Below are 144,179 nucleotides of genomic sequence, written 5' to 3'. Positions count from 1 at the left end.
GTATAAGACGGTGCACAGACCACAGCCATTTCAGTAGCATAACATGCATAACAGCAGACGCATTTCAGGAGGAGGTGGTATTCTCGATGAACTAGACGAATTACACATTCCTGGAAATAACTAATGTGGACCTGGAACAAAACAAAAAAGACTGGCACTCAGTGACGGGATAAATCTGCTGGGCATAGCGTGTATAGAACACGACATCGCATAAGCAGCCAATCGAAGTTTAGCTGTTAAAGCTAAGGCAATAGGCGCGAGTAGCGATACTGATATAGGTCAACGCATTGTAACATTTGCAGTTGAAAAAGCTCGAGGTGGTAAAGTGAAGTTCACCTTCACGTGCGAGGAGGATTATTGACATAGGTCAATGCATTGCAGCATTTACAGTTGAAAAACATATGCGTGGTAAAATTAAGTTGAGCTTGGGTGTGAAGAAGTTCATCGAAGTTATGAGCGCTGCACGTAGGTCGCTAAGGAAGAAGATGTCAACCGAAGGGTGCATAAAAAAGTATATCCTCAAAGTGTTTTATGCAACTAATAGCACTCTGAACCAGAAAGGAGCGAGAAAAAAAGATCGATTAAACCACCCATGCCACCCGTGACGTCGCGTGGAAGTACTCATTGCTGCCGTAGACAGTCTCTCAACGGTAGGTTTACTGGCTGTGGGTGTTGCGGCTATTGCCAGGACAGTCAAGAACGTACAAAACTCTTAGGAGCAATTGTAGGAGGCACGAAGACATAACCGCGTGATGGAGGCAGCAGCCGACCCCGGTTGCCGAGCGGTTCTAGGCGCTACAGTCTGGAACCGCGCGACCGCTACGGTCGCAGGTTCGAATCCCGCCTCGGGCATGGATATGTGTGCTGCCCTTAGACTAGTTAGGTTTAAGTAGTTCTAAGTTCTAGGGCACTGATGACCTCAGAAGTTAAGTCCCATAGTGCTCAGAGCCATTTGAACCATTTTTTTTTTTTTTTATTGAGGCAGCAGCCACCGGACAAGGGCTATTCTTGAAAGTATACAAGAAAGGACTAAGTCTCTTCATAAACAAAAACAAAGCCCTCTAGCAGTTCTACCAGACAGATCGCTTTCAAATGCAGATGTGCTTGAGTTTGTTGAGAGGAAATTCAGCTTTCCTAGGTGTGTTCATGCGGAATATATTACCGAATGCTATGTGGGCATCAGGAGAATGCGGAATTGCGAATCTACATGTAGCAGGAGGACCTCGACTCACTGGGTAGCACTTGTTAAAAAAAATGCTAATAACGTCTACTATTTCGAATCATTCGGCGACCTGCTACCCCCAGAAGAAACACAACGATAATCCACACATTCCTGTGCGGTCCTCTATGAATCTTGGTACTTTTGAGGTTTACGAATGATATATAAGGACTGGTATTAAGCATCCATTCACAGATTGATGTTTAGATGCAATGTCATATACTCTGGCTTTAAAAGAACGATCGTCTGTATTACGTGCGAATTACTTCCCGCCAATTGATTTATGCACTGGAGATTGGAGTATCGTTCTGATTGGACTGGAGACACACAACAACATCCCAAATATCACAGAGGCTAAGATCAAACTACATCTGTAAATTATTGGTAAAAACGAAATTGTGGAAATTTAACCTGGTGCATACGATATTGACGATTTAATCGAAGTTTTAAAACAGCCCGGAAAAGAGATTGATCTCCGTGCAAACATTAGTACACTTAAATCTGAACTAAGGATGGTGAATGCGTCGATTGCCTTTAAACAGAAAGATTCAATAGAACCACCACTGGGTTTCACAAAAGGACAGGTTTTGAAGACGGATCCCATTAAATTTTACAAATCTGCTCAGGCAGTGGATATTCAACCTGTCACTACTTTCCATGTTGAGTACAACACTGCAACGAGCTCATACCTCAACCATAGACTGGTTCATTCAATTTACGGATTCTTCCCATCAGTTGGAGCAGTGTATAAGATTGTTGAGACTCCTACAACCTCTATATACCTTCCAGTAACAGTTCGCATATTGAACTATCTGGAGGTGCTCATTATGGATCAGAATAACGAATTCGCATTCGCATATTGAACTACCTGCAGCTGCTCATTATGGATCAGAATAATGAATTTATTGAGTTTCGTGCTGAGGAAATCATTTTATGACTATATCTAAGACAAGATGCGCGTAAGGCGTGAAACCTGCGCACACAGCGCACAGCCCAGCACTTCGCAGCGGAACCGCAATGTGACAACACGAACTATGTGTTTCTTAAATCAGTAGGTTTGAAACCTTGCAATGACGTCACGCTCAATGTATCTCACCCAGTGGAATACGATGAGCGAAACATACCCAAGAAATACTTCTCGAATAAACCTTATGCTTCAATGACATTTAACAAGGATGATGAAATTCGGATTGTCATGCAGCACCAGGACGCTTTGACTCTTCCACTCAAGATTTTCATATATTTGGATGGATCATTTAAGAAAAAGGATGGTAGTCATACAGTGGGATCAAAACTTACACGTAATACATTGGCATTCCTGTTCCAGGATATACGATATGAACTTAACAGGATAGAGATTTCATACACGTATTGTTGACATGAGATCAACCCTTAAAACATATGTCTCATCATCAACCTCGGATCTGAATGGTTTAGAAAATGCTGGATGGTTCATAGACGAGTCTGTGGACAGAACATTGGAAGGGTACCGCTGAATTTCTGCATGCATGCCTCCAAAAATGCTTATTTGGTATTTGGAAAACAGCGAATTGTTATGAGTTCTAAATAGGAGCTTATTGTGGAACGGAGTGCAACGGATGGCAGCTCATACATTCAGGGAGCACAAGAGGACAATCAGAGCATCATCAATAAAATTATATGGAAAATGGCACACATCACAGTCTCAGATGAGGAGGGCGTGAAGATTTTAAAAGTTCCGAATACCGGCACATGTCTGCCATTAACTTTCCGCCCATAGGAGGATTTTGAGTATCAAGTGCTACCAACAACGAGCAGACAAACATAGGCTATTAAAATCTCCATGCAGATGGAAACACCGAGATTCACCGTACCTGCATTTCCGACGAATGGGAGGGGAATTTAGAAAAGATTTCATTGTATTTGGCAACTGTAATTTAACTAGTGCCAGAGTCAACTTGAATTCAGAATTCTCTCTGTATGACAATTTACTGCTACAGTGGGACCAGAAAGTATACAATCTAGCATCTGACATGTATGCAAGGTTGGTTAGGTTTAAGTAGTCCTAAGTTCTAGGGGACTGATGACCATAGTTGTTAAGTCCCATAGTGCTCAGAGCCATGTATACAATGTTCCGTGCTTCTTAATGTAAACGTCTTGAAGAGGAAATTCAAGGAGCTGGCACCAATCATTGTAACAGACTGCCCTAAGGAGAATGAGGTAATTGAATGAGGAGCAACTGATGTACTTAACGAATTTGAATCATCAAATTTCCCCGAACACACTGCAGCCCACGCTCTAGTTCTGCGTGACCATATGATTAACTATTGGTAACTCCCTAGTGTTTTGCTGCATGCTGTATAAATGATCAAGTATTGTGGCATACCCAAAGCATTTCACAATGACAGCTTGCAGAGCGAACGTCGTTGCCGACATTCAAGGTTTCTATGATGATGAATGTAGAAAATTCATATTTAAAGATGTTGAACTCATAGCATACACAGAAGATACTGGTATGATAGAGACGCTCTCAGCAAGATTTTCATCACCGAGACCTTTCAAGGATGTGAAATGTGCTAAAACACGGAAGAGTGCAAAGTATATAACATGTTTCTTTCATGTACTCCACTGGAACGATCCTGGTGTACCTTAGAAAGAAATAATGACGTCACTTCGAATATTAGATCATCCTGAGGACATCATCTACCTCAAATGCGAGGAGAAGATCACATGGATGCAGCGAATTATCTATTCAAGACCTGGAATTGTATGGGTGCCCTGCTATCCACAGCCCAAGAAGAAGAATCAGTGTGAAAATAGTGTTGTGTCTGATTATGAAAATGTTTAATTACTTTTGATTTGGATTAATGAAAATAAATGAACTCATTTACCTCACATTCTGCTATTTTCTGTCTTCCCACCTAGCTTATACTTAGATAACATGTAGTTTTGCCTAGATTCTACGTCTGTGGCCTTGTTCACGTACAGGAGATATAATTTCAGCCATGTTTGCTATATGTCTTTAGAAGCGGACACAATCACGCGCCGCCTATTCCCAAAATCGAATACGTGCAGCACAATAACCGAAATCCCTTTCTGCCATTACATATATTTTGTTTTTCTCCATTTCACATTCCTCAGTATTCGAACTATCTTGCACAACTTGAACAGCCTTTATATACATTTGTAAGGTTAGGGATTTGTGAAATAACAACGAAGTCGTATGGTAATGAATAATTTGTTATTCAGACATAAATGTTGACAGTAGTAATACAGCGTTACATCCACCAATCTTGTTGTTTTTGCAATACACGAAGTAATACGAGAACTAGTATGACTTGGACAGCTAGCGGTAGGTGAAACTTGAAACTAATCTGTTTAGAAATGAACTCACACAATCAGTAGACTATTTTTTCCTTCGTTTAATTTTTTTAAATTTTTTCCATGACTTTAATACAGTTCTTATCTCGTTTACATACACTGCCCAATTTTAGTTTTTTATAATATTTTTCTAGCACGCTCCGTATATATTCATACGTACATATTATGCTACTTACTCAGAAAAATAAACAGAATATATTTAAATACAGGCATACCCGTTTGCACAGATCTCCTCACACAAACGCACTCACAAGCATACACACAGACACAGATAAACACTCACACAAGCAGGCACACCATACAATATTTACACTATGACAAAAGAGCCATAATATTTGGCACAAGTCCTCACTTAGCGAGTCATTCACATTCTTTCTCACACTCCGCCGGATTCCCCCCTCCCCTTCTTGTGCTTCAAGTAAACAGTGTGAGTACAGGAGGGTTTCGATCCCGTCGTCACAAATGGCTCTTTTATCGTCAAGAGGTGACATTCCGAGTGTACATTGCAGCATAGTGTACACATCGTGGCTTTGTAATTGTATACTAGTTTTCTGTACCAAATGCGGAGGTTGCGGCGCAGCAACACAGACACCATCGTACAGGCAGTGCAGGTAGTCTTTGACTGAGGACACGTGAGGCCCCACGTCGCGCACCCTTAGCCCGTCTCTGGGTGGTTCCATCTATTGTAGGACATGCATAAATTTTGGATCTTTGACCCACAAACTCCCCAATCGGTAATCCATCCGCCTCATCTTTCATTAAGCCGATAACATTCTTTTTCTGGAGAACAATACTGTAAGGATTATCATCTGCGAATCCCCATGTTTCGAATTCATTACCGTAACACCTAATTACTTCATGTGGATCGCAGTTCTTCACCCAATCGATGAAGCTGTTTTTATCTACACTCCTGGAAATTGAAATAAGAACACCGTGAATTCATTGTCCCAGGAAGGGGAAACTTTATTGACACATTCCTGGGGTCAGATACATCACATGATCACACTGACAGAACCACAGGCACATAGACACAGGCAACAGAGCATGCACAATGTCGGCACTAGTACAGTGTATATCCACCTTTCGCAGCAATGCAGGCTGCTATTCTCCCATGGAGACGATCGTAGAGATGCTGGATGTAGTCCTGTGGAACGGCTTGCCATGCCATTTCCACCTGACGCCTCAGTTGGACCAGTGTTCGTGCTGGACGTGCAGACCGCGTGAGACGACGCTTCATCCAGTCACAAACATGCTCAATGGGGGACAGGTCCGGAGATCTTGCTGGCCAGGGTAGTTGACTTACACCTTCTAGAGCACGTTGGGTGGCACGGGATACATGCGGACGTGCATTGTCCTGTTGGAACAGCAAGTTCCCTTGCCGGTCTAGGAATGGTAGAACGATGGGTTCGATGACGGTTTGGATGTACCGTGCACTATTCAGTGTCCCCTCGACGATCACCAGTGGTGTACAGCCAGTGTAGGAGATCGCTCCCCACACCATTATGCCGGGTGTTGGCCCTGTGTGCCTCGGTCGTATGCAGTCCTGATTGTGGCGCTCACCTGCACGGCGCCAAACACGCATACGACCATCTTTGGCACCAAGGCAGAAGCGACTCTCATCGCTGAAGACGACACGTCTCCATTCGTCCCTCTATTCACGCCTGTCGCGACACCACTGGAGGCGGGCTGCACGATGTTGGGGCGTGAGCGGAAGACGGCCTAACGGTGTGCGGGACCGTAGCCCAGCTTCATGGAGACGGTTGCGAATGGTCCTCGCCGATACCCCAGGAGCAACAGTGTCCCTAATTTGCTGGGAAGTGGCGGTGCGGTCCCCTACGGCACTGCGTAGGATCCTACGGTCTTGGCGTGCATCCGTGCGTCGCTGCGGTCCGGTCCCAGGTCGACGGGCACGTGCACCTTCCGCCGACCACTGGCGACAACATCGATGTACTGTGGAGACCTCACGCCCCACGTGTTGAGCAATTCGGCGGTACGTCCACCCGGCCTCCCGCATGCCCACTATACGCCCTCGCTCAAAGTCCGTCAACTGCACATACGGTTCACGTCCACGCTGTCGCGGCATGCTACCAGTGAAAGACTGCGATGGAGCTCCGTATGCCACGGCAAACTGGCTGACACTGACGGCGGCGGTGCACAAATGCTGCGCAGCTAGCGCCATTCGACGGCCAACACCGCGGTTCCTGGTGTGTCCGCTGTGCCGTGCGTGTGATCATTGCTTGTACAGCCCTCTCGCAGTGTCCGGAGCAAGTATGGTGGGTCTGACACACCGGTGTCAATGTGTTCTTTTTTCCATTTCCAGGAGTGTATATAAGGTAACTTTGGTTCCACGAAATGAGTTTTAGTAAACTCATAATGGAAGCGGTTCATGTGGAGTTTGGAGATGTCCAATACAGACACATACCCAATACTGTAAACTCTACCGAAACCTTCGACATCTCCACAACAACAAAATTCTCATTGAAAATAGTATCTCCTAAAAAATTGTGGCGATGCACTTTCTTATGTCCTAACACACATCCCCACTGGTCCTAATCTAAATATCGCGTTCATTTCTTACATTCTGCACGGTTTTACCGAAAGTGCAATTATTCATCAGATTACATAATTCTTTTCCGAAATCACCAGTCACGCCCACTCTCTTTTGAACCAGGACTGATTGAAGGAGATACCTTGGGTGAGTCTACCTAGCTCCATCACTAAGCTGAGACACTGCTGGAGCTTACGAAAATTAATTACAAACCTCTGCTTCTGTCTAACAGTGGTCATGAGTTTAGGGATGGTGGTTCCACGTGGAACTTGTTGCTCTTGACATAACAGTAAGTCGCTTATCGTTTCATGCAAACTAACAAGGTATATGAGATCTGCCTCCATCACGTACCCTACAACACAGTCAGCCGCAAGACCTAACATTTTCCATTTAATCTTTCTAATTTGTTTTCGGGCATCCACTGAAACCCACCAACCGGCAGTGGCTGCATCATGGCCTGCCTGTATATTATTCACATCCAGATACAGAATATAACTTGACTCGATGTAAGTATTTAACCCTGCACCCGTACATGGATTATTCGCCTTGGTGTGTCTATTAAAACACGGCAAAGTCCTCCACGGACCCTGGGCTCAAAGAAAAGAAACACATCAGATCAGTCAAAAGCTCGATGCTCAGTCGTTTTCTTGAGCATTGCTCTCAGGATAACCCAGGTACCATGTAATAAAAGGCGAGGTTCAGGAGTACGTGGCCTTCCATACATTCCAGAACTTCTCCAAAACATCCGCAAGCAAGTGCACTTCATTGTCCGTGTAGGAATTTTTAATTCCCACCAGACATTCAAGGCATGCTCATAAATCAGCTGCACTAGTTATGGCATTGCCTATGAAAGCACTGGCAAATGTAGATACGACGGGTAGCCTGGTTTCGTCGAGTTTCGCCTTACTATCCAGGTACTCATAAGGGAAAACTCCGTTCTTAGTCATAAGCTGAAACCTTCAGTCATCGTGGTATGCAGATCGGACGTTACGCATATCCTCCTGAAGAAGAGTTTCAACGAGTTTCGTGAGTGGTGCCTGCTTAAAACGTAGGGTGTCAAGGAAACGGATCGTAATTTTTGGCGTCATTTGTTTGGAGAATGAAATATACTTCGCAACACACTCTGGCATGAGACTGACATGATTTTTCTCCAAGCCAAAACTAACCAAGAAAGTGAGTGTAATACTTACTTAAATTATGTAAGATGACGGGTATAAGTCGTGCTAACTGATTCTTCACATTGCATGTGTTTTGAGCTGCACCACGGAACTTCCCCGTTAGATGACAATGATCTCTACCTGGAGTCCACGCTTTTCTGTCTAATGATGGCCCACAAATATGACAGTTAGCCTTATCCTTGTACACTTTTTTTAACCTCTGACGATTCGGTCTTGGGGATGTTGCTGCTGTTAGAGGTGTCAACATCCCATGGGAGTTTTTCTAGCTCAGTGAGCAGCCGAACCGCAGAATTATCCCTGATGTGAGGTTCGTAGTGGAAGTTGGTACACCGCTGTATATGGTACATGTTTGTGTGTGAAGATGGTGTGTGAAGCTAAGGAGTTCCCTTCACAGCGGGTGATAGGGGCAAGGAGACATTGAAAGGCTGCAACAAATAGACATTGTTCCTGGTGGGGACCATTCTTGAATTTAATTAACTTGTTTTCTTCTATAGGCATAACAAGACGTACCGATTTCTTGGATTGACAGTTCTCCAAATGTTTTTATATACATTTCTTCTGGGAAGGTATTTAGATATCTAAAGCAAATGTGTTGCTTATCATTACGTTTCGACAATTGGCTGTAAAGGAGGTGGGACGTGTCTTTGATCCATACGTAATGGGATTATCAGCTTCAGAGAAGAGCAGTATGCTTACATGACTGTCACACTTACCTGCATATTTCGAAAAATGGAGTAGTCCAACTAAAGTGTGCTTGTTCTGCTCATGTGGCTCGCTTCTTCATACACGTGATCTGATATTCGGTCGGTTTGAGCCTCAAATTTTGGTATGTCTGGAATATTTTCAGGGAACTCGATACCGTCAAAGTTGTAATGTACACGAATGATAAGGACTTCTCCATATCGAGATGTGTGCAGTTGATGTTTCTTGTAATTTCTGTTGGAAGCCAAGATTGAACATCCTTTCCATTTTCAATGTTAATACAAGCCTGACACGCATGCTTGTTCTTAATATCCTCAGGCAGTTTGCTATAATTGGACCCTGCATTGAACGTATCATAGATATGAATACTGATGTCGAGGTGTGGTATTTGACTGAGTGCTTTAGCTGTCTCTCTTATTTCCATCTTGGAAAACTGGGCCGGTATAGCACCCAACGTGGATTCGCAGTACCACTCAGCAATTGGTGTACTCCGAGATATAACGTTATCACCCCAGATGTAGTGCAGGCTTTTCTCCTCAACAGAACCCTTCTCTTTGCGGCGTGAGTCAACTCACAGGAGATTAGTGCGTTATATTTAATGGCATTAAACCACCGATAATCCAGGGCTTTGAGCAGTTCTGCCTTCAGCACCAGGAGGAATGCTTCTAGAAATCTAACTGGATCGCGATATCCCCCAGCAGCATTCTCAATTGTGGTAAATGAGATATGGCACTCAAAGGCCCTAGCAACCGCCGATAATTCTAGAGGGGTTATGACGCCACTAATCTGATGTTCTTCTCTATCAGGATGGCATAGGGCACTACCGGTAGCCACAGGTTCAATATAATTACTACTGCAAATAGGAGACTACTGTATCCACCTGGTGGACGAGGGTGCTTGGGAGGAGGCACCTTCGTGGCGGAGGGGTATGCGCTGACGCACACATACCTTATGTGGCTGTGAGGGGGAACAGCCGGAGCTGGAGGATGTGGCGGCAGTGAACTCCTGTGGGAGCATCCAGGCTGTTGAGAGGGCTCTCGTTGACACTGCCAAATATTGGAGGCTGCACCATCGCCAGCCTGGGGGTTGGGAGATCGTTGCTCTGGCTGAACCACCCATGGACGTCAGAGGGTATGGCTGTGGTTCGGGGGCAGCCACTGCAGCAAAAATAGCTGCCTGTTGTGCGTCAACGAGTGACCCTTTGTAGAGCAGTGCTATTCACTTGAGTGAGTGTTTCATATCTGCCACCACAACCACCACTCTACGTGCACATGCCACAGAGAGGTGTTGGTGGCATCTCTGTAACAAATAAAAAACAAAAAAAGATTAAGTGCAATGCTCAAGATTTTTTTAAATATGTGAGGTAAACAAATAGAAACAATTAAGAACATCAGAATTCCAGAATAAAAATTAGATGCTGTAACAATGACACATTTTAATCAACTTTTATACATTGGGTCCCAGGATTGAGCAGTTCAGTCGATCTTTCTGCTAGTCCTCCCACCCAGTGAAATATCTCTTTCTCCTGTTCCATAAAGGAAAGACGATACTGCCTTTCAGTAGCCACTATCTTCCACTCTCACTCCGTTATTTCACCTTCACCACAATTGTTGTTGTCATGGAGCCACTAACTCATCTAACGGAAGATGCATCCAGTAAGATATTGATCATAAGAAACAACAACATCAACAGAATTGTGATGAATTTGCCAACAGCAAGATACTGATTATACATAACTACAAAATAAATAAATAAACAAAAATTCCCTACTAGATGTATGAATACCCCTACTAGAATCTTATCCTCCTCTTGATCTACAGCAACATCTGCAACAATGGATAATATATGCCTCACACAAATGTACACGATGAAATAAATGTCTAACAGTGATAAATTACAAGTATATTTACGTTCTTTTTGCATTTTGATCTCCAGCACGCGGTCGCTACGGTCGCAGGTTCGAATCCTGCCTCGGGCATGAATGTGTGTGATGTCCTTAGGTTAGTTAGGTTTAAGTAGTTTTGAATCTTGGGGACTGATGACCGCAGATATTAAGTCCCATAGTGCTCAGAGCCATTTGAACCATTTTGATCTCCAGCAACACCTCAATGTCTGTGAGCTACTGCTCTAATGCTGCAACAGCGAGGTCACAAATTTCATGAACACTTGTTACGATCTGAACACATCAAAAGCTGTTTTCTGAACGTGGAAACTATCACACAGAATTTGGAGACGTACTTACATGATGGTAGTACAAGCTCCTCGGCTTGCTGGCGACTGTCAGCCACCAGGTGCCGCTGCTCTCATGCTAGAACAACAGTATAAATGTTGTAAACACTTGTTATGACTAGAATACTTTAAGAGCTGTTTTCTGAACAAGTAAGCTATCACACGCAATTTTTGGAGATGTACTTACATGTTGGTAGCACAAAATCTTCGGGTTGCTGGCACTTTTCAGCTTCCAGCTGGCTTTCTAGTTCTGCTAACATTTTGGAAATGAATGACGCAATAGCAAGAAAAAAGAAATTTTAGAATGATTTGTTACGAAAATGTGTCACAATATCTAAAAATTTGAATTCTTCGCAACGAAATTTTATAGCTGTTTCAATTGAAACTCGTAACTTTTTTTTATAAACATCACAATTGACCCAAGTTTGGCCGTTCCCACCACCACTACCGCTGGCATCGCAGCTCGCTGACCGTTTCGTAATGTAGGAATCACATGGACACAACTAGGCACTGTCAAAGACTGTTGATGATTATGGTACGGGATGGGCTTTATATACTGTCAGACTCCACTCTCCATGTTGCAGAGGACCAATAGCAACTCCGAATGCCATCCAGAAAGCTATAACATGCCTTCTATTTTTTCTTTAAACTGGCTTGGTGCAGGTGTTTGAGGAACAGAACACGGCTGAAAAGGAGAAAAAAAGTTGTGAGACAAACATCCTTTGTTTGCCGGAAAGTGGCTGCAAAATTTTACGCAGCTGCTAGTTTTAGAAAAACACTCTTTGTTCATTCTGAACCACATAGATAGCTTGGTACTTCTGATGTCAGCTGCATCCCTCAAAATACAAGTTTTTGGTAGCCATGGTGCAGCTGTGTGGTGAGGACGCAAACCTTGCCCTCTTTTTCTTTTTCAGGCAGGCTTGGTGCAGCTGGCTGCTGCGGGGTACAAAAAAGTACTGTGAAATAGATAGAGGCTCCTTCTGAAAATATCCTGTGTTTGCCTCAAGTGGATGGAAATTTGGACTCACCTACTATCCTTAGGGAAACAGTCTTTGTTCATTCTGAGAGAGATATTCTGAAACACTAAATGTCAGCTGCATCCCTCGAAGTATATGTTGTCTTTAGGACCCAGCTGTGAGAGAAAGCCATCGTGATTGTGGCCTGGGGGGGGGGGGGGGGGAGTTACAGACGATCTCCCGCTCCCCTCCCTCAAACATACACATGGTCACTTCCGACGTCATGTACAGAAGGCACGGAAGGGATGAATCCTGGCACACCACTATTGCACTCGTGCTCGGCAGCACACGGTGGAGCGTCTTAATGACTTTGCGAACGCAGTATACAAAGAGATCGGAAGTTAAACAAGAGTATCCCTTTACTACAAAATGCAAACTATGTCGTTCTCACAGCATAATCCACAAATTTCCCGTCCTCCGAATCGTTTTTTTTTTTCGAATTTCTACCACCTATCTCTGTTTTATAAACGATTTCCTTTAACAGTTTCTGTTAATATTACATCCTCCGAAATGACAATTGAATTGTACAGTGAAATTCACAATTCTTGCCAAAATTCGAAACTGTCACCAATAGGGTAGAACTGTGTCGTTCTCACACCATAATCCACAAATTTCCCATCCTCCGAAATTTTTTTTTTCATATTTCTACCACCTATCTCTGTTTCATAAACGATTTCCATTAACAGTTTCTGTTAATATTACATCCTCCGAAATGACAATTGAATTGTACAGTGAAAATCACAATTCTTGCCAACATTCGAAACGGTCACCAATAGGGTAGAACTATGTCGTTCTCACAGCATAATCCACAAATTTCCCGTCCTGCGAATCGTTTTTTTTTTTTATTTCTACCACCTATCGCTGTTTTATAAACGATTTCCATTAACAGTTTCTGTTAATATTACATCCTCCGAAATGACAATTGAATTGTACAGTGAAATTCACAATTCTTGCCAAAATTCGAAACTGTCACCAATAGGGTAGATTGGGGAGGGGAAGGGGTTGGGAAGGATGGGAGGGTGCGGGGACCCACATGCGTGCTGAGAAAAACACATGACATAATCTGGGGATGGGGGTCGGCGTTGTTGGGGATAATTAATTGAGCAATTTAATTATTTTGCATATCAATTTGATGTGAAATTAGGCTTTCGACCCCCTTACCCTACTAAATAATTTTTTAATGCAGCAGACGGAGGACTCAAGTGCCTTTACTAACAGCACGACATCGCCTGCAACGCCTCTCCTGGCCTCACAATCATATCGGTTGGACCCTAGACGACTAGAAAACCGTGGCCTGTTCGGATCAGTTCCGATTTCAGTTTAGAAGAGTTGATAATAGGATTTGAGTGTGGCACAGACCACGAAGCGGTGGACCGTGGTTGTCGACAAGGAACTGTGGAAACTGGTGGTGGCTCCATAATGGTGTGGGGTGTGTTTCATCGGGCCACAACCGTTCGCAATTGCTTTGAACAACATTCTGGGCCATTCGAGCAAATGGTTTGGCCTCCCAGATCGCGCGACACCCAATCCATGAAACATTTATGAGACATAATCGAGAGGTCTTACACCGGCAACACTTCCGCAATTTTAGACGGCTACAAAGACATCATGGCTCAATATTTCTGCTGGGGACTTTAAAATAATTGTTAAGTCCATATCAAATTCAGTTTCTGCACTAAGCCAGCCAAAAGGAGATCCGACATGATATTAACTGGTATTCTATGACTTTTGACACCCCAGTGTAATATTATAGTCACCGGATTCTAAAGTTTGGTAAATCAAGACTTTTAAGCGAGTATTGCATAAATCGGAATACCTGCTGTGTAACACTGTATAGCTTCTTCTCTCGTTTTCTGCATTAATTCAAAACGTAAAAAATATAATTAATGAATTGGGCTCTCGCAATCAACGTTTGCAATAGAGCGAAATCGAATTCATAATTTTTATCAGGTTCTGTGTGAGTCTGAAGAGTACCGATTGGAAAATATATTTACCCAAGAAACCGTCAGAGAATATATGAAAAAGGTGCACATTACAGAGGAACGTTCTGGACAATTTCGAAGAACCCCTGCACAGAATATTACTGCTTAACGAAGTTTTATCCTAATTTATATAGTTTTTCAGTCTAGTGTTCGCTGAGTGAATGCTGCAGTTTCTTGTTATAGTATCACTATTGTCAACAACAAATGTCAAAATGACATGTGCGTACGTAAATGGCATAGTTAGCAATCCGAAACACCTGAGTCCTACACGAAGCTCTTGAAGTAACGCCGCAGACCTCCAGACGTGGAACAGATTGGTACGAAATATTAGATATCGATAGAGTATCAACCAACTCTCCGATATTGTTTGTGTTAGTGCCGTCGTCCAGGAGAAAGTGTGTAAATATTAAGTAATAAAACCTGACCTACAGAGCACAGGGAAAGCTCCCGTGGGGAAATCGATAGAGCTTCAGTTTGTTTATCATGATCCACTCCTTCGAGCTCTCGTCGTGGCAGCTTTTGTACTGTAGTACGTTTGAAACTGTAATATGAGAGAGCACATCCTGGCATGAAAAAAGGACTGTTCGGAATTTATTGGAATGTTCTACTGGCAGTCCGCTTTCACTTCGTTCATATGAGAGAACCAAGACTATAGAGTACACTTGCAGTTTCACAGAATACTCATATACAAGCGGAAGAGAATATTAATACTCACATAACTGAAGCATTATATGAGTAAACTTTTAGCCGTTCCACCATCGCACGCTGTTACAGCAACTAGATAAAAGGTGCTTCAGAACAAAACCGTCTCGGTTGCGAAATTATTAAATGTCAATAGGTGAACATTTGTACATTAATAAATCCAGAAGGAATAACAATCCTGAGATGAATGTCTGTATGCGGACCAGTGCAGTCATTGTTCAGTGTGCGGCACGCACTGCTGTTTCGCAAGGGTAGTTCTGTCTTTTATTGCCATGGCGAAACCGAATGGCGTGCTCAAGGTGAACTTCATGGGTTAGAGTTTTCACTAGAGATGGATTATATATCTGGTTACAGAAGTATCTACTTTACGTTATCTGTGATTTTATGATTGATAGGTCACGAGTCTAGCTACATTGACACAATCTGATGATGCCCCAAAAGGGTAAAATGTATCATAGACATTAAATGATTTCGCAACCGAGACTGTTTTTGCTCTGAAGCAATTGCGTGAGTACTAACAGTTTCATTTTCCCACATAAAATTTTTAGTAGCTTTAAAATTTCTTTAAATCTTAAAGTAATTTAATATACCAGTTTGTATCTCAGGGTTGCTATTCCTTCTGGATGTATTGTTATCGTATACAGATGTTCACTTGAAGCCGTGGTTTCTCGTGCCACGAAACCTGCAATAATCCAATAATACAGCTGACGCGGTTTATTTATACCCAAGATGAATACCCATTGCTTTGGTTGCCTGACCTACGAGGTTGTCTACCTTTTCAATTCTTCATGTATGAGTGAATGACGGAAATAGCATGACCGACTACTTTTTTGAATAATTTTTTGAAGCCTTCAGTTGCCATTTTCTTTATTTCTTGTACGATTGTACAATTTAGGCCTTACGCCATTTTCAAGTATCTCAAAAATGGTTCAAATGGCTCTGAGCACTATGGGACTCAACTTCTGAGGTCATTAGTCCCCTAGAACTTAGAACTAGTTAAAACTAACTAACCTAAGGACATCACAAACATCCATGCCCGAGGCAGGATTCGAACCTGCGACCGTAGCGGTCTTGCGGTTCCAGACTGCAGCGCCTTTAACCGCACGGCCACTTCGGCCGGCTTTCAAGTATCTAAAACGTAAGTTTCATACATTGGATACATTAGCGTCACTTGTGGTTTTGTTGTAGGTGCAAGTCTTAGAATTATAGAAATAACAAGTTAAATACTGAAAATGATAAAGTGACAGTTTTATAGCCAACAATAAATATTCGCAAATATTGTAGGATCTTAGAACGTGTTTTATGCCTCCGTTTCTGGGTACCGAGAATCTCCTCTGTAGAAATCAGTGTGGTATCCGAAAACAACGAACGTCTGAAACTCAGGTTGCTCTGGTCATCGACGAGACGCAGAAAGTAGTAGTTGCCCTCGTTTTGAAAGCTGCCGTGTTCCTTAACTTGTGTAAGGCGTCCTGCACAGCCGTCTAATAGACGAAATACGAGCAAGGGAATGTAAGGCAAACTGTGTGAGTTACCTGAAGAATTTCTCGCACACAGGACACAGTATGTATTTCTCAAAGATGAAAAGTCTTTAGACGTAAAAGTAACTTCGGGAGTACGAATGGGAAAGCTATAGGTCCATTTACTTTCACAATATTTATAAATGACTTCGTAAAAAAGAGCAGAAGTTTTATGAGGCTTTCCGCGGTTGATGCTGCTGTATACGTAGAAGTCACAAAGTTGGAAAATTGCAGCGAAGTGCAGGAAGATCTGCAGGAGACTGATGCTCGTTGATGGGTTTGGTAACCGACACACAACGTAAACAAATGTAACGAATTACGTAAATACAGACGCAAAGACCAATTACTGTGAGATTAAACGATTGCAGAGCAATCAATGGGATCTATTACTTCTATAAAATATCTAGGAGTTTGCCTACTTATTTGAAGTGGAATGACCAAATCACGGCAATCACAAGAAAGGCAGATTGTTCTTTGAAAGATTCCTCAGGAAATATAGACTATCAACAAAGGAGGTATCTGACTAAAACCCTCGTTCGAACATACGTCAACATTTCTCGTCGCGGTGGGAACCGTCGTAGATATACATCTACATGGTTACTCTTCAATTCATACTTAAGTGCCTGGCAGAGAGTTCATCGAACCATTTTTCATACTACTTCTCTACCATTCCACCCTCGAATGGGGCGTGGGAAAAAGGAACACCCAAGTCTTTTCGTTCGATCTCTGATTTCTCTTATTTTATTATGATGATAATTTCTCCCTATGTAGGTAGGTGTCAACAAAATATTTCGTAAACAGATCTTGCCGCAAAGAAAACCGCCTTTGTTTCAGTGACTGCCACACCAACTCGCGTATCTTATCGGTGACACTCTCACACCTATTGCGCGATAACACCAAACGAACTGCCCTTCTTTGCACTTCGATGTCCTCCGTCAATTCTACCTGTTAAGTGCCGCAATATTCCAGCAGAGCCCGAAAAAGTGTAATGTAGGATGTCTCTTTAGTGGGTTTGTCGCATCTTCTAAGTATTCTGCCAACAAATCGCAGTCTTTGTTTAGCCTTCCCCCCACAATATTATCTATGTGGTCTTTCCAATTTCAATTCCTCGTAATTGTAATTCCTAGGTATTTAGTCGAAATGACAGCCCTTAGATTTGTGCGATTCATCGTATACCTAAAATTTATCGGATTTCTTTTAGTACCCATGAGGAAGACATAGCAATTTTCTTTGTTTAGAGCCAATTGCCACTTTTAGCACCATACAGAAATTCTCTCTAGATCACTTTGTAATTGGAATTGATTGTCTGATGATTTTACTATACGGTAAATTACAGGGTCATCTGCAAGCAACCTAAGGGGGCTGCTCAGATTATCACCTAGATCATTTATGTAAATCAGGAAAAGCAGAGGGCCTATGACACTTTCTTGCGGATCGCCAGATATCACTTCTGTTGTTCTCGATGATTTACCGTCTATCACTACGAACTGTGACTTCTCTGAGAAGAAATCACGAATCCAGTCACACAACTGAGACGATACTCCATATGCACGCATTTGATTAATAGTCGCTTGTGAGGAACGGTATCAAAAGCCTTCTGCAAATATAAGAATATGGAATCGATCTGAGATCTCTTATCGACAGCAGTCATTACTTCATGGGAATAAAGAGCTGACTGGTTACACAAGAACAATAATTTCTGAATCCGTGTTGGTTATGTGTCAATATGTCATATTCTTCAAGGTGATTCATAATGTTCGAGTACAGTATATGCTCCAAAACCCTACTGCAAATTGAGGTCAACGATATGGGTCCGTAATTCAGTGGTTTATTCCTGTTTCCTTTCATGAATATTGGTATGACCTGTGCTACTTTCCAGTCTTTAGGAACAGACCTTTCGTCAAGTGAGTGGTTGTATATTATTGCTAAGAAAGGCGCTATTGTGTCTGCATACTCGGAAAGGAACCTGATTGCTACACCATCTGGACCGGAAGACTTGCCTTTCTTAATTGATTTGAGTTGTTTCGCAACACCTAAGATATCTACTTTTATGTCACTCATGCTAACAGCTGCTTTGGTTTAGAATTCTGAAATATTTCCTTCGTCTTCTTTCGTGAAGGAATTACGGAAAACTGTATTTAATAGCTCAGCTTTAGTGGCACCATCATCGGTAACATTTCCATTGCTATCGCGCAGTGACGGTATTGACTGTTTTTTGCCACTCGTTTACTTAACATACGACTAGAATCTCTTTGGATTTTCTACCATATTTTGAAACAATATTTCATTGTGGAAACTATTAAAAGCATCTAGCATTGACGTCCGCACTCAATTTCGAGCTTCCTTGTAACTTAGCCAGTCTTGGGGGTTTTGTGTTCTTCTGAATTTGGCATGATTTTTTCGTTACTTCTGCAACAGTGTTCTGATGTGTTTTGTGTACCATGGTGGATCACTCCCGTCTTTTATTAACTTATTGCTGTCGATGCTTTATTTTAGAATTTTAGCCATATCTGCTGTTTTAAATAGATATATTTCGCATTTATTTTTAGTGATTTTGGTTTAAAGAAGAACCAGAGAAAATTCATCGAATAGCTCCCATTTCGTTACAGGTTTATTAAGTAAGCACGAACGAGTCATCCACATAATCAACCAACTCCAGTGGCGACACTAAGAAAAGACAGGCGTCCTGCACTTTAGTGTTAACGTTGTGGGAGAGTGTGTTCCTAGAAAAATCCACAGATACAGGGAGATGGTAAAAGTCAAGGGATACTTCCTGAAATCGTGTCGGACCTCCTTTTGCCTGGCGCAGTGTTATCAGTCTTCTGACTGGTTTGATGCGGCCCGCCACGAATTCCTCTCCTGTGCTAGCCTCTTCATCTCAGAGTAGCACTTGCAACCTACGTCCTGAATTATTTGCTGGATATATCTCTGTCTTCCTCTATAGTTTTCGCCCTCTACAGCTCCCTCTGCTACCATGGAAGTCACTCCCTCATGTCTTAAGAGATGTCCTGTCTCTTCTTCCTTCTCCTTATCAGTGTTTTCCACATGCTCCTTTCCTCTCCGATTCTGCGCAGAACTTCCTCATTCCTCACTTTATCAGTCCACCCAATTTTCAACATTCGTCTGTAGCACTACATCTCAAATGCTTCGATTCACTTCTGTTCCGGTTTTCCCACAGTCCATGTTCCGCTACCATACAATGCTGTACTCCAGACGTACATTCTCAGAAATTTTTTTCTCAAATTAAGGCCGATATTTGATATTAGTAGACTTCTCTTTGCCAGAAGTGCCCTTTTTGCCATTAGTAGTCTGCTTTTGATATCCTCCTTGCTCCATCCGTCATTCGTTATTTTACTGCCTAGATAGGAGAATTTCTTAAGTTCAACTATTTCGGGACCATCAATCTCGCTGTTGTCATTTCTGCTAATCCTCAATACTTTGGTCGTTTTTCGACTTATTCTCAATCGATATTCTGTACTCGTTATTCTGTTCATTCTATTCAGCAGATCCTGTAATTCTTCTTAACTTTCACTGAGGATAGTTCTGCCACTAGCGAATCGTATCATTGATATCTTTTCACCTTGAATTTTGATTCCACTCCTGAACATTTCTTTTGTTTCCATCATCCTTTCTCGATGTACAGATCGAGCAGTATAGGTGAAAGGCTACATTCTTGTCTTACACCCTTTTTAGTACAAGCACATCGTTCCTGGTCGTCCTCTCTTTTTATTTCTACTTGGCTGTTGTACATATTGTACGAGTATATGACCCGTCTCCCCCAATAGCTTACACCCTATTTTTTCAGAATTTTAAACATCTTGCAACAATTTTACATTGTCGAACGCTTTTTCGAGGTAGACAAATCCTATGAACATCTGTTGATTTTCCTTTAGTCTTGCTTATTATTAACCGCAATGTCAGAATTGCCTCTCTCGTGCCTTTACCTTTTCTAAAGATGGTTCAAATGGCTCTGAGCACTATGGGACTCAACTGCTGAGGTCATTAGTCCCCTAGAACTTAGAACTAGTTAAACCTAACTAACCTAAGGACATCACAAACATCCATGCCCGAGGCAGGATTCGAACCTGCGACCGTAGCGGTCTTGCGGTTCCAGGCTGCAGCGCCTTTAACCGCACGGTCACTTCGGCCGGCTGCATTTAGCAGTAGAATTCCCGTTGCACTCTTAATGTTGTCACCTTTGCTTTTAATGTAACCGAAGGTTGTTTTTACTTTCCTATATGCTGTGTCTATCCTTCCGATAATCATTCCTTTTTCGATGTCTTCACATTTTTCCTGGAGCCATTTCGTCTTAGTTTCCCTGCACTTTCTGTTTATTTCATTACTCAGCGACTTGTAAGTCTATATTCCCGAGCTTCCCGGGACATTTTTGTACTTCCTCCTTTCATCGATCAATTGAAATACTTCTTCTGTGATCCATGGTTTCTTCGCAGTTACCTTCTTTGTACTTATGTTTTCCTTCCCAACTTCTGTGATGGCCCTTTTTAGAGATGTACATTCCTCGTCAACTGTACTGCTTACTGACCTATTCCCTATTGCTGTATCTACAGTCTTAGAGAAATTCAACCGTATCTCGTCATTCCTTAGTACTTCCGTATCCCACTTCTTTGTGTACTGATTCTTCCCGACTAACGTTTTAAGCTTCAGCCTACTCTTCATCGCTACTGTATTGTGATCTGAATCTGTATCTGTTGTTGGGTACACCTTAAAATCCAGTATATGACTTCGAAATCTCTGTTTGACCATGATGTAATATAACTGAAATCTTACCGTGTAACCGGCCTTTTTCCAAGAATACTGCCACCTCTTGTGATTCTTAAACTGAGTATTCGCTGTAACTAGCTCAAACTTGTTACAGAACTGAATTAGTCTGTTTCCTCTCTCATTCCTTGTCCCAAGCCCATATACTCCTGTAACCTTTTCTTCTACTCCTTCCCCTAAGACTGCATTCCAGTCCCCCATGACTATTACATTTTCATCCCCCTTTACATACTGTATTACCTTTTCAATATCGTCATACACTTTCTCTCTCTCTCTCTCTCTCTCTTCATCTTCAGCTTGCGACCTCGGCATGTATACCTGAACTATCGTTGTCGCTGTTTGTTTGCTGTCGATTCTGATAAGAACAACCTTGTCACTGAACTGTTCACAGTAACTCGTACTCTGCCCTATGTTCCTATTCTTAACGAATGCTACTCCCATTATATCATTTTCTGCTTCTGTTGATATTACCCTACACTCATCTGACCAGAAATCCTTGTCTTTTCTCCACGACACTTTACAGATCCCTAATATATCTAGATTGAGCCTTTGCATTTCCCTTTTCAGATTTTCTACTTTCCCTACGTCGTTCAAGCTTTGACATTCCACGCCCCGACTCGTAGAACATTATCCTTTCGTTGGTTATTCAATTTTTTCTCATGGTAACCTCCCCCTTGGCAGTCCCTTCCTTGAGATCCGAATGGGGGACTATTCCTGAATCCTTTGCCAATGTGGAGATAATCATGACACTGCCTCAATAGCTGTCCATAATTGCGAAAGTGTTGCCGGTGAAGGATGTGGTTCACGAACTGAACTCTAGATTATGTCCCAGTAAATGTTCGATGGGTCCAGAATGTTCTTTAAACCAGTTGCGAAGAATTGTGGCCCCATTACATGGCGCATTGTCATCCATAAAAATTCCATCGTCGTTTGGGAACATGAATGGCTGCAAATGGTCTCCAAGTACCCTGACATAAACATTTCCAGTCAATGATCGGGTCACTGTGACTGGAGGACCCAGTCCATTCCATGTAAACACAGTGCACGCCATTATGAAGCAACCAGCAGCTTGCACAGTGCATTGTTGACAACTTGGGCAAATAGTTTCGTGGGGTCTGCGCCACACTCGGAACCTACCACCCGCTCTTATCGACTGAAATCGGGACTCCTCTGACCAGATCTCGATTCCAGTCGTCTAGGATCCTACCGATTTGGTCACGAGCCCGGGAGGGGTGTGAGCGTGTGGGTGCTATTCTGTCATTCTGTGCAACAGATTAATCTGAGATGTACCCTTTACCCTGTGGCTCCTCCAATATGCAACTTCCACCCCCACACTACTACAGAAGTCAGACAGACACTCCGAACGTTCTAAAGAGAAATGCCTGAAAAACTTTCAGCAATAAATATCTTCTGGAGTCATCCGCTGTAAGGAATGACACAAAAATTCACAAAATTTTTTACATAACTAGTGGGATACTTGGGTACTGGAGTAGTGATAGTTAGTGTAAGAAAAACATGAAACTAACGAAAATTATTATTTATTTTGCAAAAATTCTGAGAAATCACAATGGCACTTTTAGTTATGAACTGAACTAGTTATTTCTGGGTTCCTTTCGGAATGTGAAGTTATCTCTTAAGGATAGGATTCGCTTATGAAATTTCTATACAAAGTTTAAGATTGTGATTGACTTGGCAGAATGACTGAAGCCGTGCCTACTCAACTTGAATAATTATCCTTTAGAATGTTGCTAGGTACTGTCGAGGTTGTCGCGTGTGAAATGCAGTGAAGTGTACGGTTGTGGAGGAATTGTAGGGCTTGCAAGAGCTGTAGTGCACAATACCATAAGCTACGATGACTGCTGTCTGCGCTGCTGGCTGCTGACAAATAGGATAACACTCCTTCTATCTGGATTGACATTCGCCAATCAAACTCTCCTTACGCCTTGATGAAGTCAAGGACTCTTATTCCCCCCTACTCTAACTATTGGCGTGGTACACCGGTCAGATAATCAGTCAGTCAGATAACCAGTAAACCGCGATGCCACTCAAAAATTCTCCCACAGGCGTTTAACTATAACTCTGTCCATTCACACCGCACAATAAGTGTGGCAGCCAGCACAGTGAACAACACTTAATCGCAAGGACTCAATATAGAGTTGCACTCCAATTTGCTCTCGACAGAGGTGCTCTCCCAGTGAAGTACTGAGGAGAGACTTGTTCCTCGCTCTTTGAGTACACGTACGAGCGCATACGCTCTCGTTATGTGTTCTCACTCGAAGAGCGACAATGGAACGGCCCCTCTCCACGCCAGACATGAAGGGGTATATCTTTCGGTCTCTTCCATTACTCCTTCAGCTCAAGGAGTCAGGAATATCGTCTGCCAATCAGCATTGCTCTTCTAAAACGGGAGAATAACGTTTTGTTTAAGGTGACCAATCCGAAATTCTATAGAATCGGCGTTTGGCGTTTGGTGTCTCCCTGTGAAAAGGCTGAAACTGCGTGCTACGTCTGTAAAGAATGCGTAGGCTGGGCGCTCCCACACAAAGTAGCGGAATTGCCTTTTAAGCCGAACACGGAGTCGTTCTCCCCTTTCAATCGGACAGACGCTGTCCGCTCCACGGGCGGTCGCCGTCCAATGTAGATAGTCTGAATCGTCCTCTGAAGGGACCAGCCTCTCGGCTTGTGGTCCGTCTCTCCCGAACTAAAAGCTTTTGAAACCGTCGTGTCTTGAATGTGTGTGTGTAGACCAGCCTCGACTATCTCAACCCCGGTGCACACTTGTTATTTGCGTATCGTTTACATGAATTCATAAAACATTGACTTTATCATATTGAGTTTGGGTTTGAATAAGCTTCTTGATGTGTGGAATATGATTGTGAGGGCGGAATATGTAAGCAATGAAGGTCAGGAGACCACGACGTCTTACAGGGGTGCTCCATGCGGTATTGTGCTGTTAGCAAAGGCATTCGCGTCGGTCCTCTGCTGCCGTAGCCCATTACGCCAAATTTAGCCGCACAGTCCCTACAGATACGTCCATCTTACATCCCGCTTTGTGCGGTTATTCCAAGCAGTGCACCTTGTTTATCAGCAATGACAGCTCTATGCAAACGCAGCCGCTCTAGCTCGTTCAGTGAAGGCAGTCGGCCGCTGCGTTGTCCATGGTGAAAGATAATACCTGAAATGTGGTATTCAAGGAACACACTTTCACCTGCATCCCCTGAGTACAAATGACAGCTTCGCCATTGCACTGGCCTTTATACCTTGAGTACATGATACTACTACATCAGTATATGTGCATATCGCTATTTCACGACTTTCATCACGTGAGTATATGTTGCTCCCTCCTACTGCAGATCTCGTGAGAAGGGCGTAAAGATAAAGTTAGTGAGATATAAGCGCACTCGGAAGCTTACCGGCAATCGTTTTACCCATGAAAAATTTGGGACTGCAATAGGAAAGGGAGGAAGTGACAATGATTCACAAAGTATCTTCCGCCACTCTTAACAAGATCAGATCGCTTGCTGAGTTTTTATGTAGATGTAGATGCAGATGTAGATGGGTGTCGCGTTGAAAACACTTATAACGATAGTTATAACAACAGGTTTAGGAAATGTCTTCCTCTAATTTAATAGATAATTACAGTTGAGAAATCGTAGACCAGGTTCCAGCTTAGGGCAATTATGGAAATATAATATTTTCGTCTTTCGTTTTTCCTTGCCCTAGAGTTTCGAAAAATATGCTTCATTATTTTGAAGTGATAAGTAGACGAGATAGGGAACTGTATTGGACAGTGAACAGTTGTCTACAGAGAAAAAAAAAAGTTTATTAATACTAATTTAAAGCCGCGCAGCGTGGCCGCGAGGTTCGAGGCGCCATGTCACGGACTGCGTGGCCGCTCCCGCCGGGGGTTCGAGTCCTCCCTCGTGCATGGGTATGTGTGTTGTTCTTAGCATACGTTAGTTTAAGTAGTGTGTAAGTTTAGGGACCGATGGCCTGAGCAATTACGTACCTCAGGAGTTCACACATTTGAAGATTTGCACTTATTTATTTCAGATAGCGGTTAAAGCAAGACATTTGGTCCTGTTTGCTGTTTGTTCTGTGAAAATAGCATAATATTGTTTCTAGCAGGTACTCAACGAACAAAAGTGTGGCGGTTTTCTGGGTGAACAATGATCGAAAGCAAGACGAGAAGCCGGCAGCGGTGGTCTCGCGGTTCTAGGCGCGCAGTCCGGAACCGTGCGACTGCTACGGTCGCAGGTTCGAATCCTGCCTCGGGCATGGATGTGTGTGATGTCCTTAGGTTAGTTAGGTTTAAGTATTTCTAAGTTCTAGGGGACTGATAACCACAGCAGTTGAGTCCCATAGTGCTCAGAGCCTTTTGAACCATTTGAACGAAGACGAGAAGAAAATATCAGGGTGAAAATACTATGAAACTGAAATTATATTTTAGCATTTGCACAGGCGTGACAACGCCGCAAAAACTTGTGGTTGACATAAAGTATTACTATACCAGTCGACTACGGAGCTACTACAAGCCTGGAGAACAGAACACATAGAGACCGATGACCTCAGCATTCTGGAGCCATAGAATCTTACCACAAATTTCCAAAATTTCATAAACGGAACACAGGAGGAGGGAACGAAACTCGACGTGTTAATCAATCCACCGGAGAGCAGAAAGCCCGAAGACCACATAGAGATGAGCACAGGGCCCAAGCGACGCGGCCAGTGCGAGTGACTGGACAAGCGAAATAGCGGGAAAGACATCACGGCGCAACGCGAAGGCCAGGTCCGAGTGGTCGTTGACCGCGTGAGTACACACACAAGCAGCTAGGTAAACACCTGGGTCTGTGGCTCTGCCCATGCCACGCCTAGCACATGCCCACAGTGACACCGCTCTGCACTACACCGCTACGACTCCCAGGTACGCTGATCTGCATCCGTATCTGCTGCCGCGGATACTAGAAGTATATTCATCGAATTTGTACTTATCGTGCGTGCAGTTTTCATTACAAGCCTTGTGTTATTTCTGTTCGTCGATTTCCTTTCCTCCTCGAGTATGATAACGTCTTGAAATCGAGCCTTAATAAATTTCTTTCATTTCATGTCTTTGGTCACAGTCTTCAGACTAACGGTTTCGTCAGCAAAGGCCATCTTCAGACCTGTTTTATAAAAATACACTGAAGAGCCAAAGAAACTGGTACACCTACCTAATATCGTGTAAGGCCCCGCTAGCACGAAGAAGTGCCGCCAACAAGACGTGGCATGGACTCGACTAATGTCTGAAGTAGTGCTGGAGGGAACTGACACCATTAATCCTGCACGGCTGTCCATAAATCCGTAAGAGTGCGAGTGCGTAGAGATCTCTTCTGAACACCACGTACCGAGGCATTCCAGATATGATCAATAATGTGGTTGCCTTGGGAGTTTGGTGGCGAGCGAAAGTGTGACTGGAGCCACTCTGTATCAATTATAGACGTATGGGGTGTCGCATTGCCCTGATAGAATTGCCCCAGTCCGTCGGAATCCTCAAAGGACGTTAATGGATGCAAGTGATCAGACAGAATGCTTACGCACGTGTCCCCTGTTAGAATCGTGTGTAGACGTATCCGGGGTCCCATATCACTCCACCTGTACACGCCTCACACCATAAAGGGCCTCCAACAGCTTGAACAGTCCTCTGATGACATGCACGGTCCATGGATTCATTAGATCGTCTCCATACCCGTACACGTCCATCCGCTCAAACGAGACTTGTCCGACCAGGCAACATGTTTCCAGTCATCAACAGTTCAATGTCGGTATTAACCGATCCCACAACTGTGCCAGACACTTGTTGTCTTATATAGGCGTTGCCGACCGGAGCACAGTATTCTGCCTGTTTACATATCTCTGTATCTGAATACGCATGCGTATACCAGTTTATTGCCGGCGGTTCTAGGCGCTTCAGTCTGGAACCGCGTGACTGCTACGGTCGCAGGTTCGAATCCTGCCTCGGGCATGGATGTGTGTGATGTCCTTAGGTTAGTTAGGTTTACGTAGTTCTAAGTTCTATGGGACTGATGACCTCAGATGTTAAGTCCCATAGTGCTCAGAGCCATTTGAACCATTTTGAACCAGTTTATTTGGCGCTTCAGATTATGCCCTATATAGTGGAGCTTAAGTTTCCCACAGTACGAACTCGGGACAGCTGCTTAAGTCAGTAGTTACGAGCGAGCTTAGTGCACGCGCTTACAGCCTCTGCCTCCTTTACTCTTCTGGTTGTTACGTAGGGACTCGTGATTGAATAGAATATAGTTATTACAATAAAAATCGTCCTATCAGAGCGCAACAAAGGCAAATATGCAACTGCTTTAAAAAACTGGTCAAAAAGTGGGGCACCGCCTGCCACATTCTAATTTCCTCAGCATCTTTAAAAATTTTCTCAAAAATTTTGGCATGCGGAAATACTTGCGCTCTTTATAACATGCATCTCACATCTCACACCCACAAGTTCCTGTAACTATAACTCAACCACACTCACCAGTCCATCGCTGTTAAGTCACTCATACCCATCAACTCACATTCTCACTCACTCATTCAGCCCAACTCGCTGTCACAACCTCTTTTGTCTCTTCTCCTGTCTCACAGCCAACTCTCCTTTGTTATGCACTACTAATAGTGTCTCATCTCACTATTACTGTTTCCCTTTTGCTCTCTTACTGATACTATCTCCTTCATTCCTTTCCCCCTGCTGCTGTGTCTTTTTACTTTCACTATGTCTCTCTGTTCCTCGTTGTCAATTTCGTAGACTCTTATTATCACTGACTCAACCAACTTCCCCTTTCTCCTTCTCATTATTCCTCTCTCGCTGCCAATGTCTTCTTCACTCTTTTCCTAGATCTGTTCTGTTACAGTCAACTTTGCACCACTGCAAATGTGCCCCTCTCTTTCTCACACACTCTCATTGTCATTATCTCACAATGAACAAATTGTGTAAACGGCGGTTAAAAATAAATTGAACGTCATGCATTTCTAACTTGTTTTATTGTATGACCTTTTCTACCCACGTCCCATTCCTAGTCCATTACATACTCTTTGTTGCCGTCACAGCTTAAGATTTGCCCTTTAGGCCAAAATTGGCGTAAATCGGTTTCGCATTAACGCATTAGAATAGTTACCACATTTTGTTTCTTATAGGTATACCACGATCACTGTCTACCATCTTCCAGTATTTCATGCTTTTTCGTCTCTTTCTATCACTGTTTACTTTTCCCTCAGAGAGAGAGAGAGAGAGAGAGAGAGAGAGAGAGAGAGAGAGAGAAAACGCAAATATGTTAGCAAATCAAATTTTTTAGGAATATTTTGAAAGATGTTGAGGAGGGTAAAATGAGGCAACTAGTACCCGACCTTTCAGCCAGAGTCTTTTAAAATGGATCATATTAGCTTGTTTTGTGCTCCGATAAGAAAAAAAAGGCTCTGAGCACTATGGGACTTAACATCTATGGTGAGCAGTCCCCTAGAACTTAGAACTACTTTAACCCAACTAACCTAAGGACATCACACAATACTCAGCCATCACGAGGCAGAGAAAATCCCTGACCCCGCCGGGAATCGAACCCGGGAACCCGTGCGCGGGGAGCGAGAACGCTACCGCACGACCACGAGCTGCGGACCACTCTGAAAAGAGCATTTCTGCTCTGGCTTCATGCTTTTCCCTGCAACACTGGCTCATGTCACACATATGACAATAACTTTATGGGACATAAAATTTTAATCGTTTACTGATATGAAATTTAAATAACGCAAAACTAATTTTATAGCGCAGACCGGATTTTACGCATACGGTATTAGCGTGTTTTTAAGTGCTACAGCATGAGGTTCTAAGGGATCCTCCTGATGATTATGGAGACACTTCACAGCGTATTTATCCGTGCTATGTCACTTTATAGACTATGTTTTCACCTCCCACTGGATATTACGTACGTTTTTTACGGGTACGAGTACGTTAACTTTTAACCTCTGTATCCCGAAAACGACTAAAGATATTAAAAAATTTACAGTTATTTTTCGAGATCGGGACCGTAGGAATATAGCTCAAAAATTTCGGCTATTAGCAGTGTATATCCGTCTTGGAATCTGCGACACACTTCTGTTACCCAAAACACATTTTTAATCTTTCCCCATGAACCGACTAAGATCTAAATGGTGCCTCTATAAACCCCTTAAGGCGCACTATAAACCACATACAATGCAAAAGGAACCAACCGACTTGCTCCACTTGTCTAAGCTGGAGAAAGTGTGAAATAATCAAACTTTGACGCTGTACTGTAGGATATCTACAGTAAGACCATCCTTCTCTTGGGCACCTAGCCGAAAGGTTGTCCAAAACACTTGACCCTAACTCTAAAAACCTGAGTCATGATCTCCGATAATCCTGTTTTCATGTGCGGCATTTTGGAACACATTAGGTAGTGCATGCTGTCGCATGCTTAGCGATTCTACTTATTGTCACTTGACAATAGCATGGCTGACAGGCTAAGCGGAAATAAAACTTTACTTGAACATCCCACTGCACAGGTTGTCTCAAGGCTTTTGGGTCAGATTGAAACAGGTGATAGTGGGTCCACGGCTGATTATAGTGAGGTAGGGAAACGACGTCCAATTCTTAGCTCAGCGGTTAACTCGACCGACTACCAGACAGCGCGTCCGCGTTAGATTGCCGGCTGAGTCAGTGCACTGAGTGTTGTGTAGTCTTCACAATCATTTCATCATCATCGAAACTCATGTCGCTCACTTTGGGTTCACCTGAAATGACTTGCTATTCGCCGGCCGAACTTCTCCAGCTTGGCCTGCCCTACAGGGAACCAATAGACGGAAAAACATATTTATTTTGTTATGGACTTGCACACCTCTAGTGTCAATGCATGCATAGCAAGACCACGTGATCTTCTGCTGCACTCTCTCTGGTGTCTGCTGTACCAGGAGACAGGCAGCATCGACCCTAGCAAGCAGATCTTCATCCGTTTCTACAAGGGTTTCATACACTAGCATCTAGACGTAACACCAGAAGAAAAATTCAATGAAGGTGAGAGATCCGGCGATCGCTCTGGTCGTGGGACAGGACCTCCCCTTCCAATCAAATGACAAGGGTACGTGTTGTTCAGGTGCTTGTGGAATCTAACAACGATATGGGCCGTTTTGTTGAAGCCACATCTTTCGCGAACAACAAGGGGTACAGTCTCGAAGAACTGTGGCAGTACATGTCGCAGGGACACCAGCTAACGAGGACCAGTCAAGCGGGGAGGCAGTTAATAAGGTCCGATTAGATGAACTGGAACAAGGCCCGCCCATACGTTGACTCAGAATCGTTGGTGAAGGCCACCGATCTGCGTGGCGTGGCGGTAGTTCTCACTCCATACATAGCTACATAGCTTTTGCGACTTTTGAAAACACAATCACGTGTGAATGAAGCCTCAGAGGTTGCCCATCTAAGCGAATCAGTTATATAAATGTTTCGCACGGACGAGCAATGGATACACCTTCTTCATTGCGGATGCACAAGTACGGGCGACCTCCTGTGGGAATGGAGGAAATGGATAGGGGCAGCGGATGGGTGGCGGTCCGTTGGAATGTGTTTCGGGCGAGAGGCGAAGGGACAGTCCACGCAATTGCGATAATATTGAGTTCCGAAGGAACAGTCGTTAACGTACCTGCCCAGTAAGCAGGTGATCCTGGGTTCGTGGCCGGCTGCAGTGACCGAGCGGTTCTAGGCACAGTCTGGAACAGCGCGACCGCTACGGTCGCAGGTTCGAATCCTGCCTCGGGCATGGATGAGTGTGATGCACTTAGGTAAGTTAGGTTTAAGTAGTTCTAAGTCCTAGGGGACTGATAACCTCAGATGTTAAGTCCCGTAGTGCTCAGAGCCATTTGAACCATATAAAAAAAACGTTTTTTTAATCCTGGGTTTGAATCCTGGTCCGGTACACATTTTCAATCGTCGCCGCTCATTTGGCGTGATGTCCCCGTAAATGTAAATGTCGTGTGGCTAGGGCCACCCGTCGGGTACACCGTTCGCCGGGTGCAGGTCTCTCGAGTTCACGCCACTTCGGCGACCTGCGCGTCGATGGGGATGAAATGATGATGATTAGGACAAAACAACACCCAGTCCCTGAGCGAAGAAAATCTCCTTCCCAGCCCGGAATCGAACCCGGGCCCTTAGCATTGACATTCTGCCTCACCGACCACTCAACTACAATATCTCGGTGAGCTGACATCATTAATCCCTTCCCTTTCCTTTCCTTTATCTCCCCTCCACCTTCAATTTACATAGAGTGTATGCTGTTTATCATTCGCTGCCTGTTCCAGTGTACAACAGACACCAGGGATCTTTGCGAGTGTGCGGCTGAACTGCATCCGCCAGTGCTATGCATGCACTGAGACTGGTGGTCGTCAATGTCAACAGTTTAGGTGCGTTTACACCCCTGCGCCGTGCGGCTCATCGCTGTACGGCTATAGCTTGCCCCGCATGAAAGTAGAGGCGTCCACTGTGAATACACACTGTGAATACACTGTGAATACGTACACGCGTGCTTCTATTTCTGTGTGGGGCAACCGTAATCGCACGGCGACTAGCCATAAGGTGGACAGGTGTAAACGCGCCGTTACAATGAGCTACGTTGTTTCACGCGGTGTACGCTGTGTGCGTCCATCATACAAGAAAAATGCATTTCCGACCATTGATTCCCTATCTCAATATAACCTCTTTAGTCCCTGTTTAGCACGTATGCTACATCGACATTTTATCTTTTTCTAGTTCTGCAAATAAAGCAAACTTGCTGTGGGTAGTTGTAACATGAACTTTGCACCATGTGCTTTCACTACATCACTTCTTTTTCGTCTGTGCATGTTCTCAGAGGGTTGCACCATATGCTTAAAAAAGTTGTTTATTGCAATGTTAGCACGTCTTCTAAAAATATACGTAATTTATGTCTGTTTCTAGTACTTCTGGATTAGAATGCGTTTACACCCTGCTGCAATATGCTAATGAACCCTTCACTGCAGAATAAGTGATTGTTCAGTTTATTACAACAGTATAGCGATGTATTGTTTTCGACGTAGGACTGGGGCTACATTTAGCAACTGCCTACATTTTCACAGAGCGAGGTGGCGCAGTGGTTAGCACATTAGACTCGCATTCGGGAGAACGACGGTTCAAACTCTCAGCCGGTCATCCTGATTTAGGTTTTCCATAACTTCCTTAAATCACTTCAGGAAAATGGCGGGATGGTTCCTTTGAAAGGGCACGGCCGATTTCCTTCCCCATCCTTCTCTAATCCGAGGCGACTGATAACCTCGCTGCCTGGTCCCATCCCCCAAATGAAACAACCAACCTACTTACGCTGTTTTTTTAACTTTTATGTGTTTAACATTGAATTTTCCCGGATATTGAACTATTTTAATTATTTTCCAAAACAGTATTCCCTTTGAACATGTTCTAAAATTTTTAAGAATTACCGTTTTCTTTTTTTTTAATTCAGTACTTCAGTCTTATTTGGCTCCATACCAGTGCATCGAATAACAATATAAACTGTTCATTCACAAAATCTAAGCTCAGAACTCAGGAGGTTAATCGGGCGTTAATGCATCCGCAGTACACCTGCCATAATCAGCCTTCCACAGAACTACGTCTCCTCAGAGGACAGCCCATAGAAAGTGAGCCATTTCGCTGGTCGATCATCAGCGATCGGCTTGTTATCTTTGGCGCGTCCCCGGGCATGAGCGTCTTTGCGTTTTCGGCTGGGGCGCGCGAGACGGCGTGAGGCAGTCGGTTTAGGGCGGCCGGTGAGACTGGCGGAGTTGGGGCTGGGGCGTAAGCACATGTGTGATGTCTGTTACGCTGGGGCTGTTAGCTAATTGTGAAACTCCTGCGGCGGATACTGGTTGCCTGGAAGGCATTTCATTTAAACTGTGCCAAGCCTCGCAGTGAGAGGGGAGTCCGGAATTGGTGATGGCCCAGATGTTTGTACAAATTGAGGTGCCTGTGTGAGAAGCACGGCGTGGGCATGTTGGTTGTTTCGTCCTTCTGGCAGCCACCGCAAGTGGATGTTCGGCCGGAATGTCTACAGTTTGTGGTGAGCATAGTGTGAACAAGTTCTCGTAGGATGTGCTCCGAGCCTGACTCTTAGCCTGTGTTATTTGTGGATGCCGACCCATTTTCTGTTACTGCTTCCGGGTGCCCTGTAAGATTTCACAGATAAACTGTGTTTTTGTGGCGTTCTGTGTTTCTGCCTCAGCCTCCTCCTAGAAAGGGGAAAGATTTGTGCCTCAGTTGAAAAGGGGGGGGGGGGAGCGGTTCGATTGGACATCTTTTGGAATTCCTTAATGCTGTAACTTAAACATATAAGTTCGTTCAGAATAAGCGCCTGTTTCTTTGGGACACGCAGGAGTGGCGTAATGTTAATGAGTATTTGTTATTCGTCAAATAAAGTGCATTTAATGTCTTGCAGTTTTCTGGGGAATGCAGCTGTGTTATTGAACTCATTTTGAAGTGTTCTGTCGGGTGAATGATTGCTCCCCACTTCAGTGTATTCTTTTGAGTAGTGCAGCTTGTGCTCTTGTGGTAGCGTTCTCGCTTCCCACGCCCGGGGTCCCGGGTTCGATTCCTGGCGGGGTCATGGATTTTGTCTGCCTCGTGATGACTGGGTGTTGTGTGATGTCCTTAGGTTGGTTAGGTTTAAGTAGTTCTAAGCTCTAGGGGACTGATGACCATAGATGTTAGGTCCCATAGTGCTCAGAGCCATTTGAGTAGTATTGTAAGGTTTTTTGGATATTTGTCAGTGGGGTGTATTGATTCGATTTTGTTTCCCTCTTTCTTTTTAATTACGGAGAATTGTATAGTTTAGCTGGTTATTGGCTTAACTTGCGCTTCACGCACTAAATCAGCTGATATTGAAATTGTTTTTTATTCCTGTTTAATGTCATATTCAAATGTAACTTCATTTATGTTATTTGAAATAAATGTATTGGATTGACCTTAATGAATTATGTGCAATCGAAGTAAGGGAGACAGTCCTTCATTAGTGCTAAACAGTGGCGTGTGGTTCGGGTTGTGAGCCCCGTGCTCGGTCCAGAAAGAAACTGGGGAGCTGCCACTGTTGGCAGAACTGTGGGGACACAGTGGTGCTCGCGCAGTCTGCTGGTTCGTGCCGGTGCGGCGCGCCGTGGCGGCCGAGTAGAGTGGATGATCCGCAGCTGGCGCGGTGGGATCGCTGGCGCAGATGGGCCCCCTGTGGCGATGAAGGCGGTCACAACTTCCTGCAGGCTGCGACTGGGGCGGGTTTGAGAGGCGCGCCCCACCGCATCGATTTGCGATGAGCCCGGCTGTGCCGCTTCTGGCCGCGTGGCGTGGCGTGGCGGCTCCTTTAGGGGGCCCCGGGGTGCCACAGCTTGCGCCCGCTACGTCCTCAAGCCGCCCCGGTCTCTTAACCAATCGCCTGGTGACTACCCGCAGTCATCTGCTGTGTTAAATGCGGAGAGGCGGTAATTGTCGATACCGAATCTTCACTGTTTATAAAAGCCGAAAACCGCTTGATTTTTGTGTTGGTTTGTGACCCATTTCTTTTTTCACACAGACTTTTTGGGCGTTCAGCCCTATTGATCAGTACAGTACCCATAGAATACACTAACTATCTGTATCTGAAATACTTATATAGATCAAAACTGGACACATTTATCGGTAGGTGTTTATCTGAGATACTTATTTGTAGAAAATAGATGTATTGCCCGTTTGTCGATAGCTGTGTTTATTCTCTCGAACCGACCGGTATCGGCCAGTGTCGCCCATCTTTACATCATTTCTGGCAGTTATCGCGGAAACGCTCTTCATGGAGCCAGCCGGGGTGGTCGACTGGTTCTAGGCGCTACATTCTGGAACCGCGCGACCACTACGGTCGTACGTTCGAATCCTGCCTCGGGCATGGATGTGTGTGTTGTCCTTACGTTAGTTAGGTTTAAGTAGTTCTAAGTTCTAGGGAATTGATGGCCTTAGAAGTTAAGTCCCATAGCGCTCAGACCCATTTGAGCTCTTAATGGAACTTTCACTTTCACTGTCGTATACTCACGACAGGTTGCTATGTAACTAAAGAAATGAACTGAGGTTGTGTCATTTTCATGCCAATGAAACTGCTAGTTTCGTTAATTCTGATTTGTAACTGCTAGAATTTATTTGAATGTTGGCAACGCTGCAGGAGTCGGGGCAGTTTAAGGTAATGAAAAGCGCAATAGACAGAGAGAAAGTAAGTCTTATATACACGCATCATATGTTGCCACAACAATTGCATAACCTACTTATGCATTAAGTTTTGTTTTTCATTGAGATCTTGTGGTGTTAGGTAATTATTTCAGTTCGAAGAGTCTTTTTTTACTTACAAGGGGAGGCCGCCAATTGTGTAATTCAGATTCGATTCATACTGCGCATAATAAAAGCTCATGGCCAGAGATGTAATGTGGCAAAGCACCAAGATGCACTTCTGAGCCGTTGTCGAGAAAATCGAGTTAAAAGAAACCGTTGCGGTGAAATACTCTCTACGATTAATAATTTTCTACAGCGTCGTGGCGCAGCGGTAAGCGCTCGGGTTCGTAATCCGAAGGTCGCCGTATCGAATCCCGCGCCATGCAACTTTTTTCATTATTAGTTTTTGTAATTCAAATATATATATATATATATATATATATATATATATATATATATATATATATATAAACTATTAATGAATTGCTTATGCATGTTGGTGAAGGCGGATCGTTCTCCAATTGTACCGCCTCCATTTTTCCGTTTTTTTTAACAGGGTGTACCAAACCTCTCACGTCCGCCCTGATTTTCGACGATGTTATAAGTTGCGCCAGGGACCGCATCTACCTTCTTTCGAAGTTAGCAGGCAACTACGCTGTAATGCGGCGGCTCGTTTCGACCCATTCAACATCTGTCCATCAAGTGTAACGAGCGAGTAACGGAGTTTATATTTCATACCTGCCACAGCAAATTTGTGTTAGTGTGGTCTCTATTCTAATTCGAACGTTTTACTTACGCTATACGTATTCGTTTCGGAATCTCGTTTATAACTATACGTGGTAAACATTATGAAGACAATTAATAACATTTGTGAAATACAACTTTATTTGCGGAAAACATAATGATGTTGAAGTCGCCAGTTTTTCCACGACAAACGACTTTCAACAACTTATTATATGCATAATTGTTGCGACTGATTGCCGGGAATTATATATATATATATATATATATATATATATATATATATATATATATATATATATATGAATTACAAAAAACAAATACTAAAAAAAATGTTGCATGGCGCGAGATTCGATCCGGCGACCTTCGGATTACGAACCCGAGCGCTTACCACTGCGCCACGACGCTGTAGAAAATTATTAATCGTAGAGAGTATTTCATCGCAACGGTTTCTTTTAACTGTCGGTTTTCTCGACAACGGCTGAGAAGTGCATCTTGGTGCTTTGCCATATTACACCTCTGGCCATGAGCTTTTATTATGCGCAGTATGAATCGAATCTGAATTTCACAATTGGCGGCCTCCCCTTGTTAGTGGGGGGACGATTTAGAACGTACTCTTACAATAGGTAAAGAAATTAACCTTGATAATTCTTCACCTGCACTGAGCTGCTAGTTCTCACATACTATGCCAGTGATGAGCGTTACATGTTCTGTTCAAGTTACAACGTTCATCAGTGATGCAGTGGACTTGAACCAAGGTGCTCAGTGAAAGCTTAGAAAGCAACAGTGTAAATTTAGTAAAGGAAAAGAAAACACGATATTGTTTGTGTTCCACAGTATTGTAGTTATTGAGTTACACGGTTTGTGGATTTCGAGAGCATCATTAGACCTAGACTTACTATCGTCATCAAAAAACTTACAATGTTTTTAAACAATTCTAGAATAGATGTTACACATCTAAGTAATGAACAATCACACAATGAAGCTCATTTGTGGCAGCGGTGACGTAATTCAATTTCAAAGGTAACTCTTCAACAGTAAATAAAGATGGAGCCAGCGAACCAGGAAAAGCAGTAACACGAAAGTGGGAAAACAGCGTCTGCACACTGAGGTGATATAAGTCATGGGCTACCCCTTACTACTGCGTCGGACGTCCTCTCGTGCGGCATAGCGCAGCAACTCCGCGTGGCGCGGACTCGACAAGCGGTTGCAAGTCTCATGCAGAAATATTGGGCCATCCTACCTGTATAGCCGTTCCTTATTGTGAAAGTACCGTCGGTGCAGAAATTTGTGCACCAACAAACCTCTCGACTACATCCCGGAAATGTTCGATGGGACTCTTGTCGGGCGATACGGGAGGCCAAGACATTCACTACAACTGTCGGGAACGTTCTTGAAACCAGTTGCAAAGAATTCTGGCCCAAGGCCATGGTACATCATGATCCATAAAAACTCCATCGTTATTTGGGAATATGAAGTCCACGATTAGCTGCAAATGGTCTCCACGTAACGGAATGTAACCTTTTCAAGTCATTGACCGGTTCGGCAGGACCAGAGGACGGATTTCATCCTTAGCAGCTGAAACCTGGAAGTAACAGACCAGGCCACAGTTTCCCAGTCGTCTAGGGACCAACTGATATGGTCACGAACCAAGGGGGGAGGCTGTAGGCGGTGGGTGCTGTTATTGGTTATTGTATCGCATGCTGTCATCAATAAAGGACGTCGTCGGCTGCGCGTCATCGTGCTATTGTTTTGAAGAGTGTAATTAACACAGAAACGAAGAGTGGCACTGGAGTAGGTGAAGCAAAGCATCTGGCAGGAATTGCCAATACTTCTACTCTTCATGGACCATGTGTATTTTTAGGATGTAATTTCAATTTTAGTATTGTTAATTATTAAAGCTTTAGACATGGTAGCGATTGGTTTATTGTTGCTGGTTAAGAGTTGGTAGTAGTGCTCCTGAAACTATTGGGTTGAGGCGTTTTGGTTCTCGGAATGACATTGCTTATCCCTAAGATCGTGCTAGATTGTTGATCATGAATCCCAAGGTGCCATCTTTGCGATCGCAAGTGTTGATATATAAACTAAGTGGCTTATATATTAGATTATTAATGGAATTGGTAGCCGTGAGTATTTCTTATCCAAGTGGTTACAGCTTCTTCTCAAGATATATTACACTCACGATACTTTTGTGCCGTCAACAACAGGGAGGATATAGTCAGTTCTTTAAAAGATGCTACTTTTCCCTCTGGTCATCTTCTTGCACCGCTTGATATCACAAATCTCTAAACCAATATTCCGAGATATGAAACAAGCTTCATTATTAGAGAAAACCTCAAAAAGTAGAAGAAATCGAATTCTTACGATATTAACGATCTGGGTATTATCCTCAAATACAATTATTTCAGTCTCAATGATTCGATTTTTCAACAAGATGAAGGCCTGGCTGGAGAGAATTGCCTCTCTGGTTTCCTAGCTGGTCTTTTTATTAATTTTTCTGAGCTCATCTTTTTCAGATACTATCGTGTTTTAATTAGTAATATTTCATTTTACAGATGGTATGTGGATGACCTGCCCCCACGAACCATGAACCTTGCAGTTGGTGTGTGTGGAGGGGGGGGGGGGGGCGGGGGGGGGGGGTTGCGTGCCTCAGCGATCGATACAGATAGCCGTACCGTAGGGGCAAACACAAAGGAGGGGTATCTGTTGAGAGGACAGAGAAACGTGTGCTTCCTGAAGAGGGGCAGCAGCCTTTCAGTAGTTTCAGGGGCAACAGTCTGGACGTAACACTAACCGAAACGGCCTTGCTGTGCTGGTACTGCGAACGGCGGAAAGCAAGAGGAAACTACAGCCGCAATTTTTTGCAAGGGCATGCAGACTTACTGTATGGTTAAATGATGACGGTGTCCTCATGGGTAAAATATTCCGGAGCTAAAGTAGTCCCCCATTCGGAATTCATGGCGGGGACTACTCAGGAGAACGTAGTTATCAGGAGAAAGGAAACTGGCGCTCTACGGATCAGAGCGTGGAGTGTAAGATCCCTTAATCGGGCAGGTAGGTTAGAAAATTTAGAAAGGGAAACGGATAGTTTAACGTTAGATATAGTGAGAATTAGTGAAGTTCAGTGGCAGGAGGAACAAGACTTCTGGCCAGGTGAATACAGGGTTATAAATATAAAATCAAAAAGTGGTAGTGAAGGAGTAGGTTTAATAATGAATAAAAAATAGGAGTGCGGGTAAGCTACTACAAACAGCATAGTGAACGCATTATTGTGGCCAAGATGGACATGAAGCCCACGCCAACCACAGTAGTAGAACTTATTACGACAACTAGCTCCGCAGATGACTATCGATGAAATGTATGATGAGATAAAAGAAATTATTCAGATAGTGGAGACGAAAATCTAATAGTCATGGGGGACTGAAGTTCGATAGTAGGAAAAGAAAGAGAAGGAAACGTAGTAGGTGAATATGGATTGGGGTTAAGGAATGAAGGACGAAGTCGCCTGGTAGAACTTTGTACAGAGCATATCTTAATTATAGCTAACACTTGGTTCAACAATCATGAAAGAAGGTTGTATGCATGAAGAGGCCTGGAGATACTGGAAGGTTACAGATATATTATATAATTGAATGAAAGAGATTTAGGAACCAGGTTTTAAATTGTAAGACATTTCCAGGGGCAGATGTGGACCGTGACCACAATGTGTTGGTTGTGAACTGTAGATTAATATTGACGAAACTGCTAAAAGGGGGTAATTTAAGGAGATGGGACCTGGAAAAACTGAAAGAACCAGAGCTTGTAGAGAGTTTCAGGGAGAGCATTAGGGAACGATTGACAAGAATGTGGGAAAGAAATACATTAGAAGAGGAATGGGTATCTTTCAGAGATGAAATAGTGAAGGCAGCCGAGGATCAAGTAGGTAAACAGACGAGGGCTAGTAGAAATCCTTGGGTAAGAGAAGATATATTGAATTTAACTGATGAAACGAGAACATACAAAAATGCAGTAAATGAAGCAGGCAAAAAGGAATACAAACGTCTCAAAATGAGATCCACAGGAAATGTAAAATGGCTAAGCAGAGGTGGCTAGAGGACAAATGCAAGGATGTAGAGGAATATATCACTAGGGGTAAGACAGATACTGCCTACAGGTAAATTAGAGACCTTTTGAGAGAAAGACAACCACTTGTATGATTACCCAGAGCTCAGATGGAAACCCAGTTCTAAGCAAAGAATAGAGAACAGAAAGGTGGAAGGAGTATACAGGGTGTTACAAAAAGGTACGGCCAAACATTCATAAAACATTCCTCACACACAAATAAAGAAAATATGTTATGTGGACATGTGACCGGAAACGCTTCATTTCCATGTTAGAGCTCATTTTAGTTTCGTCAGTATTTACCGTACTTCCTCGATTCACCGCCAGTTGGCCCAATTGAAGGAATGTAATGTTGACTTCGGTGCTTGTGTTGACATGCGATTCATTGCTCTACAGTACTAGCATCAAGAACATCAGTACGTAGCATCAACAGGTTAGTGATCATCACGAACGTGGTTTTGCAGTCAGTGCAATGTTTACAAATGCGGTTCAAATGGTTCAAATGGCTCTGAGCACTATGGGACTCAACTGCTGTGGTCATAAGTCCCCTAGAACTTAGAACTACTTAAACCTAACTAACCTAAGGACAGCACACAACACCCAGCCATCACGAGGCAGAGAAAATCCCTGACCCCGCCGGGAATCGAACCCGGGAACCCGGGCGTGGGAAGCGAGAACGCTACCGCACGACCACGAGATGCGGGCTACAAATGCGGAGTTGGCATTTGATGTATGGATTAGGACGGGGTAATAGCCGTGGCGCGGTACGTTTGTATCGAGACAGATTTCCAAAACGAAGGTTACCCGACAGGTAGACGTTCGAAGCAATTGATCGGCGTCTTAGAGAGCACGGAACATTCCAGCGACTCGCGACTGGAGACGACCAAGAACGACGCGGACACCTGCAATGGACGAGGCAATTCTTCGTGCAGTTGACGATAACCCTAATGTCAGCGTCAGAGAAGTTGCTGCTGTACAAGCTAACGTTGACCACGTCACTGTATGGAGAGTGCTACGGGAGAACCAGTTGTTTCCGTATCATGTACAGCGTGTGCAGGCACTATTAGCATCTGATTGGCCTCCACGGGTACACTTCTGCGAATGGTTCATCCAACAATGAGTCAATCCTCACTTCAGTGCAAATGTTCTCTTTACGGATGAGGCTTCATTCCAGCGTGATCAAATTGTAAATTTTCACAATCAACATGTGTGGGTTGACGAGAATCCGTGCAATCACGTCATCAACACAGACTTTATGTGAACGTTTGGGCAGGCGTTGTTGGTGATGTCTTGATTGGGCCCAATGTTCTTCCACCTACGCTCAATGGAGCACTTTATCATGATTTCATACAGGATAATCTAACTGTGCTGCTAGAACATGTGCCTTTACAAGTACAACACAACATGTGGTTCATGCACGATGGAGCTCCTGCACATTTCATTCGAAGTGTTCGTACGCTTCTGAACAACAGATTCGGTGACCAATGGATTGGTAGAGGCGGACCAATTCCGTGGCTTCCCCCCTCTCCTGACCTCAACCCACTTGACTTTCATTTATGGGGGCATTTGAAAGCTCTTGTCTACGCAACCCCGGTACCAAGTGTAGAGACTCTTCGTGCTCGTATTATGGACAGCTGTGATACAATACGCCATTCTCCAGGGCTGCATCAGCGCATCAGGGATTCGATGCGACGGAGGGTGGATGCATGTATCCTCGCTAACGGAGGACATTTTGAACATTTCGTGTAACAAAGTGTTTGAAGTCACGCTGGTACGTTCTGTTGCTGTGTGTTTCCATTCGATGATTAATGTGATTTGAAGAGAAGTAATAAAATGAGCTCTAACATGGAAAGTAAGCGTTTCCGGACACATGTCCACATAACATATTTTCTTTCTTTGTGTGTGAGGAATGTTTCCTGAAAGTTTGGCCGTATCTTTTTGTAACACCCTGTATAGAGGGTCTGTACAACGGCGATGTACTTGAGGACAATATTATGGAAATGGAAGAGAATGTAGATGAATATGAAATGGGAGATATGATACTGCATGAACAGATTGACTCAATACTGAAAGACCTAAGTCGAAACAAGTCCCCAGGAGTAGACAACATTCCATTGGAGCTACTGATAGCCGTTGGAGAGCCAGCCATCTCAAAACTGTACTATCTGGTGAGCAAGATGTATGAGACAGGCATCAAGACGTCAGACGTCAAGAAGAGTATAATAATTCCTATCACAAAGAAAGCAGGTGTTGACAAATGTCAAAATTACCAAAGTATCAGATTAATAAGTCATGGCTGCGAAATACTATCACGAATTTTTTACAAACGAATAGCGAAACTGGTCGAAGCCGACCTCGGGGAAGATCAATTTGAGTTCCGTAGAAATGTTGGCACACGTGAGGCAATACTGACTCTACAATTTATCTTAGTAGATAGATTAGGAAACGCAAACCTATGTTTCTAGCATTTGTAGACTTAGAGAAATATTTTGACAGTGTTGACTGGAATACTCTCTTTCAAATTCTGAAGGTGGCAGGGGTAAAATACAGGCTCGAAATGCTATTTACAATCTGTGCTGAAACCTCATGGCAGTTGTAAGAGTCGATTTGCATGAAAGGGAAGCAGTGGTTGGGAAGGGAGTGAGACAGGGTTGTAGCCTATCCCAGATGTTATTCAATCTGTATATTGAGCAAGCAGAAATAGAAACAAAGGAAAAACTCGAAGTATGAATTGAAATCCATGGAAAAGGAATAAAAACTTTGAGGACCGCCGATGACATTGTAATTCTGTCAGAGACAGCAAAGGACTTGGAAGAGCAGTTGAACGGAATGGACAGTGTCTCTAAAGGAGAATATAAGATGAACGTCAACAAAACAAAACGAGGATAATGGAATGAAGTCGGATTAAATCGGGTGATGCTGGGGGAAATAGATTAGGAAATTAGTCGCTTAAAGTAGTTAACGAGTTTTGCTGTTTGGGGAGCAGAATAACTGATGATGGTCGATGTAGATAGGATATAAAATGTAGACTGGCAATGGCAAGGAAAGCGTTTCTGAAGAAGAGAAATTTGTTAACATCAAGTATAGATTTAAGTGTCAAGACGTCGTTTCTGAAAGTATTTGTATGGAGTGTAGCCGTGTATGGGAGTGAAGCGTGGACGATGAATAGTTTAGACAAGAAGAGAATAGAAGCTTTCAAAATGTGGTGATACAGAAGAATGCTGAAGATTAGATGGGTAGATCACATAACTAATGAGGAGGTATTGAACAGAATTGGAGAGAAGAGATACTTGTGGCACAACTTGACTAGAAGAAGTGAACGATTAGTAGGACATGTTCTGAGTCATCAAGAGATTACCAATTTAATACTGGAGGGCAGCGTGGAGGGTAAAATCGTAGAGGGAGATCAAGAGATTAATACTCTAAGCAGATTCAGAACGATGTAGGTTGCAGTGGGTACTCGGATATGAAGAAGCTTGCACAGGATGGAGTAGCATGGAGAGCTGCTGTGGATGATATCATCGTCATTTTCAAAGGTGATGTGGATGATGTCATGTTTCTTAGTGACCTTATACCTGAAAATCACATTTACTTTAGAAATATAAAATCAGTTCCATGAACCTAGTTTTCTCGACTTGAAATTGCGTCTGGTAGACATCAAAATTAGTTTTGACATCCATAGGAAATCTACCGCGACAGATAACATTTTCCGTACTTCATCCTGTCGCCATTTTAGGAGCAAAATGTCATTTTTTCATGCTTTGATTGATCGTATATTGGGAGTTCCTCTTAGCCTCTATGCTAGCCACAGAGCTTAACAACCTTAAGCACAATACTGTCAACTAGGGTATCCGGATAGTCTTGTGCAAAAACGTAATAACGCTAAAACTAGTAAGCTCAGCGGTTCTTGTTTACTTGATGAAGTTGCTGTAACGAGGAAAAAAAGTTTTACAATTTCTTTCCTAGGGGAAATGTCGTACCGGATTGCCAAACTGCTAACAAAATTTGACTTCAATGTGGCTTTCTCCGCTAACAATGTCAATAAGTTGCTTTTTATGCGTAACGAGATACGTAAGACTAACATGTATCCATGTATCTCAAATCTGGGGTCTGTAAGGCTCAATGCAATGTATGGACAAGCTTTTATATAGGACAAACAGGGAGCGCGTATAAAACCCATTTTCGCGAACGCTTACTCAACAATGATGGTGAGAATTCTTACAAGTAAACTTTCGCAGAACATCTTAAGATGGAAAAACACGCTGATCCCCGCCCATCCCGTCATCTTCACTCGCTGTGGAAATTTTTCAAATAGTCAACAAACGACGCTAAAAGAATATTTAAGACGAAGTTGAATTTTAGAAACATCTTCCCATTAACTCTAAGGACTTGCTGATTGATCATTTCGCAATGACTGACAGTTTGTTTCTTGATTGTGTAGATTCTCTGTTCAGTGATATATGGTGACCTAGTTCATCTCCAACTCTTGGCGTATTTCATTACACATTCAACGCTGGCGTGTTGAAAGATTACAAGTAATTTATTTTTATTGTTTATTAGTTCCCACACACTACGTTTTACCTAGCATCTAGATAACCTGTAGGCACGTTTCCACACAGTAGATCAACTTGTGAACAGTAGATGAGGCCACTCACACGACTGCTATTCGGCGGCGCCTACACCCTGCTATTGAAGCCTGACTGCAGCTCACATGTTTACGTTACCTGCTAACGCGCGTCTAGTAGCCGGCCTCGTCTCCAGTGAAGTGAACCAAACAAAGGTTTCCCTGTGCAGCTGACGACTGACCTTTCATCCTTGTTGTAAGGATGTATTCCTACTGCCTGTAAGAAAAACAATCTTTGATATGATTTAAATAGCGCAACACATTGAATGGCGCTCAGTAACGTGAATTAAATTTTCCGCGCAAGCCGGCCTTGGTGGCCGGGCGGTTCTAGGCGCTACAGTCCGGAACCGCGCGACCGCTACGGTCGCAGGTTCGAATCCTGCCTCGGGCATGGATGTGTGTGATGTCCTTAGGTTGGTTAGGTTTAATTAGTTATAAGTTCTAGGGGACTGATGACCTCAGATGTTAAGTCCCATAGTGCTCAGAGCCATTTGAACCATTTTTTTCCGCGCAAAATTATTTCGGAACGTTCCTACATTGGAACGCTCTCCAAAAAATTCTGTCGCAGTTCTCAAGAATGCATACTGTAGCAATTGATGTGTAAACAACAGGCATCGGATGGCATTGTGTTGTTGTACCAGCACGTACTGGAACAGGGACGTGGCTGAAGCAGAAGAACTGTTGTTTTACAAACTTCCGAACAGAGTCGTAGACTTCCACTAGTTTCGTGTAAGATCGACAGGTTTTGGTTTACTTGCGACGTTCGTTCGTACATTACGTGATCGACTGCGGAGCGGGCTAACTACTATTTTCTACATGTTAGTGGCTGTCTAGATCAATAGACATTTTCTTCTTCCAAGTTAAATAAAGGGAATGGATGACTATCTTGCCAGACACTTCTTACTTCCTTTATTCCACGTAAAACCTCTTTCTCCAGATTTATATCTAATTACGTTAGGATAAAATTAAGTACTTTAAGCAGTTCAGTTTTCACAAAGTGGCAAAATGGCAACTTTCCCTGACATGAGTGGGTAAAGTGACCACTAGGTACAACTCAAAAATAAGGGATAAGAAAGAAGAAGCGAGACAATGTTTAACTTCGGAGATTTGACGGGAGCAGGTGCTACCATTGCGGAAAAGCAGTTGGTACTAGATATACCAATTATAACGGATCCCCACACGGATAATAAGGGTTCCCTGTTTCTGATTTTATTGAAACAATCGTGTTGTGCTAGTTCTGATGAACTTAGTATTCCTCCTTCATTTGTGGGACTAGTTACTTGGGACCTTATTCCTTTCATTGTGTTCCAAAATATTAAGTCTCACAATTCTTGTTGATCGTTTAATCAATTCCAGAAATACTTCTTTGTGAAGGCACTTTAGTAACCTTTAGTTTGTTAGTGGTGTAATGAATGTTTTCGCTGTGGAGAGGGAATTCTGTATTACAAATGCTCAACTGTTGGAACTCTTTCCTAGTTGACACACATTTTCAAGTTATCTGCTGCTATTAATATAGCCATATGTGTTAAATGATTACGAAATTCTCCAAGAGACCTCTCTCATAGAAAGACTGAGTAATATATCGCCTCTTTGAATGAAAAATGAATCCATAGAGAAACTGTTGTTGCCATAAGTTTGTACACAGTCCCAAGTGTTCTATCCATCGAGTGACTTAAAGCCTTTATTACCAAATCACCTAAAGCTTAATCTTTCTTTGGGGTTGGTTAGGCACGAGTCTTGCACAATCTTTGCGTGACGATGTATTTTATGTAAGGGTAATAGAGTAATACATTGCCTGAGTAACCTCGGTAGTTAAACCAAATCCATTCAATATGGTGAAAGAGGTAGACAATAGGAAACATTTTCTTCCTCACAATCATTAATGATATCGGCTTCAAAAGTAACGGACTCTTTTAACGTAAAAAAAAAACAGAAAAAGTTTAGCAACCTTACAACCCAGTCACAATCCAAATGTAGCAGAGCGTGAGAATGGAGTAAATGTTGACCTTGGTAGCAAAAACATATTGAGCTCATCGAGGAAAGCAAACAGCGCACATAATATAGGTAGCCACTCGTGATATTTTAGAAACACATTAGTGAAGAAAATATATTTCTATTACACTGCTGGCCACCGTAAATGCAACACCAAGAAAGACAAGAGATAGCACAACAAAATTTATTTTGTAGATAACATGTTGACCAAGTATCAAATGATTACGTTTACAGACGTCTGTGACATGTGGTTCCTGCCAGAATCAGTAGCCAGAGTAGCCACCATTGTTGGAGATCACCGCTGCCACACGTCACGGCATCGAGTCAAAGAGACGTTGGATGTGTTCCTGGGGTAGAGCAGCTCAAGCAGCTTCCACACGGTGCCAAAGATCATCTGGTGTGGCAGCTGGGGATGTAATCTGGGTCACTCGTTGAGCAACCATGGACCACATGTTTTCTATCGGCGAAAGATCCGGAGAGCGAGTCGGCCAGGGAAGCAATTCAATCTGGTTATTGACGAAGAACCTTTGGACAATGCGTGCCACGTGTGGTCGCGCATTATCCTGTTGAAATATGGCTGTGGCCGAGCCCTGAAGGTAAGGAAGGACAACTGGCTCCAGCACCTCGGATATGTAGCGCCGGCTATTTAAAGTACCGGCAATGCGTACTAGAGTCGTGCGAAAGTAATATCCAATACCGCCCCATACCATAATACCCGGTGCAAGACCAGTGTGGCGGTGCATAATGCAGCTGTCCAGCATCCTCTCTCCACGGTGTCTCCACACTCGAATCCGACCATCGTGGTGCTGCAGACAGATGCGTGCCTCGTCAGTAAAGACAACGTCATTCCATTCTGCCGTCCACATCCGTCTGTCATCACACCATTGGCGACGGAGACGTCTGTGGTTCTGCGTCAATGGTAGACGAAGCAATGGACGTCTTGCGGACAAACCACTCTGCTGTAAACGGCGTCGAATGGTACGCGCAGACACTGGATGATGCGTTACAGACGCAATGTGCTGTGCTATGGTTCGGGATGTCACTGAGCGATCCGTCACTGCCATGCGCACAATTTGCCTATCAGCACGTGCAGTGGTGCACCGAGGTGAATGCGATCGACCACGTCGGTCCGTCGTACCCTCCTGCATCCAACGGTCACATATCCGCATTACAGTTGTTTGGTTTCGTCCAACACGACTAGCGATTTCTCTGTATGATAATCAACAATATCGGTAAGCCACTATCCCTCCTCTGTCGAACTCGGATACTTGATCAAAGATGTTCGCTGTTGTCTACGAGGCATAACTGATCGTCTTGTGAAACAACCACAAGGTAAACACACGTGCCGAATGTACACTCGTCGAAATCGCCAAGCCTCAAATGGCGCTATGAGGTGGCGCCACAGGCGCGCGTGATGTGCGTCTGCGCTGAAATTCTAATAGTTGCATATCTCATCGCTGCAAACCCATGGTGTAAATTTCACTTGATTCGGATGCTTCCTTCAGTGTGTTGCATTTACGGTGGCCAACAGTGTAGATATCCTCCTTGTAACTATGCCTGTGTATCAGGAGTTAGCATCTCGAACGATTTTCTGTACTCATCTGTTTCTAAAACTGGATAACAATATTAAAATCTTATATATGTGTTATGTGAATTGATGAAGATAGTACGGGGGTTGGAACTTAAATAGTGGCAACTATTTATTTATAGTTCGTACAAAATAGATACCAGTTTCAAAGTTTTAATGACCTTCAAAGTAATCACTATGATTGTGTATAATCCGTTGCCAGCGATATGGAAGTCGTAGGATACTCGTAGCAGTCCCAGTTGTGTTGACAGTTGTGTTGGCGCGGTCTATTACCCGACGAATTTGTAGCAGTTCTGAAGCGAATGCCGTGAAGAGTTTCCTTCAGTTTAAAAATAGAGCTGGACTTACGAGGGCTTGAGTCAGGGGAGTACAGTAGGTGGTCTAGCACTTAGCAACACAACTGGCACTGCTAAGCCTATCCTACGACTTCCACATCTCTGGCAACGGGTTTTGCACAATGCTGGTGACTACTTTGAAGGTCAGTAAATCTTTGAAACATGTCTGTATTTCGTAAGAGCTGTAAATAAATAGTTGCCACTATTAAAGTTCTAACCCTCGTACATAGTCTATTTCTTTCGAGAGCCTTACGTACGTTTCGGGATGGAGCTATCAAAGGGTAACAAAACGATACCGATAAAGTTGTAAGTTTCTAAAGGGTGTTTTGAGGAACAAATTGAGTATGGAGAGCCGTGTTTAGAATATAATCCGTAGACGCTACAGAGCGTTTAGACAGGTACTGCCGCTAGACCATCATTCATACGCTCGCTGACCGCAAGCAGTGTAGTTATAAGGGGCAGCGAAGCTGTCTAACGTGACTGAAACTATCTGACCAATTGCGAAATTAGTTGTAACCCTTCTGCGCACAAACATTTCCTGCCGTTGCGGTGGTCTAGTGGCAAGCGGTGGCTCCCGCAACTAGCGTCACGACATTTGTGGACCTGGGTTCCTGTCCTTTATCAGTTCGTCGAGATTTCCTCTAAAAACCAGATAAGTCTATCGACATCATTTAGCTGTGTTCTGAGTGCCATTGAAAACAAGCCGATAACGCACACGTGAACATCGTAAATAAAGACAGCTCACTGGAATAGTCCATATACATACGGGACAAGGTTGTATTTTGTAAAGATTTTATCTCTAGACAGCTCTGTAAAAAAGATTTATATTCCCTTATTCCTTTCTTAAATGTTGGCATTCAGTTTTTGTGTGCTGCAGTCTTTTTTGACATTCCGAAAAAATGTTTCTAACTACAACTGGAATTTGTACCTAGCACATTTAAGACAGTTACAGTCGAGGAAATATTGTCAGTTCTGTATTTAATAACCGCTCTGATTCATTATTACTCTACTTCAGACCAATGATCAGCAGTTTAAGAGGAATCAAATTAAGTGAAAATGTTACGAAAGACCAGTTACCAGCGAAACACCCATTTTTAAAAACGAGTCATAGATAACAAATTTCTGTTTTAGAGACAAGAAAAATCATTAAGACACTAAGGAACTTCAGTTATCTTGCAAATATCGTACGTTTGAAGATAAACTGTCTTCTTCTACTTCAAATACTTCTCTAAACTAGAGAGTTCAGATGCCAATTTAATTATAGCTAAGGCCAACCTTCACTCCTGAGTGGTTTGCATTGGATAACTGTGAAGTTGGAGAGAAATCACGCCTATAGTCGTGGTAAATCGTGTAGTTTATTTGGCCAAAGCCCGCATCTCGTGGTCGTGCGGTAGCGTTCTCGCTTCCCACGCCCGGGTTCCCGGGTTCGATTCCCGGCGGGGTCAGGGATTTTCTCTGCCTCGTGATGGCTGGGTGTTGTGTGATGTCCTTAGGTTAGTTAGGTTTAGGTAGTTCTAAGTTCTAGGGGACTGATGACCATAGCTGTTAAGTCCCATAGTGCTCAGAGCCATTTGAGCCATTTGGCCAAAGAACTGAGATATTGTCAAAACTTCAGCATGGAGAAACAGAGAACATTCTGGGTAAGACGAATGACCTCAGCAAATTTTATCCCAACCAGATCGTAGGTGTCCATGACATAGGCTAACATATCTCAGAGGTCGATTTCGAACAAGTCTTTCATGAGCGGAAGTATCAATGATACACAGTGGAAGTATCCATTTTGCTTTGTTACCCTCGACACCAATGTGCTTATGACAAGAGCAGCCGTTGACCATCGACCGTTGAAACAGCAAGGTGATGGACCACAATCTTGAAATTCATTCACCAGTTCTATGCTGTGAATCCACATCAAACGAGGTGAAATGGTCATCTATTTATAAGAATCATCCAGTCATTCCTAAACGTTACAAATACATCGAAACCCGGAGGCATGTCGAGAAGCACAGCATATGGCGAGTTGTCTCTGCAACGAAGTCAAGGTTCTGGTTTTGGGTTCAGTTTCAGTCCGCAAGAAAGTTCCGTGACAGAGCACGGTCCACTGCAGAATAAAATATTATTTCTGTTAGCTACAAGGACGGAAATGGTAAGTGTAGTACCATGTGCACCTTTACTGAATGCTATCGCACTTACAAGATTTCTCATGTCTGTGTGGTACGTCTATTAAAATATCACAATTATGCGATCTTATTTTCAGCACAAAAAAAATTTATGATGAAGGAAAGTGTGAGTACATGGTGACTGTTTGTATATAACGTTACTGGAAACTATTAGTTCTATTAGGCAGAATACTGGACACGTGTAGTTTATTGTCATCTATCGTATAGCTAGAATCCTCGCGTGATTGACATGGGACCAACGAACATACATCGTACATTCTTCTTCTTCTTCTTCTTCTTCTTCTTCAGTAGCTCTACAGCCCTTGGTGAGACTTGGCTTCTTCAACAATCTTCCTCCACACTTCTCGGTTATTTGCTGCTCTTTTCCACCCTCGGACTCCCATATTGCTGATATCCATTATTACCTCATCGATCCATCTTCTTCTAGGTCTCCCTTTTCGCCTAACTGAATGGATCATACCTTTCATCATTTTCTTTGGAATTCTATCCTCTGCCATTCTCTCCAAGTGTCCTAGCCATCGTATTCGCTGTGATTTCACAAATTTTACTATGTCCCTGCCTTGTATTAACTCTTGTAATTCGGCATTGTAGCGTATTCTCCAGCCTTCTTCCTCCCTTATTGGCTCATAGATTTTGCGTAGTATTTTCCGCTCAATGCTTCTTAGAGCATTTTTATCGTGTTCTGTCAACGTCCATACCTCTGAGCCGTATGTGATAACTGGGCGGACTAGGGAATTATATATTATCAGTTTAGTTTTTCTTGTAACAAGGCTATTTTTGAAAAGCTGCATATTTGCAAAGTAAGCTCTGTTTCCTGCTTGTATTCTTTCCCTTATAGCCTTTCCAATACTGTTATCATTTGTTATTAGGGCTCCCAAGTAGTTAAAAGAGGACACTCCATTGAAGCATTTCCTATTGATGTTTAGGTTTTTAGGGGTTCTTCTGGCCTCAGATTGTGACATTACCATATATTTTGTTTTGTTTTCATTTACTATGAGGCCAATTTTTAAGGCTTCTGTTTCCATTGCCCGGTATGTTTCTAGGAGTGTATTGGTATTTCTTCCTACTATAGCAATGTCATCAGCGTATGCACATATCTGGCTAGTTTTCATAAACATGGTGCCTCTTTTGTTGATTTTATTTACTGCACTATGCAGGGCTACGTTGAATAGGACAGTGGAGAGACTTTCCCCTTGCTTCGCACCTTTATAAAAGTCAAAGCTATCACTTGTTCTGCTAAGGAACTTTACTTTTGCTCTTGTCTCTGTCATTGTCATTCTGATTAGTCTTATTAATTTAGCACATATACCAACTTCTTTCAGTACTCTGTATAGTTCTTGCCGATTTATGCTGTCAAAGGCTTGTGTGAAATCGATGAATAAGAAATGCAGATCTATATCATATTCATAGAACTTTTCCATCATTTGCCTTATCACAAATATTTGATCAGTTGTTCCTCTGCCTGGTCGAAAGCCACACTGATATTCCCCTAGTATGCCTTCTGCACACTTCTGTATCCTTTCGTTTAATATACTTGTGAAGATCTTATAAGCTGTACTTAGGAGTGTTACACCTCTATAGTTTTCACATGCTGTTCTGTCCCCTTTCTTATAAATGGGAACTATTACTCCAATTTTCCAATTATCTGGCATAGTTTCTGTTTCACATATATCTGATATTAATGTGTGCAGTTCCTTTATTACAGCCTCACCACCAGTTTTTATTAATTCAGCAATTATGCTGTCTTCCCCAGGGGCTCAATTGTTTTTTGACTTGTGCACAGCCTGGGAGACCTCTTGTAGTGTTGGCTTTCTTGCCTCATTGGTTTCATTGTCTACTTCCAGCTCCACTCTTCCCTCCTGCGCAGCTGTCTCTTCATCTTCTAGGCTGGTGCTTCGTGTATCTTTGAAATACTCTGCCCATCTTACCACTATGTGTTCTTCCTCCTTATCATTTTCCCATCTTTACTGGAACAGGCCGTGGGTTTTGGTTGGAATCTATTCTTCATTTTGCCTATGGCATGATAGAACTTTCTTATTTCACTCTGTTCCTTTAGTTCTTCTAGTTCTTGAAATTTCTTCTTATTCCACTCTCTTTTCTTTCTCTTGCACAGTCTATTAGCTCTTCTCCTTAATTCTCTATATTGTTTCACATTATTTCTGGTTTCTCTCTGTAGCACTTTTGTTCTTGCCCTGTTCTTTTCCTCTATTGCTGACCTGCAATCTTCATCAAACCACTCCTGGGTTCTTCTGTTCCTTCTTATGCCTATTATTTCCTCTGCAGCATCCTTAATACCTTTTTCAAACCTGTTCCACCTTTCATCTACTCCTACTGTGGTCTCTTCATTGCTCAACTTTCTGCTTAGTGTTACTTGGTATTTTTTTACTTCATCAGGGATATTCAGTTTGTCTGTATTCCATTTCATCATCTTTCCCATTCTCTTGCCATTTGTTAGTGACAGTTTCTCTCTCAAGACTGATTTTATCAAAAAGTGGTCTGAATCTCAGTTTGGTCCTCTGCAGCTCTGTACATCCGTAACTGACGTGGAGTGGCGTGCAATCACTAAAATATGGTCAATCTGATTGACTACTCCATTGGCTGCAGACTTCCAAGTACCCAGATGGATCCTTTCATGTGGAAAGCAGGTACTTTTAATAATCATAGTATTCCTTGCTGCGAATTGGCATAGTAAGTCTCCATTCTCATTGATTTCTTCATGTAGTGAATATTTTCCAGAAACTCCATACGGATGTTCATTCCTCCCTATTCTTGCATTATAATCTCCTATTACTAGCATCAGGTCATATTTAGGTACTGCACAGCATACTTTTTCCAAGTCTTCGTAGAACTGTTCTTTAATTATATCCCCTTTTTCCTCTGTTGGTGCATGTGAATTAACTATTGATATATTCCTAAATTTACCTTTTAGTCTGAGTCTGCACATCCTTTCATTTATAGGTTCAAATTCTAGAAGGCTTTTCCTAACTTCCCTAGTTATTATAAACCCTGTTCCAAGTTGGCCTGTTCTTTCTTCTGGTCCACTATATACCAATGCGTACTCAGGTTTATCTATCTGCCCATTCCCCTGCCATCTTATTTCCTGTAGCCCTACAATATCATATTTGAATTTTAAAATTTCATTGGCTATTTCTTTCATTTTTCCAGGCTGAAACATTGTCCTCACATTCCACGATGCTACTGTTAGATCCTTTATCCGTTTCCTTTGCCGGGGTCGTGATATAGGCTTTCCATCCAGTTTTCGAGGCTTCTGTTGAATTTCCGTAATATTCTTTTTTTTACAGTATGAGGTTATTAGCCCCATGCCCAACCCCCAACTTGGAGGACCAGAATTTGTATGAGGTTTACTCCTCTAGGGAAGCTGGCTTCACTACGCCTCTAGAGCGCGACTGCTGCGGTCGCAGGTTCGAATCCTGCCTCGGGCATGGATGTGTGTGATGTCCTTAGGTTAGTTAGGTTTAAGTAGTTCTAAGTTCTAGGGGACTGATGACCACAGATGTTAAGTCCCATAGTGCTCAGAGCCACTACGCCTCTAGAGACCTCCCTGCCCTATGTTGTGGGACACACTTTGTCTGGCTCCTCTGTCGAGACCAGTCTGGCTTGTGAGACCCTGCCAGTAGCTATGCTACCGCGGGTATAGCTCTCGACTTCACCGAAGCCCGCAAACCCTCCCGCCCGGCACTGAAGGTGCCTACTATAAGGCGGTGTCCCCTGGGAGGGACATCGTACATTCACTTGGCTGTAATACAGCAATGAGGCTCATAGAGACGAAATGACACAAGATATTAGCGCGGCATGAACAGTGGGCATAGGTCCATCCACAAACACCACCCACACGACAAGAACATCTTTGCAATAACTTTGACATATGGAGTACAGCAGCTGAAACCCAGCAGGAGGTTAAGGGCAGAGTGCACCACAAACTGTCGGAAACACATTGTTGAAACGTGGATTGCAATCTCGGCTGGGGTTGTTTACCGTCGACACCAAATCACAGACAATAGGAGCTGGCGTGGTCAAGAGCCAGAATCTACAAAGGCCCTGGGTGGCACACACTGACGTTGAGCAATGATTCTCGCTTCTGTTTGCAGCGGTCTGATCGACGCCCCCGCGTGAGTAGACGACCTGGCGAAAAGGCACAGGAAGCAGAAATTCTGGAGACCCTTACCCCAGCAGCTCTTCGAATCACGGTGCACAGAGCGAATTGATATCACGAAACGACTAATTTAGTTTTTGTTGAAGAGAGAATGAATATATTCCAGAATGTGGAGAGAATGGCAAACTTTTGTTGTTTAGTCGTTCACGACCAAGTTGCCAAAAGGCGTTCTTCAGCAGTTTATTGACAAACATCTTATGAATTTACTTACGTGTCACTAGGCTGGACGGTCAATCATCTACGCTGTTTGGAAAACGAGGGGAATACGTATAATATGATACTAGCTGCTAGCTAGCTTTCATAACCTAACGGAGCATTTATCACAGACATGGCAAGAAATTCCTCAAGCGATAATATTCGTAGACTGATCCCATGTCACAACGAATACATGTAAGCGTTCCTTCCAGTGGTTGTGACAATTAATGATACTGTTCATGACAGACATCAGTTCCGATTCAAATGGAAGTTTACGATGGTAACGGTTGTTCGTGGGATCCTCCATTTGTGACTGTCTGTTTAATTTAACTGCTGTGTGGCTTTATGGCGAGTTCTGCGATTTACCTAGCAAGCTACCACTATTGCAACCTGTCTCAGATTAACATTAATTACAAAAACAGTACTGTCAGTCGTACAAAGAATGCTTTCACGACCGGATGTCATAGTTGCTGACGAGTCCTCCACGCTGTGTGGCCGTGGTCAAAGAAACTTTTCGGTTCCTGGCTCAGCGTCGCCAAGACGAAAATTTTGTTCCGTCGCAGTTGTAAGTAGGCTGTTTAGGTTTTCTTATTGGTAACGCCACCTCTGTATGAAAATCACTGGCTGTGCTGTGTGCAGTCTGTGGCTGCTTTGCATTGTTGTAATACTCGACATTGTAGTGTTAGGCAGCTGGCTGTGAACAGCGCATAGCGTTGCGCAGTTGGAGGTGAGCCGCCAGCAGTGGTGGATGTGGGGAGAGAGATGGCGGAGTTTTGAAATTTGTCATGAACTGCTATATATATATATATATATATATGATGATATTAAGGTAAATACATTGTTTGTTCTCTATTAAAATCTTTCATTTGCTAACTATTCCTATCAGTAGTTAGTGCCTTCAGTAGTTTGAATCTTTTATTTAGCTGGCAGTAGTGGCGCTCGCTGTATTGCAGTAGCTTGAGCAGCGAAGATTTTTGTGAGGTAAGTGATTTGTGAAAGGTATAGTTTAATGTTAGTCAGGGCCATTCTTTTGTAGGGAATTTTGAAAGTCAGATTGCGTTGCGCTAAAAATATTGTGTGTCAGGTTAAGCACAGTCGTGTACTATTATTGAAAGGGGACGTTTCATATGGCGACCCTGCCAGGATACCTCACTGGAATCTTCTGATTTTTTTTCTTGTAGTTTGTGTAATTAGTGTAGTTTTTGTTTATTGCCAGCGCGTAATTATAGAGAGAATTTCCATTGTAGTTGCAGTCTTTCATTGTTGTACAGTAAAACAGGTGTGGCACGCATGTAGATTTGCACCAAGTATTTCGCAGCTGCAATTAACTAGATATTATTTTCAGTGTTATGTTAATGTGTTCTCTTATTTTTGCTCTTCAAATTGTGTTTTTCTGTGTTGTCGTGTGAAATATTGTGACAATAATGGCGTGTGAAAAACGTAACACTAGGCTCCAAAGTAAATTGAGAAATGACAGCGAAGACGAAAGCAGTGTGTTAGCGCCACCGTGTAATGAATTAACTAATATTCAAAGTAGTAATTTGGTAACTGTGCATAGGGAAATGGAGCGGGCGGCAAACAATGGCGTGGACAGTGAAACAATTAGTGAAGAGGGAAGCATTATTGATCGATCGGTCGGCAACAGCTCGCCTCAGGAATCCGAAATGACAGGACACAATTTTGCAAATACTGTAGATTCAGGTTTTGGGTCCTCACCGTTCTCTCAAATAAGTCAAGACACATTTTCTGCTTGTCAAAATGTGAATGTTGCCGGTGCAACTTCACTGCCGAAAAGCACTGAGGAACATGTTTCAGACAACAGTGCACTGTTATTACAATTAATGCAACAAATGGGACAAAAGCTTCAAAAGTTAGACATAATGGAACAAAATCTTCAAAAGTTAGAAACAGTGGAACAAAATCTTAAAAAGTTAGACACAACGCTTGAACAAAATAAGAAACAAATGGAACAAAATCAGAGTCAAACACAGCAACAGTTAGACGCAATGGAACAAAAGCTTCAAAAGTTAGACTCAGTGGAAAATAAGCTTGAACAAACATGTGAAGATTTAACTACCGAGTTACATAATATTGAATCGAAATATCAAAAAGTCTGTAATGATGTAAAAACACAAATTTGTGAGCATTTTCAACCTATTTTTTCGTGGCATGAAAATGCATTACAGAATCACGAAGCAGCCATAAAAGAACTGCAAACCATTGTTCATGAAAATCATGAAACCTTGTCGGCTAAAATTGACTCAGTTGCATCTACCGATTCGGTTACGCAACTTGCAAAAACTCAAGAAAACTTAAAGGACACAGTAGATACTCTGAAACTTGGTTCAGAAAAATACACTGAGGAAATAAGTACACTATCGGAGAAAGTAGCCGAACTTTCGGATCAGTTCACTAATTTATCTACGAAGGTAGATGATAATCTGAATGACACAAAACCGGTAGTCTTTAATGACACAGAAGAGAGCGAACAAATTAGGAAACTGAAACAAAATCTGAATCAAATTAATACGCAACACCAAAGAGAAATCCGCGAAGTACAAGATCAGCTGACACAGGTAATACAAGAATTACGTATTTCAGAGGACACTCGCGCCCCAACACGGGAAGAGGGACTTAGAAATACGGAAAAGACGCAAAATAATAACACAGGGCATTTCGGAAGTTATGAAAGAAACTGGCAATGTGCACTGAATTTTGAGATGGAACGGCCGACACGACCTAACAATGACCGATATGCGACTCGCCGACATGATGATTTTGACTATAAGCTGTTAAAAAAAAAAAAAAAAAGGGGAGACAGAATAACTTCAGACGCAACAGTTCGGCGCACAGTTATGATTCAGGGAGAAATTCTCCACCACATGACCGACAAACAAGAAACTATGTAAACTACCGACATGACGTAGGACGATATGATCGTAACGACAGACCTGAATTGCATCAGAACTGGCGGGATTTAAACAGGACAGGGCCTTCTCGTCAAAGTGAATTTGTAGAAGTTAGGTCTCCAAATCCCAGTAACGACGCGCGCCAACAAAGAGACAGACAATGACTCGCACAGCAGGCAGCCGCGTGCGCCCGCTGGCTCCGAGAAAAATAACATAAGACGCTAGCCTTGAGAAAAATTTTAGCATTCTTTACCGATGTATAAAACATGACAATTGCTTTTCAGTTGAAACTCTGTGTACTAGGAAGAGCAAAGGTTTACACCACATTTCACACACAAAACCGTTTATTGAGAGATAATGTGCTTTTTTAACTTGAGATTTTAATGCAACATTTTGGTTTACTTGAAAATACATTCTGGATTTAAAGTACTTTCTGTGAGACACCAGATGACATAGTGGTTAGTTTATGTGACAACTACACGGTTTTATCACGACGCTACTAATGAGTGACAATTTACAATGTTGCTTTTGCGGTATATCTGTTTTATATCTGCACAGTTTTTCTGAATTCTTCTGGAAAGTAAAACATGTTTTAGTAGTAACTTTTGTGGTATAGCTACAATGAGACAGCCTTTTCCGTAGCACAACAATACGTTACAGTACAGTACTTTCTTCATCACAACAATAAGCTTAATAACTAAGATATCTATGCGCAAAGCATTTCACTTTCGTTTATGATGAGGTAAGTACATTGACTTCAGCAGAACTTTGCTTACAGAGGACGATAACTACGACAGTTCCACAGAATTATCTTACAGCAAGACGCACATTTAGCGCTACAGGACATGCATTTGAGTGATTAATTTTGTACTTAAAACATTTATTTTTTAAAGATATTTGAAGTACAATGATACAAAGGTTTTCCGTGATACATTTCATTCCGTTGCTCTAATCTGTAACACCTGAGGGTATAATTACATTAATCCTCAGGGTGGTACACGCTTACTTTGTGTACCATGTGTTTGGCACGCACAAGGAGCCCTAGCTAATATGGTATTTGCTTATACAACTTTACACATCGGTACCATATTTCTCTAACACAGAATTACACAGCTATCAGATCATTTAACTGAGAGACAAACATTTTTTCTTACTACGTCTGTGACAGATGTATACGCAATTACACAGTTGGATACCTTCACACTTATGAAATTGTATTTTGTCTGTACTTTGTAAACTGTTCATATTTTTTTGGAACCATTGTGATACTATGAGAGCTTTGAATGATGTATTTGGTATGAGATCATGATTTTTAAGGTACGTTTGAGGTAGATGACACTATTGAAATGAGCAGAGAATATTTTTTAGGGTTTTGAAATTATTCCAGGAAGCTACGACGATTTTGAGATTTGGCTGAGGTTTTATGATGTTATGATGACGATGTGTATTACGCTGTTGCGGTATGTTTATGATAAAGAAGCTGATGCTATACGAGGAATTTGATTATGCTATGTATCTTATGATGAAGTATTGAAGAAGCGTCGACGAATTTGTATATGTGTAATAAGGTAAGGAGTAATGAATAGTGATTTAGGGCCTCTGACTTGTGAAGAAGTATGTTGGAAACCAAGAATCGTACTTTAAGAGTTATGAAATTTGTGTAAATGCGTGACTGTATCACAATGCTGACGAATATTTTTTTTGTACACTTATATTTATAGGATTTTGTTTCTACAGATTTGTAACCCAAATTCTTGACCTGTGAAATATTTTTATATGAGACTGTCACTGTAGCGGAAACTGCTGTCGTAAATATTTCGGTAAGAAAGTTCAGTGACCACCTGCACGTAATGCGTCGTGGGCACCCAGGTGAGCGGCCAGGTGTGTCAGACGCCTGGAGAAAAAGCCATTATTGCGAGCAGCGGCACAGAGAGAAAAAAAAAAGGGAGGCCATTATCCTCGCTATTGACGTTCCTTTGTAGAAAGCATCGCAAATGCGACACGCTCATTACTTGGAAACATATCGTACTTTCTGATATTTACTGAAATGCCTAATGAAATGACAAGAAATAGTTTGTCTACACACCTGATTATAACTACTGTCTTTCTAGATGAGATATTTTTTACTACTTATGAAATGCCACATGGCTATTAAACGATGTTCTTATGCTTTGCTTTGTACATAGTTGCTTATTTCATTTGATATCTAGTTTCTAGATGCACTGCAGCATTGGTTAAAATAAAATTTTATAGATGTACTAATACAAATATTTTATGCCTACAGATCCAGTAAATAATTTTATGATCTATTCAAAAAAACGAAGGTGTATAAAAAGATATTTCCCTTCACAGGAATTGCATACGGAATTTTCTTTTCAACTACTGAGTAATTTTTTGTAGAATTAGTTTTTGTGGTGCATCACTTTAATTACTTAGACATTAAGATGTGATTATACATTTTCCTTACCTGCATTGTTATCTTTAGTGTAATATTTTTTCTGCTTGAGCTATGTCATGTTTAGGTATAAGTTGCTGCTGTTTGCCAGGCATAGTGTTATTGAATTTGACTTTGTATTATTCTGTTAAGCCAGTTTTACTAATGATTTATTTTTATTGTTTGCTGCACATTGCCTTAGATTAGCTGTAATATTACAATTGCTTTGCTAATTTCTTAATGCTGCTTGCTTCGCAAATCTGCGTTTTTTTTCATTGCTGTTTATATTAATTGTTTTATGTGATGCTGCATTGCCTCGTCCCTTGGTATATATATCTGAGCTCTGTAGATTTAAGTTAGCTTAAGAGGGGGTAGACTATATAAGAGAACAAGTTGTGATGAATTGGAAGAAATACATTGAAAATCTATAAGAAAATGGTTTGGCCAAAACAGTATTTTGAAAGAGGATATGAACCAAACAAAGTAGGGTTTAGGGACAACAGGTTTAGGTAGGATTTTCTTGGAAATAAATGATGAAGTAAGATAATGGAAAATAAATAATGAGTTAAGAAATATGTGAACATATATATACAGAAAGCATGCTTGAATAGGATTTTTTTGGTGGAAACAAATGTGGAAATAAGACGAAAGATCTATGGAATGAAGTTTTGGGTTGGACTGCAGTACCAAAAGTTACACTGAAAACGAACCCTGTCCTTTCCATTGTGTTATCCCACTATGTGTTTGTGTACCCTTGTGTATTTGTTTTCTTCCTGTCTCTGTGTAGTTTCGTAGAATTTTTTCTTTTCTAATACTATTCACTATGATGAGGAATACTGTTATCCTCAAATATAATTGGTATTAATAATATGTTATTTAACTTGTAAATATGCTTAGATATTATTTATTCTGTTTTGTTTTAATGCTCATGTGTAAAGTTGATGTTTCAAAAGTTATTCTGATCTTTTATGTATTTACTTATGTCATAATTCCTGTAACACTGTTGTATATGTTGTTTCGATTCTTTTGTAAAGCCTGTATTATTACAAATGTTCTCTGTATTGTTATGTTCTTTAATGATGTATTTTGTACCTTTGTAATTGTATTCTTATGTTATAAAATTGTAATTGACAGCAGTTCATCAAATTAAGTAACTTGTAAGTTACATTTCACTGCACACGTTTCTGTTGGTCATAGTATATGGACAGTATGTGAGAAGTAGGGACTGTTAGTGTTTGTGTGTTAATAATTCAGCAAGGGACTGGATAACAACATTGCTGGTTCTAAGGACAATTCCAAAAACTTTGTGAGTGCACAAGTGGTGGTTATGGACTTGCTAAATTATCCACAAGACTCTTCGATGGTGATTGTGCACCTGCACAGTCACAACAGATGGCTGCTGGCCATCTCTACAAGGACTACAGTGGGTCTGCATCTTTTATGGCCCACCAGTACCATTATTTCTACAAGGACTGCAGTGGGTCTGCACCTCTGGTGGCCCACCAATACCACAATCTCTACCAGGACTACAGTGGGTCTATTCTGTGATGACCTACCTACCAATATTCTTCAAAACTTCGACTGACTCCGCTGTGGGTTTGCTCTGTTGTGGCCCATTACCTGCCTGCATGTCAAGAGTCAGCACTGTCTTTCCGTTGGAAGGACAACACTACTTCTTCAAGACTGCATGGAAATCCACTACTTCCGTGTGCATTTTCTTTTACTGCTCAGACTTTGAGAAAAACAGTGCAATGTGATGAATGATCAGGACTGTCTTTATGGACTGTGAGAAAATTTTAGCTTTTGACCAACATTGTATCAATAATTGTGTGCATTTGATTTCTTTGTTATTGTAATTACGATTATGAAAAATTTTAACAAATATGTATTGGCCAGTGCCCAACAAAATTTGTAAAATTTTTTGTGGGGAGCATGGGGGCTATGTAAGTAGGCTGTTTAGGTTTTCTTATTGGTAACGCCACCTCTGTATGAAAATCACTGGCTGTGCTGTGTGCAGTCTGTGGCTGCTTTGCATTGTTGTAATACTCGACATTGTAGTGTTAGGCAGCTGGCTGTGAACAGCGCATAGCGTTGCGCAGTTGGAGGTGAGCCGCCAGCAGTGGTGGATGTGGGGAGAGAGATGGCGGAGTTCTGAAATTTGTCATGAACTGCTATATATATATATATATATGATGATATTAAGGTAAATACATTGTTTGTTCTCTATTAAAATCTTTCATTTGCTAACTATTCCTATCAGTAGTTAGTGCCTTCAGTAGTTTGAATCTTTTATTTAGCTGCCAGTAGTGGCGCTCGCTGTATTGCAGTAGCTTGAGCAGCGAAGATTTTTGTGAGGTAAGTGATTTGTGAAAGGTATAGTTTAATGTTAGTCAGGGCCATTCTTTTGTAGGGAATTTTGAAAGTCAGATTGCGTTGCGCTAAAAATATTGTGTGTCAGGTTAAGCACAGTCGTGTACTATTATTGAAAGGGGACGTTTCACAGTCATACAGTCCAAAAGACTCATCAGCTGCCAGTAGTATCAGTGGTTGTTCAATCTGTCGTTGTTCGTCTACTTTGCTGCTGAAGGTCGCTGAATTTTCCCCTCATGGAAAAAAAAATATTCCGCACTTTATTTTTCGCATTACACGGAAAGCTAAAGGGATGCGTTGTTGCTCACAGAATATTGTTAGCGCAAGGCAACCCCTTCAGCAAGAAATCGGCCACTACGGAACTGTGTACAAACTACGCGCCATATTCATTTATCCTCTTCAGTATGTATCGATAATTACAGATGGGCGTATTCATCATAGAATAGACCAGGATGGAGGTTTAGACACCTCTGTAACATTATCATTAACGGTTAGTGTGGTCACATAAGTAGCTGTATCTTGCTGGATATCAAGATACCCTGTACACGTCGACGCAATCTGTGATTGTTACAAGCATAGTTTCGTCATCATTAGGTAATGAACTACGTAGGTTATCTAAGAACACTACCAGCCGGAATCACGTTTTCGTTTTCTAATAAAATATACTGGCTCCAAAAAACCAGATTTCATGTGAATTGGGAGAAATGATGAATGTTTAATCTGCACTAACCCGTCGTCAAATACTGCCTGTCGACATCATATTTTTTAAGATCCTGGAACTGGTCTCACGTCCATACCTCCAGATGTGAGACACTCAGATCGGTACCAAATGTTGTATTTCGATAGAATGTCAACCAAAACTCCGATTTAGTTCGTACTGTGTGCTGTTGTCCAGCAGAACTTGCGTAAACGTTAATTAAAGGTAACATCACAACTACCGATCACAGGAAAAGCATATCTTTGAATGACTCATATTTATAGCTTCCATGGGGAAGTCGGTAGAGCGTTATATCGTCGTAGTAGGGTTCTGGGTTCATATGGCAATTATGACAATTTTTCTTACCGTGTTATGCGTGGAACTGTTGTATGGGATTTCCGCACGTGTGAGGCAATGGTTTCTTTATTCCATTGCTCCAATTGTTTATGTTTATTCTGTGAAACTACCGATGCACTAGCCGCTTCATGACAAGTGGTGTCTGTTCTGTCGCACATGTCAGACAGAACACCACACTCATCTATAACAATGTGCTCAGGGTTTGAACGCGAGACCTTCGTCACGACGAAATCACGATCTACCAACTCATCCATGCAAGATCTACAAACATATCACTCAGAGATACACCTTTAGTTTGCTCCTTAGTTCTGGTGTTACTTTGAATTATCGGCTACGGCAGTTCTGTTGGACGACCGCACATATCTCAAACTAAGCAGATGTTTTTGTTGATACTTCATCTACATATAAAGTGTAGTACCAATGCGAGTGTCTATCTGGAGATTTTAATTCTCGGCCAGTGGTAAGGTTTTCATATTCCTTATACTGTAATAGTAATAATAATGGTTGTTCTGGCCACAGACGGGGCAATCGGGACCGACTAACCCTCGTGCCATCCTCTGCCAATCGTGTCATTTGGATGCGGTATTGAGGGATCACCCCTCAATACCGCATCCATCACACACGGCACTGCCCGGCTATTATCGGTTTAGCAGAATTTGTGCAACTACTAATCGGTCAAGTAGCTCCTCACCCGGCATCACAAGGGCGAGTGCACACTGTTCCAATCCTCCCAGTAAGGGACAATCGCTGTCAGTACCGGGAACGGAACCCAGGTCCACTGCATGGTAGCCAGCCACCCTGCCCAGATACGGAGTCGGGTCGCCCACTATAAGCTTTACAGTAGATTTAGAACGAGTGTATGAATACGTACATGTGGAGTAAAGACCTCTAGATTAGGGAAGATGAGGCGTTTGTTTCCGAATCCTTTCAACGTTATCAGCATCTCGTTTGATTTTAAGCGAACATTAAAAAGTCACCCAGTATTTAAACTCTCGCAGAGCGAACCTGTTTATAAATTTAAAGATGCATTACCATGATATTTTCTTCAGTAAGGGATTAGGGCAACAGTTCCTCAGACAATGTAAACCACAATCTCTTACAAAGTCCTCCTTTATAAAAGAACACTTTACTCTTTCCGCTAACATTTAACAACACTCTACTACTGCAGTTACTCGCGAGTGGATGTACTGCTTATAATGATCAAGAGATGTGTGGATGGAGATTCTTCGGCGAGAAGAAATCTTTCCATCGATCTCCTTTCAGCGTTCCAAACAATTCAACATTATATTACCTGACAGAGAATTATTATCATGTTTCTTATCTACAATTATGTTTTAAACTGAGCTCCAAGTACAATGAGAAAATGTTATTGGGTATTGGAAAGAGATGCTAATATGCTACTCACGTGGCTCTGTTGGAAACAAAAGAGCTGTTTCACGGGGCGAGAGAGTCCCTTGACTTATTGCAGACAGGTTGTGATCGTTCATTATTTACATTTCACACTTCTGGCAATTTCCGTGAGTGATGATTACATTCATAAAAATTTGTTTCAAGGTATGTCTCTTACACAGATAACATAAAACATGCGAAATTTATGAGTGGAACTAACAAATTTTCCAATCTTATTTTACTGTGGTGTTAATGTTAATTTTATACACATCAGGTGTATGTATAATAAGATCGAAAGGAGGTTAGCTGGTTGGTTGGTCTGCGGGAGAGGGGACCAAACAGTGATGCAAACAAGGTCTTACCTTCCAGCATTTGTAATGAGTCAAAACAAAAAGGTTACTTATTTCACCCTGCCTGATGAAGTTCGTGACTGATATGACAATACTTATATTTATCCAGAAATACTGTAGCACGTTCAAAAACAGCAAAAAATTATCGAAATTAAGACGAAGCTAACCAAAATTTATGAGTTAAAGTTAAAAACACAAGTTGTTCTGAAAGATATAACCTTATTATTAAGTTGTACACACAAGTACAAGAGAAATGATTATTTCCACTTAAGTCACGTACTAACTTATATGGTAAGGAAATATGTCTTGTTTTTGAGCACCGTATCATTTCAGAGACAAAAAAAAAAAAGATCTGAATTAAAGGATGAAGCAGTATACAACATAGTGTCAGACAAATCATTGTGACGTAAGTTAAACCAAATACCAACCATGGCAGCTAAGAGAAAGCTCGATAGATATTTAAAAAATAAATTGGTAAAAGAGGAATATTTTGGAGCCAGCCGGCCGCTGTGGCCGAGCGGTTCTAGCCGGTTCAGTCCGCTACCGCTCTGTTGCTACCATCGCAGGTTCGAATGCTCCCTCGGGCAAGGAGGTGTTGTAGTGCTACAACGATTAAAATTAATATTACGACGATGTCAAACGTTATTTTCATGATTGAAAGAAGTATTCATGATATTAAAAATGTAATTATAATTTTATTATTTTCATTTTTGTGCTCAGTGTATCAAAGACTTTCTAGTGCACGGAATAATTAGCATTGTTTGTACTACGAAACTATATATGACTGTTAAGGGTTAAGCATGTAATAATTCGATGTAAGACATTTTGTTGAGTCTGAATTTTGTTCTCGTACTGGTCGGTAGAGAAGGAAAAGTTCCTTAATCGATGTGAAGGTATAAAGGCTCTAAAAAGGAGAAAGAGAAAAGGTAAATACAAGTTCTTCAAAACAAGTATCTCCCAAGTGAAACGTCTTGTCATTTCCTATAACTAAAAATTGCAAGATCTAATCTGAGCCTGTCCTGAATAACAGCGAAGAACATATATGTTATCACATATTTTCTTCGTTTGATCACGGTTGTGATTCGCATGTTTCTTTTTGTTACGCGACGTGTTATGAATATTTTCATTATACGCGCAAAAGTGCACACAGCTTTAATCGAACCTGCGTCTTTCGGAAACGATAACTTTTAATCAGTACAATTACGCGAATACCGTCTAAATCGCAACCGTAATCGCAAAAGTGTTTCGTGGACCAAATAATTCCTATAAAATGTGTATTTTCCAAAGCGAGCAGCATTGCACTATCGCTGACTCGCTACAATCGAAAGAATAAAATCAATGCTTAAATAAAATTGCCACCTTTTAATAATTATTATTATCCCATTAAATAAATAAATAGCAATTCAGTGGCTATACAATCAATAAACAGAGGGGGCAATTCAGTGTGTGATGTCCTTAGGTTGGTTACGTTTACGTAGTTGTAGGTTCTAGGGGACTGATGACCTCAGATCTTAAGTCCCATAGTGCTCAGAGCCATTTGAACCATTTGTCGGAGCCACAACGTCAGTGTCCTTAACCTGAGTGAAGGCGAGCCAGAGGGCTTCTTGCTACATTCCGCCGAAGACCTGCAAAGGTGCTGAGCTGATACAAAAAAGGCACTGAAGTAAGTATGATCACCACACTCCATGCTCTGCGAACTGCTGCCTGGGCTGGAATATTGTCGACTCTGCTCGTTGCAAGACAAGGGGTCGCTGTACTGAACAGCTGGAGTGCACCCGACCAAGACATTACGCTCACTCCTTTTTCGGAAAAAAAAATGGAAATATGTGATAAGTTCTACGGGACCAAACCTCTGAGGTCATCAGTCCCTAGGCTTACACACTACTTAGACTAACTCTCGCTAAGGGCCACACACACATGTACACACACCGACACACACACACACATTCACACACACACACACACACACACACACACACGCCCACTCCTTCTGTGGTCTACGTCACTAAAAGTGACGTTCTATCATTACGTGGCCACGACGTGTGGCCACAGCTGCTTCCCATTCCCGCCATAAACTGTCTTCGGCTGGCGCCTACAATGAGAAGAACTCCATGCCACCGGCTCTATGCATGTCATTTTATCTGAACTACAGCTAGAGGCTGACTCAGGTAACTACGAATCTATAGGCCGCACCTAGTCGTGATGCTCCCCAGAGATGAAATGGGGCCCTGTTTCTGGGCGCCTACAGCACGCTATCAGTGACTTCAGGGAGCCTTGGTTTGCAGTCCACGCTGATGGCTCTCCTGAACTGCGTCCACTGCTGATTAATTCATTGATACCTAACAGGATTAGCCGAGTGGTCTAAGGCGCTGCAGTCATGGACTGTGCCACTGGTCCCGGCGGAGGTTAGAGTCCTCCCTCGGGCATGGGTGTGTGTGTTTGTCCTTAGGATAATTTAGGTTAAGTAGTGTGTAAGCTTAGGGACTGATGACCTTAGCAGTTGAGTCTCATAAGATTTCACACACACATTTGATACAGCTCCACTCCAGCCGAAGCCCTGACTTTGCTTATTCTGTCCAACCTGGAGTTACTGTGCTCGTGGTGTTTCTTGCTGCCGCGTGCAAAGTGCTACAGACACCGCTGCCCAGGGTCAACATGTGCCACATTGGCCGCTGACTACTTCCGCTGTTTGATATCTGCTAAATAAATCACGTTATAAGAGGCGATCAAAATGTACCAGTCCGAAGGCCGTAGAGTCAGATCAAGCAAAATCACCACCAACACTGAAACAATCATCCCACCGACACACAAAGTTGAAGATACCAGTTCGTCCTGCTACGTGAAGAAGGAAGTAACTGCCTGCTGCGCTTCCTCATCCGACAGCAATCGTCGATCCTACGAGGCCTTTTTTATGGGACCGAAGGCGTGAGAATCACATAGGGAGATATCAGGACTATAGCGCTGGCGCTAGAGTGTCTCCCACTTGAGTTAGAGTAAATTCTGCATAACGACATTTGCGATGTGGCGATGTACTTTATCGTGGAGCAATAGCAACCGTTGGCCCACCATTCCACACCGGTGGCTTTCGACACACATGCTGGTCCATACGTATTCTTCATTCTCCGGTGGATATCTGCTGGTATCGGTCCTTCGGCAGTTAAGAAATGAATAACAGCACGTTGGTCCTGTTTCAACGCATTTGGTAATAACTTCACCATAGTTCGCCTTTCCACATTCACCACAAGACACGTCCGAATGAGCCGAAAGCCGCACTAGATACCGATCCTTACTTATCAACATCAGAGTCGCGCTACGCCCATATACGCTGCAGCGAAGCCCTCAAACGGAAACATTTTGATTTCCCCGTATACTTTCATTGCCTTTATGATTCATTGACAGCTGACGCCCGGTTTACCAGCCTGCAACATCAGCGTGGTCTGCTGTGAGGTAAATAACGCTTTGGTCACACTGACTCCACTGTAGGCATAAAGAATTACATTTGTGAGTGCTTTGAGATACAGATGTTGCCAAGAGATATATCTTATGCTTACACCAGGCGATCCTCAGCGAAATGTTGCAGGTGACCATGGACACAAAAAGAATACCGACTGGCCTCTCCCTGTGGTGTAGGATGTAACCTTTCTGGATTTATGGCGGCGGTTTCCTTGTCATAGTACGTAAGGCTTGATGGCGACACATTAAGGAATGCCCAACGTTTTAAGCGGAAGTGGAAGTGCTGAATGTCTGTGGAAACGTGTAAGGAAGTACTGTAGTCTCACGTTGAGACTCTCTATCCTGGTTAGTGTTATTTAAACTGCGAATAACGTTGTGACGTGATCCTGGAAATGACGCATGGTGAAACGAGATAGCCCTGCAGCACACGTCGATTGCTGGTGTGAGAAGCAAAGACATGATAGCAGCTGAAGTTCCAGTTTGAAAACATTTTAAGAAAAGAACCACTACTTAGAATGACGTCCAATTCGAACGAAATATTATCGAAGAAGGGGGAAACAGCACGGAAATGAAAACGTTTAACGAAAACGTAAGTGGCAGATGAACCGTAATACAACGGCTCTGTTGTAAGTTGCACATTAAACCAGTTGTGTTGTGCAATTGCCATGGCAGCACAAATTTGGCATTCAACAGTTATGGCAGTGTTTATTAGCCATGACTATTACCACATCGGATAGAGAAAATCGATTATTAATTGTTTTGAGGCCGAATAACGCATAAAAAGTGAGAATGAAATCAACAGTCGTGACATTGAGACAAGACATGTTCTGTCTGCCATAATTTGAAACCGAGCAACAGCATTTTCCGGGACAGATCGAACGGATCACGTCCAGAATGAATGTCCAATGTGTGCCTTCAGTTTACCTACCTTTATAATCGGTACACTGAATACAGCACCTTTCAGACAACCCCGCAGCCAGAAGTCGCACGGGTTAAGATCCGGTGATCTGTACGGCCAGGCTTTATGGCAATGACGGCTTATAATTCTAGCATTTCCAAAATGCTTCTGCAGCAGCTGCTTCACTGGCTGTACGTAGGAACGCTGCCTTGCATAAAAATGATCCTACCCACACATCCTCGACGTTGAAAAGTTGGAAGAAAGTTGGTGCGTTTCTAGTGCAGGTACGGGTAACATTACGCACAGGACTCATCTCCCCATGAAAATTCGATAAACGGTGCTGTCAATGCGCACCACACAGTTACTTATGCAGAATGAAGCGGTACCGGTTGACCTGAGAGAGGACTTTCAATTGCACATATTCTGCAGTGCTGTATATTGACGTGTCCTTAGAGAGGAAAATGGGCTTTGTCAGTCCTCAGAATTTCCATGGCTATTCATTGTCAACTTCCATGCGACCAAGAAATTCTAGAATAAACACTTGTCTTACTGGCACATCAGCATGAAGCAACTGCAGGACATGGGTAATTTTGTACAGATAGCACTGCAGGATGTTTCGCAGAATTTTATGCTCCTTGCGCACAGGCGTGCCCAAAGTAGCACACCACTGATCGACCTCTCCTTCAATGGTGTGATCACAACCTCTACTGACGTCGCAACTTCTACTGACATCGGATCAATCGTTTTTCCTCCCTCTGCTGGATTGTACTTCAAAAGAACCTGTATTTTCGAATTTCGTAATCGTTTTCTGGAGATCCTTGGCAGACTTTAGACCAAACCTTTTTTCATACCGGTGAGTATCTGAATATTCTGCGGGGCTACTAGTGCACGATCGCCGTTTTTCTAGAAGACATTCCAGCTGGACGTCTTGGAAGCAAAGTAAGGAACAGTGGTGGGCCCCGCATCTTTTATTTTGCTTACTTTACCGTTTACAGCGCGATCTAATGGTTAAGTATTCATTCACTTTATTGATTCCATAACGTTTAGCCATTCTTAGTCTTGTCATTTTGAGAAGATTTTCTTTCCTTAAAGTGTTTTTAAACCGAACATTAAATATAACCACGCTGTATGTAAAGGGAAAAAAAACCAAGAAAAACATGCCCAGAAAATTCATCTGGCATCAATTTAAGGGCTGCTAAGTCATTCTGACAATATTTATCTGTATTGTAATCTAATATATAAGTTTAATCCGGACGATGAACAAGTCACAAGAAGAGCATCTTGAAAAGTTATGCGGCAAAACGATTCCCACTTTCGGTTGGTAGGTCGGATAAATAATCAAGAAGTATTGAATCGAATCCGAGAGAAAAATATCTTTATACCACAACTTGACTACAGACAGGACACACCCTGGGGTACCGAGCAACAAGGAGGAGAAGGATGAGGAGGGGGAACAGAAGAATAGTGAGCCAAGTGTGGCTCATGTTCCCACCATCATGTATTTTACACCCTGTTTTTTACTTCCACCTCACTACGTTCATTTAAATTACTACTGTCACTGAGTTGCTGGTTTGCCTGACTGTGAGCGGCGTTAGCAGCGCGTATCGATGTATCCCCTCTCAAGGTATCTTTGCTCGACTGCTATTACTTCCCGGTCGTTGTCTGTCGTAAGGGAGTTCGGGATGCGAATTCGCGTCTGCCAGTCAGTTGCAACCCGTCTGGAGCGGAGTCCGGACCTACCAGTCGCGGAGTTGCAATGCGGCGCTAGTGCAGTCGGAGTGGAGCAGCAGTGAGGTCTGCTTCGACATGGCTCGCCCGACTACTGCCGCCACTTCAGCCGGGCCGCGGTCTTGGTGGATCGCTGGTCAATCGACGCGTTTTGGCTCGCGATCGCTCATGAGTCGGCTGTGTGTGTGTGTGTGCATTGACTCCCAATTTGTCTTCGTGCGTACTTAGTTACTGTTGTGTATTGTTCATGTCTTCGTGCAAGTGTTTCTCAAGTTGTACTTGGCGTTATTTCCACTGGCGGCGATTTTAGATGTTGTCGGCATTCTGAGACCAGTCGGCCGGTTGATGCGGACCAGGGAGGATTTCTCCACGTGGTGTAGTCGCCTGGGTCCGCTGGTGGTTCCTGCGCAGTGTCGGAGCGTGTGTGGAGCTGCCCGATCACTACGAGCTTCGAAGTTCACCGGCCCAGGACGTCAAAGTAGAGTGGTAGTACCCAAGCCACGTCCACTCAGGTTGTGTGCTACGTTTCGGTGGTTCGCTGTTGGGGAGGTTTTCCTGTCAGCAACAACGAGTGTTGTATTGCTGAAAATTAGCCGCCATGCGGTGGAATTAACTATATTGGCTGACTACAATTCAAATGCACCAGCGGAATTTTCTGCCTTTTATGCCTGTCTTGGACACTAACGTAATTTCAGGCATTGTCCTTTCCTCACCTGTTGTCGCTGTCCAACACGGTGTGTAATTTTGACAGCTTAATACATATACATATTTGATTGTGGATCATCACGCCCGTAACATTTTTTGTTTGAATTCTCATGTACCGATTGGTGTGAAGCAAGTCGTTTGTCGATCAGTCCGTGGTCTCTTGGTTGGGTTCTGGCGGATCAAGCGTTGTTGGGCTCATCACCTGTCTCGCCTAAGTGAACGAGGGCAGACCGACTTCCCTGGAGGCTTATGAATGCCGTTGTCTTTACTATCTTTCCCACCGGTGTTAAATTATCTGTTTTCAGCTACTTAAAATTTAGGGGTTAAGGTTTTTTTTTTCTTTTTCTCTTAAAAATTTGGCAAAATTAACTGTGGGCTTTCAGTCTTGCAACTTTATTCTTAAAATTATCTTTCACGCTTAAGCATTGCGGCCGTCTGCCTTTAAAAGATTGTGGTAATATAATTTAAAATTTTAAAACTTAGTTCTGGCCTTGAGCCATTGGTATTGCACTTTGCATATGTTTGTTCTATCTACCTTGCTTTGAGGTTTTCCACCTAGCTGTCATAGAAGCTTTTTTAAAATTATTTTATTGCTACTTTAACTGGATTTTTATCTTGTTGTTTTTTTTAAGATTTCTTGTTTGGAGGCCTTCAGCCGTGAAAGAGTTGTATTTTGTTAAAGATTCGGCTGTGTAACGCTTTTGTTGTAAGTGTGTTATTAAATTACAATAAGTTACAATTATAAGGTGAAATTGACATAAAACTTACTTGGACCTTTCCACAATCCTAATTACATGTTCTGATCAGCGGGTCAAATGGGGTGGGAAAGATGGGTCGTGAACATAATATATTACAAAATGGTACGGCCAAACTTTCAGGAAACATTCCTCACACACAAATAAAGAATAGATGTTATGTGGACATTTGTCCGGAAACGCTTAATTTCCATGTTAGAGCTCATTTTAGTTTCGTCAGTATGTACTGTACTTCCTCGATTCACCACCAGTTGGCCCAATTGAAGAAAGGTAATGTGACTCCGGTGCTTGTGTCGACATGCGACTCATGCTCTACAGTACTAGCATCAAGCACATCAATACGTAGCATCAACAGGTTAGTGTTGATCACGAACGTGGTTTTGCAGTCAGTGCAATGTTTACAAATGCGGAGTTGGCAGATGCCCATTTGATGTATGGATTAGCACGGGGCAATAGCCGTGGTGCGGTACGTTTGTGTCGAGACAGATTTCCAGAACGAAGGTGTCCCGACAGGAAGACGTTCGAAGCAATTGATCGGCGTCTTAGGGAGCATTGAATATTCCAGCCTATGACTCGCGACTGGAGAAGACCTAGAACGACGAGGACACCTGCAATGGACGAGGCAATTCTTCGTGCAGTTGACGATAACCCCAATGTCAGCGTCAGAGAAGTTGCTGCTGTACAAGGTAACGTTGACCACGTCACTGTATGGAGAGTGCTACGGGAGAACCAGTTGTTTCCGTACCATGTACAGCGTGTGTAGGCACTATCAGCAGCTGATTGGCCTCCACGGGTACACTTCTGCGAATGGTTCATCCAACAATGTGTCAATCCTCATTTCAGTGCAAATGTTCTCCTTACGGATGAAGCTTAATTCAAACGTGATCAAATTGTAAATTTTCGCAATCAACTTCTGTGGGCTGACAGAATCCGCAAGCAATTGTGCAATCACGTTATCAACACAGATTTTCTGTGAACGTTTGGGCAGGCATTGTTGGTGATGTCTTGATTGGGCCCCACGTTCTTCCACCAACGCCCAATGGAGCACGTTATCATGATTTCATACGGGAAACTCTACCTGTGCTGCTAGAACATGTGCCTTTACAAGTACGACACAACATGTGGTTCATGCACGATGGAGCTCCTGCACATTTCAGTCGAAGTGTTCGTACGCTTCTCAACAACACATTCGGTGACCGATGCATTGGTAGAGGCAGACCATTTCCATGGCCTCCACGCTCTCCTGACCTCAACCCCCTTTACTTTCATTTATGGGGGCATTTGAAAGCTCTTGTCTACGCAACACCGGTACCAAATAGAGAGACTCTCCGTGCTCGTATTGTGGACGGCTGTGATACAATACGCCATTCTCCAGGGCTGCATCAGCGCATCAGGGATTCCATGCGATTTAGGATGGATGCATGTATCCTCGCTAACGGAGGACATTTTGAACATTTCCTTTAACAAAGTGAAGTCACGCTGGTACGTTCTGTTGCTGTGTGTTTCCATTCCATGATTAATGTGATTTGAAGAGAAGTAATAAAATGAGCTCTAACACGGAAAGTAAGCGTTTCCGGGCAGATGTCCATATAACATATTTTCTTTCTTTGTGTGTGAGGAATGTTTCCTGAAAGTTTGGTCGTACCCTTTTGTAACACCCTGTATATTGGGTCGACCATTGATCGTCACCAGGCCAAATATCTCACGATATAAGCGTCAAACGAAAAAACTACAAACAACGAACTTGTCTATCTTGAAGGGGGAAACCAGATGGCGCTATGGTTAGCCCGCTAGATGGCGTTGCCATAGGTCAAGCGGATATCAACAGCGTTGTTTTTTTTAAATGTTAACCCCCATTTTTATTACATATTCGTGTAGTACGTAAAGAAATATGAATGTTTTAGTTGGACCACTTTTTTCGCTTTGTGATAGATGGCGCTGTAATAGTCACTAACACATGGCTCACAATTTTACTCAAACAGTTGGCAACAGGTATGTTTTCTAAATCAAAATACAGAACTTAGGTACGTTTGAACATTGTTTTTCGGTTGTTCCAAAGTGATACATGTACCTTTGTGAACTTATCATTTTTGAGTACACATGCTGTTACAGCGTGATTACCTGTAAAGACCACATTAATACAATAAATGCTCAAAATGATTTCCGTCAACCTCAATGCATTCGGCATTACGTGTAACGACATTCCTCTCAACAGCTAGTAGTTCGCCTTCCGTAATGTTCGCACATGCATTGACAATGCGCTGACGCATGTTGTCAGTCGTTGTCGGTGGATCACGATAGCTAATATCCTTCAACTTTCCCCATAGAAAGGAATTCTGGGACGTCGGATCCTGTGAACCCGTCATGAAATATGCTATTCAATACCGCGCAACCAGACGCGAGCTATGTGCCGGAGATTCATCATGTTGCAAATATATCGCCATTCTGTCATGCACTGAAACATCTTGTAGTAACATCGTTAGAACATTACGTAGGAAATCAGCAAACATCGGACCATTTAGATTGCCGTCTATAAAATGGGGGCCAATTATGCTTCCTCCGATAATGCCGCATCATACATTAACCCTCCAAGGTCGACGGTGTTCCACTTGTCGCAGCCATCGTGGATGTTCCGTTGCCCAATAGTGCATATTATGCCGGTTTACGTTACCGCTGTTGGTGAATAAACTTCGTCGCTAAATGGAACGCGTGCAAAATATCTGTCATCGTCCCTTAATTTCTCTTGTGCCCAGTGGCAGAACTGTACAAGACGTTCAAAGTCGTCGCCAAGCAATTCCTGGTGCATAGAAATAAGGTACGGGTGCAATCGATGTTGATGTAGCATTCTCAACACCAACGTTTTTGAGATTCCCGATTCTCGCGCAATTTGTTTGCTACTGATGTGCGGATTAGACGCGACAACAGCTAAAACACCTACTTCGGCATCATCATTTGTTGCAGGTCGTGGTTGACGTCTCACATGTGGCTGAACACTTCCTGTTTCCTTAAATAACGTAACAATCAGGCGAACAGACCGGAAACATGGATGCTGTCGTCAGGGTACCGAGCAGCATACATAGCACACGTCCGTTGGGCATTGTGATCACAATAGCCATGCATCAACACGATGTCGACCTTTTCCGCAACTGATTAACGGTCCATTTTAACATGGGTAATGTATCACGAAGCAAATACCGTCCGCACTGGCGGAATGTTACGTGATACCACGTACTTATACGTTTGCAGCGCCATCTGCCCAAAAGCGAAAGAAGTGGTCCTACTAAAATATTAATTTTTCTTTATGTACTACACGAATATGTAATAAAAAATGGATATCCGTTTGACCTATGGCAGCGCCACCTAGCGGGGCAACCATAGTGCCATCTGGTTTCCCCCTTCAAGCTAGACGAGTTTGGTTGTTTGTAGTTTCTTCGTTTGATGCTTATTTAGTGAGATATTTGGGCCAGTCACTATCAATCACTATCAATGGACCACCCTACACCCTATATATATATATATATATATATATATATATATATATATATATATATATATATATATATATCAATGGTCCATCCTATATATATATATATATCAATGGACCACCCTATATATATATATGTGTGTGTGTGTGTGTGTGAAAGAGAGAGAGAGACAGAGAGAGAGAGTTAGAGGTGGGGAGAGAAAGAGAGAGATGGAAAGGATGACGGCCGGGGGGGGGGGGGGGGATTGTTGTGGAGATGGAAAGATGAAGTAGCGGGTTGAGAATATTCTGGCATGGAGAGTTGCATCTATACGTCTTCAAACTGAGGTCTACAGAATGTACAAGGTAAATTGCAGTTTGTGGTGAAGCCATTTTATAATCATATCACGATATCAGTACAGACATTATTAAACGACAGTTTCCCAATTTATTTAATTTAAAACCCAAGCATATTTCGAGTTAAAGTGATCCTTTAAGAAGTTCTACACACTAGAAAAATACAAATCATTACTTAGAAATAATTCACTTTCTCCTCGGTCAGGAACGTGAATAGTGGCTGTGTCGTGTAAGAAAATGCGTTACACCTCTAGTGGGTATAATGTCTTTGATTTATAGTATTTCCCTCACAATCAGATAGAACTATACCCTTCGTCTCGTTTTACTTGCATGCCATTACTGTGCCATTCTCTCATATTGTACGAAGCGCCTTCTTCCTTCGCGTTTGTGCTGAATCTCCTCTTCGTAACTAGTACTGCGGTTCTCTCATTCTAATCACCCGGTCAAAGAAGCACATCCCTGATATTATACACTTTTTGTAGAAGCGTTTCTTTGTGCGCCTGTAAATGTCGGTACCATGCTTTTCTACACTAAGCAAAGGCTTCTTTATGGCTAAGTAGTCATGCTGTATGAGCCTATGCACGTGCAGCGTAACACATCATGAGACCAAGTGTACACCTTCGTCACAAATTGTAAAGGTAGAGGCTAATTTGACCAGTTAACTGAAATTGAAAACTTTGCCATTTGGTTTTAATATTTTAGTGGAAGTTTTCTATTTGATTACGTGACACACTAACCATTTTTTGCAGCATATCTCTTAACTGAACTTTTAAAATAGTGATGACCATAAAGAGAAGTCTGTACAGGTTTCGGAGTTCGCAGACCTCTAATATCTCGTGCCTCTAGCTCCTGCAGACAGGAAAAGCTCGTGCTGCTGCTGTTACCGCCAGTCAGAAGACTGGTTTCATGCAGCTCTTCATGCTAGTCAATACTGCACAAAGCTCTTCATCTCTACACCTATTTGACCTGGTTACTGTATTCAAAACTTGGCCTCCTGCTCCAGTTTTTACCCCTGACACTTCCTTCCATACTGAAATGTCTATTCCTTGATGCCTCACGATATATTACTTTATTCAGTTTCCAGTAGTAAATTCCTTTTTTCTTCAATTCGATTTACTAAACGCCCTTTCTTTTATTCGGCCTTTCTATGTCCTAAAGTGCCACATTTGCAACACTTCATCTTCTTATTATCTGAACTGCCTGTCGCCCGCCTTCGTAACACTGCTAATGATATTAGACGTTAACAAGTATCTTAAATGCTTTAATTGCTCCTGCCAGACTGTATTCTATCTCTCTTTGGCTCATCTACTGCATGTAGTATGTCATTTCGTAATCTAATTCCTCCAGCATCACTTGATTTATTTCAATTACAGTCTATTACCCTTCTTTTCATTTTATCGATATTCATCTTATACTTTCTTATCAATGTGCTATACATTCCGCTGAATTCCTCTTCCGAGACCTTTGCCGCCTCTGACAGAATCACAGTGACATCGGCAAGCGCCAAGTTTTTATTTCTTCTCCTTGAACGTTAATTTTTTTTCCCAATTTCTCCTTGGTTTCCTTCACAGCTTGTACAGATTTCATAAAATCAGGAACAAACTGTAAGCCATCAGTGTCCCTGCTGAGTCTTACCACTCACATCCTTCAACGCGCACACTGCAGTCTGGTTTTCGTATAAACGGCCCCTGTATGTATACGCTGCTACTTTCAAAATTTAAAGACAGTAGTTCAGAGCACAACGTCAAATGATTTCTTTAAATCTAAAGTTGCTACAAACCTAGGTTTCCTTTCCTCTAAGATCGTAGGATCACAATTGCCTGACGTGATCTACCGCATTGCCGACCTCCACCGATTTTTCCATTCTTCTCTAAATAATTCATGTCAATAGTTTGCAAACATGACTTATTATACTGATGATTCGGCTGCAGTTACACACGTGTGCAGCTGCCTTCTTTGGAACTAAAATTATTACATTCTTCCTGAATCTGAGGCTATTCCACCTGTCTCAACAGTTTTGCACACAATGTAGAATAATTTTTTCGTAGCTGACTTTCCCGATGGTCTCAGTATTTCTGTGGATGTGTCAGTCACAGGGGCCTCGTTTGCACTTACATCTTTCAGTGCTCTGCACTTTCCTTGCACTATCATATCTATTATTTTATTTTCACCTACGCCATCATCTTTTTCTATAAAATTTCCCCCTTAGTTTTGTTCTCCCTAAATATACTACGGTACAGAATTAAAGGAGCCATTCCTCGCAACCACATAATTTCCACCCATTACGACGCATAAGATTCAAATTTGGCTCAAACGTGCGTACAACTTTCTTCTGAAATGACGCACATCTTCGGCGCCATGCGATGTCACCCACGCCTCAAACACCAAGGTATCGACAGTTGTGCAAGAACATCGCAACTAAGAAATCCATGTCACGTGTAAGGTAGGTTAATGGTCTCACGTTGGCACCAAATTTTATCACAATTCTGCCCAACGCCACCGTGGATGTGCCACACTATTGTAAGGTCGTTACAGCCCAGTTACACGCGTTTCACACTTTCTTTTGACGCCTCTGCGAAGAAGGTCAGAACCGCGAGACACAGCGTGGATATCACGCGGTTTTCTGATGAGTGGCCTAGGAATACATTCCAGACAGTGTCCTGCTCAGAAGCGGAACGAAAACCGGGCAGGAGGTGGCATAAAGTGCGTGAATGAAACCACCCCTTTTCGTGTGACGTTGGTTCCTGCACATTTCGCGGAGGAAAGGGACAGTGGTATGAGGACCAGGAAGACGTTCCTCACAATGTTTTTCGCTGTTGGCACCAACGGACGTTTCAACACCTGTGGGTCTGCATTCCCCATCTAACATCATCACACCCGTATGGAGTGCAGGGCGACTCAAATTTTTGCTATCGTGTGCAGGGCCGATGAAATCCATTCTATGAAATTAGAACTTGAACCGAAGCAACTAAGGATTATTCTTTTTCGGAGTTCCTACTTTGTGTTTCCCTGTGACGTGATCATGGGGTTGAGGAGCGGGGGAGATGCGACATTGACTCACGCGTAAATAAAACAGCAGAGGGTCCCTCTTAGGCTCCGTAGTTCGGCGAAACCCTCTGTGGTACCCACCCACCTTTATAGAGAATTTTAATAATTTACCAGTACAAACAGAACCGAGACGACGTTGTAGACGCTTCAGAATGGCTACCCCTTCAACACTCTCCTATTCTGGATGGCCTTTTATCAGGGGCAAGATCAGCAGAGTAGCAACGAAAGAGTATCAATGTAGGCTGCCTATATGCGCCTGGTATTCTTGTCATATATTCTGTACTTACATTTTTAAAATTCGCAGTGGAGGTGCGCGGGTGTCACTGAGGATATTGTCGAACACGGGGTCTTAGAGGGGCCCTTTCCTTTTTTATACATGCATGTATGAATGTCGTATACACCCATGAAAAGGCCACAGGAGGACAAAAAGTAGGAGCACTGAAATATCGTAAGCACCTTTAACTTCCGTATCAAATTCAAATTTTGTACAATGGTTTTGAACAGTTGCTGCTGGTTCCACGCTATACATGACAGCAAAAATTGCGGTCACGCTGTACAGTAGACGAGTGCGATGACGTTTGATGAGGATACAGCACGAGAATGACAGAGGAGTTTTGAAACATCTGAGGGTTTCACCAGTGTGAAAGGTTTTGAAGAACATCTTCTTGTTGCTTATCTCACGGCGAACTGTCGTTTTAGACCGCGAAATATGTGGATAACAGCGTCATAGGGGAATGTCTGGTTTCATGGACGCCCTTTATGCCCTGTACCTTTTTCGTGCATTACTTTGATTTCAGGGTAGCATTTTTGCTTCACTTTGTGTATAAGGTGCTCCCTAGTTTTGGAGAGAAGGTCATAGTTAATCAGATTTTTGCTGCTTTCATTACTTTCGTCGTTATTTGATTTACGCTAAATCCCTTTTCTGTATTCATTGTCCTGTTCATGTCGTACAACAGGTCCTACAACTCTTACTTATACTAAGTTAACTGTTAAAGTTAGCAGCAAATCTTAGACTTTTAAGGCCACCCATTGATCTTCATTTTATTTTGGTCATTACTTATTAGTTCTTTGATATACTGATTCAACAGTAAGAGAGAAAGACTGTGGCATTCATCTTTGGGTCTTCGTTTCACATAGTTCTTTTGTCCTTGTACATACTCTGAGGTGGCAAAAGTGATGGGATCGTGATATGCACATACACAAATAGGGGTAGTATTGTGTACACAAGGTATAAATGGGCAGTGCACTGGCGCAGTTGTCACATATACTCAGGTGCATCATGTAAAAAGATTCCCGACGTAATTATGGCCGTACGACGGGATTAACGTACGTTGAACGCGGGATCGTAGTTGGAGATATCCCATGGGATATTTCGTTTTGGAAATTGTTGAGGAATTCATTATTCCGAGAACAACAGTGTCAAGAGCTTACCGAGTATACCATATTTCATGCATTATCACTCACTACGACTGCTTTCACTTAGCGGCAGAACATAGTGGCGCTTCTGTAGAGGTTTCAGTGCTAACGTCTAAGCAACAGGATGTGAAATAACCGCATAAAACAATGGACCACCATATATATATATATATATATATATATATATATATATATATATATATATATATATATGTGTGTGTGTGTGTGTGTGTGTGTGTGTGTGTGTGAAAGAGAGAGAGAGAGAGAGAGAGTTAGAGGTGGGGAGAGAAAGAGAGAGATGGAAAGGATGACGGCGGGGGGATTGTTGTGGAGATGGAAAGATGATGTAGCGGGTTGAGAATATTCTGGCATGGAGAGTTGCACCTATACGTCTTCAAACTGAGGTCTACAGAATGTACAAGGTAAATTGCAGTTTGTGGTGAAGCCATTTTATAATCATATCACGATATCAGTACAGACATTATTAAACGACACTTTGCCATTTTATTTAATTTAAAACCCAAGCATATTTCGAGGTAAAGTGATCCTTTAAGAAGTGCTACACACTAGAAAAATACAAATCATTACTTAGAAATAATTCACTTTCTCCTCGGTCAGGAACGTGAGTAGTGGCTGTGTCGTGTAAGAAAATGCGTTACACCTCTAGTGGGTATAATGTCTTTCATTTATAGTATTTCCCTCGCAATCAGATAGAACTATACCCTTCGTCTCATATTGTACGAAGCGCCTTCTTCCTTCGCGTTTGTGCTGAATCTCCTCTTCGTAACTAGTACTGCGGTTCTCTCATTCTAATCACCCGGTCAAAGAAGCACATCCCTGATATTATACACTTTTTGTAGAAGCGTTTCTTTGTGCGCCTGTAAATGTCGGTACCATGCTTTTCTACACTAAGCAAAGGCTTCTTTATGGCTAAGTAGTCATGCTGTATGAGCCTATGCACGTGCAGCGTAACACATCATGAGACCAAGTGTACACCTTCGTCACAAATTGTAAAGGTAGAGGCTAATTTGACCAGTTAACTGAAATTGAAAACTTTGCCATTTGGTTTTAATATTTTAGTGGAAGTTTTCTATTTGATTACGTGACACACTAACCATTTTTTGCAGCATATCTCTTAACTGAACTTTTAAAATAGTGATGACCATAAAGAGAAGTCTGTACAGGTTTCGGAGTTCGCAGACCTCTAATATCTCGTGCCTCTAGCTCCTGCAGACAGGAAAAGCTCGTGCTGCTGCTGTTACCGCCAGTCAGAAGACTGGTTTCATGCAGCTCTTCATGCTAGTCAATACTGCACAAAGCTCTTCATCTCTACACCTATTTGACCTGGTTACTGTATTCAAAACTTGGCCTCCTGCTCCAGTTTTTACCCCTGACACTTCCTTCCATACTGAAATGTCTATTCCTTGATGCCTCACGATATATTACTTTATTCAGTTTCCAGTAGTAAATTCCTTTTTTCTTCAATTCGATTTAGTAAACGCCCTTTCTTTTATTCGGCCTTTCTATCTCCTAAAGTACCAAATTTGCAACACTTCATCTTCTTGTTATCTGAACTGCCTGTCGCCCGCCTTAGTAACACTGCTAATGATATTAGACGTTAACAAGTATCTTAAATGCTTTAATTGCTGCTGCCAGACTGTATTCTATCTCTCTTTGGCTCATCTACTGCATGTAGTATGTCATTTCGTAATCTAATTCCTCCAGCATCACTTGATTTATTTCAATTACAGTCTATTACCCTTCTTTTCATTTTATCGATATTCATCTTATACTTTCTTATCAATGTGCTATACATTCCGCTGAATTCCTCTTCCGAGACCTTTGCCGCCTCTGACAGAATTACAGTGACATCGGCAAACGCCAAGTTTTTATTTCTTCTCCTTGAACGTTAATTTTTTTTCCCAATTTCTCCTTGGTTTCCTTCACAGCTTGTACAGATTTCATAAAATCAGGAACAAACTGTAAGCCATCAGTGTCCCTGCTGAGTCTTACCACTCACATCCTTCAACGCGCACACTGCAGTCTGGTTTTCGTATAAACGGCCCCTGTATGTATACGCTGCTACTTTCAAAATTTAAAGACAGTAGTTCAGAGCACAACGTCAAATGATTTCTTTAAATCTAAAGTTGCTACAAACCTAGGTTTCCTTTCCTCTAAGATCGTAGGATCACAATTGCCTGACGTGATCTACCGCATTGCCGACCTCCACCGATTTTTCCATTCTTCTCTAAATAATTCATGTCAATAGTTTGCAAACATGACTTATTATACTGATGATTCGGCTGCAGTTACACACGTGTGCAGCTGCCTTCTTTGGAACTAAAATTATTACATTCTTCCTGAATCTGAGGCTATTCCACCTGTCTCAACAGTTTTGCACACAATGTAGAATAATTTTTTCGTAGCTGACTTTCCCGATGGTCTCAGTATTTCTGTGGATGTGTCAGTCACAGGGGCCTCGTTTGCACTTACATCTTTCAGTGCTCTGCACTTTCCTTGCACTATCATATCTATTATTTTATTTTCACCTACGCCATCATCTTTTTCTATAAAATTTCCCCCTTAGTTTTGTTCTCCCTAAATATACTACGGTACAGAATTAAAGGAGCCATTCCTCGCAACCACATAATTTCCACCCATTACGACGCATAAGATTCAAATTTGGCTCAAACGTGCGTACAACTTTCTTCTGAAATGACGCACATCTTCGGCGCCATGCGATGTCACCCACGCCTCAAACACCAAGGTATCGACAGTTGTGCAAGAACATCGCAACTAAGAAATCCATGTCACGTGTAAGGTAGGTTAATGGTCTCACGTTGGCACCAAATTTTATCACAATTCTGCCCAACGCCACCGTGGATGTGCCACACTATTGTAAGGTCGTTACAGCCCAGTTACACGCGTTTCACACTTTCTTTTGACGCCTCTGCGAAGAAGGTCAGAACCGCGAGACACAGCGTGGATATCACGCGGTTTTCTGATGAGTGGCCTAGGAATACATTCCAGACAGTATCCTGCTCAGAAGCGGAACGAAAACCGGGCAGGAGGTGGCATAAAGTGCGTGAATGAAACCACCCCTTTTCGTGTGACGTTGGTTCCTGCACATTTCGCGGAGGAAAGGGACAGTGGTATGAGGACCAGGAAGACGTTCCTCACAATGTTTTTCGCTGTTGGCACCAACGGACGTTTCAACACCTGTGGGTCTGCATTCCCCATCTAACATCATCACACCCGTATGGAGTGCAGGGCGACTCAAATTTTTGCTATCGTGTGCAGGGCCGATGAAATCCATTCTATGAAATTAGAACTTGAACCGAAGCAACTAAGGATTATTCTTTTTCGGAGTTCCTACTTTGTGTTTCCCTGTGACGTGATCATGGGGTTGAGGAGCGGGGGAGATGCGACATTGACTCAGGCGTAAATAAAACAGCAGAGGGTCCCTCTTAGGCTCCGCAGTTCGGCGAAACCCTCTGTGGTACCCACCCACCTTTATAGAGAATTTTAATAATTTACCAGTACAAACAGAACCGAGACGACGTTGTAGACGCTTCAGAATGGCTACCCCTTCAACACTCTCCTATTCTGGATGGCCTTTTATCAGGGGCAAGATCAGCAGAGTAGCAGCGAAAGAGTATCAATGTAGGCTGCCTATATGCGCCTGGTATTCTTGTCATATATTCTGTACTTACATTTTTAAAATTCGCAGTGGAGGTGCGCGGGTGTCACTGAGGATATTGTCGAACACGGGGTCTTAGAGGGGCCCTTTCCTTTTTTATACATGCATGTATGAATGTCGTATACACCCATGAAAAGGCCACAGGAGGACAAAAAGTAGGAGCACTGAAATATCGTAAGCACCTTTAACTTCCGTATCAAATTCAAATTTTGTACAATGGTTTTGAACAGTTGCTGCTGGTTCCACGCTATACATGACAGCAAAAATTGCGGTCACGCTGTACAGTAGACGAGTGCGATGACGTTTGATGAGGATACAGCACGAGAATGACCTTAGAGGAGTTTTGAAACATCTGAGGGTTTCACCAGTGTGAAAGGTTTTGAAGAACATCTTCTTGTTGCTTATCTCACGGCGAACTGTCGTTTTAGACCGCGAAATATGTGGATAACAGCGTCATAGGGGAATGTCTGGTTTCATGGACGCCCTTTATGCCCTGTACCTTTTTCGTGCATTACTTTGATTTCAGGGTAGCATTTTTGCTTCACTTTGTGTACAAGGTGCTCCCTAGTTTTGGAGAGAAGGTCATAGTTAATCAGATTTTTGCTGCTTTCATTACTTTCGTCGTTATTTGATTTACGCTAAATCCCTTTTCTGTATTCATTGTCCTGTTCATGTCGTACAACAGGTCCTACAACTCTTACTTATACTAAGTTAACTGTTAAAGTTAGCAGCAAATCTTAGACTTTTAAGGCCACCCATTGATCTTCATTTTATTTTGGTCATTACTTATTAGTTCTTTGATATACTGATTCAACAGTAAGAGAGAAAGACTGTGGCATTCATCTTTGGGTCTTCGTTTCACATAGTTCTTTTGTCCTTGTACATACTCTGAGGTGGCAAAAGTCATGGGATCGTGATATGCACATACACAAATAGGGGTAGTATTGTGTACACAAGGTATAAATGGGCAGTGCACTGGCGCAGCTGTCTCATATACTCAGGTGCATCATGTAAAAAGATTCCCGACGTAATTATGGCCGCACGACGGGATTAACGCACGTTGAACGCGGGATCGTAGTTGGAGATATCCCATGGGATATTTCATTTTGGAAATTGTTGAGGAATTCATTATTCCGAGAACAACAGTGTCAAGAGCTTACCGAGTATACCATATTTCATGCATTATCACTCACTACGACTGCTTTCACTTAGCGGCAGAAGATAGTGGCGCTTCTGTAGAGGTTTCAGTGCTAACGTCTAAGCAACAGGATGTGAAATAACCGCATAAAACAATGTGGAACGTACGACGAACATATCCGTCAGGACAGTGCCGTGAAATGGGCTGTGGAAGCAGACGACTGAAGCGAGTGCCTTTGCTAACAGCACGACTTCGCCTGCAGTGCTTTTCCTGGGCTCGTGACCTTATGTCTTGGACCTTAGGCTACTGGAAAACCGTGTCCTGGTCAGAAGAATCCCAATTATAGTTGGTTAGAGCTGGTGGTAGGGTGCGAAAGTGCATTTTGCTACTGACAGTTGTACATTTTATCGCTATCACTGGCCTTCAGGTGGCCGCTGAGATGTTTAGGCGGTTCTTCCAACAAGCACTGAAACTTCCACAGTGGCAAGGTTCCGTCAGATCACCGCAATTACCGTATGTCGCGCTTGGCCGGTACTTCGACGGGTAACCGCCTAGATTCTATAGCCAAGCTAGGAAAAGAAAATTAACAAAATTTTGGCTGATCTGTTAAATAAAGATGAATGTTAAACAATAGGGAAGAAACCTGACTGATCAATAATGGGACGAGTAAAACCTTTTGTCGCTTTTAATGCTGGAATAAGTAAAAACTTACTTAGTTTGACTCTTCCGAGAATTTGCAAAATAGCAATGTCACTGGTAGCTGAATAATCTACGTGTAATACTGCAACATGGTAGGTACGTAACCGTAAACAAAGTTTATTCAGTGTATAACTATACAGTTCACAGCTTTCTTACAATCTAAACGCTCTACCAACAGAAATCCATCTATTCTGCTGCGACTGGCACAGGTTAACTGGCTCAACGGCGCTTGCTTTACAACGTGCCTGGTTTATTAGCACAGCGGGTGAAATTCTCAATAAACCTCTGCAAAATCTCAGCAAAAGTATACCATAGAAAGAACGAAAAGCGCAAACACTGCTGCTATCAAGTTGTCCCTCCAGTGAGTCATCGGATGCATTTTCTCTGGTATCTGTGATCTAATTTATGTAGTATTGAGTAATCCGAAACAAATATTGCTAAGCACGACCTTCAGGTGACGCCCAGTACCGACGGAAAGCATCGGTTTCTTTCCCATAACAAAACAAAAGTTTAAAGATGACTTTCATGTGCCCATTTGTTCCAGCGGTCCCAAATTAATCTAGGGCTGTGTTAGCTTAAACGTAACGTAAGGAGCACCAAAGACACGAGGAATGACCAGTACGCCAGCAGCGACTGAACAGCGCTGCTGTATGACACTAGCAGCAGCTACAGCCAGGGCGGTGTTGACGCTGTTGAAGGACTGATCAATCTCCGTGCCTTACTGTGCCCCGGAATACATATCTACAAGAGAAATACCGCACTAGGTTATTCTGATACTACTTAACACTATGGGGACGTAAAACTGTGCATTATAAATTATTTTGTCTGGAAAGGGAAGCAAACCAACCTTTCGCGACGACACTATGCATCATGTGAAAGGCGTAATGAACAGGAATATTTTCAGTTGACTTCCGCTACATGCTGTAAATACGAAATTGGAAATACCAGGAAAAATATGCCTGTCCTCTTTCAGGAGGGCGGCCCACTGTAATACGACAAAATTAATGAACTAGGATATTTTATACTTCTTCAGTGAGGCAGGAACGCATGAAAGTACAAAAAAAATTGAACATGGTCAGAAAACAATTGTATGGAGATTTAATTGACAAAAGTATTACACAGTGAATGCACTTTTAGCTAAGTGCATCAAATTACTGGAAAAATTATTAAACTGATTTGTTTACCGTTTTACATGAAACAGATAACAGTCGGTAAGCATACATGTCACTATAAGAAAAATGTTATTTCACAAATCATTTTAGATAAACAATAGCGAAAGAATAGTTGCCTAATAACATGTGGCCTATCGAAACCTAGTTAGCTGTGGAATATCTACTTCGAAGACTTGAGTTATCATGTCTTCGAAGTGCACACTCCACAAAAAATATTCACGAAAATGTTTTTATGGCTTCGATTATGCATGCACCGATTCATTTGATTCTCTATATACTACATGGAGTGTACAGTACTCTGAGGAAGGTATTATTGAGCCTATTTGTTTGGTATTATTTTTATTTATTATTCATAATAGCAACCTCTTCCCTGAAAGGCTAAAATAGATTATGGAAATCAAATTTTCCTGGATGGTAATGTATTTAAACAGTAACTATTTATCTCCAAAATTTATTTTTTTATAAAATAGTACAACTACTCCAGTTACTACAAAACTGCCATAACACCCTTAACCAGTTACCCAACTACTAATGCTATTATAATGCCTGCAGAACCTGTTTTCTGTTCGTTCATTAATTTTGGAGCATTTAACTTGCAGTTGGTTGTATCCGCTACTAAATTCGCCCTCAAACTAGCCTGGTCAACAGCTACTGCCCGCTGAATTCCTAGGGTGTCGGTCAGCACGTCAGTAACATTTCCACTATAACAAAGAATTCGACTAGTCACTTTTACGTCTTAAACTCCACATTTTCATGGTCACTTGCAACAACGCGATGTAGATTGCCTGGGAAACTATTTCTTTCGGTGGTCGCCGGCCTCAGTTGTCTTCCCTCCAACTGCAGAGAACTTCGTATAGCGGGGATTTCAGTGTGCTAACATGTGGTTGAGTGCCTCTTGAAGTGCTCCATGGCCTTCCTGGGTACTGCGCCTGCAGTATCGTCCAAAATGCGCCAGGTCGACTCGCTTCTTGCTGCTGCTATGGGATAGCATTGCGTTAATGACAGTTAGCCGCCGCATATTTGTACTGCACGCAGTCCCACAACATGTGACTTGGTGTGCCCACACTGCCCCGAGCGCAGCTATCATTAATCTGTCTTCTGATTTTGTATATATACTGGGGGCCATGATCAGTCAAATAATGTATCAGTCCATTCGATGGGTTAAGTAGTCTCATTTTTGATTTCTCTCAGATGTTAGGGAGAAATTAACATCTTCTCCTGCCTGTGCCTGATGCGTCCCATTCATTTTGCGAGAGTTGCAATACCTTATCTTTTATTAACTTTTTCGGATTGGCCTCAGTTTCATGTATCCTTAGTTCTTCCGTTTGACTGCCTTTCTCCAACCAGTAAAAGGTTCCCGTCTTCCTATTGGCCAAGTCCAGGGGGCATACTCGTAAAATTACTAACAAGGAATCATTTGGGGTAGTGCAGTAGGCACTTGTTAATCTTAACGGCACTCCTTATTGAACTCATCTCACTTACTAGGCTGACTTCACTAGCTGCAATCTGTGAGCCCAAACGCACGCGCCATATACTACGACTGATGCTAGTGTTGATTGATGATGGTACGCTCTGATTGTTTTCAAGAGAAGCCGAAATACACTCCTGGAAATTGAAATAAGAACACCGTGAATTCATTGTCCCAGGAAGGGGAAACTTTATTGACACATTCCTGGGGTCAGATACTTCACATGATCACACTGACAGAACCACAGGCACATAGACACAGGCAACAGAGCATGCACAATGTCGGCACTAGTACAGTGTATATCCACCTTTCGCAGCAATGCAGGCTGCTATTCTCCCATGGAGACGATCGTAGAGATGCTGGATGTAGTCCTGTGGAACGGCTTGCCATGCCATTTCCACCTGGCGCCTCAGTTGGACCAGCGTTCGTGCTGGACGTGCAGACCGCGTGAGACGACGCTTCATCCAGTCCCAAACATGCTCAATGGGGGACAGATCCGGAGATCTTGCTGGCCAGGGTAGTTGACTTACACCTTCTAGAGCACGTTGGGTGGCACGGGATACATGCGGACGTGCATTGTCCTGTTGGAACAGCAAGTTACCTTGCCGGTCTAGGAATGGTAGAACGATGGGTTCGATGACGGTTTGGATGTACCGTGCACTATTCAGTGTCCCCTCGGCGATCACCAGTGGTGTACGGCCAGTGTAGGAGATCGCTCCCCACACCATGATGCCGCGTGTTGGCCCTGTGTGCCTCGGTCGTATGCAGTCCTGATTGTGGCGCTCACCTGCACGGCGCCAAACACGCATACGACCGTCATTGGCACCAAGGCTGAAGCGACTCTCATCGCTGAAGACGACACGTCTCCATTCGTCCCTCCATTCACGCCTGTCGCGACACCACTGGAGGCGGGCTGCACGATGTTGGGGCGTGAGCGGAAGACGGCCTAACGGTGTGCGGGACCGTAGCCCAGCTTCATGGAGACGGTTGCGAATGGTCCTCGCCGATACCCCAGGAGCAACAGTGTCCCTAATTTGCTGGGAAGTGGCGGTGCGGTCCCCTACGGCACTGCGTAGGATCCTACGGTCTTGGCGTGCATCTGTGCGTCGCTGCGGTCCGGTCCCAGGTCGACGGGCACGTGCACCTTCCGCCGACCACTGGCGACAACATCGATGTACTGTGGAGACCTCACGCCCCACGTGTTGAGCAATTCGGCGGTACGTCCACCCGGCCTCCCGCATGCCCACTATACGCCCTCGCTCAAAGTCTGTCAACTGCACATACGGTTCACGTCCACGCTGTCGCGGCATGCTACCAGTGTTAAAGACTGCGATGGAGCTCCGTATGCCACGGCAAACTGGCTGACACTGACGGCGGCGGTGCACAAATGCTGCGTAGCTAGCGCCATTCGACGGCCAACACCGCGGTTCCTGGTGTGTCCGCTGTGCCGTGCGTGTGATCATTGCTTGTGCAGCCCTCTCGCAGTGTCCAGAGCAAGTATGGTGGGTCTGACACACCGGTGTCAATGTGTTCTTTTTTCCATTTCCAGGAGTGTAGCTTCTTTGCTGTGGTTATAACTTTATTCATCACGTTTGTACCTTTTCTGCCCACTTCCTCTATATCATGTTCAAAGTTGCGACGTTCGTCCAGAAGTACCGCTAGACAGCACCTAATTGCAATTATCCTAATCGTTACATCATTTCATTTTATTTTAGGGTATCTTGCTAGGTTCCCTTTCAACTGGTGGCACGTTGTTTCGTGAGGTGCTACTGACAATTTAACACTTCGACACCACCCTTAAGTTCGTAGAGTTTGTTTCCTGTAATTCGTCTGGAGTCATGAATTACGACGAACAACACACCACCTCCAAATGCCACCAGTCCGTTCATGTCACCGCTGTCATGCAACTTTTGTAGTGTGGGTTCCATTGCTGCATGGCATAACTATAGACTAGACACTGATGCCTGCAGTCAGCAATTCGTTATTGTCATCTCTATTTTCTTTCCCGCGCAAGATAAAGTAGCACGTCGCCCTCGGCAATAACCTCTCCAGCAGTTGTACAGCACTTCTCGGCAGTCCAAACCCATAATGCGACCAAATACAGGTGGCCACCATAGGTTATCCAAAGCACCAGCAGTATCGATCTTCATCGCTAGAGCGCACGGGATAATGAGTAACAGTCACTAGCGAAATCACTTAATTAATCGAATCTTCAATTTTCTTGCTTCTTCTGAACCCGTGTTTGTGAGGGCTCATCCCATGTAGATGACTGAGATCTTGTAAGCTCTTTTATAATACTTTTTTCAAATATTTTGCTGAGAATGTTCGAAAGACAAATTTGACTGTAGGTTTTTGGTATTACCGAATCCATGTCTTGCGACTTATTAATTATTACTACTTCAACATTCTTGCACGGTGGAATGACATTCATTGTACAGTTCGCACATATATCTGTCTAATTGGTCACATAGGGCTTTTATTACTTTGGCAGGGATCCCATCCGGTCGTGAAGATTTTTCCGTCCACTGTCTAAAAACAGCTTGCCTAATTTCTTCTTGTGCAAAAATGTACACAAGTTTATTGTTTCTGTAGTCTTCTCATAACATTTTTCGTAACCTACGCTGATCTCCTGTCTCATCTTCTTTTCCATCGTCAGGAATTAGTGTTTACATTAGCAAGTCAGCTAACTGTCACCAACTTTCTGTTACCGTCCAATCATTCCTTTTGACCGTGGATAAGACTGCTGGTGATCGTATTTTTTCGCAGACTATTTTTTATGCCATGCCTCAGTGATAGGTTTCCAGGTTAGCCTCCTCGAATTGCTTCCGTGGTTCCATTTTTGTTTTCCATAACTCTTCCTTAACACGTTCATTAACAAAGCTGTATCTATGCAACATTCAGACACTTTCTTCTTGGGTTATGCTGCTCTGATGTAGATTCTTCGCTATTCTTATCTTAATTTCTGCAGCGCCCCAGTCTAGATGTAAGGTATTTAGGGTGTCCTCCTCTGACAAGTGTAGATGCCTCCATTCTTTATGTACAGCCACTACCAGTTCTTGCACATTATCACCCAGCGATGGGCTTCCGGGTACTCAAACACCTTTCTTAGTTCTTCCCAGTCAGTGTCCTTGATGTTATATTCCGGCCTTACGCACAGGTTTTTTGTAGCGTCTTGTATTTCGCTTCAACTGATTGTATAGTGTATGGTATTGTGAACACTCGATATCATTCTGCTCTCAACTCTCCAGCCTTCCACGCGGCGCGCCGCTCCTTACCTGCAAAAATGACGTCAAAATCGGACATTTCTCCCTTCGTTGGCTGGTGTATTACAAAGTGCATTCAGTACCTGTAGATTGAGTTAAAAAAATAATGGTTTCTTTAGTTGTCGTCCACGGTCATCAGTCCTCCGGCTATACCACAATATTGAGTAACTATTTGCATCAATGAGGACACAAGAACCTTAATTCGTCCTTGGAGTCTAGTAACATTTAGTCTTAGCAGATTCTCACCGACCTCCTCACAAAACTGAAAATACAAGCAAACCAAGATGAAACTCTCCCTTCCGGTTACTATTTACACACAGATTGTTTGTTCTCAACAACAATGTCATATTTCTGTCACTCTTATGGCCTTGTTAAATACTGCTATTGCTGCCATAGAAAGCTCCCATTGCATGACTATTTGAGCAGTCATTGGCATACCGGCGATCTATACTGCCTTAGTTTATGATTGTTAGAGGCACAATACAGCTAACTGAAGTTCTTGTGCTAATCTTCTAGTACAACCCATCTAAGGAGAATGGTTCACTTTTTCTGGCATAAACCTGTTTCAGTAACTTCTTTTGGCAGATTGTTTATTTTAAGATAGTTTCTGTATCCGAAATCAGGTACCTAAAAGTGACATACACCCCTTCTGGATGCGTATTGCTCACCAGATGTCCTAACACTGTACTAAACCTCATCGCCTCTTAGAGCCTAGTGAGTTGCATAACGTTCTTATTGCTTTCATAAATCTGCCGCCAATCTGTTCCGGGCTGTGTATTATTGTTTATTTCCCTGTAGTAGGTGTTCGTTTCCTGTACGAACTGGCTCTGAGCCTCGTACTGTTTTGTTGCAGATTCACAGCATGCACTGGCGAATCTTCTATTACTTCCGTAGGCAGCGCAGGATTTGTGCTGTTGCATTCTACTTACAATTGCCCAGTTTGTGTCACCAAATCTTGATCGCCTGTAGTATACATCACTCCTACATATACATTTTCGTCAGAAATTTTCTTCCTACTTTTCGCAGGTGCATGATGCTCTGCTTCAGTCTGTGCCGCATGCTTTTTTCTATAATAATTACTGCTCACTTTTTGACAGTAGTATCTCGCTGTTTCGGTGTCCCTTCTCCTCCTTCTCAATGGTAATTTATGTTTCCTACATAAACCGCACCTGATGGTGTCATTAGGGTCCTCATTGCTTCATCGTGTTATGATATGCCTTCTTAGAAGGGTTTGATACATGTGACATTCGTCGCTTTTCCTTGTGCACTTTCTACCCGTATATTACATGGCACACACACACTGCCGCTAGTTTGATTTTATTGCAATCTTTTCTGATGTGGCCTTCTTCCTCACAATGCACACAAATTACTATTGGTTTGGAGGAACGTTCTGCCAAATTACGAAGGTCTCACTATTGAATCACGCATGACTACTGGTGAAATATGGAAGAAGAGGAGCCGGCCGAAGTGGCCGTGCGGTTAAAGGCGCTGCAGTCTGGAACCGCAAGACCGCTACGGTCGCAGGTTCGAATCCTGCCTTGGGCATGGATGTTTGTGATGTCCTTAGGTTAGTTAGGTTTAACTAGTTCTAAGTTCTAGGGGACTAACGACCTCAGCAGTTGAGTCCCATAGTGCTCAGAGCCATTTGAACCATTTTTTTGGAAGAAGAGGAAAAAAGAAGAAATCTACATGTACACTGTGAAGGTACACAATGAGGAATCGGAGGTAGAAGTTGTACGGTCACCCATTAAGGATGGATGAATGCAGGCTGACCTAACGGATCTTCAGCTACAACGTGGGGTTAAAGGCCACACCTAAATGTGTAGATGAAGTGAAGAGGGATGCGGCGGAAGTTGTAATTACGCCACAGATGGGCCACAATAGAAGATAGTTCAGAAGCAGAGTTAACGGTATAAAACAATGTCAATAAAAAATACGAAACAGGATGCACAAACAGATCGTTTACGAGGAGGAGATAAAAAAGAAACGAAAGAATGATAAGGTTCTGGGAGGAGAAGAAATGCCAAAAAGTGTTAAGTCTTTGCAGTCCACAACTGCCCAAATTCAGAGATAAAAGAAAATCTTACTTAAGTATTTAATCACATACAATAGATCGTAAGACAAACACACAGTACTAAATATGGAAAACCACAAATACAGCAAAATAAAACCACTTCTGTTTCTGACAGTTAAAGAAGATGCATACACTGTGATGTGTTGTATTACACACGATTATTAGTTTACGAGATATTTGGATTTATAGTGCTGTTTTTGCTGTATGCCACGCGCAATTGGCGGCTTTTCCTTTGCCCTGGCAAACGGCAGAAGAAGTGGTGGCGTAAAGTTCCAGATCACCAGATTTGGGGCCTTGTCCTGCACTAAATCCCTCCTCAGTGTCTCATGGACTTAGCACATCAGTGGGCTGGAACTTGGATCTCGGCGTCCCCCTTGGCGCTGATCTAGGTTAGAAGGCTACACGGTGGCACTCGGTTTCATCTTCTCCCTCCTTCTATTATCATAAAACGTAAACATGAAATCACTATACATACACACACCTTTACTGTTGCTCGCATGTACCAGTTACAATTAGCATATGACTTTACTTTTTACATCTATTTTGGATTACCAGCTAATGTAAGAATCTTGTTAGATTTGTCATATATTTCCGTCGATTCAGCTTTGGGTGAAACAACAACTTCGATTATCCATGCGTTCTTCGTCTGTACAAATGTCATGTTCGGTGTATTCTAATCGAGAGTAAGGTAGCCTAAATCGAATGTCCCACAGTAATTTGCATTCTTCAGTTATGACAGCTTTTTCTTCCAAATCGTTTCGCCAGCTCTTTGCCTCCAGCAGATCATACTTCTGTCAAACAATCCGACCATAATTCACACGAAAACGTTATCCTGATGCTTGTAAAAAGAATTTGTGGTCTTTTTATAGTAGCTCAGGACACAGAAGATAGTTCTTTGAGCCTTTGTGTAAGGTCTGCATTTCGGTACTTCCACTCGACTATCAATCCTGGTTTTGACGGCTCTCAATATGATGACTTGCTCCGTCACACTAGGTCTTCCTGTTTCAGTTTAAAGTATTCCAAACATGTCTCTTTCTTATTTGTTCCACCTTCGATAGTCTCCTGAAATTGTTGCTGCAGCTCTCTATTGCAATAACTGTAGAGTTATTTTTGGATCCTGATTTTTCTTTTTTTGCACATTGGAAAGCTTCTCAGCGTTGATATTTACCAGAGTATTTTCTGTAATATGGTTTGCCGGTGCTCGGTTCTCTTCCTTCCTTCTTTCCTTTTATTCCTTTGCTGTCTGTCAACCTTGCAATAATACAATAGCATCTTATTTTTCTTCGTACGCGCGACCCCCATTGGATAGTGTGATGCATGAATAATTGTCGTGGGTTTCATAATTTTCATGTCAATGTTTTCCAGCTCTCCCTATGCCCAACTCACCCCGCAAGCAGGTTGGCTGATGACTGGTATGGCTCAGACATTCATAATAGTCATACTTTGGGGCGTTCTGGCAGTTCAGAAAATTTTCGAATAGTCGATGTGTTATTTTCAGATAATATTTTTCACAAGCCCATTCTTGATACTGTGCAGTTACAAATACGTATTTTAAGATTCAGGTCTTGGCAGTTCATGGCTTTAGGAAAAGACTTCAGTTTCTATAAACGTCCCTGTATTTATTCGTGCTGTGGTCGTATGTCCAGGCCATATTCCACTAACGATATCATTGCTGAATATTTGGGCTGATTTGATCAGTGACAGAAATTCAGCTGATTATCCGTAAAGGTTCTGAACATCAACATACAATAGACGAAAAATTATCTGCAAATATCAGGATTTTCCAATAACAAAGGCTTTTCCTGTAGAAAAATTATCGCCATTGTACATTATTTTTGGTCAAGTGCTCTAGGCATTGCCGATAGTGGCTTCAAATAATCCCTTAATTTAAAAGCAACGTTTCTCTACCTTTAATACGAGTATATTCTTAATGTGTATTTTACAGGATTTGTTAACCAGAAGAGCTTTATCAGTTACGAACGTCTGTTGAGTTCGACGTTGTGTTAGATCTGTGTGGTGTCCCTATACCTGGACACCGGTGTTTTGGGGTACTTTTTGCGATACGGTCGTCTGTCATAAATCGAATAATGTTCCAGTGAACATTTATGGCTTCCTATTTTTTGCAAACGAGTGATTTCAGATCAAATTTTTCCTTCCTGTCTTATTTTTTCATCGTGATTTTACTTGCTGCAGCACCTGTGGAATATTGCAGCGATATTGGCTTCTACAACGGAACGTTTTCCTCTCTGCTCAGTCGCAATCATTTGATTATGAATAAGTAGAAGGAAACAATTGTGGAAACAGCAAGCAAAAGTCCAAAAGTTGTATAGTTAATTTGTCAGCGTCTTCTATCATAGCTTACATTATCTCACTTAAGCAAGCGTGTTTTCGTCCATGAATGAATTTATGAGTATAGGAATAACACGTGTTTACGTACTTTTCGATTGTGTGCATCACACATTATCCAGCAAAGTTTATGTTTACAGGAAGAGTTACAATATACGTCAAAAAACACAATCTGAAACATAGCTGTGATTTTTGCTTGGCTAAGCATCATTGATAAACTCATATCTTTCTGACGCTGGCATCGTTTCGACCTCTATAGTTCCTGCTGTTAACCCATACTGTCCTGGGCAATGGTCTTTGTCTGAAACCAGTCGCACAGCAATGAATAATTTAAACAACAGCTTTTATATTATGTCATTCCTAGAGATTATTGAAGTTGTCGTACTGTTCTATCAAACGATGTTCTGCAAGGAAACGTGACTCAGAATGATTGTTTGCTTTCACATCAGTTGATGGGACGCATAAGGGCTCTCCATCTGCAGAAGCATGGTCTGATTCGTGCCTGGACCGTGGACAATGCTTGGAGACTTTCTTCAGTAGGTCACGATTGTACCAGCTAATTCATCAGCATCTGTATTGCTCCAATTGACGACATAAAATTATTAATCTAATATTGGGTGCAAAAGATAAAATTTATTTAATCCCCTTGATCTTCCGACACGTCACGTAAATCCATGAGATGACACTTTTTTCATCTAAGAGTGGTTAGCATATCTATCATGGATAAATGTGTAATACCTGTAGCTTGCCCTGCCTATATTATCTCGACATACATAGAAGTCTAGAGCTTATAAGAGCAGCGACTACCAAATTATAATAATAATAAGACTCTTGCACTTTTTGAGGACAAAGTCGTTCAAAATGTTCTTACAAAAATCTTACATGACTTTTAATGTCACCGTAGTTCTTGTATTTGTAGCAAACAGCTTGATGTCATTCATGCAAGCAGAATGGTTCGAACTGAGAAGGATTTGACTGCCAGCTATTACGACGCACTTCAAATGTATGGAATTACGATTTGTCAGAGTTTTGATACATAAACCTCAGGAAGTGGTTCTGAGATATGGCTTTCTTCATTTGAATAATTGTTATTGCTCATTCGCTCACTCATTTTTCCGTGCATTTGAAATAAATGCAAAGCTTAACCAGTTGTTTATCACTAAGTTAACTTTGTTTCTAAATAACGATGTATCAGTAAGTTATCCATGTTTTCTAATAACATGTCTAACTACTCTGGTGATCTAAGGAATAAATGAATTCTGCCTGCCAACACAACAAAGGACATAGTTTACGATCCTGTCGGATCTTTACACTTTGTTTGATATTAAAACGAACACTTGAGTAAGGTGACTTTCACAGCTTTACTGATCGTTGTTACACGTCATGTATGGCATCAGATTTTTTTGCGTGTTATTACGCTCCATAACAAGTAAATTTTGAATACAACAAGAGTGAGAGGTTTTAGCTCTCGTATGGAGTCATACGAGAATTTATTTTCTATTCAGTCATAAATTGTGCCCTTACTAATACAAATAATTTAAAAATATTATAACTGATCGAAAATAAATTATCTTGACTGACTTGAGGTTCTGTCTGGAAGATGAGGCATTAACTAATAGTATAATAACACTTACAAGGCCGAAACTCGCCATTCCTATTTGCTACAATATTGTGGACTGATATATCTGTCGAACCGAAAATAACCGGGCCATGTACGGATGAGGACGCCATACCCATTTAAAGGATCAATTACATTTCACTATAGGCAACAACAACGTTTAAACCTGCCACAGCACATGATAGCTGTGGCTAATAAAGCGTTAACGTCTGAGAAATTTTAGTTCAGTACATGCAAGACGGAAATTTGGTGGTGAACTTTGGCAGAGAGCAGTACAGCGAACGGGTCCACGGCGATAAGGGCTGGGTTGGCAGGCCCGCAGTACATTATGCTGCGCGCGTCGCGGCCCCTGGCAGTCAGGCATCCCGCGACGCGGCAGTCTCCCTCGCTTCCTTCCTTCCTTCCTTCCCCTTGCTGTCCTCTCGGCCCTAATGTCCGCTCTTTGCGCGCTCTTTCATTTCGCTCTGGCACCACCCCGCCCACCGCGCCACGGTATTTGGCAATAGCGAGAAGGCCTGCCGCTCACGAGATCCTACCCACCTCACAGCGAACCTTCGATGGAGCGGAGGAGGGGCACAGAATTGCTGCTGTTTTATGTGTCAGCTGAGACGGCCGGCCGCCGTATCGCCGCTATACTTCTCTACCGGGAAAGGAAATCCCGACAAATGCCTCAGACAGCGACTTTAAAGCAGCTCCAGGAGACGGGTTTGCAGCGCTCGCCACTTGCAGATAGATGCAGTAGGCGTCCTGGGGTCGTATTCGGTGATATCTAGAGCTATCTGAGGATCCCGCAGTGCTTCAGTTCTCAGGAAGATAGAGGCTTGCATAGTTATTGCTAAATTTCCGATACTTTCCCTGGGACCAGAGCAAAATAGCAATCCCTTCAAAGAGGATTTTGCATCGAGTGTTCTCAGAAAAGAAGAAGACCTATCGACCAGAATATTTATCCACTGTGTGTTGGAATAGGTATTTCATACTGTGACGTATTTGGATATGACGAACAAATGGTTTAATGAGTGGTTCTAAGTGTTCATCCCACAGTATACTCGATTAATGGGAAATGAAGCAATGGTTAAAATTACTAATTTAATACTTAAGGAACATTATAGATCTTACAAGATAGTGGATTAGTTTTGTGACTCGTTTGCATCCGCCCCAACAAGTAAAATTCGATACATTATTGATAACGAAGGTAAACCGTCAGATGAGATAGGTCTTTAGATGCACGCAAGGGGAGTGTCGCCACTGCTCATAATATATGGATAGTAACAGATAAAATTATCCATAAATTAGGAACTTAGAGAGCTTTGCTAGAAGAGGATAAAAAGTTGGTTTAAAGGTACGCCTAAATTAAAGAGAAATTATTTTTTTAATTATGTGCACTTCACGATATTTTACGAAGGTTAATTGTGTTGATTAGATGCTCTTAATATTCTCCATTATGTGAATCCACGTACCACAGCCTTCAGTCAATTTATAGAGTAACGTCGAATGACACTTTTTTTTTTTTTTTTGTACGGAAAGGAAATTTAGAAATAGCTGTAGCAGTATATTCTAGACTTTGAAAAGGATAAAATCGCGAATCTCTAAACGCTCTTTTGTGTACGAGGTAAGCACAAGTTGTAAGTATTTCAGTGTCCTATTTTAGAACTACTGAGATCTACTGAAGAAATAAATGGTTATTTACCACTAGCGCCGATATTTGCATAAAATTGTTATTTTTTTAAATCAGTCCTCTGAATGGGTTGTTAATTTCTCTCTTTTCGACAACCTTTCCATCTCAGAGTAGCAATTGCATCCTACGTTCTCAATTGTTAGAGCCGACAGTACACACTAAGAAAGTGCGCGATCAACGACGGCAAGGCTACAATCCTGACCGTGAAAGAGATTCGAGAAGCCATGGCCGAACCTCGAACATTATGAAAAACCACTATTGTTCTTTTAGTTATATTTCTGTGATTCTGTTATATTCAGGAGAGACTAATGCGCCAGTCCACCTTTGTTAGAAGCTACATTGGCCTGCATTTAATACTGAATAACAGATAGAGGCACAACTGGTGTACTGATTGGCAAACCATATGCAGCACTATCCGCCCCCGGTAGCCGAGTGGACAGCGCCACAGAATATAATCCTAATGGCCCGGGTTCGATTCACGGTTGGGTCGAAGAATTTCTCCGATCAGGGACTGGGTGTTGTGTTGTCCTAGTCATCATCATTTCATCCCCGTCGACACACAAGTCGCCGAAGTGGCGTCAACTCGAAAGACTTGCACCCAGCGAACGGTCTGCCCGACGGGAGGCCCTAGTCACACGACATTTACATTTATTTTATGCAGCACTTGAATTACAACAGTTTGTGACATTGTGATTCATTATAGTACGAAGTTATTGAGGATTTTAGTCAGTTACAACAGATTAACTGAACTTTGCGCTTAAACTGCGGATATTTATTAGGCCCTTTTGCTGGGGTTCGCACTTGCTTCCGAGCACATAGTTAGTGTGCGACCCGGATTGGAAAGGTGTAGCGCATACTTCTCGATAGGCAGACCGCTACACGTTTTATTCTTGACATCTGTTAGTGACAGTAAATGCGGAACCACGTCCTATGACTCTGGTATATCGTATGTGACAACAAACAACAAAAATTAGCGATGATATATGAAGTGACATATTCGACTTCGGCCTTTCTGACGAGTAATCTGGTGATTTTACGCACAGTGAAAATGACTAGGATTTCTGGGTGCCTGAAAAGAAGAAGATGTGGTGAAGAGATGGCTGAATGAGTCATAGAAAACCAAGGTTCTGTGGAACGTGCTAGGAAATACATGTATGGCAGAAATAGGTCCAAGTGATCGGTGGTGGAACCATACGGGAATGCCAGAGTTTCATCTCATAATGTATATTAAAGATCCCAACGCTTTGTTCCCATCTCAGAAGAAATACTGCATCGCACTTCCCATTGCTTGGGACTATGTTTTAAGTTATTATATACTGAACGAAACACATTGAGAAATCAGTACCTAAAAAAATTACACTAACGGGGAAAGAATGGGTTTCAAAAGTTGTTTGATAAATAAAATGAAAAGATTTACCGGATTTCTAGACTACTGTGCTGATATAAGTCAGTTAACGATGACACTAGGGTTTCTTTCATTCTGACACAAATACTTTTTTTACCAGATAATCATAGCTGATTTCGGCCTACAATGGCCATCTTGTGACGATCCAATAGAGAAAGGAAAGCTTATATCAAAACCTGAAAGAAGTAAAAATTTTCCGTTAGCCTGTCTAGAATATATAAAAATGAATGTTTTACGTAGCAAACACCTACGCCAAGCTGAAATAGTATAACTGTTAAATATTAAAACTTCTTTTGCGGTATAACTGTCTTACGTTTAACAGTAAATGCTACAGGCAAAGCGGCTGACTTGCTATGGGAACTGCTTAGCAAGAATCATTGCAGATGTCTTTATTTAACAGCTAGCAAACGGTTTTTTTAAAAGCGAACCCATATGTTGTTACCAATGTAGTATACTACAAAATTTACGTTGATGATGCAGCTGTTCTTTACAAAGGAAAAAATGCAAATAGAGAACTTTGGCAAAAAACTGAGCAGTGTGTATGCCAAGATCACATTCACGACGGAATATGAAGTTCACAGAAAGATTAATTTTATTAGTTTTGAAAACATAAAACGAAAATGGCAGACATGCGTTTCAATATGCAGAAAACCTACATGTGTCGACGTGATTATCAATGCACATTCTATCTCCTGTACGAAGCGCATGTGAAGAACGGATTAGGTATATTAAGACAGGTCACCCCTACCAATGAATATAACCCAGAGATGGTGAACACCTCATAAAACGAAATAAAAAATATAAAGGAGGGAAACCACGCATACAAACGGCATTCGATAAGGTCAAGCACGCCACCATGAACTACATATGCAAAACATCTTTTGTTTGCTGTAGAATGCCTGTGCATATTCTCATTTCGAATATAATCTTTCTTGAGACTAAGAAGCTTAAGTCCACGAATCAGCATGGTTTTAGAAATCATCGTTCATGCGAAACTGAGCCCTTTTATGATATGATATACTGCGAACTATGGATGAAGGGCATAGAAAGATTTCACATTTCCAGATTTCCGAAAAGTATTTGATACCGTATCCCACTTAAGGCTGTTGACGAAGGTATGTGTAGTGGACTGTTAAGGCAGCCAGTCCACAGTGAAGTAGCCGAAAGGGCACGCGTCAACTCACGCCATCTGGCGTTAAGTCTGGAACAGGATTCGTAATGAATGTGATAAAGAAAAGAACGTAGCTACTAGAACACTTAACTTTTATATCGTCCTTTGGTATACAGCATTCTTGATGATACAAGTGAGACTATCTTGAGATACATGCAATGGTACAAATGGCGCCTTGCTAGGTCGTAGCCATTAACTTAGCTGAAGGCTATTCTAACTGTCTCTCGGCAAATGAGAGAAAGGCTTCGTCAGTGTAGTCGCTAGCAACGTCGTCGTACAACTGGGGCGAGTGCTAGTCAGTCTCTCGAGACCTGCCTTGTGGTAGCGCTCGGTCTGCGATCCTGACAGTGGCGACACGCGGGTCCGACATGTACTAATGGACCGCGGCCGATTTAAGCTACCACCTAGCAAGTGTGGTGTCTGGCGGTGACACCACAGTATGAGCATATGAAAGAAGTTCAGAGAAATTTGAGTGGCTCGACGATTTCTTAAACAATGTAACCCAGTATGTTGTCCTCGAAGGTGGATGTCCATCAGAGATAAGAGTATCGTCAGGAGTGCCGCAGACTAGTGTGATAGGACCATTGTTGTTCTCAATACACATAAATGGGCAGCAGTCTGCGGTTGTTTGTTGAGGATACCATTTAGTACGGTAAGTGTCGAAGCTGAGTGACTTTACGGGGATACAAGACGACGTAAACATAATTTCCAGTTGGTGCGATGAATAGTAGGTAGCCCTAAATGTAGGACAATGTAAGTTAATGCCGATGAGTAGAAAGATCAAGCCTTTAATGTTCGGATACAGTGTTGCTAATGTCCTGCTTGACCCAGTCAAGTGGTTTAAGTATCTGAGCGTGACGTTACAAAGCGATATGAGAAGGAACGAGGATGTGAGAACTGTAGTATGGAAGGCGAATTAGAGAATTCTTAAGAAAGAGTGGTTTATCCGTAGAGGAGACCTCATATACGACGCTGGTGGACCTATTCGTGAGTGCTGCTCCAGATATTGGGATCCGTACCAGGTCGGATTGAAGGAAGACATGGGTGGAATTCAGAGGCATGCTGCTATATTTGTTACCGGTAGGTTCGAACAAGGCGTAAGAAATACGAAGATGCTTCGGGAACTGAAATGGGAATCACTGGACGGAAGGCGACGTTCTTTTCGAGAAACACTATTGAGAAAATTCTAACCGTCATTTGAAGCTTACTGCCGAAAGACGCTACTGCCGCCAACATTCATTGCACGTAAGGACCACGATGATACGATAAATTAGGTCTCATACGGGGTCATATAGATAGTCGTTTTCCCTTCACTCTATTTGTTTGTGCAACAGGAAAAGAAATGAGTAGAAGGTGTATAGGATACCCACACCCACGCACCGCACGTTGGCTTGCGGAGTATCTATGTAGAGGCACAACTAGATGTATTCCGGAGATAATGAGTTAAAACTGTGTTCAGGACAGCAGGTAATACAAAACCATGAGTTTGAGGCGTAAACATCTAGTAACCCGAAGTGCAGCGTCAAGGTATCAGAAATATGTTTCATAAGAATTGCTGCTGTATCCCTTTTATTATAAAGACCTTATTCCCTCTTAAATAGGTTTTACTGGTTAACGACATGTAGACTTGTGTCACATATTAAGATTTACTCATTGAAATATTATTATAATATTTGTTATACACTCCTGGAAATGGAAAAAAGAACACATTGACACCGGTGTGTCAGACCCACCATACTTGCTCCGGACACTGCGAGAGGGCTGTACAAGCAATGATCACACGCACGGCACAGCGGACACACAAGGAACCGCGGTGTTGGCCGTCGAATGGCGCTAGCTGCGCAGCATTTGTGCACCGCCGCCGTCAGTGTCAGCCAGTTTGCCGTGGCATACGGAGCTCCATCGCAGTCTTTAACACTGGTAGCATGCCGCGACAGCGTGGACGTGAACCGTATGTGCAGTTGACGGACTTTGAGCGAGGGCGTATAGTGGGCATGCGGGAGGCCGGGTGGACGTACCGCCTAATTGCTCAACACGTGGGGCGTGAGGTCTCCACAGTACATCGATGTTGTCGCCAGTGGTCGGCGGAAGGTGCACGTGCCCGTCGACCTTGGACCGGACCGCAGCGACGCACGGATGCATGCCAAGACCGTAGGATCCTACGCAGTGCCGTAGGGGACCGCACCGCCACTTCCCAGCAAATTAGGGACACTGTTGCTCCTGGCGTATCTGCGAGGACCATTCGCAACCGTCTCCATGAAGCTGGGCTACGGTCCCGCACACCGTTAGGCCGTCTTCCGCTCACGCCCCAACATCGTTCAGCCCGCCTCCAGTGGTGTCGCGACAGGCGTGAATGGAGGGACGAATGGAGACGTGTCGTCTTCAGCGATGAGAGTCGCTTCTGCCTTGGTGCCAATGATGGTCGTATGCGTGTTTGGCGCCGTGCAGGTGAGCGCCACAATCAGGACTGCATACGACCGAGGCACACAGGGCCAACACCCGGCATCATGGTGTGGGGAGCGATCTCCTACACTGGCCGTACACCACTGGTGATCGTCGAGGGGACACTGAATAGTGCACGGTACATCCAAACCGTCATCGAACCCATCGTTCAACCATTCCTAGACCGGCAAGGGAACTTGCTGTTCCAACAGGACAATGCACGTCCGCATGTATCCCATGCCACCCAACGTGCTCTAGAAGGTGTAAGTCAACTACCCTGGCCAGCAAGATCTCCGGATCTGTCCCCCATTGAGCATGTTTGGGACTGGATGAAGCGTCGTCTCACGCGGTCTGCACGTCCAGCACGAACGCTGGTCCAACTGAGGCGCCAGGTGGAAATGGCATGGCAAGCCGTTCCACAGGACTACATCCAGCATCTCTACGATCGTCTCCATGGGAGAATAGCAGCCTGCATTGCTGCGAAAGGTGGATATACACTGTACTAGTGCCGACATTGTGCATGCTCTGTTGCCTGTGTCTATGTGCCTGTGGTTCTGTCAGTGTGATCATGCGATGTATCTGACCCCAGGAATGTGTCAATAAAGTTTCCCCTTCCTGGGACAATGAATTCACGGTGTTCTTATTTCAATTTCCAGGAGTGTATATTGTGGTTTTAACAAGTGATTATTCCCTTACAGAGGACGCGTGTATCTTGCGTAAGGGGTAGGGACGTAGAAGCAAACTTATTTCTTTCTATATAATTCCCTGATTTCCGATACTATGTTTAAATAACAAAGCAAGAACATTTGCTCACCACATACCGCCCAGAGTTATGAACCATATCTGTATTAGCAATTTTCTTAGCTGACAAGGAGATCCAGTGAAAACTTGTTTCTGGTCTCATTTTAACCATTCTTTCCCGTACTGTAGCATTTGAAGATGGTTATTGTAGGCCAAAAACGGTTATTATTGTACCATGTAAAGGTGTTCGGGTCCAAAACGAAAAAGAGTCTTATAATAAGTCAATATGCCAGTGCTTCCTAACATATCTGAATTCATTATCCACGAGCGCATGTGTAGTATCAGATCACCTCACTCCCCAATCACCATGACAACCATCATGAACATTAGTACGTAGTTATGCTTTAGAATAAAATATAATTTTCTTTGAATCCTTTTCTTTTTAAAACGAATAACATTGAGTTTAACGTCCTGTCGACATCGAGGTAATTAGAGACGAAGCAGGAGAACAGATTGTGTCAAGGATTGGGAAGGAAATCGGCCGCGCCCTATGAAAGGAACCATCCCGGAATCTTCCTGAAGCGATTTAGGGAAACCACGGAAAATCTAAATCTGAATGGCCAGACGCGGGTTTGAACCGTCGTCATCGCGAATGCGAGTCTGGTGTGCTAACCACTGCTACACCTCGCTCGATCTTTATAAAACGACAAAATATAAATGATATTTAGTTTCCGTATGTGTAGTATTAAACCACAAACTAATTAGACAATTAATATTGCTTATTTGTAACAACCTTTTTAGTGTAATGACGAAGCAATTCTCAGTGCGTCGCAAATGCTACCTACAACGGGTTCCCGGAAAAGGAAGCTAAATACCCGCACTGAGGGTTGACACTTGATACAAAACATGCCTCCTTGGCACCACTCTCCTCCCTAGTGACACTAGCTTCTCGCAAATCTAGCACACCCTGTTTAAAAATCAAGCAAAAATGTGTGCAGCATAATTAAGGTAACTCTTTCAAAATTACCTGACTGCTGGACTCTTTACTTGTACAATGATAGAAATTTGAAGACGTGAGGCTGCTAAGTGCCAGTTCTTTGTGTGACTGCTTCCACTAATAAATGTACCACTAAAAATAATAATATAATATATGGGTTGCCCTACGGTACTGCAGCAGCTATTGCATTGTTATTATTGTGTTCTGCTGCCAATTTGTTCGTTTACTGTTGCGAAAATAACGTAGCAATTTCTGGTCTATTAAGGGATACATCTACAACAAGGAGAAGCTACAATCTTTGGATGTTGAAGCATATGCCATACTACATATGTCTCAGATTTACTGTAATAGATGCTTGGTACAAAGTACAAGTGAGTGTGTAGTGGGTGGACTACGTGAGAAAGACCTTCATACTTTCTTTTCACAAGCTGTAACATGCACCACATTGTATCAGGCGTTAATACTAGTATTTAGGAGAAAATGTAATTATCGTTCACCTGTTGTTGTTGTCGTCTTCAGTCCTGAGACTGGTTTGATGCAGCTCTCCATGCTACTCTATCCTGTGCAATCTTCTTCATCTCCCAGTAGCTACTGCAACCTACATCCTTATGAATCTGCTTAGTGTATTGATCTCTTGGTCTCCCTCTACGATTTTCACCCTCCACGCTGCCCTCCAATGCTAAATTTGTGATCCCTTGATGCCTCAAAACATGTCCTACCAACCTACCCCTTCTTCTAGTCAAGTTGTGCCACAAACTTCTCTTCTCCCCAGTCCTATTCAATGAGGAGTCATTAGTTACGTGATCTACCCACCTTATCTTCAGCATTCTTCTGTAGCACCACAATTCGAAAGCTTCTATTCTCTTCTTGTCCAAACTATTTATCGTCCATGTTTCACTTCCATACATGGCTACACTCCATACAAATACTTTCAGAAATGACTTCCTCACACTTAAATCTATACTCGATGTTAACAAATTTCTCTTCTTCAGAAACGATTTCCTTGCCATTGCCAGTCTACATTTTATATCCTCTCTACTTCGACCATCATCAGTTATTTTACTCCCTAAATAGCAAAACTCCTTTACCACTTTAAGTGTCTCACTTCCTAATCTAATCCCCTCAGCGTCACCCGATTTAATTAGACTACATTCCATTATCCTCGTTTTGCTTTTGTTGATGTTCATCTTATATCCTCCTTTCAAGACACTGTCCATTCCGTTCAACTGCTCTTCCAAGTCCTTTGCTGTCTCTGACAGAATTACAATGTCATCGGCGAACCTCAAAGTTTTTACTTCTTCTCCATGAATTTTAATACCTACTCCGAATTTTTCTTTTGTTTCCTTTACTGCTTGCTCAATATACAGATTGAATAACATCGGGGAGAGGCTACAACCCTGTCTCACTCCTTCCCCAACCACTGCTTCCCCTTCATGCCCCTCGACTCTTATAACTGCCATCTGGTTCCTGTACAAATTGTAAATAGCCTTTCGCTCCCTGTATTTTACCCCTGCCACCTTCAGAATTTGAAAGAGAGTATTCCCGTCAACATTGTCAAAAGCTTTCTCTAAGTCTACAAATGCTAGAAACGTAGGTTTGCCTTTTCTTAATCTTTCTTCTAAGATAAGTCGTAAGGTTAGTATTGCCTCACCTGTTCCAACATTTCTACGGAATCCAAACTGATCTTCCCCGAGGTCCGCTTCTACCAGTTTTTCCATTCGTCTGTAAAGAATTCGCGTTAGTATTTTGCAGCTGTGACTTATTAAACTGATAGTTCGGTAATTTTCACATCTATCAACACCTGCTTTCTTTGGTATTGGAATTATTATATTCTTCTTGAAGTCTGTGGGTATTTCGCCTGTCTCATACATCTTGCTCACCAGATGGTAGAGTTTTGTCATGACTGGCTCTCCCAAGGCCATCAGTAGTGTAACAACTAAAACGGCTTCTGACATCAAATGTAACAATTGCGTTACTAAATGTGGCACTTCTGTCACTAAATGTAACTGGGTTTTCTCTTTTGATGCAAGTCAATTGTCAGGATGAGCATTCTAAAGCATTCTGTCAGGGTGAAAATATTAAATAAATTAACTTTTCTCTCTTAACAACATGTGGGCAGGGTGGGTTCTTCCTTGGCTCGGGTATGAGGTCGAATGAAACATCATTTTTACATAAGATAACTTTTATTGAAGATTTGTACAACTGTATCTTACGGGATGTTCTGGTTCGGAGAGCGGCAGCTGTGTCGTTTGTGAAGTCTTCTGCTGCGGCAGCGGCGGCGGCGGCGGCGGCGGCGTCTGATTACGCGTAGCGGTGTGTATATCGTGTCGCTGTCTCGCCCAGCTGACGGGAGACGCGCAGCGCGAGGTGGCCGGTTTAATTATTGCGAGCGAAGTCGTGCGTCGGATGATACCTTGGGAGTGGCGTCCCAGTGTTTCTCTTCTCTATGCGGCCGCGTGTGTTGTGCGTCGACCAGCGGAGCGGCGCGGCGGGGGAAGGCCAGTGTCCCGGACTCGAACCACGGACTCCCGCTTGCCAGTCTTCGGCTGTCAGGTCTTCATCCCAGCTCACAGGTGACTGCTGATGTGAGGCCGTCTCCTTCCCGTCCTCACGAGTCACCCGGGTACGTAAAAATCAGACTTCAAATACCTTTTAACTTCTGTCTTCTGGCGCCGCGGCTGCTGCTTGCTATTCCACTACAGCGGCGGACTTGGTGCGTCTGTGCATGATGCAGACTCTTCTTGCATGATGGTCTTCAGCACCGAAATTGACTGAAAACTACTGCTACTCTTCTTTTTTTCCTTCGTCTCTCGTCTTCGTCTCCGTCCCCGTCTCCGTCTCCGTCTCCGTCCCCGTCTCCGTCTTCATCTCCTTCTTCCCCCTGGCTTACTGCGTCTCGCGTATTTATTCACTTCAGTTTACTGGAGGTGAACGACTTCACGGTCATTGCCTCGTCTGTCACGTTGAAAAGCTTCTCGAAGAATCTTCTTAACGTCGGTCATTGGCTCTTGGAATGTAGGCGAGGGCCTTTGATCACACGTGATGGCTGAGAAACACGTGAGCCGGTCATTGCCTCTTCTGTCACGTTGAAAAGCTTCTCGAAGAATCTTCTTAACGTCGGTCATTGGCTCTTGGGATGTAGGCGAGGGCCTTTGCTCACATACGACAACTGAGAAACACGTGAGCCGGTCGGGCGATGCCCTGACGGCTGAATCGACAGCGCCCGCTTATGTGGAAGTTGATGACTTCACGGTCATTGTCTCTTCTGTTGTGCTGTTCGGCCCGCTGCTTGCGAGTATGTAACTCTCTAAACTAAACCAAGTTTTTCATTTATATCCTAATTTCTAGTTCACTTTGATTTCACTAATTTATTTACTTAAGTACCACTCAACAGTAGTTCTAATGGAATGTTGTCTACTCCCGGGGCCTTGTTTCGACTCGGGTCTTTCAGTGCTCTGTCAAACTCTTCCCGCAGTATCGTATCTTCCATTTCATCTTCATCTACATCCTCTTCCATTTCCATAATATTGTCCTCAAGTATATCGCCCTTGTATAAACCCTCTATATACTCCTTCCACCTTTCTGCCTTCCCTTCTTTGCTTAGAACTGGGTTGCCATCTGAGCTCTTGATATTCATACAAGTGGTTCTCTTCTCTCCAAAGGTCTCTTTAATTTTCCTGTAGGCAGTATCTATCTTACCCCTAGTGAGACAAGCCTCTACATCCTTACATTTGTCCTCTAGCCATCCCTGCTTAGCCATTTTGCACTTTCTGTCGATCTCATTTTTGAGACGTTTGTATTCCCTTTTGCCTGCTTCATTTACTGCATTCTTATATTTTCTCCTTTCATCAGTTAAGTTCAATATTTCTTCTGTTACCCAAGGATTTCTATTAGCCCTCGTCTTTTTACCTACTTGATCCTCTGCTGCCTTCACTACTTCATCCCTGAGAGCTACCCATTCTTCTTCTACTGTATTTCTTTCCCCTATTCCTGTCAATTGTTCCCTTATGCTCTCCCTGAAACTCTCTACAACCTCTGGTTCTTTCAGTTTATCCAGGTCCCATCTCCTTACATTCCCACCTTTTTGCAGTTTCTTCAGTTTCAATCTGCAGTTCATAACCAATAGATTGTGGTCAGAATCCACATCTGCCCCTGGAAATGTCCTACAATTTAAAACCTGGTTCCTAAACCTGTGTCTTACCATTATATAATCTATCTAATACCTATTAGTATCTCCAGGATTCTTCCAGGTATACAACCTTCTTTTATGATTCTTGAACCAAGTGTTAGCTATGATTAAGTTTGCTCTGTGCAAAATTCTACAAGGCGGCTTCCTCTTTCATTTCTTCCCCCCAATCCATATTCACCTACTATGTTTCCTTCTCTCCCTTTTCCTACTGACGAATTCCAGTCACCCATGAATATTTAATTTTCGTCTCCCTTCACTACCTGAATAATTTCTTTTATCTCGTCATACATTTCATCAATTTCTTCATCATCTGCAGAGCTAGTTGGCATATAAACTTGTAGTACTGTAGTAGGCATGGGCTTTGTGTCTATCTTGGCCACAATAATGCGTTCACTATGCTGTTTGTAGTAGCTAACCCGCACTCCTATTTTTTTATTCATTATTAAACCTACTCCTGCATTACCCCTATTTGATTTTGTATTTATAACCCTGTAATCACCTGACCAAAAGTCTTGTTCCTCCTGCCACCGAACTTCACTAATTCCCACTATATCTAACTTTAACCTATCCATTTCCCTTTTTAAATTTTCTAACCTACCTGCCCGATTAAGGGATCTGACATTCCACGCTCCGATCCGTAGAACGCCAGTTTTCTTTCTCCTGATAACGACGTCCTCTTGAGTAGTCCCCGCCCGGAGATCCGAATGGGGGATTATTTTACCTCCGGAATATTTTACCCAAGAGGACGCCATCATCATTTAATCATACAGTAAAGCTGCATGTCCTCGGGAAAAATTACGGCTGTAGTTTCCCCTTGCTTTCAGCCGTTCGCAGTACCAGCACAGCAAGGCAGTTTTGATTAATGTTACAAGGCCAGATCAGTCAATCATCCAGACTGTTGCCCCTGCAACTACTGAAAAGGCTGCTGCCCCTCTTCAGGAACCACATGTTTGTCTGGCCTCTCAACAGATACCCCTCCGTTGTGGTAGCACCTACGGTACGGCCATCTGTATCGCTGAGGCACGCAAGCCTCCCCACCAACGGCAAGGTCCATGGTTCATGGGGGAAGATCGTTCACCTATGAAATCAATATTAATGTCTAAAGAAATGATGATTAAGCGACGATCTTTTTAAAATAATTTAGTTTCGTGACTGAAACACAACTGTGCCAGTTGTTTTTACCTCACACTGTTTCATTTTATCCCCATGTTGGAAACTACTCCCTTAAATGAAAGGTCGTTTGTTCCAAAATAATGAAGACATAACAGCTTTAATGAAGTCTCCCCAGAATATAACCAAAGTCGATGTATTTTATTTTTTTTGTAATCACGTTTCTACGCGTTTCATACTCGTCTCCTTCACGCCAAGTGGCGAGCTGAGATACAGTTCGTTCCTTTACAGTAGCTGTACCACAGGCTATTATTGCGAAGTCCCAGTGGGTGGGCCGATCATGTGGACCGGAAGAGCTGTCGCGGTCGATGGTGGGGTGCCCTCCGATGCGACTGACAGGGGTTCGGACATCGAGTACTGGTGCTGCCGTCTGTTGCGGCCGCTGCCTCTGACGCTTTCACGGTAGAGCGATCCTGACGTATTTTCGCTAACGCCGCGTCTAATGTGGAGCTTAATTTGAATCTACTGCCACAGGCGACAAGATCGTTATGTACTCATATTTCGTCTGCCTCATTGATGCCGAAAACCCAGATCCTGTTGGCGCGGCACAGCACCTTTGTAAGGTAAAAAAATGTACCCTTCCTTGACGCTGTAATCTGCCACTGCAGACGTTTCTGTTCGATCGATGCGAACGCTAGTCACTTGCTCCTAACAGCGCTGAAAGATGCATCACTGCATCTGGTCGCTGTGCTGCATGCAGTCCTCGTAACACATGCAGTAGATACCTGTGGCTCTGGTCAGTATTTGACTATCACAAGCGTACTGAACGTTAATTTAGTATCATCACCAGTGTACATCGAGATAGTTGTAGATGATAGGGCATGGGTGTAGCAGCAAAATAGTACCAAATGCTGTCACAGAGGTCCGTATGTATCCACAGACTCACGTGTTTGCCTGTTGGCAGGAATACATCTGATCTGGCAATTCTTATGCTGAATTACTTCGGACGTGTCCCTCGCCTCACCCCATGTTCTATTTTTGCGTGCTGGTGATAGTAATTGACATTCGTAACCTTTTGGGCTCTTTTTATGCTCCATTCTTTCTAAGCAGTGTTCGGACACTTTGCTCCCCCATAGATTGGCTCTCATTCCGAGTTTCGTTCCTTTTCTGTTGAACAGCTCCCAGCTTTCCTGTCGAGTCACCATCGGGCTCATGTTGTTTACATTTCTGCCGAAACAAACGTTTACCGACGTTGTCAACCCTTGTGCAAATATTAACAGTTGAAATCAAGAATATGCTTGGGTCAGTCAAAGATCACGTCCAGAGACAGTGATGCACTTCGAAGTGCTGGTTGGAGCATGCAAGGAACGTTCCGCTAATCCTAACCATTAAGCATGGAGTGGCAGTTCCCACCATCAACAAAGGACCTAATTGTTTTTGAATAGAGAAATATCCTCTGCATCGCCAGCAGGCACCAGGTTCTGAGGTGGAAGAGATACGATTATATGAGCTCTGAATGGAATTTGGTGTTTGCAAAAGTCAGAAACGTTCTCATCTGCAAGCGGTGGAGGCAGCGGGTGGAATAGACAGGCAGGACCAGGACTCAATGCTTGAACCAACCGCAACCGACCGGAAGGGTGAGGGGTGGGGGTGGGGAGGTGGGGGTGTTGGGCAGGCTCCCCACTTTCAACCGTGACGTCTCTTGAAGAGGCACATGTTGGACCAACCTTCTGGACCAAGAGCAGAGATGTCTGGGCTTCAGCGGCTAAAAAGAAACGAAGTAGATTTGAACCACAAACCTAGCCTGAACATTAAGAATAGGAAACTTGTCGAAAAGTGGCAACAACACGACACTACTACTCGGCTGATAACCCAATGGAATTTTACCAACGAAATTCGCTGTGAAAGACTGTATTGTCATACACAATATATATAGGAAACTAGTCGAATAGTTGCAACAACATGATACTACTACTCGGCTGGTAACTCAAGGGAATTTTACCAACGAAATTCACTGAGAAAGACTGTGTTGTCACACACTATATATATATATATATATATATATATATATATAGGGTGTCCCATCTAGACATTTAGCCTGCCCACCATAAATAACATCTTGTCCAGATGTAAATTAGAAAATGTTTCAAGCAAATGTTCTTTAGCCTTCAGGTGGACATAAATCAGCATGATTGCCTTCGTTGTTGCTTTGTTTTTTACAAAGGTATGAACAGTGGTATGCTTTTTTTAAATGGCACCCTTTACTTTTTATTCCGTAATTCATTTCCTCTCCTAAACACCCGCTCAAAAATGTATCATAGTGTACCATTTACTAAAGCACAACATTATTAATTACATGACACAACGTTGACATTGAGCCTGGGACCACAAACTCGTCCACTTGCTGGAGTTGAGCACATGCGTCACATCGTCGGTTCTGTAAAATGTATACATGATTTGAGAAATATAGATGTTTTTTGTAACGAAAATAGGCATAAAAACAGCTTCGGTCTTTTATTTTCATTACCTTAATTTTACTATATTGTTTGGTTCCTTTTGTTCTTTTCCCGAATGTTAGAATCTTGTCATCTACAATGACATTATGTCACTGTTAGTTTGATTAGCTGGTTAACAAATCATATTACGAAGAAAGATAATTTTGCTGGGTGAGAATATTCAACGAATACATTTCGCTCTTACTGACAGTTAATTTCGAAACATACGTTCTCATCTGCATTCTCATCTGCTGTTGAAGAGCACACACAAACACACAACACGTTTTTGCGTAACGTCACTCACATGTTGCAGTTTTTCTCATTAGAAAACACAGTTTCTGTATTGCTGCAGTGTGTCACAGTAACTGTAAGCGTTCGATTGTTCAGTGTGCACCAGATTTGACCCGTGTTTATTTTCTGACTCCCTCTGTATGTGTGTGTGTGTGTGTGTGTGTGTGTGTGTGAGTGTGTTTGATTGTGCCAGTTTCTCTGTGCAGCTCGGTTAAGGAGTAGAATAGAGTGTCGTTGCAAAGTGTAATTTTGTAGCTTATAGTCCGTTCTCCTTCTGCTAATGCGTTTTGAATGTGGAAGTTTTCATCTATCTTATATAATTTGATAGAGTAGCATGTGGCTGGATTTCAGTATGTTTTAATGTGTTCCTTTTTTAGCTGTTTTATGGTGCTGAGCTACTTTCTGAGCTCAACAAAAGTGCCTTAAGAGCTGTTATATTAGACTCTTAGGTTTTCTGAATATCTTGTTTTAAAGTTATTTCATAATTGTTGTATATACACTGTTGTTGTTGTTGTTGTGGTCTTCAATCGTGAGAATGGTTTGATGCAGCTCGCTATGATACTTTATCCTGTGCAAGCTTCTTCATCTCCCAGTACTTACTGCAACCTACATCCTTCTGAATCTGCTTAGTTAATCATCTCTTGGTATCCCTCTATGATTTTTACCCTCTACGCTGCACTTCAATGCTAAATTTTTGATCCCTTGATGCCTCAGAACAAGTCCTACTAATCGGTCCATTCTTCTTGTCAAGTTGTGTCACAAACTCCTCTTCTCCCCAATTCTATTCAAGACCTCCTCATTATTTATGTGATCTACCCATCTAATTTCAGCATTTTTCTGTAGCACCACATTTCGAAAGCTTCTATTCTCTTCCTGTCCAAACTATTTATCGTCCATGGTTCGCTTCCATACATGGCTAGACTCCACACAAATCCTTTCAGAAACTACTTCCTTACACTAAAATCTATACTCGATGTTAACAAATTTCTCTTCTTCAGAAACGCTTTCTTTGCCATTGCCAGTCTACATTTTATATCCTCTCTACTTCGTCCATCATCAGTTATTTTGCTAACAAACAGCAAACACCTTTACTATACTGCTGGCCACCGTAAATGCAACACCCTGAAGGAAGCATCCGAATCAAGTAAAATTTACACCATGAGTTTGCAGCGATGAGATATGCAACTGATTAGAATTTCAGCGCAGACGCACATCACGCGCGCCTGTGGCGCCACCTCATAGCGCCATTTAAGGCTTGGCGATTTCGACGAGTGTACGTTCAGCACGTGTGTTTACCTTGTGGTTGTTTCACAAGACGATCAGTTATGCCTCGTAGACAACAGCGAACATCTTTTGATCAAGTATCCGAGTTCGACAGAGGAAGGATAGTGGCTTACCGAGATTGTGGATTATCATACAGAGAAATCGCTAGTCGTGTTGGACGAAACCAAACAACTGTAACGCGGATATGTGACCGTTGGATGCAGGAGGTTACGACGGACCGACGTGGTCGATCGCATTCACCTCGGTGCACCACTGCACGTGCTGATAGGCAAATTGTGCGCATGGCAGTGACGGATCGCTCAGTGACATCCCGAACAATAGCACAGCACATTGCGTCTGTAACGCATCATCCAGTGTCTGCGCGTACCATTCGACGCCGTTTACAGCAGAGTGGTCTGTCCACAAGACGTCCATTGCTTCGTCTACCAATGACGCAGAACCACAGACGTCTCCGTCGCCAATGGTGTGATGACAGACGGATGTGGACGACAGAATGGAATGACGTTGTCTTTACTGACGAGGCACGCTTCTGTCTGCAGCACCACGATGGTCGGATTCGAGTGTGGAGACACCGTGGAGAGAGGATGCTGGACAGCTGCATTATGCACCGCCACACTGGTCTTGCACCGGGTATTATGGTATGGGGCGGTATTGGATATTACTCTCGCACGACTCTAGTACGCATTGCCGGTACTTTAAATAGCCGGCGCTACATATCCGAGGTGCTGGAGCCAGTTGTCCTTCCTTACCTTCAGGGCTCGGCCGCAGCCATATTTCAACAGGATAATGCGCGACCACACGTGGCACGTATTGTCCAAAGGTTCTTCGTCAATAACCAGATTGAATTGCTTCCCCGGCCGGCTCGCTCTCCGGATCTTTCGCTGATAGAAAACATGTGGTCCATGGTTGCTCAACGAGTGACCCAGATTACATCCCCAGCTGCCACACCAGATGATCTTTGGCAACGTGTGGAAGCTGCTTGGGCTGCTGTACCCCAGGAACACATCCAACGTCTCTTTGACTCAATGCCGAGACGTGTGGCAGTGCTGATCTCCAACAATAGCGGCTACTCTGGCTACTGATTCTGGCAGGAACCACAAGTCACAGACGTCTGTAAACGTAATCATTTTATACTTGGTCAACATGTTATCTACAAAATAAATTTTGTTGTGCTATCTCTTGTCTTTCTTGGTGTTGCATTTACGGTGGCCAGCAGTGTACTTTAAGTGTCTCATTTCCTAATCTAATTCCCAAGGCATCACCCAACTTAATTCGACTACATTCCATTATCCTCGTTTCGCTTTTGTTGATATTCATCTTATATCCTAATTTCAAGACACTGTCCATTCCGTTCAACTGCTCTTCCAGGTCCTTTGCTGTCTCTGACAGAATTACAATGTCATCGGCGAACCTCAAAGTTTTTATTTCTTCTCCATGGATTTTAATACCTACTCCGAAATTTTGTTTTGTTTCCTTTGCTGCTTGCTCAATATACAGATTGAATAACATCGGGGAGAGGTTACAACGCTGTCTCACTCCCTTCCCAACCACTACTTCCCTTTCGTGCCCCTCGACTCTTATAACTGCCATCTGGTTTCTGTACAAGTTGTAAATATCCTTTCGCTCCCTGTATTTTACCCCTGCCACCTTTAGAATTTGAAAGAGAGTATTCCCATCAACATTGTCAAAAGCTTTCTCTAAGTCTACAAATCCTAGAAACGTAGGTTTGCCTTTCCTTAATCTAGCTTCTAAGATAAGTCGTAGGGTTAATATTGCCTCACGTGATCCAACAATTCTACGGAATCCAAACTGATCTTCCACGTGGTCGGATCGACCAGTTTTTCCATTCGTCTGTAAAGAATTCGCATTAGTATTTTGCAGCTGTGACTTATTAAACTGATAGTTCGGTAATTTTCACATCTGTCAACACCTGCTTTCTTTGGGATTGGAATTATTATATTCTTCTTGAAGTCTGAGGGTATTTCGCCTGTCTCATACACCTTGCTCACCAGATGGTAGAGTTTTGTCAGGACTCGCTCTCCCAAGGCCGTCAGTAGTTCTAATGGAATGTTGTCAACTCCTGGGGCCTTGTTTTGACTCAAGTCTTTCAGTGCTCTGTCAAACTCTTCACGTAGTATCTTATCGCCAATTTCATCTTCGTCTACGTCCTCTTCCATTTCCATAATATTGTCCTCAAGTACATCGCCCTTGTATAGACCCTCTGTATACTCCCTTTCTGCTTTCCCTTCTTTACTTAGAACTGACCGACTGACAATAACTATATGTAAGTTGGTATATGCGTATTTATTTGTGTGTATTTTCTGTCTTTTCAGTTCTTTTCGTTTTGTGCTACCTATTGTGAGTCATATTTAAGTTCGTATTTCTTTAAAATGTTGTCTCCTTTTTAGACTATTTTATTCCTGATAGTGATTTTGTGCCATTTTCTTTTGTGATGGTGTTCTTGCTCCATTGTGTCTTGTCTGCCGTCATTATCTGTTTTTGGATGTTATGCGTTGTTGTGCAAGGTCTTGTGCTCATGCTGCCTGTTAATTCACTGTCCAGTTACGTATTTTTCACATAACTGTGTAGGGTTCCGTAGCTACAGTCTGTTAACTCGTACGTTGTCTAGATACACCACCATGCCATATTGTGACAATTACTGATAAGCCCAATGCATCTGTCGCAGTTACAGTAGCCGCTTTTCGAGTGTACTGACTGGTTATTGACCCAGAAGAGGACCACTGTGACCATGGCAAAAATGTTGCTTTCGTCAGTGCACAGGAAATCGCACACGATTCCACACAGAATTTCAACATTAAACTAAAGAAGTATTTGCATAAAACTATTTATTGTTCACATCATCAGAACCCCAGAGATTAACAACAATAAACACAACTGCTCCAAATTTAAGGGCCTTACCAAAAATCCACAGATGAAATACTCCAGTCAGACCCTATAGTAAATGTTGTGAACTACCCTGGCCTCAATTTTACAAAACCAATGTAAGTCTCAGTCTGTGAAGCCTTTAACTGTTACAAAAGTGCTCTTTTGCTTCTGTGCTGAGTACTGCTTTATTATGGCTGTACTGCTCACAAAACTCTGCTAGTTATGCTTAGAGATTGCAGTCTAGCCACTATGAAAAACCTATGATCCGTATTTAAGAAAACTATTAAGTAAAAAAATTGAATTTTTGTCATTATACAGTCTGGTATCTACATCTAATAAGGGACTGAAATTATTTTCGTTGTACATCATAGTCAGTGGGTTGCAGAAAATTATGTAAACCACATAAGAAATTTTTGAAGAATTTGGCGTGGTAAAAACACATTGCATAGCCTTTGCTTTAGGTTGATTTTGGCTCATACATATGTAACAGAGATCAGATATCGAAATTTTATTTAAAATTGAGATTAGAATTATTTTTAATTTTTCCCTCGAATTATTGACTCTTAAATCTGACAGACAGTCACATACAATTGAAACATTTCCATCCCTGCACATCGTGAATCATATTGTCATAATAAACTTCATCTATCATAAATGTTTCAAGATATCGAAACGAGGTTTCCTGCAAATTACAGCAGGCAATGAAAAATTGTGTTGTATGAAGATACTCGAAACCTTTCCATTCACATTCACATAGCACTGACAGGTCGGTGGAACTGATTGCATAATCATGTCAATAGCGCTTTAGGGAACCCAGAGGCCATGTTGTAACCCATTCGCAGCATGTGGGGGAGTTGACTATTCTACAGCAGTTAAAGAGTTATTCAGTAACAAATAATTACCAAGCAGTTGAAGGATTAAAAGTACGCCAGATCATGACAAGAAAAAATTAATTTCCTTACATATCGCAAAACTAGCCAGCAACACGCTCATGAAAGAAACCGTAGATATAACTCTATATAATCTAGTACCAAAATCATCCACAAGAAAAAAAAAAATGATCGAAAGAGTTTCACAATCAGTAGCAAGATGTATAACGAGAATGTAGTGTAATCTCCTTAGTTTAATCATTGGTGAAATTTCTTAACCACCTTGGTTATAAACTTCTGAACAGTTACAGTACATCTGCATCTACATTTACTCTCCGCAAGCCACCCAACGGTGTGTTGCGGAGGGCACTTTACGTGCCACAGTCATTACCTCCCTTTCCTGTTCCACTCGCGTATGGTTCACGGGAAAAACGACTGCCAGAAAGCCTCCGTGCGCGCTCGAATCTCTAATTTTACATTCGTGATCTCCTCGGGAGGTATAAGTAGGGGGAAGCAATATATGCGATACCTCATCCAGAAACGCACCCTCTCGAAACGTGGGCAGCGAGCTACACCGCGATGCAGAGCGCCTCTCTTGCAGAGTCTGCCACTTGAGTTAGCTAAACATCTCCGTAACGCTATCACGCTTGCCAAATAACCCTGTGACGAAACACGCCGCTCTTCTTTGGATCCTCTCTATCTCCTCTGTCAACCCGGCCTGGTACGGATCTCACACTGATCAGCAATACTCAAGTATATGTCGAACGAGTGTTTTGTAAGCCACCTCCTTTGTTGATGGACTACATTTTCTAAGGACTCTCCCAATTAATCTCTACCTGGCACCCGCCTTACCAACAATTAAGTTCATATGATCATTCCACTTCAAATCGTTCCGTAAGCATACTCCTACATATTTTACAGAAGTAACTTCTACCAGTGTTTGTTCCGCTATCATATAATCACACAATAAATAATCCTTCTTTCTATGTATTAGCAATAAATTACATTTGTCTATGTTAAGGGTCAGTTGCCACTGCCTGCACCCTGTCCCTATCCGTTGCAGATCTTCCTGCATTTCGCTACAATTTTCTAATGCTGCAACATGCAGTAACATGAAATAGAAAATTTTACGCTACACGAGATAGGTAAGTGGCACGTTCATGGTATATAATGGTCGCAGTTGGTCGAAAAGTGCCTTGGCTGACAATAGCCATGGGTTGGGCAATCGTATGTGTGGGAGTATGGGCTGATCTCGTGCATGGTGTAATAGATAATGTCGTCCACAGTATCTTGAAAAGAGAATAAGTAGTAATACGTCTATGAATAATACATCATGCTATAGTGTCAAAAAAAAAAAAATAGCTGGGACAAGCATTGAGACTCAGTTCAAAGAGCATATAGATGCCATACGTTTGAACATTTCAGAATACACACAGGCCAAGCACTCAACTACTAACAATCACAGAATAAACAGCACTGAAGAGCATGCTGGAAAAGGTAGCTTAATGAATTTGCTTGAAGAGATTGAAATACATTTACTAAAATGGAAATCATTGCAAAATCTCGTGAATGAACAGGCCAAGATATCTAATGCAGCTTTTCTTCGAAATTTTATTCACCTGCATTCTTAAAGTAAACACTACTCTCTTTCTCAATAACAACCCAATAGTGCAAAATATATAACAGCGGTCTTCGTCATACAGTACCTTCAGCTAGCTATATCGAAAAAATTTGTGAAATGGCCACTGTTGTAATATTTATTTATAAACATCAATTCCAAATCATATACTTTGCATCCAATGTATGGCATAATATTTACAAAATATGCCCACAGTTGTCGAGTTTACTAATGTAATCATTTACTTTGGTTCCACTGTGTACCATAACACTTAGGCAATGTCACTGCAGTAACATTTTATTACAAACTGACTGCTTTATTTGTTTATCTTAATTTTAATCAGTTCTCTTTTGTTATATATATATATATATATATATATATATATATATATATATATATATATATATATATATCGAACTATCTCTGAGTGTAGAAGTCTTTGGCATGGTTATGGTTGTAATGTCACCTATGCACATACTTACATACATACTTTCACGTGGTGAAACTTCTTGGTATGTGTTTGGTGTTTCAGATTATCTGTATACATAAAAAAATGTGCATCATACCGTTTTCGCTGCCGCATGATCGCAAGCAGTCAGCACTGGAACGTAATGGCGCGAATTTTTCACCGGCACCATCACCCCAAGGTAACTGAATCAGTTGGGAAAACCAAAAGTGTAAGCTAGTGTAAAATTTATCCTGACGTGAACTAGCCGTCTGAAGATGAACCTATCGGTTCGAAACAGGTAACGGTGCTACTTAAATAAGTAAACAGCTTTGTAGAAAGTGGGTGGTTGCTGTTATCTTCTAAGGGTCCACTTATATACATAACATGACTTACAAATACGCTATACAGTAACAAGATACGTCAGAGAAATAGTGGTGATGAGATGAGGACATTACAAATTAAGTTTTGAGTGTAAACCTCTAATGCAAATTCTATAAATGTTTTATTCTAATTGCTTTCATAATTAATAAAAGACCCAGACGCTCAGCGTTTCTATAAGATATTTCACGCGAAAAAAGCTGCTGACATAAGTAATCTCTAAAACACGCTACTTTTGCAATGAGAAATGTACTTAAATAATTATAATCTGCTAAGTTTTCTACAGTTTGTGCGATGACTACGAATTCTACGCACATAAACGTAACATGACGTCACCAAGAATGTCCCAGACCATTAACTAAGATTACTAGTGAATGAATAACTAGTGTTCTACTACTGAAGAAATGTTTGTAGTTTGATATTCTATCTGAACACGTTGCAGCGCCAAATGTGGACTAGAATTCGTGTAATTTATTCATATCTTTTTGTCATGGATGCACGCGCGCAAGCGCGCTTAATGTGTGTGTGTCCTTGTTTTAGAGAACTGCCACTACGTCACTAGAAGATCCTTCTCTGTGTACTACTGTACGGTGTATGTATTTAATATACTTCATAAAGGAATGGTATTCATTTTGTACACATTTATCTTGAGTGCAGCAGTCACGCAGTCACTAAACTCTTAAAGGTGTAGGCAAAATCTCACGAATGCTCTTTAGTAAGCACTCATTCAGTGTAAAGGGTTGGTGAGTTGTATGGTCCTACCAGACTGCCGTGTAACTTAAGTTAGCAGTCATAGGAGTTAGACATTTTCTTCAGGTCGCTAGCAGAACACAGAAATTTTACGGGAGAGTGTATTCGGTGAAGGTGAGCTCTGGACTTTAAATTATGACAGAGATTTGATATATTTGTGTGGTTTTTGGGGATTGTTTTCGTGAGACCACCATAACTCTAACATTGTTTAAACAGTTTCACGTGCCTGTGAAGTGTATATTGCCCTGTATTTGTTATTTAGTATTGTCTGACGAAGTTGTTAGACGTTTTGTTGAGAAAGTGACTGACAGTCATTAAGTTTACTTTTCGTTAGGGATATTGGCGTGCTGTCGAACTTTAAGTGCACCCTGCGGATTTTCGATAGTTACTGCGCTGTTGTATTATTTTTTTTTATTTATAGGACCAAACTGCTGAGGTCATCTGTCCCTAAGCTTACACACTACTTAATTTAACTTAAACTAACTTACGCTAAGGACGACACGCACACCTATGCCCGTGGGAGGACTCGAACCTCCGACGGGGGGGGAGCCGCACGGACCGTGGGAAGACGCCCTAGACCACACTGCTACCCCGCGAGGGAGTTTTCAAATTTCTTTATTTACTTTTTATTTTATTTTTTTTTAAATCTCTGCAAGGCTACTGTTCGTATTGCGCAAATAGTCATTTAGGAGATACTTCTTTGCAACTGATCTCTAAATTATTGCCTTAAGCTACATTATTATTTTGTGGAAATTTTACTAATCACACCATATATTTTCACAATTTGCTTATTTTTTTGTTATTTGATTTCTCAAATTTCGCCTTTCAGAGAGCGGCTTAACCAAAATTAAACACTTGAAAGTTCTGGACCAGGGTTTTAGGCACACATTAATCACTATTTCACAAACTTTACTATCATTAAAAGAAATACTATATATATTAAAATAAACAATTTCTGAAATCAGCAAGTACAAAAAACTACATTTTTATGACTAGTTAAATCACCTGTCAAAAAAAAAAAAAAAGAGCAATGGGTACAACAGTCTTTATGCAAGCAACAGTTATAAAATGAAGCAATTATAACTCTTTATAGGGCCCCTGCTTAGCTGGGTGGTAACGTGCTCGCCTCCCATGCAAGCGGGCTCGGGTTCGATTACTGTGCCGGGTTGGAGATTTTCTCAGCTCGGAGACTGGGTGTTGTGTTGTCCTCCTCATTATTTCATCGTCATCATCGGCGCTCATGTCGCCCAATGTGGCGTCAACTGAAATGAGATTTGTACTTGGCGGCCGAATGTCCTCGGATGGGTCCTCCCGGTCAACGATCCCATAAGCTCATTTCATTTGAACTCTTTATACACAAGCCCATAAAAATGGAAATCACGAATGTCAGATTCCGACCAAATGTTATTATCATTGACACCACAGACTGTGTTTACTGTGACATAGGGTACAGCTTGGAAGAACAGTAACAAGCGCAAATCATTCAAATACAGTTTTCCACAACTTTTGACAAGAACGACACAAACTTGTCACACTGGGCTGACTCAACATTTAAATAATCATGAAACTAAGGCGCAATGGCCTTGATTTTGTAATAAAAAAAATAACGGTCATGAAATGTCAGGACTAGGCGCTGCCTCTATATCTCCAGCGAGAAATATTTTCCGGCACTGTAGGTATTTTAGAATTCAATGAGTGGATATATATATATATATATATATATATATATATATATATATATATATAAAAGAAAAGCGTTCAGTGTCAAGGGACTATACCCCGCGCAAGGCCGATCACGGTCAACAAGTGCGGTGAGAATGTTCGAAAGAGATAAATGCCTTAAGCACGAGATTTAAGCCACGCATTGCAGAGTATCTGCTTTTCCTCTTACAAGATTTGACTTGTATGGCGATATGCATTTATGCATTAAAGAGAACCAAACAGGGGAATGACATGACAAAATGTGGAATACCTATAAACAATATGTTTGTATCTAGGCATTGCACCTACGAAATAGTCACCTGTGGCCTAACCATGCGCGAGGCGCCCAAAGTGGACATTAAAAGATAGGGTGACGGATGAGAGCTGCCACATTGAATAAACTACTGAATCAAAGAATGAGCAGTTTACAACAGGAGTAGCTTACGATACTAATTAAAGAAACTGCTTAGTTTAATGACATATTTCACTTTTAAAGCAAGTGGTATCAAACTGGCATAGAATAAATAGCCGTTTTGGCCCTTCGAATGGGAATAGCAACAGTTATATGAATCAGTTTGCGACCGAACCGCCGAATCTTTCCATCAGTAAATGGGGTATGTTCTCAACTGACTCGGTTGTTTTAACCCCCTCCACTGACGGAATGACCCGCTTCCTAATTCCGTATGTATAAAACCAATACGGACTTGCAGCTGTCACGCCTTTGCGCTTACTGCTACGTATTTTAACCATAAATAGCTCAGACCTAATGGTAAGACGTAGTATTGAATTCACGTTGTTAATATTAATATACAGCACAGCTGCCACAAGCTCAGCTCACTTTTACTCCACTCCTACCCTTGCCATTGCACCACATTAACTAGGCGCTACGTGGACCTTGCTAAATTCACTTGCGTATACATTTTTGACCGTTACTCGCCAGTATTTACCTAATGATTAGTACACTCCTAACCGGACTATTTCCCAAAGAGCTGTGATGATTGAACGGGTTCGATCCACGGCCTGCAGTGCCCTACAGTTCACACGGTAACACTGCCTACCTGACCCACTTCACTTGGTAGTGAGCTTATGTATCCAATCACCACTGCTAGCAGCAGTGGATAATCCTACCAGCACGACGAGAGCAGCAGACTTACCGTCGAATCCTCCTGAAAATACTTATAACTACGGTCGCCAGCTCTGAAGGAGCAAAAGAATAAATTAATTTTTGGCTCGTTTCAAAGTGAAACGGCTTGAGTTGAATTTAAACTTACTTCTGAATATTACTATTTCTGATCATTCTAGGTGATTCTACAAAGCAAATACTCTCTCAATTTCTGTGAGTCGGCTTGGTAATTACTACCAAGACAATTTATGCAACTTGGGTTAACAAAATTCTATCCTTCAACTTATTCAATGATTTTGGATATCACTCTTTGGACAATTGATATAGAATTAGTTAAGTGACTTTACTTGAAAGGTTACTCAGAAAAATTTAAGTAACTATAAATAGGCGACTCATTCTGGTGTGACCATTGCTCTTTTCAACATTATTATACGCTAAAGTATTCTACAACCAAAATAATTGTAAATGAAAGAGGCGATGGTGGCCTCAGTCTGATTTCACTATTCTATGTTTGAGGTTACTACACTTTACAATGAACAGCATGCGTCGTAATTTTACTCATTACTATATTCTGTACTCTGCACTTTCATAAAAGAAAACTGGTATTCTCCTTTTACATGTATACAAAGTTCGACTTAACAATTGCAAGCAGTCTTGTCTTGGGTAGACGTGTCGGTGCTGGTGGTGAGATGCATGTGGCTAACGCAGCTCTTCACGCCTCATGCCCTTAATGGCGGCTGGTACTACGAGCTGTAGCACTCGTATTAGCTACTGCACGTCCGCCATAAAATCTGGGCGCAGGAACTCTTACAATCAGCCCCAGTGGCCTAGAGACGGCTTCGACAACCATTCGTCGCGTTCTACTCCACAAACGGCGACGATATTCGCCTCTTCGCTGTTGCACAATCACTTTTGCGTGAGCACAGTTACGCACGTCCGATCACGTCAACACTCCCCAGGCCAATCCATTGTTCAGTCCCTGTGTCTCCAGCTACCCCTAGCTACGCTCGTATCACCAAGAGTGGGGGCGTTCCCCTACCACCTTTTTACCGAAATCATTTAGTATTTAAGAATATTTATATTTATTACCCTGGAGTTCATACCAGTCATAATGATTTACTACTAGCGCTTTACAACATTAAATTATACAGTAATAACTTATAATTACCAACAAAAAGAATACATTTGACTTCGAGAGCTTAGTGCATTGTCTGACAGGTAGCGCTAATTCCCAGTTTCGCCAATAGATGGCATCAGGGTGCACTCCCTGGCAGTCTCACACCAGCGCGCCCGTTTCCGACGCCCGGGCTCCAAATTACTGTCAGCCCACCATCATTTCAGTTCCGTTACAAGTTACTGAATTAAAATTACATTATCTAGCGAGCGGCGACCTCTTCGGCGTGTAGAAACACTGTTGTAAAGGCACCATGATCCAAGAGTCTCACAAGGCGGCATACCACACTGCTCGTGACGCTGGAACAGACTAAAGGCGCAGCTAAATCTGGACCACATGTTATAGTAAACATGCACACAAAACAAGATCGTAGATTGGGAAAATAATTCCAGAAATACTACTGAGCGTGGACTGAGGTACCTAAATAAGCGGAAATTAGCAACTCAGCTCGGGTTCGCACCGATTTACAAAGGCAACGGGAGCGAAACAGGCAGGGCAGTGAGACTCTTCCACGGCCAGAATAATCATGTTCACTTGAAAAAGTTGGATCTGCTCTCTAAGACAATATGGGAGTTTCTCAAAATGGCTCAAATGGCTCTGAGCACTATGGGACTTAAATTCTGAGGTCATCAGTCTCCTAGAACTTAGTACTACTTGAACCTAACTAACCTAAGGACATCACACACATCCATGCCCGAGGCAGGATTCGAACCTACGACCGTAGCGGTCGCGCGGTATCAGACTGTAGCGCCTAGAACCGCTCTGCCACCCCGGCTGGCGAGTTTCTCGGATCCAAAATTCACACTAGGTGAGCAAGCAACTAGGGGGCTTAATTCCGCGGCTATGGATCAGTTATCCAGCACAACTAGATTACTAGACGGCAGATTAATCAATTCAGGGAGATTTGATTGCACTAAGAAAGAGCATCACTCGAGAAAGCCGTAGTACATACACAAACCTCTCAATGTCCAAAGTCACCATGACTCGGCACAAATTCGAGCCACGTAACCCCATTGACATCGAGAGTGGAGGATATGACCACCCAAGCATCACCGGTCCCAGCTTACTGCTCCCTGTGGCTACGCCTCGCTTCCCCGATCTCGACAACACCACCACATTCCATACATGAGCAGCCCAGTCTATATTGCGGCTGCGAACTTATGCGGATGAGGCGGTACAAATATAAAAGGAAAGGGAGCTGATACGGTTCAACTTCATTTAGAGTTCTTCCTAATATTTAATAGGTATTTGAGTGTGTTTCGTGGCGTCGATAGTTACGATGCCACAACGTAGGTGCACGCTCTCGTAAGTTGGCACTACGAGAGAAGACTACGCCGACCACAGCGCCCCCTGGCCGACACTTTGGAGCTCAGAGGGTGCCGTCTTGATTTCTGGGATTTTCATCAAGAGCAGATGGTCTGGAAATGTCGCTTCTACTACCGAGTGGGCTAGCTTGGTATTGAGACTTTATATTAGTTACGCTCAGTTAACGTCTACACAGCAACGAGTATTTGTTAGTTTTGAGATTGTACAGATAAGTCACCCTAGCTTCACAGGATTAGACATGGACTACGGCTTCACACCTACGTGCTCATCGTAGCCATAGTTATGCATGCATTTGATATTTACTTGTGTTTTTTCTCTCTGTTACAAGTGTTAAATGGTTCAAATGGTTCTAAGTCCTGTGGGAGTTAACAGCTGAGATTATCAGTGTCCTAGACTTAGAACTACTTAAACCTAACCTAACCTAAGGACATCACGCACATCCACGCCCGAGGCAGGATTCGAACCTGCGACCGTAGCAGCCGCGTGGTTCCGGACTGAAGCACCTAATACCGCTCGGTCACAGCGGCTGGCTTAAGAGTGTTAAAGTTACCTGCAGTACCGAAATGCTTCACCTCTCCTGCTCCTACAAGCTTCCTTCATTCTCGGCCTATATTACAGAAGCAGAACGGCCTATCCGGGCGGGATACAAAATCTTTAAAAAATGTGGGCTTAAAAGCGACAGTGCACGACCGTTCCCTATTGACTTGCATCGAGCCATGCTAATAAGTTTTAGGTTGTGCTTTTGCCGGCACCACTATATCGCTACAGTTGCGACTGAGCTGTCTTGTCAGTTAACCAATCTAGCGTCGTATGTATCTATGTACTTATGCGATAGTAACTTTCTCTCAGCATTAAGGCTGAGCACAGTGGTACCGCGGTGTAAATGTACTCTAGAGGACTCCAGTTTATATCACTATCCAGCTTTAGATTCTTCGTTACTGCCCCCTAAAGCTTCAAGACGAAGTCTTACTTCGGTCAAAGTTAGTGCTTCATTTCTAATGACCGCATCGTTGACAGGGCATTAATACCTTCTTCCCACTTAAAACACTTCTTATGTTACTGGACATCGCATGTACGTTTCTTTCACTGAGGACTGTACAGAGTTAGTTTAATGTTTTTTGTCATAATTTGCGCCCATTTTCGTGGTAGTGTGATGTACTACGTACCATGACAGATACCAGGGTACTACAACAGGTAAACGAAGAGACTCCTCAACTTTTATAAGAAAGTAATTGGGTAACATTCATGAAGCTTGTTTGTAGTTTCAGATCAAGCTGCAAGTATTTTCTAGTTTAAGGTATATTAAAATTCGAATGATGTGATCTTACACTGCCAGAAATACATACTAAAATAAAGAAAGAAGACACACCACGAATAAATTATCCGAATGGGACGGAAACTGGTGAATTTAATGTACATGTACAGATAAATAAACAACTACAATTTCAGAAAATTTGGTTTATTACAGGGAGGAACTGAGGGCTCTCCATCCAGCTCTCATCGACCGATTTCCGTCTCATTCTGATAATTCCTTCGTGGTGCTTCTTTTGTTTCTTGATGTGCTATAAATGCATGCTGAAAAGCAATGCCTACAATTTTTTTATTTATTTCTCAACATTGGGTGAGGTATTACCATTTTGCATATTTACTTCGGACTTCCTCACTTCGCTGGCACAAACTGCAACCCAGTCCGGCTACAGGGCTCCACATTACTACGTGTAACGTGGCGGTGTGTAAAGTAACAAAGTCAGTGCGTGGGAAACAGAGTGCTTTAATCGAGTTTCTAACGGTCCACACGTGGAGCAATGTCTCATTCAGTATGACAATGCCACGTCACACACGAGCACTGCGAAATCTACAACAATCCTTCTCCGTGGGTTCACTATCTTCGATCATCCCTATTGTGTCCCGACTCTGCCCCATCCGATTTTCATCTGTTCCAAAACTTAAAGAACACCTTCGCGGACTTCACTTTGATGGTCATGGAGTGGTGCATGTTGAGGTGAAAATGTCTCTCCGTCAACAAAGTCGACCATTCCACAGTCATGGTATCAACAAACTGGTCTCTGATTGAAAGAAATGTGTGCATCACCAGAGTTGCTATGTTGGGAAATAAATTCATGGACATGAAGAATAAAGATGTAGACTGTTAATAAAGTTTGTTTTACTTAAAAAGATTTAAGTGTTTCCACACAGAAAAGTTCGGAATTATTACTTTTTAGCACGCCCTCATACAGATGTCTAGTGCAAATTACAGGGAGACCGGAGAGCTATGTCTCCAGTTACTATTCTTGTAACCCAATAGAAAATCCTGGGCAGACAAACATCTTATTACAACTTTTAAGCTTTATGTCGTACTTATTACCCACAATAAGGAGGAGATTAGACTCTAACGTCGCGTCGACAGTTAGGTCATTAGAGACGGATTGGAAGCTCGGAGTACGGTATGATGACGTCGGAATCGGCCGTATGCTTTTCATACGAGCCATCCCGGTATTTGCCTGGAGCAATTTAGGGAAATGACCGAAAGCCAAAGCAGGATGGCTGGACGGGGATTTGATTCGTCCTCCTCCCGGATGTGACTCTATTGTGCTAACCACTACGCCAGCCCACTCTGTTTTCTCGTAATGAGGTCCCCCGTGTGTGTATGTGGCTATCATTTAATCAGTGGTTTTTGGTTTATGACTACCCAGTTCCTTAAGAAAGAGTGTAACAGTTTTAAAACATGTGGAACTGCACTAACAGTTTCTGGAGTTTGACACTGCTTATGCTGCATGGTCGTCTTCGGCTGAATGGGCTTTTCGAAATGAGTATAGTAGCCATTCCTATGCATGCAACATCTCACTGAAATTTCTTTCGGTCGGAAGAGGTCGTGATACAAATGGACGGCGCCGTTTAGAGATGGCACTGCGAATGACTTCTCATCGCAGTATACCGTGCCCTAATCCCGTGCTACTTCGAGCGAAGTCTTTTTACAGGAGCAAAGCAATGGAATCTTCCTCGATATCGACCTGTTTCGACTGTCATTGCCGTTAACGGCAGAACGTTTTCTTTAACGAGCGCTGTGGTGTAGTCGCTTCGTATCCTACTTCCCTTTCCGCAGAACTAGCGATTTCAGAAATCTATTTACGGGGCCGAGGAATGTGCCGGTACCGCAGTAAAACAGTCTCACACAAGACTGTATTGCTTCAGTTTCATACTACTCAATGATAAACTTGCATTAGAATCCTCCACATGAGAGCTACCTTCAAATCTTATCGCTCGTCCCTCACCCCGTGTGATTTAGTAGCACAGCAGTAGATGGGCGCTAGATATGGAACTCTCTGGCATGTCTACATGTCGATGAGTTTGAATACAAGGGTTAAGGCTACAGATTGTCACCAATAATGGTAAAAAGATTTTTGAGGACATTTCTCGTGGTGAATATCATGGGTCTCGATAAAATGTACTGACCGAAAAAAAATTGGAGCACCAACAAATGATTCACATAGAGTAACGAAAGTTCGGGAATAAATTTGTCTACGTAGTATATTTAAGTGATTAACATGTCAAGAACACAGGTTAATGGAAGCGCTAGATAAGCCACTGCAACTGTGAAATTCTGGTACATCAATGAAGTTGCGAGCGCCAAATTGTTGAATTTAAACATGCAGACTGGTATGCATTGTGTTTTACAGGTGCCGGATGTCAGTTTTTGGGTTGGAGTTCCATGCCTGTTGCACACATTCGAGGGTTAATGCTGTTTGTGGGTGACGCTGGAGTTGTTGTCTGATGATGCCCTATGTGTGTTAGATTTCAGACAGGTGTGGGTGATCGAGCAGGCCAAAGCAGCAGGTCAACACTGGATGTTTGGTTACAACAACGGTATGTGGGCGAGCGTTATCCTGTTGGAAAACCCCCCAAATTATGCGGTTCATAAATGGCAGCACAAACGGACGAATCACCATTTTGACACATAAATTTGGAGTCAAGGTGCTTGGTATAACCACGAGATTGCTCCTGCTGACACACACACACACACACACACACACACACACACACACACACACACACACACACCACAAACCGAACAGGATGAGACAAATATTGAACTCGCAGTGGGTCCTGAAACCACAGTTTTCGATCAAATATCTGTAATCAGTGACACAAGAATGATAGTGCGTCACAAACAAGATGAAAAGTGTGTTCCTGGCGCTGTAACGTTCAGCTCTGTTTAACGCCTGCCAATATATTTTAATATGTAGACGACTCCCAATGATTGTTTGTCTCTCCTGTCATCCGTGGATTGTCATGTGGTGTCCGTACTCGTCTTTTGACAATATTTTGGAGATGTTTACTGATCATGCATGGTTCGGTTCTCATCCCATCTGCCGTTTCATCCACCGTTTTACCGAGGAGAGACATGTTTTTGTGCTCACTTGTACCTTGGAAGTCGTGGCGGATGAAGTATTACTTTTATATGACTTGAAGATATATCTCCAGAGTATGAAACCGGTCGTCATACAGTGACAACACAAGAAACACCTATTGTGGATTTGGAAATTCACCCAGTTTAATACAGACTATTCTGCCACATCTGTTTTTAAAGTGTTTGGTTCAAATGGCTCTGAGCACTATGGGACTTAACTGCTAAGGTCATCAGTCCCCTAGAACTTAGAACTACTTAAACCTAACTAACCTAAGGACATCACACACATCCATGCCCGAGGCAGGATTCGAACCTGCGATCGTAGCGGTCGCGCGGTTCCAGACTGTAGCGCCTTTAACCGCTTGACCACCCCGGCCGGCTTTAAAGTGTTTGGTTGTCCTTCATATTATGGGCAGAAAAGTGTTCGGCAACATAAAAACATACTTACGTTTCGAAATAGAGCTCCGGTGCGACCTCCAGCATGTAACTAGACGAGAGGAAAGGCAGATGCCAACCAAAAACATGAAAAACTGTAAATAGTAAATTATTTACATGAAAAACGAGACGTGAAGTCTTTTATAATCTACAGAAAATGCAGAGCGAAACAAAACTTTATGATTCTAGATCCCACTGATGATGCCTTAAAGTTAAAATACGAAACGCTTCTGCGAGAAATAAAATGCAGTGCAGCAAGAAAATAGAGTTTTTGTTTAAAAAAGAAATATTTCTGTGCTTGCTGCTGACGTTGGGCACGCAAAGGAACGCATGATTTGTTGTGCTTTAAAGCAGATGTATGCTACTTTCGTATCTGCAAGAAAATGTGTTCTCTTTCATTTCGTGTAGCTTGCAGTCGCATGTAGAATACGTGAATCGGCCGAAAACAGTGTTGTGCTAAGTGCCTGGTTACTAGATAAAAGTGGATCAAGTGTATTACTCCACAGAGAAGCCGAATTTCCAACAACAAAGTGATAAACAAAGTTTTAAACATGCCTGCTTGATTCAGTGACCGTTTATCAATTGAAAATGAAACAAATGATACCTCGGTCACAATTTTTAGTCTTATTGACCAGGTTTCAACACTTCTTAGAGTGCCTTCATCAGAATTTAGACATACAAAGTGGTTTATAACATAATTACAAATTTAAGGAAAATATTTTTCGTACATAAAAAGTGTAAGTACTGACTAACAGTACCAGACAGAGACAGTACTCACGTGTCAAATATAAAATAAATAATAAGCCAGAAGGGCTGTAGCCACAAAATTCAAAAACAATGTGTGAAGGCGAGCCTCTAAGTGCTGCTCATACCTGTCCAGCCACAGGCTGCTACGTAGTGACCCCTGCTCATTATCCTCACTATTCGTGGCATTTCGCCAATTCCTGGAGGAGTTCCAGTGTGGTATGCGGCCACACTCATCAACTGGTTGGTCTCACTTGAATTACATTTGTACATATGCGATGATGATGATGTAGTTTGGTTTGTGAGGCGCTCAACTGCGCGGTTTTCAGAGCCCATACAAATTCCCAACCTTTGCTCAGCCTAATCTCGCCAGTTTCATGGACGAAGATGAAATGATGAGGACAACACAAACACCGAGTCATCCCGAGGCAGTTGAGAATCCTTGACCCCGCCGAGAATCGAACTCCTGACCCCGTGCTCGGTAAGCGAGAACGCGACCGCGACACCACGAGCTGCGGACGTACATATCCGAAAGAACAGACACCCCAAACGTATAATTCAGGTGAGACGACCAAATGATCACTTCAATGCAGATGCAAACCACGCTCGAACACATACAGGCATCGGCAAAATGCCACGAGTAATGAGGACAATGCGCAAGGGGCTCTTCAATAGTAGTGGGTGGTATAACAGGAAAATTTGTGTCTGAAGGGAGGCGTGATAGGATATTTCACACAGTTGCCATGACCACTGTATCCGTACGGCACAATGGTCAATACATCTGCCTAATAAGAAGGAGAACGGGTTCGAAGCACAGTTCAGAACACATATTCTACTTTCCCCATTGATTCCAAACAATACCCATCGGCGGCTAACATCATTAATTTGTTTGTGTCTTGATTCATAGCGGTAATGGGATAAAAATTACGTTTGTCCGTTCGAACTTGTTCGCAAAAACAGACACAATATCAAGCTATGTAGAAGAAATCTCTAAAGAATATTTTTAAGTTAAGTGATGTACTGTGATACTATGACACTAGGGAGCGTTTTATACACACACAGCCAGTGCCCATCGGAGGCGGAAATATGATTAAGTGACAGAAGAACTAGTTAAGACGTTAAGCACTGTTGCCATTCCTGCATGTTTCCTATGAGCTTTCCACTGTCACTATGACAGAAGAAACTGCTGGTAATGCCTGACATCATTAGGAATGGAAAAAGTGATCTTTAAATTATTCGTTAAAATTAAAAAAGAACTCCCAAAATCTTTCAGTGACTAGATCCGATTTACATATGATGCCTGCCTAGCTTAAATAGTAAGAGGCAACCACCTCCAGATCAGGCACATATTAAAAGAGGGTTGAACGCAAACAGCATGTACCAGTAATAAGCTTTATATACTGACACGACTTTGTATGGGAAGCAACATGAGTAAGACATTAGGTGCTAACAGCAAAGACAAAACTGAGCCAGGCTGGAAACCATATCCGTATGAGACGCACGTTGAAGACACTGGTTCTATTAGCGAAAACACATGAACTGTTGACTTGCAATACTAAGAAAGTCGAATTAAGCGACAAAACTGTAATGTAATGACACAAAAACTGGAAATGGTTCTACACTATGGTTGATAAATTGCAAAAAAATGGTTCAAATGGCTCTGAGCACTATGCGATTTAACTTCTGAGGTCATCAAGCGCCTAGAACTTAGAACTAATTGAACCTAACTAACCTAAGGACATCACACACATCCATGCCCGAGGCTGGCTTCGAACCTGCGACCGTAGCGGTCACGCGGTTCCAAACTGAAGCGCTTAGAACCACACGGCCACACCGGCCGGCGATAAATTGCAGACAAACATAAAAATAAAATGGTCATGTTACACTGTGTAACTTGTCGACAGCGAAATAAAATACTTTCAGGTTCAGCCGGACTACCTTGATTACTTCCATTCAATGTCGAAACATAGTTGGCCCACCTTCCGGACCAGTCTTCGATGAATAACGTGATGCAACTATGGACGTTTTATAAGGGACGACAGAAAGTTGTGTTGCTACAGAGTATATGCAAACGTATGGCGACTATAATGCGGATATACAACGTACAATGATTATAGCTGCAGATTTTGTGAGTGGTACCTTAATATGTACACATATCATTGTGTTGGCTGCTTTACTATACCCCAAATTGTCTTCCCATTAACATATGTTAAACTTTATAACCTGAAGATTCTGCACAGTAGTAATTGGACCACTAACTGGACTACGTCTGACAATATGAATTAATAGTTACCTCCCATGTGTCCACCCTTCGGCACCTGACCTGCTGTCCATGGAAAAACTGGCATTCATGGCGCGCTGTTGCCACACGTACTGGACGTACCAAGCAACCTAAAAACATACAACTTGTAATAGTTATAATTATAGTCTGTAAATGATGTAAATACAGATGTAACGTTGTTGAGTACACCGTCCTCAGTCACCACTTCTACTCGTTACACCCTGCACTTTTTTTTTCTTTTGTCATCAGTCTACTGACTGGTTTGATGCGCCCCGCCACGAATTCCTTTCCTGTGCTAACCTCTTCATCTCAGAGTAGCACTTGCAACCTACTTCCTCAATTATTTGCTTGACGTATTCCAATCTCTGTCTTCCTCTACAGTTTTTGCTCTCTACAGCTCCCTCTAGTACCATGGAAGTCATTCCCTCATGTCTTAGCAGATGTCCTATCATCCTGTCCCCTCTCCTTATCAGTGTTTTCCACATATTCCTTTCCTCTCCGATTCTGCGTAGAACCTCCTCATTCCTTAGCTTATCAGTCTACCTAATTTTCAACATTCGTCTATAGCACCACATCTCAAATGCTTCGATTCTCTTCTTCCGGTTTTCCCACAGTCCATGTTTCAATACCATACAATGCTGTACTCCAGACGCACATCCTCGGAAATTTCTTCCTCAAATTAAGGCCGGTATTTGATATTAGTAGACTTCTCTTGGCCAGAAATGCCTTTTTTGCCATAGCGAGTCGGCTTTTGATGTACTCCTTGCTCCATCCGTCATTGGTTATTTTACTGCCTAGGTAGCAGAATTCCTTAACTTCATTGACTTCGTGACCATCGATCCTGATGTTAAGTTTCTCGCTGTTCTCATTTCTACCACTTATCATTACCTTCGTCTTTCTTCGATTTACTCTCAAACCATACTGTGTACTCATTAGATTGTTCATTCCGTTCAGCAGATCATTTAATTCTTCTTCACTTTCACTCAGGATAGCAATGTTATCAGCGAATCGTATCATTGATATCCTTTCACCTTGTATTTTGATTCCACTCCTGAATCTTTCTTTTATTTCCATCATTGCTTCCTCGATGTACAGATTGAAGAGTAGGGGCGAAAGGCTACAGCCTTGTCTTACACCCTTCTTAATACGAGCACTTCGTTCTTGATCGTCCACTCTTATTACTCCCTCTTAGTTGTTGTACATATTGTATATGACCCGTCTCTCCCTATAGCTTACCCCTACTTTTTTCAGAATATCGAACAGCTTGCACCATTTTACACTCCTGGAAATGGAAAAAAGAACACATTGACACCGGTGTGTCAGACCCACCATACTTCCTCCGGACACTGCGAGAGGGCTGTACAAGCAATGATCACATGCACGGCACCATGCACACACCAGGAACCGCGGTGTTGGCCGTCGAATGGCGCTAGCTGCGCAGCATTTGTGCACCGCCGCCGTCAGTGTCAGCCAGTTTGCCGTGGCATACGGAGCTCCATCGCAGTCTTTTACACTGATAGCATGCCGCGACAGCGTGGACGTGAACCGTATGTGCAGTTGACGGACTTTGAGCGAGGGCGTATAGTGGGCATGCAGGAGGCCGGGTGGACGTACCGCCGAATTGCTCAACACGTGGGGCGTGAGGTCTCCACAGTACATCGATGTTGTCGCCAGTGGTCGGCGGAAGGTGCACGTACCCGTCGACCTGGGACCGCACCGCAGCGACGCACGGATGCACGCCAAGACCGTAGGATCCTACGCAGTGCCGTAGGGGACCGCACCGCCACTTCCCAGCAAATTAGGGACACTGTTGCTCCTGGGGTATCGGCGAGGACCATTCGCAACCGTCTCCATGAAGCTGGGCTACGGTCCCGCACACCGTTAGGCCGTCTTCCGCTCACTCCCCAACATCGTGCAGCCCGCCTCCAGTGGTGTCGCGACAGGCGTGAATGGAGGGACGAATGGAGACGTGTCGTCTTCAGCGATGAGAGTCGCTTCTGCCTTGGTGCCAATGATGGTCGTATGCGTGTTTGGCGCCGTGCAGGTGAGCGCCACAATCAGGACTGCATACGACCGAGGCACACAGGGCCAACACCCGGCATCATGGTGTGGGGAGTGATCTCCTACACTGGCCGTACACCACTGGTGATCGTCGAGGGGACACTGAATAGTGCACGGTACATCCAAACCGTCATCGAACCCATCGTTCTACCATTCCTAGACCGGCAAGGGAACCTGCTGTTCCAGCAGGACAATGCACGTCCGCATGTATCCCGTGCCACCCAACGTGCTCTAGAAGGTGTAAGTCAACTACCCTGGCCAGCAAGATCTCCGGATCTGTCCCCCATTGAGCATGTTTGGGACTGGATGAAGCGTCGTCTCACGCGGTCTGCACGTCCGGCACGAACGCCTGTCTATGTGCCTGTGGTTCTGTCAGTGTGATCATGTGATGTATCTGACCCCAGGAATGTGTCAATAAATTTTCCCCTTCCTGGGACAATGAATTCACGGTGTTCTTATTTCAATTTCCAGGAGTGTACATTGTCGAACGCTTTTTCCAGGTCGACAAATCCTATGAAAGTGTCTTGATTTTTCTTTAGCCTTGCTTCCATTATTAGACGTAACGTCAGAATTGCCTCTCTCGTCCCTTTACTTTTCCTAAAGCCAAACTGATCGTCACCTAGAGCATTCTCAATTTTATTTTCCATTCTTCTGTGTATTATTCTTGCAAGAAGCTTCGACGCATGAGCTGTTAAGCTGATTGTGCGATAAGTCTCGCATTTGTCAGCTCTTGCCGTCTTCGGAATTGTGTGGATGATGCTTTTCCGAAAGTCAGATGGTATATCGCCAGACTCATATATTCTACACACCAACGTGAATAGTCGTTTTGTTACCACTTCCCCCAATGATGTTAGAAATTCTGATGGAATGTTATCCATCCCTTCTGCCTTATTTGACCGTAAGTCCTCCAAAGCTCTTTTAAATTCCGATTCTAATACTGGATCCCTTACCTCTCCTAAATCGACTCCTGTTTCTTCTTCTATCACATCAGACAAATCTTCACCCTGCATAAGCACCGAAAGTGTGTAAGGGATTATCGTGGCGTTCACGTCTTTCTGGCACGCATGCAGTAAATGCAACAACGTGAACAATGGCGATGTTATTACTAAATGCGCCCATGCAGTACCATCGTGCTGTTATTCCTTTTCCAGCTGCTGAAGGACAAACGCTGACTGACTTCCATCTGAGAACGAAGAAAGTGGGTGGGGCGACATACCTAGAGGAATCCACCATTGTGGAGTGGTGAGCCAAGTTCCTTGCTGGACGCGATTCGACACAAGACGCTGGTCGATTCTGAAGGCTATTGCGATACAGCACACCAACTCAAGTGAACACTCGAGCGCATGCCCTATCGGGTAGATCTCCCCCCACACCATTGTCACGCCTTCGGTCCCTTAAAAAGAGACTTGAAGTGTTGAGAATACCTGTCAGACGATGACGTGCAGCAGGCACTTACGGACTTCTTCACGCACCAGAACATGTTGTTTTACCAAACGGGTATCTTCAACCTGCTGCGTCGGTGGGACGATTGCCTCAAAGCTCACGGCGATTTGGCCTGATTTGCATACGGCGTTGGTACAGAATATTTTTAATCGCCTCTTACATATTTTGTGATTCACTAGAATTAAACACTGAAGAGCCAAAGAAAGTGGCACACCTGTTAATACCGTGTAGGCCTCACGCGAGTACGCAGAAGCCTCGCAACGCGACGTGGCATGGCCTTGACTAATGTCTGAAGTAGTGCTGGAGGGAATCGACACCATGAATCCAGCCGGGCTGTTTATAAATCCGTAAGAGTACGATATCTCTTGTGAACAGCACATTGCAAGGCTTTCCAGATATGCTCAATAATGTCATGTTTGAGGAGTTTGGTAGCTGGTGGAAGTGTTTTAACTCAGAAAAGTTTTCTTGGAGCTGCTCTGTAACAATTCTGCAAGTGTGGGGTGTCGCATTATCCTACTGGAATTGCGCAAGTCCATAGGAACGCACAATGGATACGAACGGATGCAGGTGACCAGACAGGATGCTTTCCTACGTGTCACCTGTCTGAGTCGTATCTAGACGTATAAGGGCTCCCATATCACTCCAACTGCACACGCCTCACACCATTACAGAGCCTCCGCCAGCTTGTACAGTCCCTTCTCAGATATGCAGGGTCCATGGGTTCATGAAGTTGCCTCCATACCTGTACACGTCCATCCTTTCGATACAATTTGAAATGAGACTCGTCCCACCAGGCTATATATTCCCAGACATCAATAGTCCAATGTCGGTGTTGATAGGCCCAGGCGAGGCATAAAGCTTTGGGCTGAGCAGTCATCAAGGGTACATGAGTGGTCCTTTGGCTCTGGACGCCAATATCGATGATGTTTCTATTAATGACTTGCACGCTAGGTGGTACCCGTGGTCTAGGAGTAGCGTCTTTGAGTCATAATCAGAACGTCTTCGGTCCCGGGTTCGATCCCCGCCACTGGCGAAACTTTGATATATAATCAGCTTTGGCGGCCGAAGACTTCCGGCATAAAGAGTCAGCCTCATTCTGCCAACGGCCTTGTCAAAGAGGGCGGAGGAGCGGATAGAGGTTCAGGGCACTCTCTTGTCCTAGGTGTGGGAAATTGCCCCTAAAAGCGGAAGAATCAGCAATGATCAACGACATGAGGATGCAGAAGGCAATGGAAACCACTGTCTTAAAGACACGTAACGTGTATCCACAGAACATGTGGCCTGTAATTGAAGAAGTGTCATGATGATCTCTCCATTGGCAAAAGATTCCGGAATAGTCCCCCATTCGGATCTCCGGGAGGGGACTGCCAAGGGGGAGGTTACCATGAGAAAAAGATTGAATAATCAACGAAAGGATAACGTTCTACGAGTCGGGGCGTGGATTGTCAGAAGCTTGAACGTGGTAGGGAAACTAGAAAATCTGAAAAGTGAAATGCAAAGGCTGAATCTAGATATAGTAGGGGTCAGTGAAGTGAAGTGGAAGGAAGACTAGGATTTCTGGTCAGATGAGTATCGGGTAATATCAACAGCAGCAGAAAATGGTATAACAGGTGTAGGATTCGTTATGAATAGGAAGGCATGGTAGAGGTTGTGTTACTGTGAACAGTTCAGTGACCGGGTTGTTCTAATCAGAATCGACAGCAGACCAACACCGACAACGATAGTTCAGGTATACATGCCAACGTCGCAAGCTGAAGATGAACAGATAGAGAAAGTGTATGAGGATATTGAAAGGGTAATGCAGTATGTAAAGCGGGACGAAAATCTAATAGTCATGGGCGACTGGAATGCAGTTGTAGGGGAATGAGCAGAAGAAAAGGTTACAGGAGAATATGGGCTTGGGACAAGGAATGAAGGAGGAGAAAGACTAATTGAATTCTGTAACAAGTTTCAGCTAGTAATAGCGAATACCCTGTTCAAGAATCACAAGAGGAGGAGGTATACGTGGAAAAGGCCGGGAGATACGGGAAGATTTCAATTAGATTACATCATGGTCAGCCAGAGATTCCGAAATCAGATACTGAACTGTAAGGCGTACCCAAGAGCAGATATAGACTCAGAACACAATATAGTAGTGATGAAGAGTGGGCTGAGGTTGAAGACATTAGTCATTGGGGGAAGTGGTAACAAAACGACTATTCACGTTGGTGTGTAGAATATATGAGTCTGGCGACATACCATCTGACTTTCGGAAAAGCATCATCCACACAATTCGGAAGACGGCAAGAGCTGACAAGTGCGAGAATTATCGCACAATCAGCTTAACAGCTCATGCATCGAAGCTGCTTAAAAGAATAATATACAGAAGAATGGAAAAGAAAATTGAGAAAGCTCTAGGTGACGATCAATTAGGCTTTAGGAAAAGTAAAGGGACGAGAGAGGCAATTCTGACGTTACGGCTAATATTGGAAGCAAGGCTAAAGAAAAATCAAGACACTTTCGTAGGATTTGTCGACCTGGAAAAAGCGTTCGACAATATAAAATGGTGCAAGCTGTCCGAGATACTAGAAAAAGTAGGGGTAAGCTATAGGGAGAGACGGGTCATATACAATATGTACAATACCAAGAGGGAATAATAAGAGTGGACGATCAAGAACGAAGTGCTCGTATTAAGAAGGGCGTAAGACACGGCTGTAGCCTTTCGCCCCTACTCTTCAATCTGTACATCGAGGAAGCAATGATGGAAATAAAAGAATGGTTCAGGATGCAATTAAAATACAAGGTGAAAGGATATCAATGATACGATTCGCTGATGACATTGCTATCCTGAGTGAAAGTGAAGAAGAATTAAATGATCTGCTGAACGGAATGAACAGTCTAATGAATATACAGTATGGTTTGAGAGTAAACCGGAGAAAGACGAAGGTAATGAGATGTAGTAGAAATGTGAACTTCGAGAAACTTAACATCAGGATTGATGGTCACGAAGTCAATTAAGTTAAGGAATTCTGCTACCTAGGCAGTAAAATAACCAATGACGGACGGAGCAAGGAGTACATCAAAAGCCGACTCGCTATGGCAAAAAAGGCATTTCTGGCCAAGAGAAGTCTACTAATATCAAATACCGGCCTTAATTTGAGAAAGAAATTTCTGAGGATGTACGTCTGGAGTACAGCATTGTACGGTAGTGAAACATGGACTGTGGGAAAACCGGAAGAGAAGAGAATCGAAGCATTTCAGATGTGGTGCTATAGACGAATGTTGAAAATTAGGTGGACTGATAAGGTAAGGAATGAGGAGGCTCTATGCAGAATCGGAGAGGAAAGGAATGTGTGGAAAAAACTGATAAGGAGAAGGGACAGGATGATAGGACATCTGCTAAGACATGAGGGAATGACTTCCATGGTACTAGAGGGAGCTGTAGAGGGCAAAAACTGTAGAGGAAGACAGAGATTGGAATACGTCAAGCAAATAATTGAGGACGTAGGTTGCAAGT

Source organism: Schistocerca nitens, chromosome 8 (assembly GCF_023898315.1).
Source record: "Schistocerca nitens isolate TAMUIC-IGC-003100 chromosome 8, iqSchNite1.1, whole genome shotgun sequence".
NCBI classification, from domain to species: domain Eukaryota; kingdom Metazoa; phylum Arthropoda; class Insecta; order Orthoptera; family Acrididae; genus Schistocerca; species Schistocerca nitens.
This window is presented reverse-complemented; position numbering follows the sequence as displayed.